Source organism: Amblyomma maculatum, chromosome 6 (genome assembly GCF_055883805.1).
Source record: "Amblyomma maculatum isolate TAMU_Amacu chromosome 6, ASM5588380v1, whole genome shotgun sequence".
NCBI classification, from domain to species: Eukaryota; Metazoa; Arthropoda; class Arachnida; order Ixodida; family Ixodidae; genus Amblyomma; species Amblyomma maculatum.
In genome coordinates, this window is record NC_139349.1 from 37,874,220 (window position 1) to 38,017,272 (window position 143,053).

The 143,053-nt window shown below is 45.3% G+C and overlaps 6 protein-coding genes across 9 annotated transcripts; 2 read left to right on the forward strand and 4 right to left on the reverse strand.

Annotated features, from left to right (window-relative positions):
* Positions 1 to 3,347: 3,347 nt before the first annotated feature.
* LOC146185559 (uncharacterized) lies at positions 3,348 to 19,834 on the reverse strand. 3 transcript variants are annotated; one of them, XR_014708002.1, is made up of 8 exons: positions 16,892 to 17,077; positions 16,482 to 16,659; positions 11,332 to 11,542; positions 10,109 to 11,099; positions 8,561 to 8,724; positions 8,380 to 8,489; positions 4,604 to 4,750; positions 3,348 to 4,545 (listed from the first exon to the last, which is right to left on the reverse strand). XR_014708002.1 is itself a non-coding variant. In XM_084606499.1 (8 exons), the coding sequence occupies exons 4-6, from the start codon at positions 10,254 to 10,256 to the stop codon at positions 8,469 to 8,471; spliced, it is 333 nt and encodes a 110-aa protein (XP_084462625.1). In that variant the 5' UTR covers positions 10,257 to 11,099; positions 11,332 to 11,542; positions 16,482 to 16,659; positions 19,624 to 19,834; the 3' UTR covers positions 3,348 to 4,545; positions 4,604 to 4,750; positions 8,380 to 8,468. The 3 variants fall into 3 exon arrangements, 1 of the variants encoding a protein (XP_084462625.1); XM_084606499.1 differs by lacking the exon at positions 16,892 to 17,077 and adding an exon at positions 19,624 to 19,834; XR_014708003.1 differs by lacking the exons at positions 11,332 to 11,542; positions 16,892 to 17,077 and adding an exon at positions 19,624 to 19,834.
* Positions 19,835 to 32,549: 12,715 nt separating this feature from the next.
* RpS27 (ribosomal protein S27) lies at positions 32,550 to 42,633 on the reverse strand. Its single transcript, XM_084606500.1, has 4 exons — positions 42,519 to 42,633; positions 41,995 to 42,103; positions 38,196 to 38,306; positions 32,550 to 32,679 (listed from the first exon to the last, which is right to left on the reverse strand). The coding sequence occupies exons 1-4, from the start codon at positions 42,522 to 42,524 to the stop codon at positions 32,651 to 32,653; spliced, it is 255 nt and encodes an 84-aa protein (XP_084462626.1). The 5' UTR covers positions 42,525 to 42,633; the 3' UTR covers positions 32,550 to 32,650.
* Positions 42,634 to 42,934: 301 nt separating this feature from the next.
* On the forward strand, positions 42,935 to 51,084 carry Rab8 (RAS oncogene family member Rab8). Of its 2 annotated transcripts, none has more exons than XM_084606503.1 (7): positions 42,935 to 43,109; positions 43,594 to 43,654; positions 43,759 to 43,819; positions 43,916 to 43,993; positions 44,131 to 44,220; positions 44,299 to 44,412; positions 48,236 to 51,084. In XM_084606503.1, the coding sequence occupies exons 1-7, from the start codon at positions 42,986 to 42,988 to the stop codon at positions 48,326 to 48,328; spliced, it is 621 nt and encodes a 206-aa protein (XP_084462629.1). In that variant the 5' UTR covers positions 42,935 to 42,985; the 3' UTR covers positions 48,329 to 51,084. The 2 variants fall into 2 exon arrangements, with proteins under 2 accessions (XP_084462629.1, XP_084462628.1); XM_084606502.1 differs by having other exon boundaries at positions 42,938 to 43,109; positions 44,299 to 44,415.
* Positions 51,085 to 53,502: 2,418 nt separating this feature from the next.
* LOC146185562 (uncharacterized) lies at positions 53,503 to 91,643 on the reverse strand. The gene is made up of 14 exons (XM_084606501.1): positions 91,423 to 91,643; positions 90,675 to 90,848; positions 87,512 to 87,575; positions 86,850 to 86,926; positions 86,650 to 86,751; positions 83,597 to 83,798; positions 81,371 to 81,517; positions 78,806 to 78,907; positions 77,184 to 77,287; positions 74,155 to 74,479; positions 66,065 to 66,163; positions 59,671 to 59,868; positions 55,660 to 55,784; positions 53,503 to 54,574 (listed from the first exon to the last, which is right to left on the reverse strand). Exons 1-14 carry the CDS (start codon positions 91,546 to 91,548, stop codon positions 54,437 to 54,439), a joined length of 1,983 nt encoding a protein of 660 aa, XP_084462627.1. The 5' UTR covers positions 91,549 to 91,643; the 3' UTR covers positions 53,503 to 54,436.
* Positions 91,644 to 92,336: 693 nt separating this feature from the next.
* Positions 92,337 to 105,061, forward strand: LOC146185563 (uncharacterized). The gene is made up of 4 exons (XM_084605554.1): positions 92,337 to 92,663; positions 96,414 to 96,628; positions 100,874 to 100,893; positions 102,454 to 105,061. Exons 2-4 carry the CDS (start codon positions 96,452 to 96,454, stop codon positions 104,321 to 104,323), a joined length of 2,067 nt encoding a protein of 688 aa, XP_084461680.1. The 5' UTR covers positions 92,337 to 92,663; positions 96,414 to 96,451; the 3' UTR covers positions 104,324 to 105,061.
* A 3,823-nt stretch (positions 105,062 to 108,884) lies between these two features.
* Positions 108,885 to 114,525, reverse strand: LOC146185564 (cholinesterase-like). The gene is made up of 3 exons (XM_084606504.1): positions 114,434 to 114,525; positions 112,123 to 113,646; positions 108,885 to 109,715 (listed from the first exon to the last, which is right to left on the reverse strand). Exons 2-3 carry the CDS (start codon positions 113,613 to 113,615, stop codon positions 109,583 to 109,585), a joined length of 1,626 nt encoding a protein of 541 aa, XP_084462630.1. The 5' UTR covers positions 113,616 to 113,646; positions 114,434 to 114,525; the 3' UTR covers positions 108,885 to 109,582.
* Positions 114,526 to 143,053: the final 28,528 nt, after the last annotated feature.

Consider the following 143,053-nt stretch of genomic DNA (forward strand, 5'->3'; position numbering starts at 1 on the left):
TCGCAGTATGCAGAGATGGATTCCGCATCTCGTGGCGAGCAAAGTAAAGGAGCTCGAAAACACGAAGAATCAATGCATAATTAGTAAGGTAGAAAAGCCAAAGATCTGCTGCGTCCACGTAATGCCAGTCCAAAAGTATCTGGCGATATAGCTTCATGTGTCGCCTTCAAATATATGAATACGTTGGTGGCTAAGTAGCGGAATTCCTTTCAGCAACTGGTTCTTTGGCATGAAACAATACATAGAAGAAGGAGACGACTTGTGAAAACGAAACAACGTCGCCGTTGACACACTTCAAAGGATGAAATCCCGAATCGAATGAAAACAACTCTCACGAAATAGAACACGTGGTCGTCGAACGTTTGGTCTTGTCTCATTGAATTTACGGTTGGGATCTTTGCATTCTCCGTTTCATCGATACTGCCGCACTGAAGCCCTCAAAGATGAAATACGAAGAGCTCTTCTTCGGTGTCAACAGCATACCATCTGATTGAAGATGCGCTATCGCATGTTGTCGCAGTGTGCAGAGAAGGATTCCGCATCTCGTGCCGAGCAAAGTAAAGGAGCTCGAAAACACGAAGAATCAATGCATAATTAGTCAGGTAGAAAAGCCAAACATCTGCTGCGGCCACGTAGTGCCAGTAATAAAATATCTGGCGATGTAGCTTCATTTGTCGCCTATAAAATATATGAATACGTTGGTGACTAAGTAGCGGAATTCCTTTCAGCAACTGGTTCTTTGGCATGAAACAATACACGGAAGAAGGAGACGACTTGTGAAAACCAAACAAAGTCGCCGTTGACACACTTCCAATGATGAAATCCCGAATCGAATGAAAATGAATGGAACACGTGGTCGTCGAACGTTTGGTCTCACCTCCTTGAATTTCCAGGTGGGATCTTTGCATTCGCCGTCTCAATGACACTGCCGCACTGAAGGCCTCAAAGATGAAATACGAAGAGCTCTTCTGCGGTATCAACAGCATACCATCTGAATGAAGATACGTTATCGCATGTTGTCGCAGTAAGCAGAGAAGGATTCCGCATCTCTTGCCGAGCAAAGTAAAGGAGCTCGAAAACACGAAGAATCAGTGCATAATTAGTGAGGTAGAAAAGCCAAAGATCTGCTGCGTCCACGTAGTGCCAGTCCAAAAATATCTGGCGATGTAGCTTCATTTGTCGCCTATAAAATATATGAATACGTTGGTGACTAAGTAGCGGAATTCCTTTCAGCACCTGGTTCTTTGGCATGAAACAATACACGGAAGAAGGAGACGACTTGTGAAAACCAAACAAAGTCGCCGTTGACACACTTCCAATGATGAAATCCCGAATCGAATGAAAATGAATGGAACACGTGGTCGTCGAACGTTTGGTCTCATCTCCTTGAATTTCCAGGTGGGATCTTTGCATTCGCCGTCTCAATGACACTGCCGCACTGAAGGCCTCAAAGATGAAATACGAAGAGCTCTTCTGCGGTATCAACAGCATACCATCTGAATGAAGATACGTTATCGCATGTTGCCGCAGTAAGCAGAGAAGGATTCCGCATCTCTTGCCGAGCAAAGTAAAGGAGCTCGAAAACACGAAGAATCAGTGCATAATTAGTGAGGTAGAAAAGCCAAAGATCTGCTGCGTCCACGTAGTGCCAGTCCAAAAATATCTGGCGATGTAGCTTCATTTGTCGCCTATAAAATATATGAATACGTTGGTGACTAAGTAGCGGAATTCCTTTCAGCACCTGGTTCTTTGGCATGAAACAATACACGGAAGAAGGAAACGACTTGTGAAAACCAAACAGTCGCCGTTGACACACTTCAAAGGATTAAATCCTGAATCGAACGAAAATAACTCTCACGAAATGGAACACATGGTCGTCGAACGTTTGGTCTCATCTCCTTAAATTTTCAGTTAGGATCTTTGCATTCGTTGTGTCATCGACACTGCCGCACTGAAGGACTCAAAGATGAAATTCGAAGAGCTTTTCTTCGGTATCAATAGCATACCATCTGATTGAAGATGCTTTTTCGCATGTTGTCGCAGTGTGCAGAGAACGAAGCCACGTCTCGTGCCGAGCAAAGTAAAGAAGCTCGAAAACACGAAGAATCAAGGCATAATTAGGTAGGAAAGCCAAAGATCTGCTGCGTCCACGTAGTGCCAGTAATAAAATATCTGCCGATATAGCTTCAGGTGTCGCCTATAAAATATATGAATACGTTGGTGACTAAAAAGCGGAATTCCTTTCAGCAACTTGTTCCTAAGCATGAAGCAATACATAGAAGAAGGAGACGACTTGTGAAAACGAAACAACGTCGCCGTTGACACACTTCAAAGGATGAAATCCTCAATCGAATTAAAATAACTTTCACGAAATAGAACACGTGGTCGTCGAACGTTTGCTCTCATCTCCTTGAATTTCCAGGTGGGATCTTTGCATTCTCCATTTCATCGACACTGCCGCACTGAAGTACTCAAAGATGAAATACGAAGAGCTCTTCTTCGGTATCAACAGCATACCATCTGATTGAAGATGCGCTATCGCATGTTGTCGCAGTATGCAAGAAGGAGACGACTTGTGAAAACCAAACAAAGTCGCCGTTGACACACTTCGAATGATGAAATCCCGAATCGAATGAAAATGAATGGAACACGTGGTAATCGAACGTTTGCTCTCATCTCCTTGAATTTCTAGGTGGGATCTTCGCATTCTTCATTTCATCGACACTGCCGCACTGAAGTACTCAAAGATGAAATTCGAAGAGCTCTTCTTCGGTATCAACAGCATACCATCTGATTGAAGATGCGCTATCGCATCTTGTCGCAGTATGCAGAGATGGATTCCGCATCTCGTGGCGAGCAAAGTAAAGAAGCTCGAAAACACAAAGAATCAATGCATGATTAGTCAGGTAGAAAAGCCAAAGATCTGCTGCGTCCACGTAATGCCAGTCCAAAAGTATCTGGCGATGTAGCTTCATGTGTCGACTTCAAATATATGAATGCGTTTGTGAATATTTAGCTTCATTCCTTTCAGCAACTTGTTCTTTGGCATAAAACAATACATGGAAGAAGGAGACGACTTGTGAAAGCCAAACAAAGTCGCCGTTGACACACTTCAAATGATGAAATACCGAATCGAATGAAAACAACTCTCACGAAATAGAACACGTGGACGTCGAACGTTTGGTCTCGTCTCCTTAAATTTTCAGTTGGGATTTTGCACTTTCCGTTTCATCGACACTGCCTCAGCAAAGAACTCCAGGATAAAATACGAACAGCTCTTCCCTGGTATCAACAGCATATCATCTGACTGAAGATGCGCTATCGCATGTTTTCGCAGTATGCAGAAAAGGATTCCGCATCTCGTGCCGAGCAAAGTAATGGAGCTCGAAAACACGAAGAATCAATGCATAATCAGTCAGGTAGAAAAGCCAAAGATCTGCTGCGTCCACGTAGTGCCAGTCCAAAGATATCTGGCGATGTAGCTTCATGTGTCGACTTCAAATATATGAATGCGTTTGTGAATATTTAGCTTCATTCCTTTCAGCAACTTGTTCTTTGGCATAAAACAATACATGGAAGAAGGAGACGACTTGTGAAAGCCAAACAAAGTCGCCGTTGACACACTTCAAATGATGAAATACCGAATCGAATGAAAACAACTCTCACGAAATAGAACACGTGGACGTCGAACGTTTGGTCTCGTCTCCTTAAATTTTCAGTTGGGATTTTGCACTTTCCGTTTCATCGACACTGCCTCAGCAAAGAACTCCAGGATAAAATACGAACAGCTCTTCCCTGGTATCAACAGCATATCATCTGACTGAAGATGCGTTATCGCATGCTATCGCAGTATGCAGAAAAGGATTCCGATTTTCGTGCCGAATAAAGGAGCTAGAAAACTCGAAGAATCAGTGCATATTTGGTCAGGTAGAAAAACCAAAGATCTGCTGCGTTCACGCAGTCTTCGGCATTCTCGGAAAGGTCGCTGCGGAAGAATCTTGGATATGTGGTGAGTAGGCGACGCGGGGATAAGATTGAACCTACAGCGTCTGGTAGACCACAAGCTCTGGTGGCCGTTGTGAGTGGCATTTCGTCAAAGACAGGGCTAAGTAGCGGAGCGAACTCAGACAATTAAGACAGAAAGCCTTGCAGGGGGCGGCTAGTCCTATGGACAACAGGTGCTATTATGCCTTCACTCTCTTCTCTCTTTCATCACGGGAAAAAATTCTCTCTGGGAGCTGCACCAATTTGTCATCGTTAAAAATAGCGCAATAACAACTGTTTGGGCATCGTCACTGCACACATGCACATTCGCACAACTCTCTTCTCACGAAGGATCAACAGCGATCCTACTGACACAACACGCTACTGACACAACTAAGTCATGCAATACATGGGGAAATATGCACGATCAATGTAGTTGACAGCGCAGGTGCCTTGAATGCAGGGCAGATCATTTTCCACGCCAAAGGTCGTCATGCCGAAGTCACTCGTGGTGCAAGCCCCAAGAATGTCGGTAGTATGGAGAAGCCACAGTTCGCTGATCTGCAAAATAGAAACGGAGCTGTGACAGTGATAGGTGCAGGAAATTTGATGTGCTTACACTGGCAGCATATGGGAGATCAGCCTTTTAACGACAGCAGCAGAACGTGAATATGTTGCACGAAGAATGGCTATGCCGCCTGGCTCAAGGTGTGGCACCTCGTAGTTGCCCTTGCGGACAGCACTGGCTCTAGTGGAGAAAGGATACCTGGAAAGAAAGCACCCGAGATTGCACGCAGTTTTGAAACATCCAACACATCCAACCAGGTGACTGCAACGAATGGTAAAAGGGGCAGGAATCCAGTTTGTTACCCTCAGCGACCATCGGTTATCCTCTCTTCGCACTACATGTCCTGCCCATGTCCAGTTCTTAATTTCCGCTAGAATGTCGGTAACTTTAGTTATTTCTCTGACCCACTCTGCACGCTTCCTATGTTACCCCTAGCATTTTTCGTTCCATAGCCCTCTGGGTTGTCCTCAACTTAAGTAGAACCCTCTTGGTTATCCTCCACGTTTCAGCCCCATAGGTGAGCTCAGGCAATATGCAACTGTTGTATACTTTCCTCTTTAGCGATACCGGTAAGCTGCTAGTCATAATCTGCGAGTGCTTGCCAAATGCGCTCCATCCCAATCTTATTATCCTTGTTATTTCCCATTCATGGCACGGATCTGCGGTTACTACCTGTCCTAAGTAGACATATTCGTGTACTACTTCCAGTGCTTCGCTTCCTAATCTAAACGGCTGTTCCTTCCCGAGGCTCTTGAACATTACCTTAGCCTTCTGCATGTTGATTTTCAAGCCTACCTTTCTACTTTTCCTGTCTAGGTCATCAATCATTATCTGCAGTTCATCCCCCGAGTTGTTTAGCTCTATTGAAAAGCTATATAATAATACGCTCTGGCTTTTTGATAGACAACTATGCTGAGAACATAGGGTTAAATTATTGCTGCTCTGCCATTAATACTTATTGAAATAAAGCACTGCAACGTAGGTAAAATTTTAAGCGAAAATTTTCTGCATACAAATAAAAACATGCATGTATTTAGTCAGAGACTTTTCAGCTACCTAAAATTAACATATTTGTATAATTCATAACCAAAGTTCGTCAAAACAGCACAGAAAATAAACGCGGCACTCCACCCCTTCGTCGTTGTCAATTCCCAGTGCCCCGAAAACCTTTTGGCACAGCAGAACCAATCGCAGCACTCTTCTTTGCAGTCATCAGACAACAATTTATAAAATTTTGCAAGAAATTTAAAAGGTCGACCAACCATTCTTTTGTTCGATCTTACGTGGAAACACCCTAATAATTTCTCATTGGCACTACAGAAGACGACGCTTGGGGATTGAGCAGCGCTGTAGTAAACGAGCTACTCATAGAACTGCCTAACGTAAATCACTTTGTCTCACAATCAAATGAAGATATCATTAATTACGGCGCCGCCTTAGCAGAGGAGCTAATGTATACAAGACACTCGGATAAGCCGCGACGCACCGGCGACTGCCGCTACGCAGCTGTGAAGAGAAACTTGCTTGTATCGCAGTTACTACTCCTACCCGCATCTCGGTATGGGTCAGCGATCCACAATAAGGGTTAATTTTTTTTACAATCCTTTATCCCCGGGCCTAGATAACAATAAATTTAAGCACGCTTTCTTGACGCTAGCGCAAGGGATCGACGGACAGCTTGCGGGAGGCGTGGCATGAGGAGGCAGTGCTGCCTTCGGACGATGCTTGAGTGTGCTGTTGCCGTGCTGCATTTGCAGAATTTGCAGTATTCATTTGCAGTATGCATTTGCAGTAGTCATTTTAAATGACTACTGCAAATGCAGGCTTCATTCTACCAATCATATATCGTTTGTTGTACCTAACTGGTAACTGTTGACTAACCGAGAACGGCAGCGAGCTGTGCAACAGTAAGCCACGAATCGCGTTTTAAGTTTAGTCTCCTTGGTTATGAGCAACGACGGTGAACCCAGCCGTGCAAAAACGGTATTAACCTAATTAGGTGCGGGAACATTGGCAGGACGGCATGCGGACTTTAGTTGCGCTGGTTTAATTGGAATCCCAAGTGACCACAATCACTACCAAGATTCGATGATCGTCATCGACAAATAATCATCAGTGCAAAGCACAGCTTATTCCAGAGAAAATCCTTTTTTTTTTTCCTTTTCGCGACAGAGACCCACTGCGCTGAAAGCTTATTATGTGAAACTGTAAAGCACCATGTCACCTCGACCACCAATGTTAGCACAAGGGAAAGCCTTGCTGATAGGCACTAGTCGCTTCACGCACTTAAAAGAATGTTTGCTTTCTGACACAAGGAAAATATTTTTTGAACATCGGACGACGTTTATTTTACAACTGAGAAAAATAAGCTCACTATAGAGTCGGAGAGCGTCGAGAAGCCCGCGGCGCCGCACTCCGCAACAGCCGCGTATCTGCTGGTTGACCCCGTCGAATCTGAACATGCGCAAACTTCAGCGTAGAACCGAACTGTAGAAAACAATCGGCACCAGCAGCAGATTGCGCTCTATCTGTCGATCACTAAAGCGTGGGATGGAAAGAAGCAAGTATGCAAAACGCGCGTCCGACCTAGCCGACCGGTAGGCATGCCAAGATTCGCGTCACATCCGCCCTTTCCCCAGTTTCGGCGATGCCATGACCGTGGCGCGTTTTTAACAAGCGTTCGTTTTTGTTTTTGTTTTTATCGACATAATTCACAATAAATTGACGCACATGATTAACAAGACCCCTCCTTTCCAACCACGGATTTTTATGCAATTTGAGAACCGTTTCAGCTTCCCTTTAAGTGCACATCTGCCGTACATATTGATGAATAGGAAATCATGTCAATCAAGGAAGACTGAGGTCTCTCTAACCAGGCTACGCTGTCATATTCCGCCCCTAAATTTCGATATGCACAGATCTGGATTGGCGCTTTCTCCTGTCTGCGCATTCTGCGGGAAACCGGAAACAATAGATCATTTCTTGCTATTTTGCCGCCGTTTTACCATGATGAGAAAACGGTATTTGAAGAAGCCATTACAAGCTGGGTCTTAATTTGAGCAGCCAGATTTTATTATCGGTCGGTGCCATCATGCTTGGGTACAACCACAGGTCTGTTTTTAACGCCATTCAAAACTTATTAATAGAAACAAAACGCCTGCCTTGCTAATTTGCTTTGAATTTTTAATCTGTACATATAAATCTTAGTATTGTCCTACTGCGTGCGTTAGTATTTACCCTTTTTTATTTTGGTTTTTCATATTTACATTTCCTTCTCTATTCCCTAGCAATTATTTCTATTTAATTTTTTGCGATATAGTTATACATCTCAAAATCTAATATCTCTGCACCCCAATTCTTGGCCGATCCCCCTGTGTGAGTATGTGCCATCAAATTAGAGGATAACAACAACAACAACAACCAAACGTCGCTAAGGTCTTCCTTTGAGAAAGCTTTGCAGGAAATAACACAGTTGTACATGGACGCCATGTTCTATCGTCCTAACTTCTTTAGATCCGGTCTGCTTGGGACTAAAATATAAATGTTTTTTTTTTCTCATAAAAATGCCGTTTAGTAATAAAAAGGTAATTCTCGTTTAATTAGAACCACTTATGAGCAGTTTTATAATTTAACAAAAATACCCCTAACTGCATGGTGTATCATATATGATGCACGACAATATTCTGCAAAATTTTTGCAAGCGAATAGTTTTTATAAAAATAAAGGTTGATATAGGCATTTGAATCATGAGTAGAGCACACTAATGTTTTGGGCAGAAAAAGAAAATTCATGCAGTAAGAGGTTGCACTCCTCGCTTGGTATAGAACCTGCGATGGGTTCCAAGCGCCTCTGAAGAATGAAGCTTGCCAGCGCATCAGATGTGAGCACGAACGACAGGCCCAGGTGCCATGTGCAGTCAGAACCGAAGTCCACGCATCTGTAATAGCAAGGGCAGAGCTGTAACCAGAAGGCATAAGCATAAGAAGGCATAAGAACCTGAGGGCTTACTCTAGGAACGTTGAACCGACGGCCTGAAGCACTGTGGAGGTATGTCGAAGCAGGAGAAATATTTTGCACGGTGTGCAACTGGAACGCGTGTGGTATCGAAGTCAGCTGGTCGCACGGTGCACGGGAGCCAAAATCTACGAATGGCGTGATGATAGGAAGAAGACCTGCAGCAAAAAGTAAATGAAACATGAAGTCTTACACATTGTAAAAACATGACAGGTGTACACCTGTCAACGGTAGTGGTGTTGCAGGAGGCGTAATAGCAGCGCGCAGAGATTTGCTGTCGCCGCCATAAAGGGTTGCGAGCGGTCAGCAAGAGCACTTTTCAAAACGTTTTTACAAACCACAGGCTCCACGCAAAGATTTTAAATTTCACTGTTTAAATGTTTTATTTTAAATGTTTTATCCGTTTTATGGTTTTTTACACCATGTTTTATTGACTGTTTATGTCTTCAAGTGTAACTTTTTTCACTTTGTTTTGATCCATGTTCGAATTCAGTTGACTTTTAGCTTTTACCGTTTCTTTTTTTTTTTTTTTTTTTGGGGGGGGGGGGGGGGGGGCTCTTTACACCATGTTCCTTTTACTGTTTTTGTCATCAAGTTTAACTTCTTCATTTTGTTTTCATCTCTTGTTGAAATCAGCACACTTTGATCTTCATCAAACTGTTATGGTTTTATCGCTTTTTGGCTCTTTACCGCCATGTGACGTTGACGGCATTTGATTATCTTTTCCACTGCCTTCCTATATATTGTGCGAGTTTCGATGTCAGTCAGCGCTCTTTCCTCTCCCTTCTTCGCTTCGCCTTCGGGCTTCTTTCGCGCTGTTTTCACTCAAGTCACCAACAAAGACCACCTCTATACATTTCTTGAATTAGAATATCACTACAAGAACCGTTTCGGGGTCCTTCAAGTCCCCTTACGAGCGGATTGCGAAGCAATGGAATATTCCGAACATCGTTCCGTTATAAGCTTATTCTGCGTTTTCCAACTTCCGATGCTATTTAGACGCCTCCGGTGCTATTAAAACATGTATAGTTGCATTATACAGGACGCCATAAACTTGACATCTTGTCCATCCATTTTCCTATTGCGTGATCAGCTGATGGCTCATCGCTATCATTAACTATCACTATTTTATTAACCAATCTGTTGACCTCAAGTGATGAGGATTATAGTTGACCTAAAATCTCCCTGAATTACTTAGCCTTACCTCATTATCATGACTAGTAATGTATGTTGCATTGCTAGAACCTATTGTCATCAATGACCTGTTAATTACTTTGTTATTGATATCGTCATTCTGATCGTCATTATTTCCTGTACTCGTCTTGTCACACACCTTGTCCACGCCAACAATAAGCCAAGAAATAATTTCGCATTAATATTATGCAAGACGTGCAACTGGAGCACCTGAAGACAGCTGGCCGCACGGAACACAGGTCCAAACTACGCGGATGGTGGGGACACAGGAAGACCCGTAGCAAAATATAGAAGCAACCGCGAAAGTCGTACACGGTATAATTTATAAAACATATAACGGATGCAAACCTGTAGGCGGCAGTGATGTCGCAGGAAACCGCACAGGCAATGGCCGATCTCCAGGAACGATACGAATGTGTTTCCTGCTCAGGAGGGTCGTCTGGTAATTCAAGCAAATCTGAAAAAAAGAAAGGCAGCTTGGAACAAAGAAATGCATATCTGGTATACCGTATACTCACCATTGCTGCCATGTAGCACAAGTTGTGGCAACACAAGTCGACAAGGAGCGGCGCACGCCCCAGTCAGAATATAGAAAGATTGCCGCACTGACCTTGGCTGCAGCGGAAACACGATGTGCTGCAGACCGCAGGCAGCGTCCGTTCTTCAGAGTTGCTTGAAGAGGTTGGCGAGATTTTCCGAAAGCTACGTACGGCCACGAACCACATGTCTTACAATTACAGTGCACTTGTGAGCCATTTTTGTTCCTCAAGATGACATGGTGGCTGGGCCGCAACGGCTTTCGGAACGGGTGCTTATTCCGTGACGCAAACGGCAGCGGGCTTGCTTAGGTAAAGCTTCTTGAGCCAGCGAGGAATACGAGGAAATGAAGTCATTAATCCTCGCTGATTCAATACCTACACCTACCCTACCTAATGTCGTCTAAACCAGCGGCCGCCCTGAGTCATATTTCCCGCCGCGCTTTCGTCACGGAAAAAAGACCCGATGGCGACTGTCCGTGAAACCTCTATACAAGTGCCGAGATAATTTCATGTTACAGTTTTGATGCAAACAAAATGAGTAATCCAATGTGAGTAGCTGAGTTAGAGCATGGTTTCACAGACACAAGTCGCCCTCGCCACGAGACTTTGCCCCGCAACTCACCTTCGAAGCCGAAGGCCTGGCTGGAAGATAATTCTGTCCCCGCCGGTCAGGTGTCTCACTGGCTTCTCAAGCGTCCGTGGGGATGCCGAAGATGGCGGCAACGGGCCGAAAATGGGGAGAGTGCATCTGATGGTCCCCTCTCTGGCAATGTGCACCCGTGCTTATGGAACAAAGGAACCTGCAAGGGAAGAATGGGAATCGTGCACACAATCTATGAGTGTCTAGTCGGCTCTAACTTGGTTGCTAGAATGAACAATAGAAGATGCAGGGAGCATAGAAAAAAGTACAAGACGAGAAGCTCAAGATATCGTGTTTCGTAGGTAGGCATGAGGTCCTTGAGTGAAAAACACGCAATTATCAATAAAACGAAGGCTGTTTTAAACAGAGACGTGAAAGCGAACCGCCCGTACAATTGATTTCGAATGCCTAGCTTGACGATGATGCTGTCTGCACTCTTTACTCAGTCAAAAGCGTGATGGCTCCGAGAGGCATCTGGAGGATGGCAAATATGACAGCAACTTTGCGGCACGTGAGGGGTCCGGGTGTCGCAACAGCAGGTCCGGGTGTCGTGTACAGCGCGGCAGTGTCATAGGCTGCGTATCCTTGACAGCAAAGGCGGAGCTGCAACCAGAAGACGCAAGCGAGTAGAATTAGCGAGGAAACCACACTGCAGCTCCGAGAGAACGTATACCAGCAAGGCAGAAAATTAACCTGGTGCACTTAAAGGACCTGTGAAAAGCTCTTTTCGAAACTAGACAACACGCATGAGCAATAGGTATCGCATCAATCCTCTCTGCAACGCAAAAAAATTCAATCTGGCTTTATTAGCAATAGACATATCGGCGATCGAAAATGATGCTTCTCTCTTTCTCCTCCCTTTCCTCTTCCTCTCCCTTCCCCTGCCACAGTGCAAGAAAAGTGACCTAGTTGCGACAGCCCCCACCAAGCTCCGTCAAAGCCTGCTTCACTTGACAGCATCCAGCGAGCGGGCGCACCCACCAAGCCCTTATGGCCATGCTGTGCTGGCAGAGTGGTTAGGATGCTTGACTGCTGTGACCAAGAATGCGGAATCGAATCCCAGCCGAGGCGGCCGCTTTTCGATGGAGGCGAAAAGCAAGGCGCCCGTGTGCAGTGCGATGTCTGTGCACGTTCGCCAGGTGGTCGAAATTTTAAGAGCCATCCACTACGGTCTCTCTCATATCGCTTTGAGACAACCCCGTAAATCAAACAACCAAGCCCCGATGACATCATTTGGTCTTTCTAGACATGATAGGAGAGGAAGTAAAACGGGGAGGCGTTTTTATAATCGCTATACCAAGCGACCACCGGGAACACTTTTCAAAATTATATAAGCTCCACACAAAGCTTTTAAACGATCCACTCCATTACTAACAGACCAGCACTATACCTATATTGAACTACAATTATACTACAAGGACCGTTTTAGGGACATTTTTTTGCAGAATGCAAAAGGGTGTGGTACATAGTTCCGTTATGAGCTTGTTCTACGTTTTCCGAGACCCAATACTATTCCGACGTCATCGCCCCATCGCATGACCGTTTATACTGATTTAAATTCCCAAGAGTTGCGTTATCACTCTTATCTAAGCCTAAAGTATAGCCTGTATCATTTCGCCATGTTAAAAACAATAAACCATCATTTTATCTGTCTCATCATATCACATACCGTTATCACTAACATAAACTGGCACTATTATTAACTATCACTATCTTAGTAACTATCCATACAGGGTGTCCAAGCTAAATTTAGTGAAAGGTTAAAAAATAAAACATTTGAGATAGGCCAGGGAAACCAGTTGCTAGAGCTGGCCTTCTGACGCACCAAAGGCAATTTCTTGTTTCGCAATAAATAATTATTAATGAAGATAATTTTCCTAAATTTCTAACTAGTATTTACTTAAGGCAATAAATGTGATTTGCAAAGTTGCAGGGCACCCTCAGAACATATTCCATTTATTTGTGATAACGAAAGCCTCGCGGTTTATTTTTGTTTTTCTCGACCTGGTAAGGATTGCGCGCGAAACAAAAAAAAAATTATGTGACTGGAGCATTCGCGCGCTACGATTGTGCTGCTCCGAACCATGGTTTAGGCGACCGAACCAACCATCTGCCAAGCGATAAGGCTCAACGACCTCGCAAAGAGCTTTTAGCAGTGGGTCCCGTCCGGGATGTTTCTTGGGCGTATTCAGAAATGAAAAAAAAAAAAATCAGCTGCGACCGCGCCTTCATGGCCCTGTTGCAGCGGCAGGCCGAAATGTCCCCGTAAGATTCTCCGTCCGCATCAGCCAGACGACGCCAGTGACGGTGCATGCTGCAGTGAGCTCACCGCGCTCGCTGCAACCTTCGCCAACATATCCTACCGCCGGAAATCGGCCGTCGAGTCACGGCTGTGGAGTTCGTTTACTCAAACACGACTAGGAAGCACCACAATCACGGCGCGCGAATGCGCTAAACAAGTGATATTTTTGTATTTTGTGGGCTTTCTCTTTTAGAGCTCGAAAAGAACGATACACGTGAGGCTCTCTTTGTCAGAAATAAATGGAACGGGGGCTTCCGAAGGTGATCTCCAACGTTAAAACTCACATTTATTGTCTAAAGTCAATATTGAAAGGTTTAGGAAGTTATCGCCATTATTAATGTTAATAACAAAAAAGAAAGTTGCCTGTAGTGCGCCAGACGGCTGCCAGCTGTATTCGAGTGGATTCCCTTGTCTAGCTCAAATGTTTTATTTTTTAACCCTTGGCCAAAGTTAGTTTGGACAACCTGTATAGTCTAATATTCTCTTATGATTACCATAATGTTGTCCTGAATTGCCGTTGAGGCATGTTATCAGTCATCTGTCTTATTATTATATAATTAAGTATTGCTATCTTACTAGTAACTACTTAATACGATGATTACGATTTTTCTTATTTCCCTGAGAGAAGTGCGCTTCTAAGACAGCTGGCCCAAACTAATCAGTGCCGAGACTGTGCGTCCGCAGTTGTTTTGCTTTCAATGTTACGGTGGTATAAAGTGAGGGGGCTGGAATGCAAAGCGGCGCAGGGAGTCCTGAGGAGTCTGTTTCTGAGCAGTGACTGTACGTTTGATTTCCTCGTTGTAGCAGAAATGTAAGCGTACAAAGTACGCGCGGTGCTGCGAATATGTAGCTCGCTTGCAGAACCTGCGCGTGAGTCGTTCGCACTCGCCCAACACATGCAGTGGCGGAAAAGAAAAAACAACTATCACATCTGATAAAAAGGGCGGTTGTATACATTGACGCTTGGAGTCAAAACCTGGCAAATTAGACAAGATGCTGCTTAGCTGATGCATGAATAACTAACGTCTCTAAAGCCGTATCACATGGCTGGCGCGAAAATTAGCAAGACACGTGTGCTCCCATATGATGTGTTAGCGTTTCATAAAAAAGAACGCTGTTTCTCACTTTTTCATATTTTTATTTCATATTCGTTTTACACGAAAGCTCGTCATCATTAAACATTAGCCTTGCATTCTGAGCAGTTTGGCGCCTTTGAATGCATTTTTGCCTCTGATTATTTGAACTGATCAATTATACAATAAAATTATCTTAACATCACAACCCATCAACTTTTCATTCTGAGCATTTTGACGCCTCTGAACCCCCTTTATTCAGTTTTAATTTCTATTGTGATTTCAATTCTTCAAATAATCAATTTTTAATTAGCGTCATCAAGCAACGGCTTCATTCTGAGCTTCTTGACACCTTTAAACCCCCTTTTATCCAATATTTGATTTTGTTCAATTATTTCAGTTAGGTTCGGTTTTGGCTTTAAAAGAGACGCAGGCTCGGAAAGGAGTCGGAAGTTTCGGCCAAATGGGGTTCATTAAAGTGTGCTGACATCGCAATGCACACGTGCGCCTTGCTTTCGTCTACACCGAAAATCGGCGCCGTGGCCGTGATTCGATCCCGCATCCTTGAGAGCAGCATGTCGGGCGCGGACTAGTACTACACCTAGGCCGAAGGCTTTTAGACCGGGCGAGGTGTACAAGATATCGTGGGAAATTTAAGAGGACACTCATGCTCTGCCGTTGGGGGTATGACGCAATGGCGTTTCGAACACACGAACGTTTTTTTTTATTCACTTATATGTTCTTCAAGTTCCTTTTTAAGTTTTCATACACACACATACACAATGGCTACCAGTATTAATTTCACTATCATTGTGTAATCCTGCATTTATTTATCCCTATTACCACTATACACATCTCTTACCAATATACGCTATATGTCATTATTTACTATTAATTTCATAGCTTATATTCATTTGCAATCCTTAATTGGCACATAGCATACCATCAAGTACAATACACAAACATTAGCTCACACCAATTGAAGGCACTTTCGACACACACTCCGTTCCCTCTTTACATCACTAATGAGCCAAGAAAGACTCGCCTTAAAAGTCTGCGGCAGTACATGAAATAAGGCATGCAAGTCGTGCACAGAGTAAACACATATAAATGCAAGCTCACACTAGTTGGTAAATGCGCAACGTAGGACGTTTTCCGCGTGCCGATTCCAGCAGAAGCTGGCTTTTTTTTACCCGCTGATTGACTTTCTTAACTTCCCTTGAGGGATGAGGTCGCGGTTTATTTCCCCAGTTTCGCAAAACAAAAAAAAAAAAAAAAAAAAGCGAATCGAAGCTGGCCGTTCACCCGCAAGCGGAGGCTGACAGCAAAACAAGATGACGACGCGGGGCTCAAGCTCAATGACCCGCGGGAGGAGGTGGCGGCGGACAGTGCAACAAGATGGCGCCGTGACAGTGCAGACGGACGGCGGCTGCGCGGGTTGTAGGAGAGCAAGATGGCGACGCGGAGCTCAAGCGGCTGCGCATGCTGGAGGAGGGCAAGATGGCGACGCGGGAAAAGCGCGCGCTTTCTCGTTTTCACTTGTGTGATGTCGCTGCTCCCCTTTCCACTCTTCTTGTTAACGCCCTCTTTCAGCGTCTCCACGGTAAACGCAGGGGAAAACGCGAATATCGTGAGCGTTGTCCTCAACGCTACGCCACTGCGAGATTTTTCACGCTAGTGTGACGAGGCGTACCGAGTGCAAGTCTGGCGGCAGCAGGGGTGTCACCAGAGGTAGAAGAATGCGATAAATGGCGGCACACGCTTCTATGCAGTAGCAAGGCGGGAATGCTTCTTGCTCAGGTATGTATAGTAAAACACGGGCAAATTGTAACTCCGCACGACACAGTGACCGTGTCACAAAGGCTTTCGGAACGGGTACTCAGTGCGAGACGGAAACGGCAGTGAGCTCGCCGACGCGATGACTGCAACAGCCCTACCTAGTGTCTCTAAACCAACGGGCGCCCTGATTCCTGTTTACTGCTGCAGCTTCCATCACTGAGAAAAGACCCGATGGCGACTGTCCATGAAACCGCTATACAAGTGCCGAGATAATTTCATGTTACAGTTTTGATGCAAACAAAATGAGTAATCCAATGTGAGTAGCTGAGTTAGAGCATGGTTTCACACACAAGTCGCCCTCGCCACGAGACTTTGCCCCGCAACTCACCTTCGAAGCCGAAGGCCTGGCTGGAGGATAATTCTGTCCCCGCCGGTCAGGTGTCTCACTGGCTTCTCAAGCGTCCGTGGGGATGCCGAAGATGGCGGCAACGAGCCGACAATGGGGAGAGTGCATCTGATGGTCCCCTCCCTGGCAATGTGCACCCGTGCTTATGGAACAAAGGAACCTGTAAGGGAAGAATGGGAATCGTGCACACAATCTATGAGTGTCTAGTCTGCACTAACTTGGTTGCTAGAATGAACAATAGAAGATGCAGGGAGCATAGAAAAAAGGACAAGACGAGGAGCTCAAGATATCGTGTTTCGTAAGTACGCATGAGGTCCTTGAGTGAAAAACACGCAATTATCAATAAAACGAAGGCTGTTTTAAACAGAGACGTGAAAGCGAACCGCCCGTACAATTGATTCCGAATTCCTGGCTTGACGATGATGCTGTCTGCACTCTTTGCTCAGTCAAAAGCGTGATGGCTCCTAGAGGCATCTGGAGGATGGCAAATATGACAGCAGCTTTTCGGCACGTGAGGGGTGCACACAAACAGGAGGTTCCAGTGTCGTGTGCAGTGCGGCAGTGTCATACGCTACGTATCCTTGACAGCAAAGGCGGAGCTCTAACCAGAAGACGAAAACGAGTAGAATTAGCGAGGAGACCACACTGCAGCTCCGAGACAACGTATACCAGCAAGGCAGAAAATTAACCTGGTGCACTTAAAGGACCCGTGAAAAGCTCTTTTCGAAACTAGACAACACGCATGAGCAATAGGTATCGCATCAATCCTCTCTGCAACGCAAAAAATTCAATCTGGCTTCATTAGCACTAAACATATCGGAGATCGAAAATGATGCTTCTCTCCTTCTCCTCCCTTTCCTCTTTCTCTTCCTTCTCCTGCCAGAGTGCGAGAAAAGTGACCGAGTTGCGACGGCCCCCACCAAGCTCCGTCAAAGCCTGCTTCACTTGACAGCATCCAGCGAGCGGGCGCACCCACCAAGCCCTGGTGACCCTGCTGTGCTGGCGGACGCTTGACTGCTGTGACCAAGAGCATTTTGACGCCTCTCAACACCCTTTATTCAGTTTTAATTTCTATAATGAATTCAATTCTTCAATTAATAAAATTTTAATTGGCGTCATCAAGCATTGGCTTCATTCTGAGCGTCTTGACACCTTTAAACCCCCTTTTATCCAATATCTGATTTTGTTTTGGCTTTAAAAGAGACGCAGGCTCTGAGAGGAGTCCAGAAATTTCGACCAACTGGGGTTCATTAAAGTGTGCTGACATCGCAATGCACACGGGCGCCTTGCTTTCGTCTACACCGAAAATCGGCGCCGTGGCCGTGATTCGATCCCGCATCCTTGAGAACAGCATGTCGGGCGCCTTATTAATTGATCTATAACTCACTTAATTAGCATCATCAAGCATTGGTTTTTACGTCTGGGTATATTGGCACCTTTGAACATTTCTTTTAGTCTGTTTTCTTTATTTCATCATTTAATAAATAAATAAATTACAATGATTTCACCAACATGTTATTCCCTATTACACAGCAATCAAGAATCAATCAAAAGAACGACAAATTATCAAGATACAACATTTTTACGCAGTCCCCAATTTCCGACACGCGGAGCCGACTAGTACTACACCTAGGCCGAAGGCTTTTAGACTGGACGAGGAGTACAAGATATCGTTGGAAATTTAAGAGGACACTCATGCTCTGCCGTTCGGGATATGACGCAATGGCGTTTCGAACACACAAACGTTTTTTTTTTTTTTATTCACGTTTATCTTCTTCAAATTCCTTTTAAGTTTTCATACACACGCATACACAATGGCTACCAGTATTAATTTCACTATCATTGTCTAATCCTGTATTTAATTATCCCTGTTATCACTATATACATCTCTTATCAATATACGCTATGTCATTATTTACTATTAATTTCACAGCTTATATCCATTTGCAATCCTTAATTGGCACATAGCATACCATCAAGTACAATGCACAAACATTAGCTCACACCAATTGAAGGCACTTTTGACACACACTCCCTTCCCTCTTTACACCACTAATGAGCCAAGAAAGACTCGCCTTAAAAGTCTTCGGCAGTGCATGAAATAAGGCATGCAAGTCGTGCACAGAGCAAACACATATAAATGCAAGCTCACACTAGTTGGTAAACGCGCAACGTAGGACGTCTTCCGCGTGCCGATTCCAGCAGAAGCTGGCTTTTTTTTACCCGCTGATTGCCTTTCTTAACTTCCGGTGAAGGATGAGGTCGCGGTTTATTTCCCCAGTTTCGCAAAACAAAAAAAAAACAAAAAGCGAATCGAAGCTGGCCGTTCACCCGCAAGCGGAGGCTGACAGCAAAGCAAGATGACGACGCGTGGCTCAAGCTCAATGACCCGCGGGTGGAGGTGGCGGCGGACAGTGCAACAAGATGGCGCCGTGACAGTGCAGTCGACGGCTGCGCGAGCTGTAGGAGAGCAAGATGGCGACGCGGAGCTCAAGCGGCTGCGCAGGCTGGAGGAGGGCAAGATGGCGACTCGGGAAAAGCGCGGGCTTTCTCGTTTTCACTTGTGGGATGTGGCTGCCCCCTTTTCCACTCTGCTTGTCCTCCACGTCCTCTTTCAGCGTCTCCTCTTTGCATTACACGGTAAACGCAGGGGAAAACGCGAATATCGTGAGCGTCGTCGTCAACGCTACGCCACTGCGAGAATTTTCACGCTAGTTTGACGAGGCCTAGCGAGTGCAAATCTGGCGGCGGCAGGGGTCTCACAAGAGGCAGAAGAATGCGATAAATGGCGGCACACGCTTCTATGCAGTAGCGAGGCGGGAATGCTTCTTGCTCAGCAACGTCTAGTAAAACACAGGCGAATTGTTCCTCCGCACGACGCAGTGGCCGCGTCACAAATGCTTTCGGAACGGGTACTCAGTGCGAGACGGAAACTGTCGTACCGCTATCATTTCTGGAGACAGCGACGAAATACAAGGCAAGACGCGGCAAACTACTATACAAGCACTGAGCTAATTTCATGTTACAGTTTTGATGGCAGAAATGCCATTAATCCAATGTAAGCAGTTAATAAAGCTTCACAGACACAAGCATAACTCGCCGCGAGGCCTAACTCCGCACTCACCTTGAAGCCCAGGGCAAAGCTCGACGATATCCCAGTTGCTCGGTCGACCAGGAGTATAACTGCCTCTACAGCCTCCCGTGGCGACGAACGAAGACGACGGCAATCAGCCGCCAGCGTCCAGACATCCTCAAAGAGCACAGTGGTCAATAACGCTCAAATGAATCTGGCACGTCACGCAACGCCAGCGACGAAGACGGTATGGCCGCTCGTGAGCGAGTCCTCCAATAAACCCGGGAGGCGCGCATGCGTAGTCACTGATAAAACATTCTAGAACATTCTTTTTCGCTGTGATTGGTTCATTTCTTGGGGCTGCTAACACTTCCGCATCCGCTCGACTGTGCGCTTGTTTGGACACGTGCACACGCTGAAGCCATGACGAAGCACTTCGGCGCCGCTCTCCGAGCTGTCTGACGTTTTCTTTTTGTTTTGTGTCCGTCTGGGTCTGGCTGAAGCGATGTTAAGATGTCTTGAATTTCTTGAACAGAGGAGATTTCAGCGTGCGTGCCGTTCAGGCCCGCTTGCAGGCATTTGCTTGGTCGACGCGTTTTCGCTACCGTCATCTGTACTTGAGGGGGAGCCGAGTGAAAGCTTTTCGCCCCGCTCTTTCTTGTTAACGAATGATTCCATACCAAACGTACCAGATTTTGCGCTCGACCGCTTCGGACATTGTTGCAAAATATTCCTGGATCTTTATCGGACCGGCTATAGTAATTATCCTCAATAACTTTGGCGCAAAAGTATTCCGGGTCATGCAGTAACCCTTCGAATTTCTCAGCGGAGTGCAAGAATTGGTCTTAGTAGAACATTTACAAAAATCAATTGCGTTGTTCCTTTTGAGAAGTTTGTAGAGTTAAAAAATGTGTATTGCGATTTTCAATTGCACAGCAAACACATTTGTAGCGCAGTTTGTGTCCTTTTTATTTATTATTTTATCAAGAAATACGGTTTCAGCGGCTTTTTAATACTTTCGGGACATTGGCGAGCATGTTCCGCGCTTTCTTGTAATTAAGCTAATATCATGTAATGCCTGGTATATTGTTTGCTATTGTATGTGTGATAAGTTTTTGTATTTGTAGAAGAGCGCCACGCTATCTACCTGGTCTTGTCAAGGAAAAGATTCATACTTAAATACATGCTGCAGCATCTGTCCGACCTGCATAGGGACAGAGGCCTCGTCAGGCACCAATTGCATTTAGCTTCTGTTCCTGCATCAGGCATTGCATTTGTCTGCTGTCAAGAAGCGAAATGAATAAATGAGCGGACATGGGAGCAGCCATCGCGGCACCATGGCTAACGCAACTCTGCTGTATGTTCCGGAGGTTCTGGTGGCCCTCGTAACGTCCTTCATGCTGGCCTCACCGTGCTGCATGCGACAAGCCCTGTTTTTGCTCCGTCTACGGAAAAAGAAGAACCTTCCGCTGCTTACGCATTGTTGGAATGTACGCTTCACCACATCTGTTCATCGGATCTTGGACTGCAGCGTATCCCGACCGCACTTTCAGTGGAAATGGGAGCAGGCACTGCACCATGGCTAACGCAACACTGCTGTACGTTCCGCAGGTTAGTAGAAGTTATTCCCTTCACGTCAAGAAATCAGACAATGGGTTCCTATTACTGCTCCCATGTAAACAAATGCTGTTCATCACTTTCGGTGAATGTGTTGCCGTGGCGCGTGTACTGCTTCTTTGTTCCGGCGATATTTAAAGCAAGCCCGGCCCGCCCAAGCTGCACTCCGACAGTTTAAAGACGAATGACGAGACAGATACCAATCTCGAAGGGTCCATGTTAGCTATACTTAACAGCGACTGGACCGTGGAATGAAGTAAAAGCCAAAGCCTACTGTGCGCCGAAGTTAAAATCGTGAAAGGCAATCAAGCATCACTGGAACGAAAAATATTAGATATATTTAATCGCCTAGAAGTTCTCGAATCGAAAACTAATATTCTTAATACTATAGAACCTGAGCTGGTTTCAGTTCAGGACGCAGCTAACCTTCTGACATCGCACCATGCAGCACTGCAGTCTCATTTGGATAGTCTGGAAGACCATTCGCGAAGAAATAATATGATCATGTGTGGCATTTCTGATGCACGCGAATCATGGAATGAGACAGAAGAGTAAATTCGCTGCGTTGTCAGACCTATTAGGCGGAGATAATGAACGTGCCCATCGTCTTGACACTTTTTCATCGTCGAAGTGTCGCCCTATTATCAAAATTTCTACCTTCAAAGATAAGATGAAGGTATTGGACCTCCGTTCAAGGCGAACCTTTCCGTTTCAGAGGTTTTTCCCCAGCCACCAATTTAGCACGCAAGAAATTAACGGAATTCGCGAAGAGCTCACCGCAGCCACCAAAATACCGCCTGCGACAAACAAGTTGGTCGTTAATAACAGTGCTACGCCTTTCCTCCAGGTTATGATAGCATTGAAGAACTGCAAGCGCAATATTTTGTCAAAAGAGCACGGAATCGCCCTCTCCTGCAGGCTGAAAACAAGTCTTGTGAGCGAAGGGAGCCTATAGATTGATATGAGGGGAAGTGGGCTACCTTTATCACCTTCACACATATTCGTTCTGTTGACAAATGCTATAAGCATTCTTAATAAACGCGAATCATTTTGTACTACTGTCGACACGTGCGAGGCTGTATTATCGCAGTAACCGAAACACCCCCCGCAACAACAAAAAAAAAAAAAAAAAGGAGGGGGGGGGGGACAGCAATTTGACTCCTTTTTGACACTTCGTGACTGATTTGCATAAAAGGAGCCATAAAAGGAATAAGTGGCTGCAACCCCCTTATCTGCGGGACTGTTACACCCCCTCCCCCCATGTGGCCCGAACGCAGTTACGGCCAAATACGGCAGCTAAAGCATAATCGGCAAGAAAAGCCATTCGAAGGCGTTTATAAGAAGTCAAACGAAAAAACTCACTCCATATATGGCATACTTCTAACAAAACAACGTATTTATCTGATTCTTAGCCTCACTTTTGCCATGAAAATTGACTCATCGAATTTTCATTACGCCTGTTACGATTCAGTACAAACCGAAATCACGTAATAACGGCCGCTCGTTAGGGGCGTGTTGAAATTAAGTGATAACGCTAATCGTTGTACGTTCCCGCATATCCGTTGCTGTAGCCTTAGCAGCATAAACAAAGTCTTTAAATAACTGGAGCCGAAGTATTTGCTTCGGTTCCAATTACTTAAAACCTTCGTTCATTCGTTCGGTTCGGTAAAATATACTAATCAATGATTTTCCGCTTTTTCGCGCGATCCGCGTGAATGCTCGTATTCTGTATAATGTCATGCGCGTCATTACAAAAACGGTAAACAAAAATTTGTTGACTACTAATTTAACGTGCGCTAATAACGCACATCACACGAGCTTTATTGCATGCCTACTTTGCTGAATATATGGCTGCTGCGGCCTTCGTCGAACCCGCGGCCTTGAAATCGGTAGCCGAATGCCAAATAAAGCGTATGAGGTGCAGACTAGGAAGAATGTAGAGTGTTCAAAAATCCATTTCTGCGTGCGTTGCATCCGCATGCACTTGGATGTTTTTCTAACGGCATAAAATGTTTTAACACGTACTTCAGGAACCATAGCTTTATTCTTTCATAACTATTAATTTAAGATGGCTACTATTCGTTCTTTATTGCATACAATTACTCATTTACAGTGCACTTAAAGCATCACAGATAGTGTCGTGCTAGGTATGAAGCAGTAGAAGCAGCGTACACAAATGATCTAATAACGTTGGCGTACACAGCTACACAAGAAATAAGGAAGCATCATGCCTAAACAATTTAAATAAGCTTTCGAGAATAGAAATCGAGCATTTTTTTTTCTACCAGTGAATGCAAATTAAGGAATAAACTTTCCATAAGAAAGCAAAGAAGACGCTTAATCAAGCAAATCTATTTCAGAAAGCTTAATATTGCTAAGAAGCCACAGCTAAGAGAAAAAAAGGCAGCTCATGCCTTCCCACAGCACACGCACAGACGGAGCCAACCGGCCCGCGAGAAACAGGGTGGCTGGCGCGCTCACGGGTGGCGTGCGCAAAAGAGTAATAAAGATAAGAGCATGAAACCATACCATGGTGGCGAAGAAGCGGGCGAGGGGGATGAAGAATGGGGCAGCTGAGTCGTATGAGGATGATTCGCATTGCTAGCTTCCCTTTCTTTCTCGCGAAAGGCGGGAAACCGTTCTGTCGGTGGCGTGTTAGGTTGCTCGTTGGCATATCTCGTCGGACTCTCGCACCGGAGCCGTCGTTGGCGTCGTCTACTTTACATGAAATTGGACGTGACGGAGAAAAACAAGATGGATGCTATATACCTAACAATGCGTCCACCGAAAGGCTGCTGGGATTAGGGGTGCACAACACCGAGGCACCTGGTGATGCAACTAGGAAGGCTTTCGAAAACAAAAACGAGAAGGTACATATTGGAGAAGATCGGTATTGGGGTTGAGGCTCCAGCCGGGGACATGAAAGTTCAGGTGAGGCGGGAAATGCACAAAGGGTTGTACATAAAGCATTTGCCCAAGAATATGCATCCGGTAGCAAATTGTATCTCTACCTGAAACTCCTGCTATTATCCTTTACGCCGACGATACAAGTGTTTTTTTTTTTTTTTTTTTTTTCAGCAGCAAACTTTGACTTCTTAGTTCCGCATCTAAATTTATGGCTTGAGAATTTATCTGATTGGCATGTTGCAAATGAGCTAGCATTAAATGTTGGCAAAACAAAGTACACTGTGTTTACTCCAGGTAACAGGGCTCTTCATATTAGTAATGAAGTGATATTTCAGTCGCGACCACTAGAGCGGGTTTCAGAAATCAAATTTTTAGGCGTTCAGTTTCAGGAAAACCTGAGTTGGTCTTCTCATCGCTTCATTAAGCGCAGCGTTGCACAATGCATTGGTATGCTCAATCGGTTCCGTTTACTGTTGCCTCGTTATCTGCGGCATCAGCTCTATTTCAGCACTGTTCATTCGCGGCTACATTACTGCCTGCTTGTATGGGGCAACACTTCGAGGACAAATATGGAAAGCCTCTATTTATTACAGCAAAAATGTGTCCGCTTTATTTAAAATCTATCACGACGTGACTCGGCATCACTACATTTTAGCCCAAATCGAATTCTGGACATTGAATCATTATTTAAGCTGCGATTGTCAGAGGTTGCTTTTTTTTTTTTTTTCAGATTTTAAAAGAAATCCAGTACTTTTCATCTTCAAATATACAAAATATGAGCCACATTACGAATTTAGGAAAGCCTTTTTTATCAAGAACAACTGCCGGACGAATTATGGTAGACAATTATTCAGTTGGCAAATTCCTAACCTTCTGAACCCCTGTCCTGACCTGATTGATCTAATGAAAACCTGTTCCTCTCTGCAGCTGCTTTCCAAAAACCGGCAAAGATTTTCTTCTTTAGTCATTTTCTTGAGTGATTTCCGCGTGAATGAGTTGAAACCAGCTTTTGTATGTAAGCAATGCAATGTTCGCATATTATACGTTATTTGGAAGATCAAGCTCCCCTGGAATGCCTTTCTTTTCGCTCTGTCAAGTTAACGTACCCGTTTTTATCATTTTATCTGAAACAAAGGTGGTTTTCTTTTTTTTTTTTTTGTCAAGTAAACCTATTCGTGGGTATTGTTTGTTTTGTAACAAAGGTGTTTTTTTTTTCTCTCTCTCTCTATGTATACATTGCAATATGAAATCCCTTGCTGTGTTCCAAATTTTCTGTATTCTTGCTGTGTTCCAAATTCTGTCTGTATGAATGCAGGGTGTCTACGGCCCAGTCAGGTGACCAAGCGTGTCACCTTTAGCCCTCTTCACCCAAACAAATCTGTCTAAATCAAAAAATAAACTCAACTCATGAAGGTCGCAGGAAGGCAAGAGCCAGAGCACTGCAAGCTAAGTTTGGGAACGACAAAGGGGCCGTCTATGTAGACGTTGCAGATTGTAAGGACAAGAACGCATTTGCAGTTGTGGTAGTGGAAGGACGAGAACGATCAGTGCCCTCTGGATCAGTTAGAACCCGCTCCTCAGAAACTGCAGAGGAGACAGCTAGAGCATTAGCTATATCTCACACTAACGCTGGCCTGATATTCAGCGACTCAAAAACAACCATTCGAAATTTGGAGAGGGGCAGAATATCTGGTACAACGGCACAACTTCTTAATCGGGCCATATGGGACGAGAGCTTAGAGAGGTGGCTGTACCAGAATGTCTGGTACAGCGGGACAACTTCTTAATCAGGCCAAGGGGCGAGAGATTAGGGAGGTGGAAATAGCATGGGGTGCCGGCGCACTCTGGGAACCCTTGGAATGAGGCGGCTCGCACAAATTCTCCAGGTTTCGTCAGCCGAGCAGGTGAGCCGGCGGTTCCGGGGAGGTCTATGAGAGATGGGCTGGTATCATTTCACGATATCACAAATCACTATAAACTCGAGCGAAGGATTTATCCGCCCCCGGACAAGCAATTGGTCAAGGCACAAGAATGCGTCTGGCGAAAATTGCCGCTCTTTCCTCAATCTCTATATATTGAACAAAATATACCCGGAAGAAATTAAGCCGGAGTGTAGATGATGGCTGGAGCTGGCCACATATATGACCATATCCTATGGGAATGCAGAATAGCGCCGCCGCCACCGGATATTATGCGGAATCCTTCTTTCGAGCAGTGGGAGGCCGTGTTGCCCAGCTCAAACCCGGTCGTCCAGACCAGGACCGTGGAGTGGGCCACCCAGGTCGCCGTCAGCCATAGTTTAATGGCCATCCAGCACGGAACAGTCCAGAGCAGGTGTCTGATGAAATGAAGTCTTAATTTCCATCCATGCCGTCGTCTACGTACTGCGAGCGACGGTGTCGGCCGGATCGGCTCTCTTTCGTCGCACGGTTATGGCGCCAGCTTCTCAGGCTGGGTTATCCTGTGTCTGTATAAGGCTTTCGCCTGGCTATAACGTGGTTCATGGCTGTCCTTTAAAGGGACATCGCGGTGGTTTTCAAATGTGCTGATATTCTAGATTTTCAAAGTATAACGCCTATGAAGTTATTTTTTCAATTACCCATAAAACATCTTCGCAATCACCGACTGAAAGCGCGCAATTCAAATCTCCTGCGCCCCGCGCGACTGCTATGTAGGGGGAAAGCAGAGGGACAAACCTCGCTTCTCCGTCCGTTGTGACGTCACTTTTAGGAGCCGCAGGCATTCGAGCCGCCCGAGGGAGGTTTTCGGCGTACGCTTTTCCTCGTCTTGCGTGCGTTGCGCACGTACAAAACATGTCAACTTCGTGTTGTGCGCCCGATACAACACTGCTCTGCATGTGTTCGTATGCATGAGTACGCCTCCATTGAGCGGCCGTGGCATGAGCAACTATGGGCACGACGATGTGGTCTTCTATCATTTCTCGCAATGTCAAAAGCTCGCGATGCATTGTGACGCTGCTGAGAAGAGAAATAAATTCAAGCCGCGACCAGAGGAAACATATTCCACTCGAAGCATTTTCGTGACTGTGACTATAGATGAAGCTTGTTCATAATGCGATTTCTATAGGGCTTTGTCAAGAAGGCATGGCTAAATCATGACGTTCTTCCTATTTCCTCTCACAAAAGAGTCGTGCCAGTCACCATTACCTAGAACCGCGTTTATTAAATGAAGAAAATGGAGGTAAGGTTTAATTGTACTTATGATTACAGTTCCATTACTTCCTCACTATTCAGGTCTCATTTGCATGTGAACCGTCGCGTTTAGCGCTGATTGCGATCTGTTCACGGAGTGCAATCTCATGACGGAGCGGGCAGACAGCATCGGCGCGTGGTTGTACATCGGGGTCTTGTTTTTCTTTCTTTTTTTTTTTTTTTGCGCAAAGGTACGCGCAACGGCTTCTGTGCTAAACATCGGACAACTCATCAGCATTACGCGCTGATGATCCTTTTCGAACGAGCCGATGATTAAGAAGAGCTCACTGTTGTGTCGCAGCTTTAGTTGCGACGGCTTTGCGAGATTCTTTCCACCATGGAACGTGGCTGATATGTTCGTGGAACACCTACGGGTGTGTTATTAGAAGATAAGGCGTGTACCGGCTCAGCTGAGTATGGGCGCATTCAGGTATGAAGCGCACTGAGCGAGGTTTCCAGCGATGCGTCCAAGCAGGCAGTCATCGATGTTGTTCATATATGGCCTCGTGATTTTGTGCCCGTTGCTGCCTCGTCATTTTACATAGTCCTGTCTTCTTTGGGGATGCAAATTAAATTAGAAATGAAACCGACGAGGCTCTTGTAAGAAGGTACGTTTCAGAACCTCATGAAAATATATGGGTGCGGGGGAGCTGCAGCTTGGCTTTCAACATACGTCGGTCGCCAATTCACTAAACTTATATTGTGAGCGCACGATAAAAGGGAAAGGTTCTCTACGTCTGCTAAATGTCCCATGACTGAAGCAGCATTCTGCGAATGTTTCAGTCGGTCTCTAGCACAATAGCTCCGTCAATTCCTCACATGCATCGCAAAGCTCGCCAACCGCGCTTCGCTTACTATTCATTTGTCTTGTGGCAGATACTGCTTCACCCTTTCAACACATTTTTTTCCCCAAGGTATGAGACCTGGCACTCAAAGCAGGAGATTTGGTTTTGGTGCACCATGACTTGAACACTTTTTTCACAATAACTTTTCAGGTGAGGCGGGAGGCCTGGGGTAGACGGCTAGTGCATTGTTCGCTGCCCTTACTTCCCAGGAATATGTGTGCCGAGGTTTCGCTGAGGGCCATGCAGTTTCTGCTTATAATTACGCGCACATTCTTCAAAATGCCTTAATCTATACCACAGCAAGATTCCATGCGAAAGCTACGCTCCCCACAAGGAAAGTGATGATCGTTTGTGGGCGCATCTGGTACGGATACATGCGGTGAAAAACGCGATGGTCATTCGAGTGGAAATGGCGAGCCATAATTACTTTCACAAAGCCGCAGAGCTGTGATCATGGGCCGGTATTACAGAAAGTGAACGCTAACTGAACGATTTTACGTCACCTGATACGCACTTCTGGTGTGTAGCTTTGCCGAAAGGAAGAGGACAACAGCGCTGACATCGCACAGCACACGGACATAAACACCCATCGTAAGGCACTAGCAGTTACTAACAATCATGCAAAACTTCTCTCTGCTTGCTCAATTCTTACCGATTCTACAACATGAGGCTGGGGAGGCAGCCATTACGCTAGCCATGACATCCACACCCGCTACGAAAATAATTTCGGATTCCAAAACAGCTATCCTGAACTTTGCCAATGGTTTAGTCGCATCCAACGCCTACCGCTTTTTGCGTTTTTGGCAACACCGACAATCTATCACCCTTATTTGGACACCCGCGCGTGCGGGCCTTCCCGGTAATGAGGAGGCTCACTCTCTGGCCCGAGGTCTCACTTTCAGGCTGGGGAGGAACAACTTCCTCAGATGCCGGGGAGTGCCTGCTATCCTTTCGTGACATCCTTACCTACCACCACGAAAATAGGACTTACGCACCCCCTGCCCCGAATCTTACAATAACACAATTAAGCTGCCCATTGGCGCAAGTTACAAACGCGCACAGCCCCATACCCCATCCTTCTCCACGCCCTTTCCTGGTCAGTTTTCTTCCTGCAAGCTCTGTGGCAAACCTGGCGATTTTCTACACATATTACTCACCTGCCCCTTATTCCCTCATCCTCCTTCACCAAAAGTGGCCCTAGGTTACTGGGAGAAGCTACTCACCAGTACCTCCTATAAGGACCAGCGCAAGATCATTACATGCGCTCTCGCTCGGATAGCCCTCCGTACATGGAGGGGCTCTCAAATGCCATGTAGGGGGCAACGCCCCCACCCTCTGTAATATTAGCAGTAAATGTTTCTACCACCACCACCATCGTTTGCCTCCATCGAAACGCAGTCGCCGTGGTCGGGATCGAACCCAGGAACTGCGGCACAGTAGTCGGGCGTCTTACTACTGCACCACCTCGGCGGTGCATAGAGGTGAAGCCCACTCAAGATTTATGAAAGGGGTATATTGAACGTTAAATATACATCTTGAATCATTTTTTTTTTAATATTTAACGTGAAAACGTAGTTTGACGTTTAGAAGTTCGCGCATGGTTTAATAATAATTGGTTCACACGAAGGAAAAGCCGCAGTATCTGTCACACTTGTTTCTGTGGACAGACCGAGCAGTTAGAGAAGGAAGAAAGGAGAGTGGAAGCAGAGAGGTGCCGCAGTGCAGGGCTTTGGAATAATTTAGACCACATGGGGCTCTTTAACGTGCGCTGACATCACACACCACACATTTCGTTTCACCTCCATCAAAACGCAGCCGCCGGCAGTCGGGATGGAACCCGGGTATTCCGACACAGTAGTAGGGCGTCTCACCACTGCACTACCAGGGCGGGGCTCGCACTGGATGCTAAGTTAGGTTTTGGGGAAAGGAAGGGATAGTATACTTTTGGATGGACACCAAATAATCGTGTACACTATAGTGAACTAGTGTACACGTATGCTTAAGCAGGTCAAATTTTCATTTTTTTTGGCGCAATATACGAAGAAAAAGCGAGCGCTGCCGGGTCCGCGTGCGAAGACGACTGCTACTTGAATGTCAAATGGTCTAATTGAAGCCAACAGGGCGCGAGCGGCGTTAGACGCCATTAGGGCTCCGGAATAGGAGCAGCACTCCACCCAGATTTATGAGGACCCGCGCCAGTAGAGACTGGGCCAAACACCTCCTTGCAGAAAACAACTAATGTTTGCCACCACCGACACGCGAAGATCGGCACTACCACCTAGCGTAGTGACGCTTTAGCTTAAAAAGTAACTCTGACCACTGTTATTCCGCTCGAGCAATCCCTCCTTCCCTCTCTGCAATCAACTAGGAATTATTTAATATGGCATTGTAATCATGTTCGGTTTCGTTTTCTAGGCGCACTGTCATTGACTACTAAATTTGTCCCAAATCTTACAGGTGTATCTCCAGCTGCTTTTATGTTGTAATTCACGCGCATATCACGTGAAGGATGTCCGAGACTTCACCGCATGCAGTGCATGTTATTTTTGAATTTGTTGGGCCAGATTCTGTGGTACTTTGCTAGGTTTGGGAATGTCCTAGCCAATATGTTCCTCCAGGTTACTGCCTCCCAAGGTCTTTGTGTGGTACTGCGTATAGTTTTCTTTCTAATTTGAAGTATTGTATTATATTAGAGAAATATAAAGCTCGAGTGCTCAGCCAAGCGGAGTGGGAGACAGCCCAGGCCAATTGTATCCTGGACTAAGGAAACCACCCACGCTATTCCGTTAAACAATTAAAGTTCACTCTCTCTCACGCGCAGCACCGGTTACAGAAGAGGACGAGCTCGTTAGTTGGAAGAAGCTTCTCCAGTCAGTGCCCGAAAATTTGGCATGAATGCAAGTTCATCGCAGCCACTTTTAAACGTACAGTTGGAAAAGCGAAGGACAAGTATGACGTTAAACATTTCCTTTGTAAATCTAGCAACCGAAGTGCTCTGCACGGTTTCTTACAGCAGGGGTGGAAGCAGGCTCAAGCATTTTGGAGCAGCTTTGGGAGCAGTAGTAAAGCCATTTTGGAGCAGCTTTGGAGCAACGAAACAAGAGTTTTGGAGCATTTGAATTATATTTTGGAGCACGTTTCTAAGGTCAAACACCTTTGAAAATTGCAGTTTTGATGACTGCAGCACAACCTCGATCGTCTTGTCCATTTGTAGATATGGTGGGGGTCTACAGGGGTGAAAGCAGGATCGGGCATTTTGGAGCAGCTTTGGGATATAGAGAGATGGCGTTGAGGGGTAGCCTTTCCATCCTACATCTTACTTCCCTGCCTGCTGCCAATAGTTCATCATTCTTTGCTTCAGCAATGCTGGAGCTCATTTTTAATATTTTGGCGATAAACCCCATATGCCTTTCCAGCAATCTTGAGAAGCTTCCTAGTGATTCACAGCTCTGCCGTACCAACCCATAACGCTTCAAGTATGGTTTTGTCTGCCGTAGGCCTGGCAAGCTTGCCACTGACAAAGAGGCTCGATGGTGAAGTACCTGCTTGTTTTCACAGCAGAACCATTAGATAACTCTTGCAGATTTTGCAGCGGGACAAGTTTTCTTCCTAATGGCCCACAGTGGTTGGTGCTACCTGCTTCGTTTGCTGATCTCGCTTCTCTCCACCGGCGATTCAAAAGGCTAAGAGCGGGTGCTACGTCACATTTTTTTTTTTGCAATTATCTCCAATAGCCGGTGGCTCATACTAAATTTACTTGCAAACAAATATTTATTACGCTCTAAGCTTCCTTCCCTTGCAAAAATTTCATTTGTATTAAGCCCAGTGCAAGACGCGTTATATCTTTGCCTCCGGTGCTTTGACATTGTTCCTATGTTCAGCTAAATTTGGTGGCAGAACATCAAAACAGCCAGTTTGAAGCAGTTTTGGAGCAATATTGCATTTTGGAGCAGGATGGAGCAGGTATAGTGGTTTGGAGCAGAATGGAGCAATTGGAGCAGCACTTCCACCCCTGTTACAGTGGCGAAGATTCCGCCATCACGAAATCTACCTTCTCTAATTTTGACTCCTCATGAAGCAATAGACACTACTGAAACAATTGCAAAGGACTGGAGAAGCGTTTCTTGCCTGCACTTTTTATGCTCAAAGAGGGGCTACCACCACAAATTTCTATTTAACCTTTCATTATTTAAAATGATTTCAGCGTAGTAGACAGCAACATTCAGATTATGCCACAATACATAAGGTACAAGGATGGCACTTGTACAGCTGTGTTACAATGCTACACGGTGAAACTGACAGACTTTACCAGTGGCTTTCTGCATTTAAATGCAGCAAAGAAAAATGACATTGGACATCGTAAGCACTATTGAAAACATTAAAAAACAGACATGAATAAACAAAAGAGCCATTTATTAAGAAGACAATGTAAGAAGCACAGCAGCTTGGGTGTGGTACGGGACCATTTATTTCTTTTTTACAGCCATGCACCAGGCCTCAGTGCTGCTTTTTCCTGAATGAGCATCCTGCAAAAACAAAAGAAACGACAGGGATGTAAACAATGCACACTTGCAGGAAGACCACAATGTCCTATTTCTGTATAAGGAAACATCACTAACAACCTCGCTTAGTTCTCACACATACAAAATTGTTCAAAGAATCATTGCCCCTTTCCGATCCTTTCAAGCTGAACTACACCGGATAAAGTGAACAAAATTGGAGCCCTTGGACCACTCACTCATATGTGCTTTGGTTTGCTGATTGATATTAAACTAAATACCATTTTAAGAGCCTTCTAATAATGGTGCCCGAGTATGAAGCATATGGTGCAAGCTATGTGTAAACAAGAGGAAATGTGCGGGATCACTCAATATGAAAACGGCACAAAGTGAGCATGTAATAAGTGATTGCTCCAAAATAATGTCACAAGCACGCTTTTTCCTGTTTCGCAAATATAATTCCTCTTGGAAAAGAATACACAAAAGTCATCAGTAACTTGCACCCTACTCAAACACAAGCGGGGCTAGCCGGTCTGTTTTGGGACAGATTTATGATGCGAACCTTGAGTAATACAACTCCAGCAGTGCAGTGAGGCAGGCAACACATACATGCAGGACAACATGGCTCTAACTTAAAGGGGCTTGGAGCAGTCACTTTTACCCAAATCACTTCAGTCTGCTTCAGAAGCAGAATGCATCCGAAGATAACTGAATGTTCCAGTATTAAAAGCTGCAGCAATAAATGTACAAGCCAGTCTTCATTAGTCGTAATAGCTAACAAAAATTTGCACATGCTTTAGAGCACTGAGTAAACTTGCTCACTGCACGTTGGCGTTTAAACGGCTCGAAGAATAAATTTTTGACTGGTAATTTCGCTACTTTTTCACTCAAAGCAGTGTTTGCTGTACTCTTGTTTGAGCTCAAGAATCATAATATGCCATGCATGGCAGCTGGTGCACATACACGTTTTGATCACTCTCCATAAAAAAATTCACGGCACGTTTTGAAAGCACTTTCCAAATGACAGGTGCGTTTCGTACAAAGGAGTGATTGTTGGAGTTTAAGCTCATTTCCATGGCGGGGTAGCAGGTAACTTTTATAGGCCGCAAAATATGCCATATTACAGGGGTGGAAGCAGGCTTGAGCATTTTGGAGCAGTTGAATCATGTTTTGGAGCAGGTATCTAGGGTTAAGCGCCTGTGATAATTGAAGTTTTCTCTTTCTGAAATACAACATCTCCAATTTGATACCTTTTTATGCAAGTTCAATGCCTTTCCAACTTTGCACCCATCTCTGACAAGTCAAATGCCCAACAACTTGAAACTGACCCGCAGCAAAAGGAACGCTTGCTGGTGCACTTCATAACTGGACACCTAGTGTGACCTAAAGCATTTCCCTATTTTGACTTGACAGATTCAAATGTCGAGTCTGCCACTTCGATGCGCTCAAGCAGCGCCAGTAATTTGGAGCTCAGAATAATGGGCACGACATTTCCACTCTCTATTTTGGGCATATCCTTTTGGATGCTACGCCTCTGCTGATAAATTCCTGAACACATCAGTAGTGCCTTCAGGAAATATAGATGGCACTGAAGGGCAACTTTTTCATCCTGCAGCATTTTTACTTCACTGCCCCCTGGCAATAGTTCTATCATTCTTTTCTTGAGCAATGCTGGGACTCATTTTTAATATCTTGGCGATAAGCCCAGAATGACTTTCCAATGCTCTTGAGAGGCTTCCTAGTGATCGATACCTTTGGCGTAAGAACTCATTAAATGCTTCAAGTACGATTTTGTTTGCCATAGGCCTGACAAGCCTGTTAAGTGGTTAGATGGTGGAGTGCCTGCTTGTTCTCACAGCAGAACCTTAATAATAACTCGTGCAGTTTTTTTCCAGCTGGACAAGTTTCCTAACGGCTCACAGTAGTCGGTGCTATCTGCTTCGCTTGCTGTTCTCGCTTCTCTCTTCACCGGTGATTCAAAAAGCTGAGAGCAAGTGAAATGTCACACACACAGTGCATTTTTTTTTTTTTGCAATTGTTCCCTTGAATCGCTTGTGGCTCACACTAAATTTATTTGCAAACAAATATTCATTACGCTCCATGCTTCCCTCCCTTGAAAAAATTTCATTACTGCCCAGCGCAAGATGCGTAACATCTTAGCGCCCGGTGCTGGTGACATTGTTCCCATGTTTTGCTAACCTTGATGGCAGAACATCAAGGCAGCCAGTTTGGAGCAATATTGCATTTTGGAGGAGGAAAAGCAAATGGAGCAGCACTTCCACCTCTGCATATACAGTAAAACCTCATTAATCCTGTCCCTGTTCGGTTGGAAACTTGAACTAGGAGTGCGGCCCTGGCCAACACCTTATGAGCATGGCATCGAACACCCAATGATTCAGACATGGCCGGACTTACACCAAACAATTTGGACAGGAAATCGTGTCAAGGTATGACCAATACAGTCAACTACAAAAGGAAAAGGCCTTCCCAAGCCTGAACTGCGTGGTCCACTCATGGGCACCCATGCACAGTTTGCATTATAGCAGGCACTACAGAATCGCTTCTCATTCTCACTGACACAAAGTCCAGTGGCATAGTTTTGGTTTTGCTTCACTTAGTTATTTTACCACAAAGATCGGGCAGGTCCATTGACCAGTCGTGCCGTTTCAGCCGCTGCTTCCAATACTGTACGATGAAATTGTGAGCAAGTCATGAGCAGTTTCAATGCACTGTGCACACTTTACTACAATGCTTCACTGTGTGGTGAAGAATCCTCAAATGCAACAGGGCAGTTTTCTGTTACTGTGTTGCACTGCGATGTATTGCAAGATTCTGGAGCGATTCTTCAATGCCCTTAACAGTGTTGTGTGCAAAGCAAAGCTCCTGATAAAACTGAGAAAAACAGTTCTTACCAATACGTGAGCTTTATCGCAAATGGAGACAACCATCATGCAGGCGTACATAAGATAAAATCGTGATGCAAACAACCTACAGCAGTTTTTACAGGTCCATTCAACAATTTATAAATTTTGGCTCAACTCAAAATTTTAGTTTGTAGTGCCTTGAAGGCCGAACTAACCTCCATTAAACAGTGCTTACTGTAAATACATAGCGAGGAAAGCGTAAGGGTGTGTTTGCTTCCCTAATACCGGCACACAGGCAGTGTATGCTTAAAATAAAAGGCAATTTAGAAATGTAGGAGAAGAGGGGCAACCGCATGTCTTTAAAAAGATCCCAACCCACGACCTCCATGCATCACATAAAATACAGGTGACTAAGTGGTTATCCTATGCTGGATGTATGCATGCCACAAAAGCAACGAAGCAAAACCCAAAACTTAAGTCCACTGGGAGCTATGCAGTAGCGTGCAGTTTCCCCAATCCAGCCGAACCAGACGCAGAAGTCATCACTGGTGCCATGCGCACTTCAAGCATGCGCTCCACACATGATGGCCAATGTAAATTCCTGCATGCTGTAGGCCTGTCTCGTGTTTATCAAGTTGGCTGACAACGGCCCAAGCAGGCATTGACGGCCACACCCGTGTAAAGCCAAACCCGTTTATAACAATACTGAAGTGCAAACAAAATGTTGTAAGATCATTTAATGACAGGAAGCTGAAAACAACGATTTCGTTCCAGAAAAAAATTGTGGCACACGAGCCTTGACTGGACCATCCTGGCATATTTCGTTTAACCCTTAGTGTTTTCGCCGTAAATGTATGGAGGCGGTTTTCTATCCCGTACCAGTATGGTTTCAATCCTTTTTTCGCCCTAATGATGGAACGTGCTGCCACCCCCTAGGAAACGCTTGAAATTTATTGCACTGCCTTCTTGTGAAGATAACCAGAAGTGATTCCTAGATGCAGTGTGTCGCCCGGTCTGCGGCAATGCCGCCGCCTTATCGCAACGGAGCTGCCGCTTTGTGGCCCGGTCTACGATAATGCCCTTGCATGGTTTCGGTGCTTTGTGTCGTTCACCAGTCGATTGTTCATCTATTCGCACGTGCAGGAAACTTTTTTCTGTCTAGGATTATCTTGCGAGATTTGACAATGACTGCAGCAAGCAAAGGTGTTAAGAATATAAGCAATTGACGCAGGGAAAATAGATAGCTGTGATAAAAACTGGAGTTACGCAAATGCAATCTGCATGGTTATGCCCAGATTCGTCTTGAAAGTAGAGACTTGGCTTTTGCACATATTAGTTTACTCAATGGTTTCAGCTTTATGTATGCTATAGGGGGCACTTTTGAACACTAAAGTGCGATGAGGCGAAAGAAAGCTTCTATCGAGCGCTGATGAAGCCTCCCGCTACAGCACCTCTCTGTTTTCACTCAGACCTTCGCGATGACAATAGCGTAGCTACCAGTCAGCATATAAAGCTCCGTTTTAACAGACCCGTATGAACGTGCCTGCGTGGCCTAGGCATAATGTGAATGCAAGGGTTTTGGCAGGCTGATTGTGGTATCACCCTGCCATATGAATGGGGAGGCCCAAGTTGGCAGCTCCTGCCAAACGTAATGTCAGGCCATTTGTGGCTACGGCATACACGACGAGCCAAGTTGGCTGGTGTTGCTTTTGCAACAGAAGCTAATCAGTGTCTGCAGACAGCTAGCATAGCCCCATCGAGCACCGTGGTCATTTTGAAAGACAGAGAAAAGATTTTTCAAACTTAGGGAACACTGAAGATCATAAATCAAAACAGATTTTTTTTTTTTTGGTGCATGGAAAGTCTGTACTTTCATCGCTGGGTGCAATTGCGTACCTGATGAGGTGGTGTGCTAAGTGGAAGGTGTATGTGTTGCAGTGGTGTAAAGCAGTGCGTGGTCATGTGTGCTGCGCGCGGCAGAAGAAAATAACCGATTTCTTCAAATACATTACCTCTGAAGTTAGTGCAATGTTTTCATTTGAGATTTTGCTTGTCTGCACACGTGCCAAATGCTAAGGTACGTCATTTTCATAGCTATGTTTCACCACTGGCTTATAGCTCAAGATTTTTCATTACGATATAATCAGATTGGTTTGTGGGGTTTAACGTCCCAAAACAACTCAGGCTATGAGAAACACCGTAGTGGAGGACTCCAGAAATTTAGACCACGTGGGGTTCTTTAACGTGCACTGACATCGCACAGCACACGAGCATCTTGCTTTTCGCCTCCATCGAAAAATCAATGCTCACTGTTTCTTCAACAGTCCAGGGTTTGTCGGCACATAATTTATGCCTTCAGAACAGAGATTTCGAAAAAGAGAGTGGCATGCATGTGTGGCCATGCATTGCATGCACTCTGGATAGATGTAATATGGCGGCATTCCCTCTACGAGGTAGCAGCAGTCACCCCCTGCTTGGGTTTGACACTTGACCACAACACACCCTCACACAGTAATATCCACCAATGAATTTTCAAGCAACAGCAAGCAACCACCGTGCTTGCTGTCTTAGCCACTGTGACTGCTTTGCATTTCCTTGGCTAGGAAGATTAAACAATGCAATGCCTTTGTCACTTTTGTAGCTGTTGAAATTGGACCACCTTTTACAAACAGCACTCACCTTCAGTTAGTCTAGCCCGACCTCCCGTTGGCTGGCAAAGCACTGTGGAGCATCCCACACACAGCACGACTGTCTGGGCGTGACTGAACACTGTAGTGATTTTGTAGCAACCTGCAGGCAATACAAAATCAATAGCTTAGAAAAAGCGTCCAAACGAACACAGTGCTAGGCGACAGTGAATTCGCTGCATTCATCATCATCATCATCAGCCTGATTATACTCACTGCAGGGCGAAGGCCTCTCCCATATCTCTCCACTTAACCCGGTTCTGTGCTAGCTGCATCCACTTGACCCCTGCGAACTTCTTAATCTCATCCGCCCACCTAACTTTCTGCCGCCCCCTGCTACGCTTTCCTTCCCTTGGAATCCAGTTTGTTACCCTCAGCGACCATCGGTTATCCTCTCTTCGCACTACATGTCCTGCCCATGTCCATTTCTTCTTCTTAATTTCCACTAGAATGTCGTTAACTTGAGTTATTTCTCTGACCCACTCTACACGCTTTCTATCTCTTAATGTTACCCCTACCATTTTTCGTTCCATAGCCCTCTGGGTTGTCCTCAACTTAAGTAGAACTGTCTTGGTTAGCCTCCACGTTTCAGCCCCATAGGTGAGTACAGGCAAGATGCAACTGTTGTATACTTTCCTCTTGAGCGATACCGGTAAGCTGCTAGTCATAATCTGCGAGTGCTTGCCAAATGCGCTCCATCCCAATCTTATTCTTCTTGTTATTTCCTTTTCATGGTCCGGATCTGCGGTTACTACCTGTCCTAAGTAGATATATTCGCCTACTACTTCCAGTATTTCGCTACCTAATGTAAACTCCTGTTCCTTCCCGAGGCTGTTGAACATTACCTTAGTCTTCTGCATATTGATTTTCAAGCCTACCTTTCTACTTTTCCTGTCTAGGTCATCAACCATTATTTGCAGTTCATCTCCCGAGTTGCTTAGCAAGGCAATGTCATCAGCAAATCGCAGATTATTGAGGTATTCTCCATCTAGCCTTATCCCTAACTGCTCCCATTCCAAGTCTCTGAATACTTCCTCTAAACAAGCTGTGAATAGTACTGGGGAGATTGTGTCTCCTTGCCTAACACCTTTCTTTATGGGAATTTTGTTACTTTCTTTATGCAGAACTATGGTTGCTGTGCAGCCACTATATATATCTTCCAGCACTTTCACGTACGGCTCGTCTACCCCCTGATTTCGCAATGCCTGCATCACCGCCGAGGTTTCAACTGAGTCAAATGCTTTTTCGTAATCAATGAATGCTATGTATAAGGGCTGGTTATATTCCGCGCATTTTTCTATCACCTGATTGATGGTATGGATATGATCGATAGTAGAGTACCGTTTCCGAAACCCTGCTTGATCCTTTGCTTGATTGCAGTCTAAGGTTGTCCTGATTCTATTAGCGATTACCTTAGTAAATACCTTATACGTAACAGACAGTAAGCTGATTGGTCTGTAATTTTTAAGGTCCTTAGAGTCCCCTTTCTTGTGAATGAGGATAATGTTTGCATTCTTCCATGCTTCCGGTACCGTCGATGACACCAGGCACTGCGTATACAGGGTGGCCAGTTTTTCTAGCACGATATCCCCCCCGTCCTTCAGCAAATCTGTAGTTATCTGATCCTCTCCAGCTGATTTCCCCCTTTTCATAGTTTCTAGTGCTTTCTTGACCTCGTCCTTCGTCACTGGTGGAACGTCTGACTGTTTTTCCCTACCGCCAATCTCATTACGGTCCTGACTACTTTGGCTACTGTAGAGATCTGTATAGAACTCCTCGGCTACTTTGACTATCTTGTCCATATTAGTGATGACGTTGCCCGCCTTGTCCCTTATCGCATACATCTGGTTTTTGCCTATGCCCAATTTCTTCTTTACCGCTTTAAGGCTTCCCCCGTTCTTTACAGCATGCTCAATTTTCTCCATGTTATACTTCCTTATATCGGCCACCTTGCGCTTATTGATTAGCTTTGATATCTCGGCCAATTCGATCTGGTCTGTTGGATTGGAAGCTTTCATACTCTGCCGTTTCTTAATCAAATCTTTCGTCTCCTTAGACAGCTTACCGGTATCCTCTCTAACTATCCTACCGCCTACTTCTACCGCGCACTCAGTAATGATATCTCTGAAATTATTGTTCCTTGCCTCTAGGGTAATGTCGCCATCCTCAGTTAGAGCTGAATACCTATTCTGTAGCGAGATCCTGAACTCTTCTGCCCTCCCCCTCACCGCTAATTCGTTGATGTGTTTCTTTCTTACTAATCTATTGCGTTCCTTCTTCAGATTTAGGCTAATTCGGGACCTCACCATCCTGTGGTCACTACATCGAACTTTCCCGATTACCTCTACATCCTGCACAATGGCGGGGGTTGAACACATTATGAAGTCGATTTCATTTTTAGTCTCCCCGTTAGGGCTTTTCCATGTCCATTTTCGGTTCTTCCGTTTGCTGAAGAAGGTATTCATGATTCGTAAGTTATTGCGCTCTGCAAACTCAACTAGTAACTCCCCCCTGCTATTCCTAGAACCAATGCCATAGTCACCTACTGCCTTGCCTCCTGCCTGTTTTTTCCCTACCTTGGCATTGAAGTCGCCCATTAGTACAGTATACTGCGTTTTTACTTTTCGCATTGCCGATTCTACATCTTCATAGAAGCTTTCAACTGCCTGGTCATCATAACTACATGTAGGTGCATAGGCCTGTACAACCTTCAGTTTATACCGCTTATTAAGCCTAATTACGATGCCTGCAACCCTCTCATTAATACTATAGAATTCATCTATATTACCCGCTATATACTTATTGACAAGGAAACCTACTCCTAGTTGTCGCCTCTCTGGTAAACCTCGATAACACAGTACATGCCCATCCTTCAGTACAGTATATGCCTCATTCGGCCTCCTAACCTCACTAAGCCCTATGACATCCCATTTCATGCCCTCTAGTTCCTCTAACAGCACTGCTAAACTAGCTTCACTAGCTAGGGTTCTAGCATTAAACGTTGCCAGGGTCAGTTTCCAATGGCGGCCTGTCCAGCGGAGCCAGGCTTTCTTAGCACCCCCTGCTGCGTCACAGGTCTGACCGCCGCCGTGGTCAGTTGTTCCGCAGCCGCTGGTGACTGAGGGCCGGGGTTTTATGGAGTTTATCATAGGAGGTTGTGGCCAATTACTGCACCAGGGTGGCCAACTCCTGTTCTGGTGAGGGAGTGCGTTGCCGGAGGTGTTCACCGGCATCAGGTCGCACCCCAAACCTGTATATGCAATTCCATCGACACGCGGTTTTTTTTTTTTTTTTTTTTTTTTTTGTCATCCGGTGGAGAATTGCGCGGCACCGGGATTTGAACCCTGGTCCTCTTGCATGCGAGGCGGATGTTCTACCGCTACGCCACCGCTGCACCCTGCATTAGTGCATTAGTGTCCTACAACTAAAGCAACTAGGAGACCGTAGTCGCGTTCTGGACCTTTCCGCCATAACAAGGCTGCAGAAATGTGAATTTGGACTGAATCCGAATTCGGACAATAAAAGCCAGGAAAAGCGCACCAACAACCCACCAGATCGCATCAGTACAGCGCCCTCGATTGGTTTCAAGAACAATGGCCAATTTCGTTTGTTTTCTTCAGTTCAAGATACTACGCATGAAACCGCGCGATCACAAGTCCCAGCTACTATGCATGAAACCATGCGATCACACGTCCGAGCAACACAAACAGTACAGAGCTTCACTTCAGATGTAACACTAAGTCACCTCATTTGTGCAGTTTGACAAAGCGGCCTCGCGTTACCGCACTTACCGGGGCACTTGACATCCATGAAGAACGACTTTGGTTGCTGGACCAATCGTTTTAGCTTGCACTTCCTGCGCTCTTCCTCTGGCGAGGGATTCAGCAAGTCCTTAGCGAGCTGCAGAGAAGGAACGAAGAAAGAAAACATACGTATGAGCACACTATTGGCACCACACCAGCTGCGCAGCTGCACGTATCTCAAACCTGACAACAAGCACGTGCTTCTAATCTTTTCTAGAAACACGAAAACGCTGACAAAAAGTGTTATTCTCAGCTTGCAGAGCGTTTAGTTCAATCAAACAGCTTGCGGCGAGAAGCGCCATGGCCGGTGCATGCACGGACAAGTCCGTGCCGCACTTAGGCTTAACATGCGCAACGTGACCACAAAGATTGTGAAAAAATAATAGTTTGCCGCACAATACTCGTGCGACAGGCAGCTCGAGCGGCACTCGCTTTACTGGATCAACGTAATGCCGGCTCGGATAATGCCTAACTGACTCGCAAAGAAATTATTAACTTGACACGACACTCACAGGCATGATTGCCGACTCGAGTACGCACGGCGAAAGGATAGGAAACGGGGCGAATTATTTACGCGAAGGGGCCTGATAGCGCAACGATGCCACTAGTACAAATTACTTAAGTCTTCAGTTTTTGTTTCAAACTAGATGCCTTTGTGAGTAAATCGCTGACAAATATTGAGTTGTTACTTACTAATATTACATCCAATAATAAATAAACAGTTGACTCTAAACTTTTACCTACATTTTTAAATTTGTTTGACAACAGCACTTAGCAGCTTAGCAGTTGCTCCTACACAACATAAAAGTTTTTCTTACTTTTATCTTTAAAGCATAAATAAAAATGAAGGTTAAAACATTAACTTGAAACATTTATCAAAGAATCGCGTGTTTTGAACTGTTCACTGCTTGTGTTTATCACTTTGGCAGTTTGGGAAGTGACGAAACACAATTCTCCTTTTCCGGTTTAGTTGCCTGACATGGCGAAATCATACGATTTTTTGTTTAAGTTGCTTTTAATAGGAGATTCTGGAGTCGGTAAAACGTCCATTTTGTTCAGGTTCTCCGACAACAAGTTCGACGGAAGCTTCATATCAACAATAGGTAACCTGTCATTGACCCGTCCATCTTAGGTCAGCTGCCCAGGCGTGTTACCTGAATTGGGACCCCTCCGCTTGCGGCTTTCGTTGCTTTCTATTTAAATATCGATTATAAGACTCTCGATCATGGTTCGTAATAGTGATTGAAGTCATATGCATGTTATGCGCTGCATCGTTGAAGTGTTATGAATGCTACAGTTTTTTTGTAGGACTCACTGGCACGAAGCGGTTTTTAGCTCCTGTCATAGCGTTGGCTTTCGTGTAACGGTCTCCGTCTGACTCGGCTCTGTACTCTCGAATTTAATAAACTACACAATCTATATGCAGGTAAACGCATGGTAAAACAGTATAAAAAATGCAGTGGCACGCGGAAGACTGCGCTGGTATTTGCGATAACCGATGTGGCGTCGTTTGACGTCAGGTTGTCACTGAAAACCTGTTCTTGTCTGTTCCATTTTGCTAACGTGTTCATACTTTTACGTTTCCAGGAATCGATTTCAAGATACGAATAATCGAAATCGACGGAAAGAAAATCAAGCTTCAGATATGGTAAAATCTCATCTCTGCGCTTTCGGTAGATAAGTATTAGTCGAACGTATTGTGGCTAGCATAGGTGGTTGACAATGCTCGTGTTTCTTTTTTCTACATTTCAGGGACACCGCTGGTCAGGAGCGCTTCCGCACGATAACGACCGCCTACTACAGAGGGGCTATGGTGAGCGGAGCGATAGTTGACTTACTTTAATACCAAACATCCAACAACTGTGCTCAATACATTTTTGTTTTGTTTTGTTTTTCGCGCTTCTTGCAGGGAATCATGCTCGTTTACGATGTCACAAAGGAAAACACGTTCGAGAATATAAAAACATGGATCAGGAATACAGATGAGGTGATTCATTTGTAGCTGATACCTTTCCTTTCATTTGCAAGCTGTTTGTCACGCACAGATTCGTCTACTTACCTGTTCTTTGCAGTGCATCTTGCTCTGCTTTTACTGACAAATTTTGCATGCTACAATTCTTGCAGCATGCAGCAGCAGATGTCGAAAAAATGATTCTGGGCAACAAATGTGACATGAACGAGCTCAGACAAGTCTCCAAGGAGCGCGGCGAAAAGGTATCAGGATGTCGACGCCTGCATCTTATTCAGACTTGTTGGTGGTGTGGGACCATGACACTTTCCTCTCATTTCCAGCTGGCGATAGAGCACAACATCAAGTTCATGGAAACCAGTGCTGTGTCATCTATAAATGTGGAGGAGGCCTTTTACACTCTCGCGAGGGACATCAAGGAGAAAATGGAACGAAAGGTGGTAAGGACACTTCTTCCTTGCAGTGGTGGATAATGAAACTGCCCATAGTGTGCTGGCTTATGCCAGTGTTACATAAAACGGATTGAAAGTTGATAGAGTTTCTTGAAAAGTGAATTGCACATTCAAGCCCTGTAGGTTTCCAGTTCAGTTTGAATGTTAAGGACTTGTTCCTGAGTAGCAGTGTAATGTAGTTTACCTTAATGATAGCATGTTATTCCTTCATGCTAATCACCAGTGTCAAGGCATCACTGGTTAGTATGTTTTTTCTTTGCTTTCTGGCTTTTTGTCTCAGTTGTGATGCCATTTTTCTTCTGTAAAACTAATTGTAGCAAAATCTACTTGTCTTTTCACTTCAGTGCCTTTTATTGCCTTCTTAGCTGACATACGCTTGTACGGTATTCTTCTTGAGGTAATCTTACTGGTCTTGAAGTTTTTAGTTTAGTTTAACAAACAATTCTCCATTATCGTCATGCTTGTTTTCCTGACTGAAAATTGCACTTTCTTCTCTCTTCTACATCTTCTCAACACTCTAGTTGGGTTCCATGATGGGAGCACATAAGGTAAATTGTCCTATTGCCTGAAAAAACAGTCTGAGACTAACAGCTTGTTTGACGCTTCTTCATGTTTCCACACATGAATGCTAGTCAGTAGCCACAGTGTGAAGCATGTTTGCTCAATACTGCCTCGTGGTCCTAGTTCACTTTTTTTTTAATAGTGTGCATGGGGAATAACCTTGGAAGAATATTACAAAGCTGAGTGATTCTCAGCCAAGACTGTAGTGCTGGATGGGGTGGGGGGGAGGCTCACTGATACTGATGATGAGTGCTTCTTGTCACATACTTTATACTTCACCCGTTACATTGAAAGTGTGACATTGAAACAGGATCATGCTCAAATTTATGGGCCACTCTTGAACAGATGGTTTATGGCAGGGGAGGGAGGGAATGAGGGAGCACAGTTTTACAGGTGTAATGTTTCTTGCCTGAAAGCAATCATCCCCTTCATCCTCCTCATAATCTACTGCTGAACAGGATACAGAGCATAGGCCAGCATTTCATAACACCTGCTTGGATAACTGTTCAGTTCAGTTCAGTTCACTGAGCAGCAGGCTTTTCCATATTTCTACATGGACATAGGGCCAGCCACAGGAGGTCTGAGCTTCGTGCGAGCAGAGGCCCTCATCAGCAGTCACCACACGCACACTGAAACACTACAACGAGCACTCAGCCTCCGCAGGAAGGAGAACGATTCGCTTATATGAACCAAGCCTCCAAGTGCACAAAGAAGTTTATTAAATGCCGTCCTCCAGCGACACACTCTGTCACCGCATCCCGGAAATATGCAAGGAGCAAGGCTGCACTGTGTGTACGAAGTGACGAGTAATGTGGGCAGCAAGCACTCGATGGCTTTCTGTGTTCACCCTCGTGGTGACCACAGGGCCTCTTCAGATACTTCTGTCGGAGATCACTGAACCCGATCGATATGCTCGAGCTGTGCTCTAAAGTAGGTCCCTGAGCGGGCGAGCTTGAGTATGCACAAACACACTGTTGTGCATGGACAAAGGGGCCGGCAGGCAAGAACAGTAGTGTATGCACATTACGAAAGGGGTCTCTCGGCCCTGCTCTAAACGCCGCGGAAGCACGGCATTCGAAATGGGTTTATTCCAATGTGAAAAGGCTATTCAGATGCCAGGGTGGAGCTCTGGCCGAATGACAGCGACAAGTTGCTTAGTCCTCTCCACCGCCTGAGGCAGCAGAAAGGGAAAAGGGAGAACACCGTCGGATGTAGTGAACGGCTGCACACTGGCAATGGTGGGATGCCCGAATCCCACAGGTTATGATTGAGTGCCTTATTAGCCTGCAGCATCATTAATCCAGTATTATGTGTGATTAGATTGCATTCATTCGGAATTATTGTTCCCTTTTGCAGTTCAGGCTTGAAGAAAAGAAAGTAGCTTAGCTTGTTTGATACCTTACTGCTATGCAATTCATAGCCAAGTTCGGCTGAATCAAAACTTGTGTACTACTACTTCTGCTTGCCGATGAAATTTCAAGCATGCCTCGAAAATACTTTGTCAGCATTATGCACTTGCTTTTTTAGCAACTGAGCATGCATGAGAGTTGATAACAGAATGTAGGTATTGCACTCGAGTGAGCATAATGTCATGAATTATTGTACAAGTCCCTTGCATTGCATTGTTTCTTTTATTTCTTTTTGCATAGTTAAAAGGCATTTAATGGCATGTAGTGATTGTGGCTTAGGAGGGTCACAAGAAAGTATGCCGCATCACTTATAGTAAGGAGAGCTGCATATACATAAGCAGTGTGCCTATTTTGAAGCAGTCCTCGTTATCATCATTGGTTCTAGCATGTTGCTTCAGCCACATTTTGGCACCCTACGCTTGCTTATCATGCTGAAAAAGTTGGTGCACACTACGGTTTTAAATGCAACATTCGGAGCATGAACAAACGATGGAGAATTTGGCAGAGTAGCCTTCAAATGCAGCCTTGGCCTAGTTGAGGTTCGCTGCTTCTTATGTTTTTTTTTTTCTTTTCTGTGTGGGCAGTTTCGCTGGGTCTATTGCCTCTATTTAATTTTTGTGACGTTTTGCTGTGCAGCCTTGTTTATAGAAAAAAAATAATGTGCCAGCACAAACTGAGCTTTGATGTGGTGCTCTGCAAATAGCAGTGTCAAGAACCTGAGAAGGTTTTTAAACCTTTCATTGGTTTTGAGAAGGCCCTACACAAAGAGCGCTGAATAAGTGAACTGCAGACTATTTGCCGCAGTCTTGTACACTAGTGTTCATCTGTATTCTCATAAACATGTTGGAAGCTCCAGCATTTAAGAGCATGCCTCATAACCTCCATTACATAAGATGCCGTGTCTATGACTCACTGCCCTGCTGACTCCTTGGTACGCATTCCGGGTTGCATCATTTTCAGAAGCGTCGTTATCCCCCTGACCTCGAGTCATCCGATTGGTGGAAACGCCATAACCGGAATAGGTAGCTACTTTCAGTTCTGGCATTTCTACCAGTCAGATGACTCAAGGTCAAGGAGGTAACAACACTTTTGAAAACGGCAAAAACTCTGAACATGTACCCCGGTCACTCCACACTGTGCGTGAGGTGGCTACATTTGCATTTAATTTATTTGTTTTTTTTATTAATGCTGGTTGCTGTTTCACGCTTTCTGCAGATGCCATAAAGCAGTAAATATATATGGAAATTCCTTTTGGCTAAGGAGCATTGCCATTGTGCTAGTATTTTCACAGCCAAAAAGTGCCCGCATTGATCAGGTAGCCTATGAGAGCGTTATCCAGGCCTCAGATTCTGTAAGTGCCCACTCATTGGTTATGGCCACTTCAGTTTGCGCCGATTGGTAATGGTTTTGTGACCGTAGATTACCACCCTGCCCCCACTTTTTTCCTTGCATCATCTTGGCAAAAGCAGTTCTTGCCATTAGATCAGTAACTCTAGTAGTGCAATAGCGAATGCGTATTACAAAGCTTGTGGTATACTAAAGCATTCAGAAACAGAAGTGGGTGGCTGCCTTCACTGTTAAGATCGCAGCTGCCAGTGTGGTTCAAAAGGTAGCAGCAGCGGCATCTGCTATTTTCTGGAGCAGGAGACCACACTCGACCTGAGCCACTGCCATTTGCGCGTGGGCACATGGGGGCCATCGCTAGAATTCAGGTCCCGGTGAGATAAGGAATGGTCACTTTTATAACCACGGGGCACCTCGGAGTAAAATGCAGTACTTGCTGCCTGAAGGGGCGGAGAGTGCCTTGCTGATGACGGAGTGTGTCTTGCGTTTTGCAGGCAGCACGGGCGCAGCCCAAGCCGACCGGACCCCACCTACAAGCCATGGAGCCGGTGCGGAAGAGGACCCGCTTCACATGCACCATCCTATGATGTTGGGACTGCACAATTTGGAGTGCAATAACTTTTGTTCAGTGCCTAAGGGGGTTGGTTGGTCACGACAGTCCGGTGCAGCAGCGGTGACCGACATTCTCGCAGACTGGCCTCGCAGTGTAGCCGCTCCTCCTCCTAGCCAACTGCTATGCCCATCTCGCCCAGAGGCACACGCGCACATGTGTTTCCACAGTAATGTGTGCACACATGTGCGTTTGCACTTATATGTGTATATCACTTGTTTTTACTCTGGTAAAAAAAGAAAAAGAAAAAGGAATGCCTAGGCTATGGCTACTCATGTGAATGGCAATCAAAAATGAAGGTGCCCATTGTCTTCCACAATTTCCATTTTTATGTAAATTTTCTCTATTTTTCTTTCAGTGTGCATAGAGTGATTGACATGTTGTCAGTCTCTTTGCGCAGCTTGATTTTACTCACAGCTGAAGCTTGGCCACTTTCATTGCTCGAAGGCGCCCTTTTTTTGTCCTTTGCTTTCTTCCTGCGGTGGGTCGAAATGGATTTTGTGCTGCAGCCTCTGTTGAATTGAATGCTGCTTCCACTTTTCCGTTTGTGATGAAACATTTACAGGGTGGCATGCTGAAATGCGACGATGTCAATATCTGTGAGTGTGTACTGTGTACTTGATGCCAATGTTTGTTTTTCTCGTTATCTAGCCAACCACATTCATTACACAAGGGCTCCAACTGCAGTTGTTACTGGCTTGATTCACTATCCTTTTGTTGTTGCCATTCCATAAGGAAGGAGTCTGCAACATTGTATTTCTATCCAAGTGCTTTAGGCATAGTGCCTTAAGCTTTGTTTCTTCTTCCTTCCCTGTTTAATCATTACAGGCTTAAAGAGGCAAGGTTACTTTCTAGGAGGTTGCCAAAGTGTTCAGATGTCCATGCATATTCCCAATGCTCCTTCCTGCCTTTTTCTCTGCCTGAAAGTTTTGTCTCTTTACCAGACACTCTTTTGATTTAAATGGTGCTTCTTAAGGAGTGCATGGCACTTTGCAGCTGTAAATTATACTCACACCTTGTCCCCTTACTCAGTGGTGTATGAAATAATGCACCAAAATTTTACAATCAAGTTTGCAAGCACAGTCTTTCTCTGCGCCTAATGCTCCCACTGCATTAATCGTGTTGTTACCGTTCTCATTACTGCTGTGATCTGATTATCGCTGAACTTGCGTTCACTTCAGCCTCTTTTTTTTTTTTTTTTTTCGGCTATAAAATAATGCATGTGGATTGTTGATGATGCTTTTGTTTTCCTCTGCTTAGGGCAGTCTTTCCACGTGTCTTAACCATGTCATTCATTACCTGCTTGTCGCAAAAACATTCTTGCCGCATTTCCCATGTTCAACATTACTAGATTCATATGCATGGTCTCTGGCACATTTGTCAGTTAATCTTAATGGTTGGGGTGATGTCGTCAAGTGCTGGAACTTTGCGGACGCGCAATTTGTGGATATAGCAGGACCATATTATTCACCTCAAAACAAAGGACTACTTGCTAGATGCAGTGCCAGCATACCGGTAACTCAATGATTAAGAAAACATTATAGCTTCAGCTCTGCTGTCATCTTTGCTGGTTGACCAAAATGTGACCTCCTATCATGTGTACTAACATAAATAGAAATTTTCTAATGTATTGTTGATTTTCTCCGAAAACAGCATTTATCTGCAGATTTCAGTTTGTTCCTAGAAGCCCAGTGCTCGACATAGCGTCATAACATAATAGAACAAAACGTTTGTGAAAATGGCACATTTTGGAGTTAACAGTTTCTACATGGCAGATATATTGCTCTATGATGTACATTTTTCGTTAATTGAGAGCGGCCTATAAGGATTGGTTATCAGCTTTCTGCTGACGAGAGAAGAAATGTCTATCAGCAGCGGCCATTTTCATGAACGAGCGACAACGATGCCAGTACCTTTTTTTTTTGCACATGGTCTTCTGAGGTTATTATTATACTCCCATTTTTAACTTGCACTTTTTTGGCTACATAAGCGAATAAAGTAAGAGTAAAGTAAAGCTGATAGTAATGAATTTGCTTCAAGCTGTTGCATTTGGTATTGCACTCATCCACATCTGTTGCAAACTAGCATTGTGCAGGTCGAATCCGTACAAGCGGGTAGACATAGAGAATCTGAGGCGTGCAAACATTACTTTCATTGTACGTAGCACTTGAGGAGGCTAATGTAACTTTCAGGTGGCCTTCCTGGAACTGCTGTAAACACCAGTAGTCTGTAATGTTTCGTCACATTGGCACATGGGAACACCGCCGAACCGCAAAGGACAATCTTTGCTTCCAGAATGCTCGTCTACAGCAACTTTTTTTAACCTTTACCTTTAACCTCCTTTTCCCCCAACTACTGCCACACTTGCATGCGACACCGTTTTTAACGTGTTGAGCGCATGAAAACCTTTGACGTATTTGCTCCAAGATATAAACCCTTTAGAATTTAATGCCGCATATACATAAACACATCATTGCACCATTGGATGGAAAAGCAACTTGCAGAGAAATCTGCACAAGAGGAAACGCTCGCACGCTTGTAGCAAGCAACAATGTTGAACTAGCACCACTACGCTGTTCGGTTGTGTAGTGATGACAGTCTCACGTTGACGGCAACGGAGAGATATCCTAGCCTTGCCAGTGAGTAGCCTTTTGTTCGCATTTTTTGTAGACTCTTGAGGTAGCAGCCTTTGGTCCTGAGTTTTAAAGCTCAGTAAACTTCCTAGCACCATAATCTGTCAGTTTGACTAATGTGAAACATTTCTTTGTGCATATGATCCTTTGGTACTGTTTCGAGGTTAAAGTGCTCCATTCTTTCATCACCAACTCTGCTTTGTGTACGCCTACCTGCTTAATGGTGCACACCCCAAAACACTGCATGTCTTTTGGTAACACGGTTGAAAGTGTTGCCAGGGGTGAACTTAGTGCACTTCACTGGACGTCCAAATATTCCTGGCTATAACCAAACCATGTGAAAGCTTGACATAAATAATTGGACCACAGAAGTCAAGTTGGGTTTTATTGAAAGTACTTATTTCCTTCATGCACGCTCCCGATGGAAAGGCAGTTGAGATTTTGAAATGGCGCAATATTACTTGTCATTTCTTGGCAACCAGCATACATGCTACTGCTGATTGTTTCGGGTAGCACTACCCCACGGTGATATTTTGTGCATATTTTGTCACGAAAGGAAGTCAAGTGCGAAATGTGATGGTGGAGAGTCCAGCTAATTATAAGTGTCGCTTGTGCAAGTAGCACAAGGCGTGCTAAGGAAAAGAAATCGCTAACGCGGCTGTATGAAAGGAAGGAAGGTCGAGAGATTAGTGAAACAACTTGCGGGATATCACCTTTGTGGACTGTGTTTGTAGTACAGACAGCGAACTTGTGGTGCAAGATAATACCTCGGGGCAGATTTTGCTATTGTGGGCTTTCCTTCTTTACTCAGAAATGGAAGGGAGGGGGGGGGGGGGGGGGGGGGGGCTATGCATTTTTTTAGTCACTCAAACAGTATTGAAGGATGATCCTGGTCAGTGTTTGTGCATATTAGTTCTGCACACTTGCTCTCATTGTGATTGTATTGAAATACACAGGGAAGAAAAGCACATGATCACTACTGTTCCCTCCCAATAAACATTTTTTTTTTTTACAGTCTTTGTATATGTCTGAAGGGGCAGTACGTAGTTCTGCATTGTGTGTATAGTCCAGGCACTGAATGCAGCACGGAACAAATTCATTTTTCTTTTTTTTCATGCATGGCCTCTGAACACCAAAAATTTCAAGTCGTTTTACGTGGATCAAGGCAGAAGCAATTTATCTGCCCTGCTGCAGTCGTTGGAATGCCTCCGATTCTTCAAGAGAGAGACGATGCGAGGCTCTCTCTCTAGGGAGGGAGGGAAAGAGGAGCAGGGAGAGGCAGAGGGAGAGTCTTTTTTCTTTCTCTCTCTCTAGAGAGACCATATTCTTTTTCTCTCTCTTGCGAGCGAGAGCACCCCCCTCTCTAACTGTCTCTCTTTCTCATCCAGAGAAACTATACGCCAGAGCCCCATCAATATCCTGCAGAATCTCGCGGACACATTTCATGTACAGATGTCGCGTAGTTTCTGCACACGTCACTCATGAGCTGTTAAAAGGCTCTTGCGAAGAAACTGGGAGGACATTTAAGCTCCGCCTTTAAGAGTACGATGTGACAGTGTTGTTGGCGCCCTTTGCAACTTGTTGCGGATCCTTGTTTGCATACATGCATTTTGCTACTTGCTTAATCTCTAATCCCTTAATTTGTTCCTCTATTATCATGTTACAGGGTTAAAGAGATACTATAGTACTTTATACTTATTCATTTGAGAGGTGGCCAGGGTTTTCGACATTTGCTGCACTTCATTTTGTTAATTGCAGTTTTTGAAGGAAAGCACTTCAGGGAACAAACAAAAGTTCATTACATCCTAACCGGACCAAGAACTTGCACGAGTGGAGGGTGCTCAAAGCGAAGGGAACATAATTCTTATAGCGACTGAGTGAATTCCAAGGGAAGGCAGATGTAGCTGGTGTAGGGGGCAGCAAGTGAGCACTCCGAGCACACCCTCACGTGCCGCTCTGTGGGCCACGCCGGTCATCGGAGCTAATACTGCTTGCGTCACGCGCTGCGCGGCAGAAGTGCCATTGAAGTTGGGGCTCGCGACTAACTTTGGGAAAAGCCACCGCAGGAAGTCTAATTCTGTTAATGAAAATAGGGCACTGTTGAATTGCGTTTCCTTTTTTGGCTTCCCTGCATAACAGCAGCGTTGTGCTCAAAAGAAGCAGGCAAATCCGCAGGCCACTTTCAAGCGGACTTGACATTCACCTAGTCATGCGCCTTTGCAGAGTTAATGCTGCCAAAAATGCCCATAAAGACACTCAGTTGACCTTGCTCCATGCACACAATGTTATTGCAGAAGTGCCATTAGGGGAAGCGCCCCTTCAGGGGCACAGCGCAGTTCAATGTATCGAATGTTTCGTTAGTGGGGGTTCGATAAACGTGGATAACACTGCTGTACTCTGTCATCAAATTTCCAAGGGGATGCTCAGGCAGCTCGATATAATACAAGAATTTATGTAATACTTAGAAAACACTTGAAATAAAAGTCTCGCTGAAGAGGCTGAAATGATTAAGAGGATATTTGTTTCAATCCACACAAGAGAGCACAAGTTTAATAACACCTGATGACAACGGTTTACACAGAGCATTCCAAGTGCTGAAGCTAATGAAATGCCATGGAATGAGGCAAGCCGTGCAAGGAAACTAAACTTCACCCTTTGGGCTAAAGAGTGCAAAAATACAAAAAGAAATTGGCCCAGGGACTTGTCAGTGTAAAACAAAAATAAAACGAGGATATCCACATACATACATGAAAACATTTCAAATTATTTTACTTCCTAAAAACGTCATCTGTATATGCCATACTGCATGCGCAGAGCGAGACATAGGGATTCTTGGATAAAAAAAACCTTCACCATACAACTCATGCTTAAAGGGGCTCATAAATTGCCTTTGCGAGATCTCTAATTTTGCTTATATATGCCTGCCGTTCTTTCAGGTCAACATACTGGCCTGATGACAAATGCCGCACAAAATGCCATCACAGACCCTTGCCCAAAATGAAACGACACATTCAAGCGTGTATTGCAAGCGCATTAAGACGCTGCCAAGGAGACAGCATTACGTCATGCGTTTAGACCAGAGCTGTCGAGCTCCACAAGGGTCATAATCAAAATAAATAAAGCACAGAGTTATCTAGGAGCTCCTTTAAGGTAGCACGTTACATTACTTTCCAACTAGATCAGCTGCTAAACACCGTTTTATTCTCCACAGTAACTAAAAACGTTCACACAACGCATCCACAAGAGAAAATGAGCACTATGAAAAAAAAATCCGTAGAACCACACGTCCTGAAGGGCAAGGTGCTAACCTTTCTCCCATGAGCGCGAGCATCAAGGCGTGCACATTCCACCATCCCTCTTGCATCTTGCAGCGTGATGCATATTCAGTGTCCAGATTCAAAGTGATGACTAGCGTTGCAACGATGCGTGAGCACGTGGTGATGAGGAGGATGCTATCTCTCCTTCTCCTCTTCCTCGCCTTCTCCAGTGGCTACATCCTTCGCTGTCTCTTCGTCATTCCATACAAAGTGGTAGTTCTTCTCTAGCCTCTCGTGTTTTTCAATCTCCTGGACAGCCTCTTGATTCCCCATCTATTCATCATGGTGAACAAAATATACGAAACAAGAATTAACACCTCAGTGACTCCCAGAGGGAATAAGTTAAAGACCAACTCCGGGAGTTTCTTCAACTATTCGAGTCGATAACCAAATCGCATTCCTTAGAGCCCCTTGCGCTAGTACAAAAACAGTTTTTCAATACGCCGAGTAGGAGTGTTTTTAAGAAAGAGAACAGGGAAACCAAACTCTAGGTTCCGAAAAAGTGATGACATCGGGACAGTTCAATGACGTTACTGTCCAAAAACTTATAGTGCACACATTTTTGGGCTAAAACGGCAGCTGTTGGTGAAAAAGGAGAGTGAATGAATGTGTCACTGAACACGTGTGTGTGTGTCCATTGCTTCCTCTACAAGATGCCTGTTGTGTCGGTCATGTTTCCGTCGGAGCTGCGCTGCCGCCAGTTGCAAAGATTCGCCGACAAATGCTGCGGAACCCTGTCCCCGTCCCCATCATGCCGTCCGCATTTCATGGCAGTGGGGAGGCGACTTCAGTGAATAAAACTGTGCTTTTTGGTATTCTGTTCTCATGAAAACGCAATATGTCTTTCACATTAATATAAAAGTGAAAGTATTTCATCCGCGAGCTATAACCGCGGGTAATGAACTTTTCGCAATCCTGATCAGTGTCGTCTGCCGCAGCTACTCGCACGCCCTTTTCGTCCGAGGATAGGCCATTTGGTATAGATAGCTTCAAAAGCCACAAAATTGCTTCAGGTTGCAAGCAACCTTCAAGAGATGGTGCTGACTACCATATGCGAGTAGGAAAGGGGTTGGCAGAACGTTTACAGCTTACACGGCAGGCACCTTGTAGAGGAGGCGTTCAGTGATGTCAGACACCTCCCGTAAGGTTGCCTGCAGAAACTTCTCTGACCGACGCCACGAAATGGAAAATATTAAAATTCATTCGTGCTGCAATGAAACATCACCTCACTGAGAAATCTGACACAAGTAACTAGAAAACCTGGCGGGACTTATCGCGAAAGTTTTAGTAGAATTTTATGAGCCGGGAAGAACGTGGAATTGACCTTCAAAAGGGAAGAAAAATATCAATGCACTCACCAAAAGGGTGACAATCATATTCTGAAACTGCCTGGTCTCCTCTGGAGACAGGACACTCAGGCCTTTGGTGGTTTCCTCATCATCGTAATAACCAGCCGTAATGATTTTAACCTCGATTTTTCTTCCTGAAAAGGAAATTTTATTTTATAAAGGACATCAGTAAAGACATCTGGCATTTAAAAACAAACAAACAAAGCATGTGTACAGATAAATGTGCTATCCAAGTGCTTTTACTGTAATATGTACATGTGTAAGGGCCATAGATTTTTATTTTTTTTTCGTGGTTTTCATACGGCATGGCCCTTGACCAGGAGATCGGCATTTTTCTTTCAAAACTTTTTACTACAGCACAGCCCCAATTACACCTGTTTTTTATGCAGCGACACGTATGTTTATGATGAATGAGCATAGTGGTAAATCCTTCGAATATGTATCTATATATATAATGAAAAAGTATGGATGATGCAGCATGTATACTCGCACAATTGGCTTGAGTACACGCCAGATTAAAGCAGGTTCCTGGCGGTTTGTTAATTAATGTAGTTACTTTACTCACGTAATCTCGTTAAACCTTAGCTGTGGTTTCAATGTGACGCAGGTTAGGCCTAGTACCACAGGGCTAACAGTGCGTTGGCATGACATTACATCTCACCAGCACGGAAGCCACCAAGCTTATCAAGGTCAACGTAAAGGGCGAAGTTATGGCCTCTGTGGTTTCAATTTCGCACTTTGGTGGCTGTGGCTAAATGGAAAAAACGATACGCGAGGGTTAAGTGAGCTACGTGTTATCGTGAACACTGTTTTTAAGGGCGTTCAAGAAATGCTGTTCTGTCAACAGGCGCTGCGAGGGAGCGTAGAAAGGACGGTCCAACTAGAGTTGCTGCTCTTGTATCTGTTTTATGGGTTCTCTTGTTGAATTTCGCCAGTGCCTTACCTCGCTGTTTCAGTGCTTCGGGACAGCACTCAGTAAACTCGCTTTTCCATATGAGCAATAACTCAAACTGTGATACAGTTGCCCCTGTATAGTAAAGTTACAGGGACTGGCAAAAATCTTTACTATATCAGGGTCTTTGATACTATATCAGTTGTTGGTGATGACATGGTCCTGAAGATGCTGTCTGGTAATTAAACGGCAACTTACTATACACCTCTTGTTGTTTTATGAAAAACACTTCAAGACACCTTGCATTCTTCTCACATAGTCTCTTTTAGCAATTATTATTATTTTTTTTTAGTAATTTTTTCGTTTAGATCACACCACGTTTGTGCCAAATCTACCTTTCTTAGGGCTGTGTGAATATTCAAAATTTCGAATATGAATTGAATACATTTGTAATTCGGTTTGCATTTGTATTTGAAAAAGTGATATTTGGGACTTTCGAATGCTCGAAAATTACCGAATGCACCAAAAATGTTCGAATTCACGGCAGTTTTGGCACACTGCGCGCTTCACTAGAATGGTTGGTTGGTTTGTGGGGTTTAACGTCCCAAAGCAACTCATGCTCGACCGTGTGGACTTGGAGTGCCAGGTAGGCCCTCTACAAAAGGGAAGGTTCTTCTTTGCAAAACAGCCCTGTCGCACTTTGGAGATGCTGCACTGCGATACTTGAACAGTTCTGAGCAGTTGTAATTTAGTTTTATTTGCAAATACGTGTAATTTCTGCAATAAACAAGAACAATGTGCTATTTTTAAATTTAAAGTTTTTTTTCTGCTGATCACATATTCAATATTCGAAGACATTTTTTTCCCCCCTTATTTACATTCGACTAGTTGAATATTCGCAGACCTCTACTTTTTCCTCCTCGCTGCATGGTTTGCCTAACGGCTCATGTAAAGTTGGCTTCTTTTCAGAGCTGGTGAGCCTAGTGGTAAAGCCATTTTTAAAGAACTACTCAGTTTTATGGTTTTTTTTTTTTTAAATAATGAAAAACTTGCCTCGCAATCTTGGGTTGCGCGCGTGCGGCGATATCATTTCATATGAAGTATGCCACCGAAACCAGATGCAATTTACTATGACCGATTTTTATGAAAGATATCTCAACAAAAAGGGGAAAAACGTACAGTCATTTATACAGGGAAGGCAAATTGTGACTTCAGTTTCACTTTACTATTTTCGAGTTTACTACAGCGGTGTCCTACTTTATTAGATTTCATTTCATTGACAGCAGACGCTACCAAATAATTGTAAACGAGGTATTAATCCCGGATTCCTGTTTTTTATTCAATGCCCGGCAGACCTCACAGACAAATTATTTGACGATGGGTGATAAATTTTTTTTCTGCAATACCTCTATTTCTGTTCATGGCTGTGTTTTGTGGAAAAACGTTTCTTTTTTATTTTCAACTATCTAATTTCTGAAATTACTGAAAATATTCTATATGCGACTAATTATTATTATTCACATCTGCTTTGAACCCTAAGATTTGTTATTCACACACCTTTTTTTTAATTTTTTTTTCCTGCCCATGGTTCACGGAAAATTTCAGCTGTAATTTAACTTGGTAGTCTTTAAAAACTATCCGATTTGGTTTGCACTCAGTTGTTAATATTTGGGTTTGCTTAACAGCCAAAATTTTGCTAATTGTACAGCTCTATTTTTTTAAGGGCAATCAAGCTTTAGGGCCCCCGATCCTTACTGGCTACCACATCAGAGGAAACACGTCTTACAGCAATCAAAAGAAAAGGCTGTTGAGGCTCAATAGTTTACTAGAAAGCACCCTGTTATGGACTCCAAAGTCAATACTATTTCTGTTCACGAGAATAATGCCGCAGTTTGGACATAGATTTCAGCCAGCCCAATACTTTATTCGCGCACAGGAGACAATAGTACTAGCTGATACGAGAAAGAGTTCACAGCGCAAACACATCGGACACAAAAATGTCCTTCTCTTTCTGCGCAATCTGTCCAAGCTGACGGCTAATTGCAAAAGAATGAGAACTATTACCTTTATGCTAACAGCTCCAAATGCTGCTTCAAACGTCCTGTCTATGCAAGATGTCTACACTGTATCCACACTCATAATTTACTGGCTTACTTCTCAAGTATTTTCATTTAACTAATACGGTATCAGAAGGCTGCAAGGATTTCTGAGGAACAGGCAACAGAAGTGGTTTCCACCAAGATATACTTCGCACTTTGTTAACCTGACCATACTCTGAAACAAAAATCGCCGTTGCCCGACAGCATATCTTCACTCTGGGCATGCAGCGGTCACAGACACACACCCGAATAACCAGTAGAGACAGGGCTTCAAATTCACAGTGGCTAAAAATAAATTGTAAGTGTATTTTTGCCATTTGTATTGATTAACTCACTATTAATAATTTTTTTCTGACAAAGAAATAATTTCTTAAGATAGTACTGACAGTGGCCTAACAAAATACAATAAAAAAATTTGTCCACAAAGCCAAGTGTGTTTCTTTGTGGGACGTAATGACATAACAGCTCTCAGGCATGTGCTGAATAGCCAAATTACCTAGTGATTGTGAGCCGTGACATGAAGTCTGAAACAACCAACAAAAAGATTGCCATCTCTGCATTCGAACACTGAACGGCTACCAGCACGTGACACTCAATACACTGTAACTGCACAGTTTCCCAAGGAAATCACCTCAAATTGTAGTCACCATATAGGCAATTATACTATAAACTGATTTTCGCAAACACCACATAGCCCCGCGATAATCAAGGCAAAGGACAGCTGTATAGTAAAAGTTACACCAAAATAGGCCAAGCATAAGGAACCATGGAGCTGACGAGGAAAAAAAAAAAAGAAAACATTGCAGAAATGACTTTGTTCTTCTCAGCTGACAATATGCACCAAAGTGCTCTAAATTAAGCAAATATATGCCTTCAAGCTATGGAGGCCATCACCAGCCTGCTTAAACCTAAGACTCAGATAGTGGCTGCAACATTTAATAGTAAGCTAATAACATTGTTCCCTATCTAACCTGCGCAACAGTGACAACAAAAAAAACCCGCCTAGCGTAGGGAACTCTTAAGCCTCACCTCCTGCCGTCACACCCGCCTTCTGCAGCCTGTCTCGCAATGCAGTCTCTAACTTTGACTTGTCCTCGGATGGCAGGTCCAATTCCTGGTAAGTGTTGGCCTTCTTTCCGGGCTCTTTCGACTTGTGGCGGCCAAAACGTCGGATTCGCACTCGCAGGCTGCTCGATTCCTCTGGCTCCGCTTCTTCTGCTCCCACTTCTGAAAGTTTCCGGTACATTTATTACAACAGCAGAAGACTGAAACATACGCATTTCAAGTAAGTATATAGCCTGAACTCTTTTACTAGGCCACACACTGCAACACTGTAAGGCCACCTATCATCACAGCCAAAAAGAGTGCATGCCACCTTCGTAGTTTTTGTTTATAATTTTGTTAACATGACTATTTATTCTCTACCTGTCTGTGAACAGCATGAAAAACTGTTTGATGCAGTTTCCGCAGCTACCACAGGGTCTAGTGTTTGAACATGTTGATCGAAGACGGTCGTTTACACACCACGAGGCTTGTTTTGAACAAATAGTCACGCACATTTTGTTTTTACTGGCTTGGAATTATGTTGCCATAACAAAGTCATTATCCCAATTAGTCTTTCCATGTAAATAGCGCACTTCGCAGGCTGGCATGTTACACAGCATGAGCTCTTCTACTTGAGGGGCAACTACGGAGTTCGCCTCGCTGGGAGCAAAATAACTTGAAGGGCTGATCAAGGTTAAAGCGGGGCTCAGATGAAAATAAGAAAAAATACCGTGGAGGTTTAACTCTACTTAGATCTGGATATAGCGAGCTGAACCACCGGCTGCGGTGGCTCAGTGGTTAAAACGCTTGGCTGCTGAACCCCAGTACCCGGGTTCGAACTCAACCGGTTTGAATCCACTAGTTATGTTCGAACCTGCTGTGCTCTGATGGGTCTCCGTCTCATTTATGTTTTTTTTTTTTTAGTGTGAAGGCACAACATGCGGACTAGCTAAACCACATTTCCTTTCTTTTAGTGTAAGGATCCCCACTGAGGGAAAGGACAACAGTAGCGCTGGGGAGGAGGAAAACGTTAACGACGACAGCACTGACAGCAGTGACATCACATAATTGTCACACCATTCGAAAAGCAAAAATTAATCAAACTGTGTATAAATTTGCTAAACCATACAAAATCGTGCTTAACAGAGCTTACACTCGTATAACTAGGTTCCCGAAATGCTTAAACCTCCACAGTTTTTATTTTCCACAATAACTTTAGTCCATCCCTGGTATCTGTGGTGCTATCTACGAAGGCTTCCGGTAGCAAAATGCACCTAGAAAATATGCCAATATATTAAGGGAACTACTCTCTCCCCGACTTTTTATAGGATGGTCTCGTGCTAGACACAGAATTTAAATAATGAATACAGACAACATACTATGTTCTAGGAGAACACTAATAATTGCAAAAAGAGACTATGTTCCACCGCATACGAAGGGCACATTCCAACTTCAAGAAATAGTGACTATAGAGCATACCAATATTTAGCTGTCTTTCTAGGTGGAGAATGCCCTGCGTGCTGCAATAGGCTCAGACAGTATAGGAATATTCTGTTGTACATGTGCCCCGGAGCAGTACATTGAATCCCTATGAGTGCGAGGGGAGAACAAGCAGAAAATGATATCGCACTACCATCAAGTGTAAGAGACAAATATGTTAATCATTGTCAGGAGCGCAGTGCTTCTTCTTTTTATTCACGCACATATGAGAGGTCTAAAGGGGCACTGTGACACTCTTCAGGCCGTTAATTCCAGCTGAAGTCAAGGTTCTTTTGCACAATGCCGACGTCAGTTCAAAACGAATGACAAAAATTGGCGCGCGGAAACGAGTTTTATTCGGTTTATAAAATAAAACAAACAGCGCGTCTGAGCCGGTGCGAGATGGAGACTCTCTCCCATTTCGCTCGCCCAGCGCTCAACTTGGGCAGAACCTATGAGAAACGCAGCTTTTTGTTACGTAACGAAGCTATCCACCATGGTTGCCTGCCTAACTCGACCTGTAGCTGCACTTTTTGGCAGCGTCGTTACCATAGTAACGAAGCTGTGCTATAAGGACCGGCTTCTCCGTCTGCCCAAAGCTAGCCTAGCCCACCAGACGTTGCTTCACACCATCTTTGCATGAGTATCAACGAGGTGGACACAACGGCCAGTAAATCTGTGTCGCCGTTTTGGTGTTCCGCCGGCGTCCATCGCTACTGCTGCCACGGATCACTCGAGCGCTACTTGTGCGAAAGTTCAAGAACAAGTGCGAATGGCGGAGATGTAGGAATGGCATACACGAGCTAAAGCGAAGCCTACTGTGTACCTGTACAGGGCCAGCAAGGAGGTCATCGGCCGAGAAAGACTAAATGACAACTCCCTGGTCTGTGGCCTGCTGGCAGAAGCCCGCTGCGAAGTGCTGCGGGGTGTGTCGAGCACGCTTCGCGAAAAAAAGATAGCTGTTCTCATTTATCACAGTTGTGCAGCGGTGGCGTAGTGGTAGAACATCCGCCTCGCATGCAAGAGGACCGGGGTTCAAATCCCGTTGCCGCGCAATTCTCCACCGGATGAAAAAAAAAAAATCCGCGTGCCGATGGAATTGCATAAACAGGTTTGGGGTGCGACCTGATGCCAGTGAACACCTCCGGCAACGCACTCCCTCACCAGAACAGGAGTTGGCCACCCTGGTGCAGTAATTGGCCGCAACCTCCTATGATAAGCTCCATAAAACCCCGGCCCTCAGTCACCAGCGGCTGCGGAACAACTGACCACGGCGGCGGTCAGACCTGTGACGCAGCAGGGGGTGCTAAGAAAGCCTGGCTCCGCTGGACAGGCCGCCATTGGAAACTGACCCTGGCAACGTTTAATGCTAGAACCCTAGCTAGTGAAGCTAGCTTAGCAGTGCTGTTAGAGGAACTAGAGGGCATGAAATGGGATGTCATAGGGCTTAGTGAGGCTAGGAGGCCGAATGAGGCATATACTGTACTGAAGGATGGGCATGTACTGTGTTATCGAGGCTTACCAGAGAGGCGACAACTAGGAGTAGGTTTCCTTGTCAATAAGTATATAGCGGGTAATATAGATGAATTCTATAGTATTAATGAGAGGGTTGCAGGCATCGCAATTAGGCCTAATAAGTGGTATAAACTGAAGGTTGTACAAGCCTATGCACCTACATGTAGTTATAATGACCAGGCAGTTGAAAGCTTCTATGAAGATGTAGAATCGGCAATGCGAAAAGTAAAGACGCAGTATACTGTACTAATGGGCGACTTCAATGCCAAGGTAGGGAAAAAACAGGCAGGAGACCAGGCAGTAGGTGACTATGGCATTGGTTTTAGGAATAGCAGGGGGGAGTTACTAGTTGAGTTTGCAGAGCGCAATAACTTACGAATCATGAATACCTTCTTCAGCAAACGGAAGAACCGGAAATGGACATGGAAAAGTCCTAACGGAGAGACTAAAAATGAAATCGACTTCATAATGTGTTCAACCCCCGCCATTATGCAAGATGTAGAGGTAATCGGGAAAGTGTGATGCAGTGACCACAGGATGGTGAGGTCCCGAATTAGCCTAAATCTGAAGAAGGAACGCAACAGATTAGTAAGAAAGAAACCCATCAACGAATTAGCGGTGAGGGGGAGGGCAGAAGAGTTTAGGATCTCGCTACAGAATAGGTTTTCAGCTCTAACTGAGGATGGCGACATTACCCTAGAGGCAAGGAACAATAATTTCAGAGATATCATTACTGAGTGCGCGGTAGAAGTAGGCGGTAGGATAGTTAGAGAGGATACCGGCAAGCTGTCTAAGGAGACGAAAGATTTGATTAAGAAACGCCAGAGTATGAAAGCTTCCAATCCAACAGACCAGATCGAATTGGCTGAGATATCAAAGCTAATCAATAAGCGCAAGGTGGCCGATATAAGGAAGTATAACATGGAGAAAATTGAGCATGCTGTAAAGAACGGGGGAAGCCTTAAAGCGGTAAAGAAGAAATTGGGCATAGGCAAAAACCAGATGTATGCGATAAGGGACAAGGCGGGCAACGTCATCACTAATATGGAAAAGATAGTCAAAGTAGCCGAGGAGTTCTATACAGATCTCTACAGTAGCCAAAGTAGTCAGGACCGTAATGAGATTGGCGGTAGGGAAAAACAGTCAGACGTTCCACCAGTGACGAAGGACGAGGTCAAGAAAGCACTAGAAACTCTGAAAAGGGGGAAATCAGCTGGAGAGGATCAGATAACTACAGATTTGCTGAAGGACGGGGGGGATATCGTGCTAGAAAAACTGGCCACTCTGTATACGCAGTGCCTGGTGTCATCGACGGTACCGGAACCATGGAAGAATGCAAACATTATCCTCATTCACAAGAAAGGGGACTCTAAGGACCTTAAAAATTACAGACCAATCAGCTTACTGTCTGTTACGTATAAGGTATTTACTAAGGTAATCGCTAATAGAATCAGGACAACCTTGGACTGCAATCAAGCAAAGGATCAAGCAGGGTTTCGGAAACGGTACTCTACTATCGATCATATCCATACCATCAATCAGGTGATAGAAAAATGCTCGGAATATAACCAGCCCTTATACATAGCATTCATTGATTACGAAAAAGCATTTGACTCAGTTGAAACCTCGGCGGTGATGCAGGCATTGCAAAATCAGGGGGCAGACGAGCCGTACATGAAAGTGCTGGAAGATATATATAGTGGCTGCACAGCAACCATAGTTTTGCATAAAGAAAGTAACAAAATTCCCATAAAGAAAGGTGTTAGGCAAGGAGACACAATCTCCCCAGTACTATTCACAGCTTGTTTAGAGGAAGTATTCAGAGACTTGGAATGGGAACAGTTAGGGATAAGGGTAGATGGAGAACACCTCAGTAATCTGTGATTTGCTGATGACATTGCCTTGCTAAGCAACTCGGGGGATGAACTGCAAATAATGATCGATGACCTCGACAGGAAAAGTAGAAAGGTAGGCTTGAAAATCAATATGCAGAAGACTAAGGTAATGTTCAACAGCCTCGGGAAGGAACAGCAGTTTACATTAGGTAGCGAAATACTGGAAGTAGTAGGCGAATATGTCTACTTAGGACAGGTAGTAACCGCAGATCCGGACCACGAAAAGGAAATAACAAGAAGAATACGATTGGGATGGAGCGCATTTGGCAAGCACTCGCAGATTATGACTAGCAGCTTACCGGTATCGCTCAAGAGGAAAGTATACAACAGTTGCATCTTGCCTGTACTCACCTATGGGGCTGAAACGTGGAGGCTAACCAAGAGAGTTCTACTTAAGTTGAGGGCAACCCAGAGGGCTATGGAACGAAAAATGGTTGGGGTAACATTAAGAGATCGAAAGCGTGCAGAGTGGGTCAGAGAAATAACTCAAGTTACCGACATTCTAGTAGAAATTAAGAAGAAGAAATGGACATGGGCAGGGCATGTAGTGCGAAGAGAGGATAACCGATGGTCGCTGAGGGTAACAAACTGAATTCCAAGGGAAGGAAAGCGCAGCAGGGGGCGGCAGAAAGTTAGGTGGGCGGATGAGATTAAGAAGTTCGCAGGGGTCAAGTGGATGCAGCTAGCACAGAACCGGGTTAAGTGGAGAAATATGGGAGAGGCCTTCGCCCTGCAGTGGGTATAATCAGGCTGATGATGATGATGATCACAGTTAAAGGAGTAAAGACATACAGTTGTGTGCTTTTTCATTAAGATGGTGCACAAGGCTTGAGATAATATGGAATGGAGAGCTGTGTGGAGTCCCCTGACACGCAGTAAATAATTTGTAATTACACCTTTTTCACTTGCGCTCTTTCAATGGCTGAACAGTGCCTGTGATGAAAAAGAAAAGTTGAGGTCATGCGAGGTATACAAAAGCTGCAGTATGGCAAAGTTTCTTTGTTTTAATTTACCTGAATTCTTTTACAAGCCTACACAAGAGCTGGAATAATAAAGAAAAATAAAAAAATAAACAAGCATGATCATATCGCAGTTTATTAAGGTACAACTCAACAACGCGGGCTACAACTCATCTAAGCTAAATTTAAATTAATGTGACATAGTATTTAACTTATTTAGCTGGTGCAAGCAAATTCCATGTTGTGATTCATGTCATGGAGTTTTCAGTTACTCAAACAATAAGGTAAAATTTCGGGCAGTACAGGGTTAACCAGCGCACTAATTTTATCGCCGACAGAATGTTATTGGCCTTGTGTAGCAGCGTACCACTTGCTGCTCAAGTTGAATCATTTCATGTGATTTAGCAACACACTTAGGCCAGCAAAGTAGTTAAGCCCCGCAGATGGGATCACTCTGGTGACTGATTCTGAGATAGTTAGTGGTACAGGTGATTCGAGGTTATCTGCAAAACGGGGTGTAAATGAACTGACCTTGTCGATTCTCAGAGTCTTCATCTCCACTGTGCCTGCTTAGTCCAGCATCAGCTAGGCCATCTGCAGAACCAGGAGAAGCTGCACCATCTTCATAGTCTGCAGGCAAAAATAAAAAATTCTAGGGGGGCGTTTTGGACCACTAAAGTGCAATGAGGCGAAAGCGTCTGTTGCGCGGTGGTCTGAAGCCCTCCACCGTGGCACCTCTTTCTCTCTTTTTCACTCCCACCTTCCTTCTTTTCATTAGGCTCGGTTAAGGTGGCCGCAGAGAATTGCGACAGATACTGCACCTTTTCTCTCCTGTAAAACAATATGAAACGCCACTGATGCCTGCTGTACCGCGCCTGCTTCTGTATGCTGCGTGCTGCGGCGTTCAAGGTTTCATGGATGCCTGTATCGGACGCCTGCCGAAGTAGGCTTCGTATATGCGTGATTCGCTTGGTGATGTCATGATCAGATGCGATGTCATCATGGCGTCAGTTTGTTATTAGAAATGGTCTGATGTCATGACGTCATATCAGGCCATGTCTAATAACCACATCAGGCCTCATCAGAATGACATCACCAGGTGATGACATCATAGTCGGTCACCTCGGTCATTATCATATAACTGTCACTATCACTAACTACCACCAACGATCATTATCGGTGGCGGTCTCCATGGCAACCGTGCTAGCGTGACGCTAGACAAGGAGAACTAAGATATGTTTCTCATGTGCCCAGCATGGCTAAGTCAGGATGATTGATAGCTATAGTGGGACAGGACGCCAGACACGAGTATAAGGCATTAAAGGCTTCTGCCTTAAAATGCAACTATGAGACTACCTCGTAGCCAAAAGCTTATGTGACTTTTTTAAATATATACTCAAGCATCAATTTCTTCTAGGTCAGAAAATACATCTCTGTAGACAAAATGTTGGCCTGCCTCATTGTTGAAAATGAGGCGCGAGTACTAAATGATTCCAGCGGGTGCACTACCACTATGCTATCGGCCACCACACAGAAATGCTCTGTGCTGGTGGTACAGCATTTACTACAAGTGCATTCACAGCAATCTACACTTTGTACGAGTTTTATATTGTTATTTAACTCGTTAGATTTACGAGTTTACAAGACAGCTGTACAGTTTTTCTTTATGGTTGTATGGCTGCGCTGATGTGGTAGTCCATGGGTAGCCTCTTAACTGTGGTGGCCAACATCATAAGCCAAAGCAGCCACTGCACAGTCACTGCACCTATGTTTCTTGTTTTATTTCCTATCTAACTGTTATATATTTATATAAAAACTCAAAAAGGCCCTAAATGTAAAACCAGTTAACACCACCCCTTAGATAGGTTCTCTCTCTCTCTCTCTCTCTTTTTTTTTTTTTTTTTTAAGCTAAACTCTGGGGGCCCTCCCTAGGTGCATATTGCCTTGGAGTTTTATGACAGTTTAATTTTGTTGAATCCAGTGCATGAAAGCACGACAGAGAGTGTGAATGTGACTAAGCATTCTACAAACAAAACCTGATGAGGTACTATATATTCGTGCTGCTGCTGCCTTGACTATGCAAACACACCGTACACTGCCCTAACTGCAAGGACATTTTAAATCAACGCTGATGATGACAACAACCAAATTTTCTAAAAACGACTGCAACTATCGAACAACTCTCTTTTGAAAACCAAGGAAAGCATTTCAGTGATTCAAGGCCTGTTACCGTGAGCCTGCTGCCTCCTGAGCATTTTAATTTACTTGCTATATGCTCGCAGCTCTTCCCTTCCTTTATTTTTCTCCAGCTGACCCACCTCCGCTGACATATCGAATTCCAAAGTGACTCAGGCTATGAGAGTCGCTGTAGTGGAGGGTTGTAGAAATTTAGACCACCTGGGGTTCTTTAACGTGCACTGACATCGCAAAGCACACGGGTCGCCTTGCTTTTTCGCCTCCATCAAAAAGCGGCCGCCACAGCCTCGATTCAATCCTGTATCCTTAGGTACAGCAATCGAGCTCCCTAACCACTGCGCCACCATGGCGGGGCCCCCAGGCTAGCATTCAGTTCCAATCCAACACTGGCTACTTCTCGTGAGCAACTTCTTCCCGGTCACTGTTGTCGCAATTTGAGACATAGTTATGCAGTAGCCAAATTTCATTACTACAAACACCACATTAAAAAATTTTTCAAATTCTTAATGTAAAAATATTTCAGAACTGCAAATTTCCACAAAACACGTATTTTAGAACAAAGTGCGCAATTATCTTCTTCTTCTATAATTGAGATATATTTTAATAGCAACAGGAGATGTCTGCCTGGTGGTGAGCCTAGCATGCTACTCCTGATGAGGGTTGAGGGATGAGGGTGACAGTGTGGGAGGGGAGAGGAAAATGAATGAAAAAAATAATAATAATAAATCGGTGTCGCACACTTTCACATGCACATAATCACACACAGATGAGTTTTAAAGGGTCGCGATCAAGCCTGTATCCTTGAGAAAAGTTAATAAGGCCTTTGTAGTTCGCGCAGCCGACGACCTGTCGCACCAAGGACCGAGGACATGTTCAAAACGCAAGGTTGCGTCTATAACTAAGCCTAAATTATTACTCAGCGTCCTGCGATGTGCAGTAAGCCTTTGACAGGAGGTTACCAAATGTTCGAAATCCTCACACACATCACATGTAGAGCATGGAGGGTTGCTGGTTATACCTATTTTATGTAAGAAGTAGTTTGTGTATGACACATTCAAGCGGATTCGGTGTATACAGTTACGATGGCATCTGTTCAAATTGTGAGGAATTCGAAAGATGCAAGTGGGATTTATTCGGTGTAGAGGTCAGTATTGATGGTTCAGGTCACACCACAGAGCGCTGCAATCGTCATGATTCAGTGGCTACAAGTCTTGCTGCATATCTTCGTGAGAATGAGATTGGAGTTGTCTTTGAGGAGTCTTCTGGTAGTACTTTTTCAGCGGCGTCGGCATAGTCATTGCCTGCAATGCCGCACTAAGCAGGTAACCACTGTAACACAATGCAGTGACTCAGGTCACAGGCCTCAGTGTGCAGCTTATTTAAGTCAATGATGAGCTCTTCCTGAATTCTTGATAACTTAAGCAATTGTAGTGCAGCGCGACAATCACTGAAGATAACCCATGCTGCAGGGGGTTGTTGTAGAATATATATAATAGCTTCTCTCAGGGCTGTTAACTCAGACCCCATAGCTGAAGTGCGGTGACTGAGTGTTATCGAGATTGTGGTGTGCACTGATGGTATCCACACGCCGATGGATGAAGAAACAGCTGTAACAGAGCCATCAGTATATATATATATATATATATATATGCGGCAATGTTGACTGTAGCATGCACAGATGTGCTCAAAGGATCCTGGGGTGTAAGCTTTTCTTTTGGTGCCAGGTATAAGTTGTCCAAATTTGCCATGAAGCAGACCTCCATGGTGGGAAAGATTACGGGACTGCGCGTTGATATTGTGCAGGCAGTAGATGGGAGAGTGCTGTCATACTTTGCTCTGAAAATGGATGGGTAGATCCACGTGCAAAGCACAGCTGGACATGAAGCAGCTCCTGTGGTATCATCACGGTTACAGATAGACATCTGCTCTCCGCCAGAGTACCCACTGTGGAGGTGTTCTTTGGAAAACTAAGGAACACTCTCAAAGCTTTGGCCTGCATAGCTTCAAGTAGTTTTATGCTTGCCTGCGAGAGGCCCTGAAGAACAGGGAAGCTATAATGCAGACGGCCTTCACAAAGTGCTCCATAAAGTCGTATTAAGGAATCGGTAGAGCAGTGACCTTAAGTCGTTGAACATGTATAGGAGTGCTAGCAACTTTCAGTACGTAACGGGAGAGGTCACGTGAGAATGAAATAGCTGCGCACTTTTCTGGAGATATAACATCATCATCATCATCAGCCTGATTATACCCACTGCAGGGCGAAGGCCTCTCCCATATCTCTCCACTTAACCCGGTTCTGTGCTAGCTGCATCCACTTGACCCCTGCGAATTTCTTAATCTCATCCGCCCACCTAACTTTCTGCCGCCCCCTGCTACGCTTTCCTTCCCTTGGAATCCAGTTTGTTACCCTCAGCGACCATCGGTTATCCTCTCTTCGCACTACATGTCCTGCCCATGTCCATTTCTTCTTCTTAATTTCCACTAGAATGTCGTTAATTTGAGTTATTTCTCTGACCCACTCTGCACGCTTTCTATCTCTTAATGTCACCCCTACCATTTTTCGTTCCATAGCCCTCTGGGTTGTCCTCAACTTAAGTAGAACTCTCTTGGTTAGCCTCCAAGTTTCAGCCCCATAGGTGAGTACAGGCAAGATGCAACTGTTGTATACTTTCCTCTTGAGCGATACCGGTAAGCTGCTAGTCATAATCTGCGAGTGCTTGCCAAATGCGCTCCATCCCAATCTTATTCTTCTTGTTATTTCCTTTTCATGGTCCGGATCTGCGGTTACTACCTGTCCTAAGTAGATATATTCGCCTACTACTTCCAGTATTTTGCTACCTAATGTAATCTCCTGTTCCTTCCCAAGGCTGTTGAACATTACCTTAGTCTTCTGCATATTGATTTTCAAGCCTACCTTTCTACTTTTCCTGTCTAGGTCATCAATCATTATTTGCAAGACCTCGCTTGTTTAAGAATAATGCAACGCCCTCTATTGCTTTCTGTAGTCGAGCATGCACAATGCGCCTGTTTCTTCCGGAGCATCATATGCAGATGTCATCTGCGTAGAGGTAGATTTCAACAGTAGGTGACAAGGAGCTGTCCAAACCAAGAAGAGAGATACTGAAGAGGGTTGGACTTAAAATCCCTCCCTGAGGAACGCCACGAGGCACATGATGTAGGGATGTGTCACCTTGATTCGTTGGCATGTAAATTGTCCTATCACGAAGATAATCAGAGAGCCAGCTGTACATTCGTCCACCAATACCAATCGAACGCAAGGCTAAATGAATCGCCTCATGCATGACGTGATCAAAAGCTCCTTTAACGTCAAGGAAAATGGCAATGGTTATAGACCGCTCAGCTTTGCTGCGCCTGACGCAATTCGCAAGAGCAATAACGTTATCAATACTGCTTCGGTCTTTTCGGAAGCCAGACATTGGCGGGGGGTAATGGAAAGTGCGAAGTAGAAGAGCTGCCGGCCTCTGACTGTCGATCTGGCGGCTTCCCAAGCAGGATGATGTACGTTGCTAAAAGATTCAAGCTGCTCGTTGGGGGGAAATTGAAGGACACCATCTGGAGCCAGAGATTCAAATGCTTGCCTAATTGCCAGCGGATTAAAGCGAGTAATACGGTATCTGGCATCTATTGATTTTATGACTACTGTAAGGTTGCACTTGGGTGCTTTAGAAGTGCTGGATGCGTCGACATTGAAATGCGACCTCCTCGAGCTGCGACGACACTTCGAAGCCACTTGAATAAATCTGTCTGGCTCTTCAGCAGACTTCGCAGCAGCATATATACAGGTAATGGCAGACGACGAATCTGAGCTATCAGTAAAATCATCCTGATCTGCAAGCATCGGCTGATCCCAGCTTGCAGTGTAAGAACCAGATGCGTGTTGTAGATGAGTGTCAGATGATGAGAGTCCTGAAGTACCTGGTGATGGCAGGTGACCGCATGATACACACGTTAAGATGACGGGTGATGGTTGCAGAGCTGGGACAGTCTGCAGAAGTAGGCCTGACGCGACGCCAGAAGAAAACTCAGGTGATGATACAGGGTGCGGCATTGGCAGAGCCGCACCCGCCGCAGATAACATGTCAGGGTCTTGCAATATAGGTTATCTGGGACAAATATACCGAGTATTGATTGGAAAATCAAACAGATTTCGCAGACACCAGCGGGCACAGCCCGACAGCTCTCTGACTTCTTCATCTCTTCTATAATCAAAGAATATCAGCATTACGAGTTCAGCTAAAATTAATAGCGCAGCAACTCTCGCTTGAAACAACATTCGCTTGTGCGGGCAGGTATTTTTTTTTTGTTGTGGTAAAAGCGAAAAAATTTTCGATGCAGGAGAATATTGGAGAATACTGGAGGATACTGGAAGAAATCGAAGCAGAGAAAATTCAAATTAATGGCATTGCTCCACCGACTGTCGTGACCATTTTGAAAGACCGAGATGAGATTGTCAAACTTCATTGAATGCTGAACATGAGGTCATATCAAACTGCTGTTTTAATGCACATTGCTCGGTGCAGTGATGTACCTACAAGGCGTTCTGCAAAGTAGAAGGTGTAGAGGTGTTCCTATTCGGCCGTGTGTGCTGCATGTGGCAAAAGAAAACGATTTCTTCAAATAAAGCCAAACATTTTCATTTGAGATTTTGCCTGGCTGCACATGTGCCTACTGCTAACATACATCATTTTCATACCTAGGTTTGACCACTGGCTTATAACCGCAAGTTTTCCGTAACAACAGTATTTTAAAATAGCAAATGATTTTTGCCGCCACCTCATCATTTGACTACTACATACTGTGCCACGTGATGGCCACCTTTGTTGCCACAGCAACCGACGCGAGTTCCGCTGATCGGTACGCTCTCTCTGGTAGAGTGCAAGAGTTTTTTCAAAGTTTCACTCTCTGCTTTTCTCCTTTCTCTGTGCGATCCTCTGCAGTTTAACGCTGATGCTGCCATTGTATGCACTAATTATGACTCTTTAATTAAGCGAACAAAGCTTTTGCTTCAAAATGTCACTGATAGTAGACCTAAACCAACCTTGGAAAAAAAAGAAATCAGCATAGGAACTGCAGATAAACAGTAACAATGAAACCAGGAATATCAATACGCTCACCCCAAACGTAATGAAAATTACTTAGTTTTTTCGGAGCGGAATGCTGCAATGTGAACTTACATTCCTTTTCTTAACGCAATAAAATTAATGCGAGCAGCTGCTTTGGTGCAAACACAGCAAGAACACATCTGAATACAATACAGTTTGATAGGAGTCACGTCGAAATACTGTTCCTTGGGCAAGGTAATGAACACCCCATCCAAAAATCAACTGCGAAAAAAGAAAAAGGACCACTGGGGCTCGGTTAAACCTACAAAAATGGTATTGTGATAAAAGACACAATCACTCCTGTCTCCACCCCTTCTGTGCTTCATGCTGAAATTAATCTCTGGTTTAAAATGACACTAATTAACTGATCCGCTCACAAATGAGTGCCTATTTTCCTATTTTTTCATGAGAGCTAGCAAGCAAGCAAGCAAGCAAGCAAGCAAGCAAGCAGAAATGTGCTATAGAGGGAATAAAAACGTTAACGGCAAAGTTTTGCTAAAAAAAAAAAAAAAAAAGCAAAAACATGAGCATGTACACCAAAGAGTAGGAACAGTACAAAACCACGAAGCTTGTTTCATCCTTCCCAATTATGACCACGTGTCGAGTGCCGCATTAGAGCACCCTGTCGTACAATGCTACACCCGTTTCTTTAAAGAAGCACTAAGTAGGACTACATCCAATTTATTGGCCACAGTAAAAACTAATTCTTCTACTCTTTCTCCCTGTTCTGACATTGTCTGGCAGACTAATTTACAGCTGAGAAAATTGCATTAAAATATCTTCCCATCAGCTATTTCAAATCCTTGACTGCTTTGCTGAAAAGTATGGACTGCCACCATGTAATGTGACCTCTAGGATCTATGTCCAAATTTCAATTCACACACACATTTTGGTTTCGAAACTAGTCGATGATGGCAACAACTGATTTTCGTTTCCTTTGGTATTTAAGCGATTAGGCTCAGTTTGTCATTAGTGCACCTATAAGGTATACATATAACCTAAATCTCAATTTGAAAAAAGTAATCCTTCAGCTTCCTGCCGACCTCCTTCATTCATGCCGGCCTCCTGCCCTCCCCACCCAGATTCCTTATTGCTGTAATCGACGCTATTCTCAGCACAACAAACCACAAGTGATACTGAAAATGTGTGATTGCATTCTTGGTTCATTTGTTGCAATGACTCTTCTTACAGTCCAGCTCTTCACAATAAATGCTTGCAGGACCATGAGGGTATTTTGTAATAAATAAATAAATAAATAAATAATAATAATAAAAAAACAAGCAAACAGCCTGATCACCTTACCGCCTTCTTCGCCTGCGTCGTCATGGCCTCCTTTGTTGGCTGCAAAGTGACCGTCGGCGTCTCTCTCGTATCCATCTTCCCCGAAATCGTCCTCGTTTGCCGGGGTGTCACGACCGGCGTCTCCCGCCTGTACGAGGTTTCTATCCCCTGGCTCCTGTTGTGCGGCATGCTGCTGAGAACTGCTCTCCGTGCCACTCTGTGCGCCATCCTCGGTTTCCATCTGCTGCAAGCGCTTCATCAGCCTCTCGAGGACGGCGTTCATGTCCGAATAACTGTTGTCCTTGAACTGGGCTCCAGCAGCTTCCTCCGGGAGGTCGCCTTCTCCCTTTTGAAATAAGCAAGTTTCGACTTCAGGGCAAAGACCTTCAACGGAAAACGTCAGTCAAACTATACCATGACAGACAGGCTTGACGCAAGACAAAAGTAGTCAGAATAAACAGGGCATCTTTAAACTGCACGAGTGACATATCTATGTTATGCGAAACAGGTGCTTGACCACTTAACTGAGGAATTTATTTCTTTCCCTGCACGATGCAGCCTGGAGAGCTATATGTTTTATCGAAATCAACTCGAACACAAAACACATGAATCAAATGGAATCGACAGAATGCAGAGAAATCTCGTTAATACGATCCCACTTAATATGTTTTCCAGCATAGAACAATTTTTATTTTTATTTATTTATTTTTTTTTTTTCATTGCTAGCCGATGCTCTATAGAGGCAACATATTTTTGTATGCCTAATATGATTGTAATTTCGCGTGGGAACATATTTTTTCACGAAATCTCCTGAGGGCTGCCACTCTTGGAAAAGTTTTCAGAGCACTAAGCTCTAAATGCCCTTTGCGGCTTTGTCGCAGGTGCGGAGCAAAGCCATGAAACCGACTCGTTTCTACAAGTTCCAAAAATGCAAGCTTGTGGACAGGACAAGGTGAAACAAAAAGTCCAGTGCAAAACGACAAAAAGCACAGGAATTAAAGTAAGTTCTGTGCCAAGTACATTTTATTGCAGCCTTTTTGGGCCTATTTTGGATAATACAATTTTCGAATAATACATTTCAATTTTCCAGTCTCATGAGAATCATATAAACAATATTCCACAGCACATGTCAATATTGGAGCCAATCATAATCCTCTTTTTTTTTTATAATAAGGGCTTCAATCTCTACATGTCATCAAAAACAAGCGCTGCCATCAAGCATCAAGACAAGAGACACACACACAAACACATCCATACATACTATAATGGTTTATCGTACTACCACTGGGAAACTACACAAATGTTAATGCGACAGCTTTAAGGACATGTATGCTGCAATCTCAACATTTCTTACCCAATAAAGCTGATTTAAAGTTGGAGATCCAAGGTTAAAGGACTAAGCATTCAATGGAAAGAGCAGAGCCAAGTTGCACTGTCAATAAGTCTGGTACTACCTAGGAATTTTGTACCTCGACGTATGGACAGCAACAACAAATAATCACGATAAGTTTTGCTGCCACGCTGATAACAAGCTCACGATGTTGGTGTGACGACCTCAACAGTATTAGAGCTCCTCGAACATTGAACGGAAAAGCTGAGGTAGTGTGGTTTAAATAAAACAGCACTTGGCGTCACCACAGTTTTCACGTGATGAATGGCTTGACGCGGTGGTGGTATCAGTTTCATTTATTAGTCTTTCCTAGTTTACAGAGCCTTCGTTTAAGCAAAAACAGCCTCAGCTGCAGCTTCAGTAAGTTCTCACGCAATGCATTTGTGGCAGCTGTTTAAAGTCCCTAAATGTAGATCCGCGTGGCCTTATATCATTTGGAACTTTTTTTGCCAGGCTTCTGACAAATGCACAAAACAAACAAAACGAATTGTGCAAAAAAAACAGCAGTAACAACAAAAACACTAAATGCTCTTGCTTGTATGTTTAGTGAGCGGGCTGATCTCAAGACAAGTCTAGAAAAAACTTTCTTTCCAAAAAGGTATATAGTAGTCCTTTCTACGAAGACTTCAGAATGGGTTTTACCTTATTCTATACCGAAGTTTTCTAACCACTTTATATTTAACAGTATAGAGATTCTTTATAGAACAGTTCATTGGATTACATTTTTGGCATCCCCAGCACCCAGATCCATTTATACCTGAGCTCCAACCTTTTCTTTAGCTACACCCTTTATTTCGGGACTGAGCACGCCTTAATCACTTACATCGGACTGTTTCTGCATGCTCCCAGTCATTGTTCAGAACAGCAGACACCTGTATGCTTTTCTCTGCACACAAGTCAGGCAGGAAGAGATGGAAGCCAACAACTGTGGGATTCCCCAGCACCTCTCTGAAGCAGCTGGGGTCTCCCAAAAACTAAACAGGCCAAGCCCTGCTCTCATAAATTTTGCATTAAATTACCGAACTATATTCGACACTGAACGGAAACGAAGAAACTAAAATTAGGGATTCCTGCATGATATGTATCACGGTCTATTACACTACCTGTGGAAACCCTTTTAAAAGCCTCTCTTCTGATGGGAGGGTTAAAGTAAAGGTCGATGAAGCCACAAATAACAAAGGTGGAACTAGCCTTGCTAAGTTCTGCCGGCAATTGCAATTACTCCGTCATAGTGACGCTTGAAAAAAACTTAAGGTCGACCAAATAAGGTATGCAGCCAACGGGTCTCCACTGAACGTGCCTTCTCTATGATAGCGTAGCCGGTAACAGTGCATTTTTGGATCCCCGATTTCTACTGCACACTAAGTCAAGCCTAATACTATGAGGAGGAAGAGGTCAAGAGGAGAAGCTAAATGCAGTGAGACAAAATCCCCAGCAGCAGGACTCAGTAGCGAATGTCACACAGCCATCACTGTCAAATTCTCGAAAATCGGAAAGCGAGCGCAAGGGTGTCAAGTGACTGTCATAAACAATATACACTGTGGTGGGATGCACGGAAGGAGAATTAAAAACATAATAACCCAGCCCATGAAGTGAAACGAAAGTTTTGCAAAAATGCACTCACACGCTACACATGACCACGAACACCAAATGAACTGACCTTATTGAAAACTTCATTGAACTGCTTTGCCAAGTCGTTCTGCGTGTTCTCCTGGGCCGGCTCTTGACTGCTTTGTGTCCGCTGAGCAGGCAGCCCTTGCTGTCCTGCACAGGCAAGACACCACAATGACATGTCAATCCTTTTTTGTGAATGAAAGTTTGCTGCTCATTCTCTTTTTCTCTCCTGATGGAATCGAAACTTGTTTCGCTGACTTACCTTCACTAGACTATGATTGTCAAGATGCAAAACAGTGTATGTTTGCCTATGAACGCTAAATAATATACAACAGAGCCTTCTCTCGAATGTTTCGGTTTCAACTGCAGGCAGATGGATATGACGTCAAAGTTAAGTCTAGGTCAAGCGGGGGATGAAGAAAACTGCACCCTCATCGTTTCAATTCACAGCGACTCTATAAACCCAGCCTGCCTCAAGAAAAGGAATCCCAGTGATTGAAGCAGCAGCGGTTATACCACTGCATTTTTATCCCTCGCGTGACCTAGACTTGACTTTGACATTCAACTTCAACTGCGCTGTTGAAACTGAAGAGAAACAGGCGAGAAAAGAAATTTAATCTGAAATTATATTGTGGTTAAGAATTATATAGTGGATGAGGTTAACAAGTTCGCAGGGGTCAAGTGGATGCAGCTAGCACAGAACAGGGCTAATTGGAGAAATATGGGAGAAGCCTTCGCCCTGCAGTGGGCATAGTCAGGCTGATGATGATGATATAGTGGTCTCGGGCAAATAACACATGGTGATTTGTGTATACTAGTTAATTTTATACAACACTGCAAAGACAAAACATGCAACCGAAAAGTAGGCGTCTATACTCCTTTAAGAAATGTTTAAGAACTGCGGCTGTATTCAGGCCGACAATGAGATCAGTTACGGCTCAAATGTTACTGCTGCTGCTAGTGGCACGCTTAAATCTGAACAGTGCCCAACTTGAAAAAAAGTTGATCTCATTAAAGCAGCAAATTACACATTATGATTAATTCGCAAGTGTGCCCTTTGTAAAAACTGACATGCTACGACATACATCATTCAAATGTGACCTACAGACCAACGACACAGATGCCGTCAAGAAAACTAGCTTTTAACACTACCTCAGCTTTGTTCAACATGTGTCAAATGCTCAGCACGTAAGCTATATGCCCAAAAAGGCAAAAAAAAAAAAAAAAAAAAAACTAAGGAGGAGAAAGAAAAAGCATCCAACTTTTCTAATTCATCATGTTGTGTTATACTGCTCCTCGTATTTGTCAAACCCTCTTTGGCGCTTTGAGAACAAGCGACACACATCTGTTGTTTAGATACCCAACTTGAATCTGGCAGTTGCTGCAACTGGCATCTGTATTGTCCCCCCTCTCGCTTCCAATTTTCATTCATATCTCTAGTTTCTTTTTATGGATTGATCTGATATGCCATGAGTCGGAAAGATCTTGAGCTCTACTCACTTGCGCGAGTTTGCTTGGGCTTTGCGAAAATCCCATCTAAAGATTAGTAACAGTTGCCTCTGGGACACCTCTCTCTTACAAATAACTGCCACAGTGGAAGAAAAGGGGAGCAAACTTGAGCGTCACTAGTCTAAAAATCTGGCCGATAGTACTGACACTGCCGCATACCATCTCTGAGGAGAGTCTGGTCAACCCCAGAGTTTGCAGCAGGAGATCCTGCATTTGATGCTTGGTCGTCACTCTGACGTTCCGGTGCGGTAGTGGCTTGGTCTGAAAAAGAAGCACATGTAACCCAAGTTGCATGTAAGAACTGTAGAATGTGCGGAGGTCATATCGAAACAGATAGACGCTGTTCTACGGCATGCCGCAGCGTTTCGCCCAGGTTCGCCTCTAAGCGTGTTTTGTGACAACGGAGACCAGGAAGAGCCCCACAAGCGCTGCTACAATTGCAGCTATAAACACGGCAAAAACGACAACCGAGCTGTGGCAACGTCCCCGGCGTAAAATGAATGCTTCTGAAACGTCTGAAGCTAGGTGCGGTTCGTTAGCCCGTCGTCGTTCTGCCGTTACATGCCAATCTTTGAGGTATTTGAATACCTTTCTCCGATAAACTTTCAATTAAAATAGCACTCAGTCCCATATCTGCCTCATCTTATCATGCTTCACTTGATATTTTTACTCAATGCTGTTTCCCGTGGCACCATCTGTCTGAGCGCGAGCTCACTACGCAATGGTGATAATTTGTCACTTGGCAGCAGAGCATCTCGATGGCCCTCAAAAATTTCGATCGCCATTGACTCAATGGGCACTGAGATTGCCCATGTGACAAGGGACTTATGATACTCAAAAAAAAAAATTTCTTATCAAACATTACATTACTAAAATGTGAGATTTATCCCTCTGGTAGGAAGTCAGATTTACGACCTTCTCTTGTATCTTATAGAACTTGCTCAATGTTTAGTAACAATTTCGCCCCATCAATATAAAGCTTAAAAGACAGGCCTTAGCATGTACCTCTCGAATCCCATACATGCTCATTATTATAGTGATAACATACCACATTATGCAACATACTCCAAAATAAAGATATAAAGCTCTGTTTTAACTAAGCCATATGAATATGCTTGCATAGCCTAGGGGTAGAGTGTAACTTGCGACCCAAGGATCTTGGATTTTACAAAATTCATTCACTTAACATTAGTGAGCAGATGAGATTACAAAGTTTGTGGGGACCAAATGAATGCAGCTAGCACAGAACCGAGGTAAGTGGAGGAATATGGGAGAGGCATTCACGCTGCAGTGGCTATAGCCAGGCTGGTGGTGATGATGACATTAGAGAGGTGTAAATATTTAAATTGCCGAATACAGATGGAATACAAACATGCAGAAAAAGTGCCTTTGAATATCAAATACTGATGAGTGAGAAAGGAACTGAAAAATTTAAAACTTGCAATCACTGTTCATCCTGCTTGTTGATAATTCGAACTAAGAGAGCAGTCCCGGCCGACGTCCCCGTAGGTAAGCCTATGGTGTCAAATGCTCGTTTATTTGGACATGGGAAGGCTCACTGGTTAATTTTAACAGGGGATCACATCGAGATACAACCCGAGCAGCCAGCAACCGTCCGAATAGACCTCTGCGAACCTGATTGCGTGGAACAGCGGTGCTCACATGCTCTGGCAGGCATGAGAACAATGAGATGTTCTCCATTTCCATAATATACTGCAGTTGAATAGGTTTGGTTTTATTTGCTTTAACTTCACGCCATCCCGTGGCTGCGATAAGGCGCGTGCGCTGGCTGATCACCCCATTTTGGATGCTGCTTGGTGCGTTATTATTCTATTTTCATTTTGGGACGGAATCACACTGTTCTAATGCCTACGCATATATATTCCTCGCATACATTTACATGCTGCTTCCAGTATGCTAAAAACTGCGTGCTTCACCGCGCGCAGTACGCGGTGGGGCGTCCTCAAACCGAGGTGGGGCTGTTTAGTTAAGAGGTACCACTGCTACTGTGTCTCACTGTGAAAAAGATAGCGGAGGCCTTGATGGCTTTGGGCACTTCTTCAACATTTCTGACAGTGTGCACAGAGAAAAGCACTCAAGGAAACTAGGAAAATCCATTGCCCTTTCTTGGGTTTCATTTCAGACGCTTTCAACTATCATACAACTTGGTGTTCATTAGATAAAATTACTGTGATGCAAACAATTTTCAAATGACTTTTTTTTTTTTTTCTTTTTCATTCCCATTCGATATTTTGAACCTTCTTCACTGTTCCTTGAAGGCCAAATTAAGAAGGAGATTTTCATATATAAGAAGACTTAAGATATTCGGCAGTGTACGAATATTCGATAATTCTCGGTGTATTCTGTAGTTTCCGAATATTCGGAACTCCAAATATTAATATTTCAAATCAATTACTAAATAACAAACAAACACAATCGAATAATATTCGAAATCTAGAATATTCGCACACCCCTGCTTTATATATTTTACAAATCCTAATAATGTTTAAGCCATGTTGTAACCTTGTAATCATAATTTATATATTTCAATCACTTTATAATTCCACTCCTCCTTAAGTGATATCAAACATTTTGAACTAATCTTTTTCTCTACCCACTGCCAGCACTGCAAGGCTCTCCATGGAACATGTCTTAACGCATTCAAATTATAGCAGCTACAAAGAGAGCTGAACAACAGGCATACAGGAAAACAAACACACTCACCATCTTCGACAACGTCTATTATGGGCTTCCCTAAATTGGTAAGGCTGTTGACGGGCTCCTTCTTCACAAAAGATTTGATGGCTTCGAGGTTTTTCTGCTGTTCCGACAGCCACACTTTTCTCTTTTCTTCTTCCAGTCTCTTCTCTTCTGACAGGAGAAACAAACGAAAATTGTGTGCTACTCTGCTCGAATTGCTGTGCAAAAAGGGGCAGCAAATTTCACTGTTACCAACAAAGGAAAAACATAAACAAATGTACAAAAACAACCTCCTTCTCTAGTTAGATGGATGGATGATGGTTATGTCCCAATAAAGTGACTTGCATGCAATGTCACTCATGAGGCATAGGTCCAGACGCACACCAAATGGCACCCGTCTCTTGCATGGAATCAAAGGAGTTCTGCTACACAAGAGCAAACGCATGTCAAGCACATTTCACGCAATGTACGTCCTACATACAAATATGCATAAGCCTGTCTCAGGGTATCAACAGTGTGATTTATACACATTACGCACATTTGCTTCAGAGCAGGCTTTTAAGGCTGAGTCGGATAAAAAAACTGAACAACAGTGCCAGGAAAGCCACTCGGAAATTATTGTGGCAGTACTGATGGCTACCGAGTTGAGAAATTGAATTTCTCTGCCTATCTGCTCCTGATGAAAGGGTCTCTAATAATTAATGATCGCATATTAAACCATTTTACAAGAAAGAGTTCGGGAATCAGTGGTTATCAAAGTGTTAATTGGCAATATACTTGGTGCAGAAGATCTGAGAACACAATGTTGATTTAATTAAAGAGAAGAGTATCTCGAGCAAAAATAGACAGTGTTTTCTCCAAACTTTTGGAGCTTTTGCCCTAACTGTCTATTTCCACAATTACTATACTCAATGGATCTGCCATCTGCAGCAATAATCAATTCGATTTGGCTTCATAAACGGCTGCATGCTGGTATCGGGTGGTCGAAGACATGTTGATCATCAAGCCAGAAATGGCACACTTTAGCGAGTCTTTTGCATTATGTGGCTTTTTGTTGGTCCCTCTTGCAACAATGCACCAGACACAGACATATTAGCAGAGCGGATTTATATGTGGAGAACTAGGATGCCACAAGTTGGGACTGATGTGGTGCTGACGGCGGCTAACGTCATAACAAATGACTGAAATTTTGCGTGCATCAAAGTAGGCATCTCATCAGCACTTTTGCAGAGCCACCTGTCATTAGGGTGGTTAACTTCTTGGTCTGCAACTGATCATTGGCTTTTACAGTGTAAAAAAACGGTCAGATGGAAACAGAAATATTAGATGAATGTCCTCGCAAATAAGCTGACCTAGATGACCACTTGTGAGAACAGTCACTTGCAATGTAATAAAACATTGCCCTTGCAAGCATTACCACCCTGTCCGAACATATGCGACTGATCACAGATGTACCATGTGTTTTTCCGTCAATTTGTATTCATACAAACAGGTCAAAAAGCAATAGCCAAAACTCGAAGGCACAACTTTAACCTATGTCAAGATGTCTGCAAACAAATCACATCAAGCTTCATGATACAGACTAAAAAATATTATAGAGACAGCAAAATCAACTCCAACCCATCTAGCATACAAAAATTTAGGACAGGCACTTATTATGCAGAAGTCCTGTTTAATTCAAATTTTAGAACTGAATAAAATATGTTTCACTCCAAACAGTACTGTCCAACCTAAAATCCAAAATGCCAGGACTGACTGCATTTCCTGAGTGACATAACGCATTCGCCTCGTACAGTACAAAATAACATCTTTGAGCCAGCAAAGTGAACTTAGCTGAAAATGCACATTAAGCAAAAGCGAGGAAGCATTAAAGGGACACTGGGGAGAAATTGAAGATGGCCTGTATCGACAAACCACTGTGTTCTAACAAGGATATTTTCACTAAAAAAAGAGAGATTTTATAAACTACAAAAGGTCCAAAAACAAAACACAGCTGTCGCTGCCACCAATCGCTTTCAAGAGCAAGCTGTAATGATGACAAACCACTTTTTCATGCATGGATCAGTAAAGCTAGGCTACGTTGGTATTCCCTTCCGAACACTGATCACAAATTCTTTCAGGGCCATGAACCTCACAACTATGAGTTGACCGGAGAAAAAGTACTAAAATTTTTTCAGCCTGGATTTCACTTTTACTGGGGTCAATCAAGAAAGCAGAAAGCAAGACAACATAAGAGACATGATGACCTACTCTCTTTGACCTCCAGGTACCTCTGATACTGTTTTTCAGTCAGCCGAGGACTACACGAGATGGTGTGAGGCTTGGATGGAGAGATGCGCTTGAGTGGAGGGAAGGCACAGACCCTGGATGTGTGCACTGTGAAGACATAGCTGCAAGTCTCAGGCTCCTCCACACTGTCAATGTAGTCAGTCGATTCCTCATCGCAGTAATACTGAAAAGAAAAAAAAAGAAAGAGAAATCTAGAGCACGAAAGAAAGTCCACACATCCAGTTAATGTCTCTCACTGTTTCCCACAAGTTTTCACAAAACTTGTTTTCTCGTAAGTAACACGTGGATGACTCACACCATTTGTTTCCTCGTCTTGAAGAGGAGCGTGGCAATTTCACAAGTGGAAGTAAATGGGACTGCACGTCTCCTTGAATGACAGCACAATTCTTATCAAAAATGTCCACACTACGGTAAAATTTAAGATTCAAGCCTAGTTAACACAAGTCAACATGACCAACTATGAGTGACAGAGATATAATTGAATTCGCACATTTTGGTCCAACTCACAACGTCAGCCTATAGAGAGCACCACAGGGCAACAGCACCTTTATTATAGGTGACCAGCAATATAACCAAACATTTGTACACACATTATAAGTATACGATTTATTTAAGTGCCAGATGTTATGCTTACATTCCTACCCTTCGTGCATAGAGTACATACGTAACCAAATAAATACTTGTGATCAGTCTTTATTATGTTCCACAGTGTTACTGAGCTCAAACCTTAAGCACTATTTCCCGCTTGCTTTTCCACGTTTCAATGTTTGTTCAATGTTTTGTGTCATTTAGCCTTTTATACTTTATCTACATTTTCCCATTTCATGCCTATGGAAGGCATTGACAGCTACTATGATTTCTCCTATCCTAGTATTAGGTTTTCTAACCTGTTTAAATAGCACTTAGGAAGTCATTACGGGTACAGTAAACGCCAAAGGCAAAGAGTATGATGATAACTGCATGCAATGTCTCTAAAAATAGCCCCTTTATATAAGCAACCATGTCCCAGTTTCTATTGTGAAGTTCACCTTGTCTTCCTTAAGCAAAGAGGTCATTTGAAGTAGGATACTAATGAGTCTAATACCATATCCATTTGTGACCTCGACGGCTCTCCTATTCCTGACTCCGAAGTAGCTAATGTATTAAACGTGTTTTGTTCCATATTTACCCATGAACCTCTTCAAAATCCTCCTGATGCACCTTCTTACAATTATCCTCAGATGGTGGAAATAATCTTCAATCCAAGCGGTATCACTAAAATTACTGACTCGTTAAAAAATACATCTTCTGTTGGGGTTGACGGCGTCAACGCTAAGGTATTAAAGAACACTAAATACATTTGCAGTTTAACTTTGTCTCTCCTGTTTCAGCCATCACTAGCCACCGGTTATGTTCCAGAAGACTGGCAGATTGGCAAAATAATTCCCGTATTTAAGAAAGGCAACAGATCATCTCCAAATAATTATCGACCCATTTCCATCAGTTGCATCTGTTCCAAAATCATGGAACATGTTATTTATTCGAGCGTGGCTACCTTTTTGTCATCAGTTAGTTTCCTCCACCCTAATCAACATGGTTTTCGCAAAGGACACTCATGTGACACTCAGCTTGCTCTTTTCTTCCATGACCTGCATTCCTCCATTGACCAGAACATTCCTGCTGACGCCTTGCTATTGGATTTTGAAAAGGCATTTGGTAAGGTTCCCATAAGTGCCTAATACATAAACTTTCTAATCTTAATCTTTATCCGCCCGTGGTGGAATGGATCAGAGAATTCCTGGCTAATAACAACAATTTGTGTATGCAAATTTTCATTCCTCTCCAAAGTCTCCCATCCTCTCCGGACTAACTCAAGGATCTGTCATTGGACCTCTTCTCTTTCTTATATCAACGACCTACCTTATAACATCTCGTCTGTAATCTGCCTATTCGCTGACAACTGTGTCATATACCGACCAATAACTAATCATGCAGACACTTCAGGCCTGCAAGAAGATATTAACAAAGTGCTAGCATCGTGTGACCAATGGCTCATGTTACGCTGAATGCAAGTAAGACTTTCCAGCTATCATTCCACAGCCGCCGTAACTATGTCACCCCTTCTTATTACATTAACAACAACCCTGTTGCCCTTTCTGACTCCTAGAAATACTTAGGTGTCCATATCTCTTATGATTTAACCTAGACATGTCATGTTAACAGCATCACAAACTCGGCTAACCGGCTGCTAAGCTATTTACGTCACAATCTGGCACTTGCACCTTGTTTTCTTAAATTACTTGCCTACAAGACTCTAATTCGTCCAAAACTAGAATATGCTAGCGCTATTTTCAACCCTCATCACAGTAACCTAATAACAATCCTCGAATCCATTCAGAACCGCACCGCTAGATTTATTTTATCGGATTATTCTTACAGCAGCAGTATTACAGCATTAAAAGCACAGCTTAGCCTTACCCCCCTGTCATCTCGTCGCAAAACTGCCCGTCTCATTCTTTTTCATAGATTTTATTACTCGTTGCCTCCTGACAACGATGTAATCAGACCACCCTACCGCTATTTCTGCAATACCCAACCCAACGTTGTGTATCTCCCGCGCACGTGCACTGTCACATACCAAAACTCATTTTTCGTTCGCACTGCCAATGACTGGAATCACCTGCCTTATCAGCGACCTGCCACGCTTCAGGTCTTCAATCGAAGCCCATCTTTCAAGCCTTCCCTCATAAATATCTTTTGCCATGTTTGCCCGCCCCTCATGTAATGTCCCGGCAAGGGACTTTTGAGGTATAAATAAATAAATAAATAAATAAATAAATAAATAAATAAATAAATAAATAAATACCCTTTTTCAAGCAACTGCTTCAAGTGACCAACAATATTATTCCAATAAAAACAATGTTACGACGCATGGCAAAAGATAAAAAGATGCATGGGAAAGGGTGGCAAAGCAGAGTTTCAAGGCTTCATGAACTGAAGCACGAAGTGACAATGTAACGGGGCAGCCAGCTTACCCTAACTTCGGCCTTCCTCGGGACTCCAGTGATGTCACATTTGGAGCCATGGCTGTAGATCTGACTGTGGTACTTCTGTTGGCCTGTCTTGTTAAACTGCTCCTAGGTGCAGAGGACGAAGAAGTGTCTCACTCATCACTCAGATGCACACGAAGCACTGTTCACAGAGAACCGGGTGTACAAAGACACAATGGACATACCAAGTTTGTTTCGTTGCTCCAATCGAAGTCAGACTCGTAGATCCCGAGAAATATAATGGCACCTTCTGGCTTGCCATCTGAAGAGATACACACATTAAATACAGTCTACGCAGAGCGGAGAAGAAATGATGCGACTGAAAATTTATGAACACCGGATATTGTTTGGAAGGCTTGCTAGCAGATATGCACTGCTCTGGAAAACGGTCTCTAGGGCAAAAGAGTTAACGCAAACATTTTCAATTGCACTAATTCTACCACTGTAGCATCCAAAGCTACTAATCCTAACCGAGAACATATTTAGCATAGAAAAAAGGAATGACAAATGAATAAGCTTGTGACATCACTTAAAGAACATGCATTTTTCTAGGTGATGGGAAAACAGCATATGACAACATGGATACAAAGCCTAAGTGCGTATAAGCTACTTCCCCATCCTGCAGCCTTTTGTCTGAAATCCTACATGCAAAGTCATAATGACATCAGAAATGAAACTGAAAAGGTGTAAAATGAAAAAGAAAGAAAAATCTGACATTATTAGCAACTTAGTTGCATAACAGTTTCATAACCTTCATAAATGGTCAACACAAAAATGTCTGTAAGCTGAGCTTATCTTGACGAACGTAGTACTGCATGTAAGAAGGCAACATAGTCTAAGTCCTTACTTTCTACGTGGAACTGCTTGATCGATTTTCCGTAACAGATTTCATAAGTCCACCAGTTCCTTGTCTGAAAGAAATGAAAACCAGATGTAACATATCATGCAAGCACCTAACACTCCTGATATTTAAGCAAGACGCCTCATAAACCCGAGTCAAAAGTTTCTGGAATGTACTAATTAGCAAAAAAAGAAACCGCTTCAGCATTGTCTTTGAGAGCAGCGTCGAAAGCATACATGCAGCAAAAATCCGAGTGTGGCTTTCACATATTGCAGCATTAAATCTCTAGCAGCAATGCGCCCCGAATGCAAAGAAAAGAATTTTTTTGCCAATTATACTACATATACTCAAAACAGAACATATACAAATTGTAATGCACTGCAATACCATCGTGCCTTGTTAATGGGGAGACTTAAGTCGACCAAAACTGTCCATAAAGTGGTCATCCATAATAACGAGCTGTGAAAAAAAAATGAAAGATGTTCATTGAGAAAAAAAATGTTTGTAATGAATATCTGCTTCTGTGCTAGGCACTGTCTGACTGTTGTTGACGCTGCAACGCCAACGTTGAGCCATTTATCGGAGTGTTAAATATCAATACAACCACTGATGTGGTGAGGCTGGAACCTAGTCGAGCCCAGTCCTTTACTGCTTTGTATATTGACTGAGATGGCTTTTGCCGCTTGTATTCATATATATTTACCACTTTGCGTCTGTGTTCAGCTCTTTCTTTGGCATTCAACCCCTGCCATGCCAAAAAACAAACTAACATTGAGTTCTAGACATGTCATTTTCTTTGTACTTTTTTTTTGCTACGTGCTGTTCCTGTATGGTTTTACTGTAGGCGAGGTAGTCAAGATAGCAGGCTGCTGAGCAGAGGGCCATCGAGCAGCCCCTTCCTGGCACCATTTGCATAGGTTACAATGAAACAAGCACTGTAATGGAAATTACACTTCAGGACAATGGATAGCCGACTGTGAGGAGGTTAGGTCAGGGGCAAGAAACTCTCGCTAGATTTGGTTTTAGGAAGGAAACTAGTGTTTATAAAGGAATGACTCCTTGTGCCTGTATGTGGTGCGATAAGATACAGCACGGTTGCTTGGCGGGCTAGTTGGTTCATATCTAACTTGTATTTCAGCGCGAACCATAAGAAGGGACGACGACAGACAGAGTGAAAAGAGCGCTCTTTTCACTCAGTCTGTCGTCGCCCCTTCTTGTGGTTTGCGCTGTAATACAAGTAAGATACAGCAGTGGCCAAGTAAGGTGCCGGCATCGGGAAGTACTCCATTTTCGCCGGTGGTGGTTCGAATCGTGCATAGCGACTAAGTTTTTTTTACAATGCTCTAATAGGATTTCCTCCAGCCTTTATGAAAGAAATTGGCTCTAGCATCTTAAACGAGGCTTCTATGGAAGTTTCTCACCCCTGGTTAGGTCTTGTCAAGGCCACATTACTAATTCAAAGCAAAGCTAACATGCGGACCGCTAGGGTTTTGAGGGGGATGTAAAATGTCGCAGCGCAGCAGTGATGAAAATCAGGAGCCCCAGAGGGAAGTGCATCCAAGACTGCACACGTGGTCCCGACTGTGTGTTCGTTCCCTTTCCGTTATTGCTCTAGTTTGTGAGTGTGTGCTTTAACACTGACCAAAAAAAATTAATGGCTTCACAGAAAGCACATCACTGTGATTTTAGGTTGAGCAAAAACAACATCAGTTCCTGCTGCCGTTTTTGCGGACTCGTCTTTTTCCTGTAAATTCTTCCTTACTCTTCTATCGGTTTCTGTACTCACATTCAGCAGAATTTATTGCAACCACATGTGAAAGCATTCCTGTACTTCAGCCTCTCATTGCAGCGCTCCCTCTCCATCCAGCCTCCTGGTTTCCTTATTTAGGGACCTTTTTCTCTTAATTGATCCTCAGATTGCTATATGCTCCTGTCTTCCCTTGCACACTTTTCCCAGCACGATACTCCTGCTTTGACTCTTTCCAACCACACAGTGCTCGTTCAGGCATCTGGTCGTATTAAGTGTCACGCAGGTTCAAGGGTAGATCACCTTCCAAGTGCGTTACAAATACTGTTTTTAAGACAATAGTCTATAATGGATCATGCTCGCGGATCATGTCTGTCCATACGTAACGCGTTCGTTATGCAGGAGGAGGTAGTTGACAGCTGAAATGGCCAAACACTAACCGGACGTATGGCTTCCTGACATTACATTTGGCAGGAGATGCCCAACTCAGGCCTCTCCTTTCATATGGGAGGGTGTATAAAAATCAGCCTGCCAAGACCCTTGCATTCATATTATCCCTAGGCACGCAGGCCCGTTTATACGGCTTGGTTAAAGCGGGCCTTTATATGTTAGCTGGTAGCTTACGCTATCGCATCATCCCGAAGCTGGGAGTGAAAAAATAGAGAAAGAGGTGCCGTAGTGAAGGAGTTCGGGTCACCGTGCAATAGAGGCTTTCCCCTCATTGCAGTTTAGTGATCCAAAGCGCCCCCTTGAATTTTTTTCAAGCCTGTCCCTATTAAAGTAGCAAAAATATGTAGGCCCCAGTGGCATGAGTGCATTCTTACCCTGTCCATTGTCTAGATAGCGAGTTCCCATATGAACGAGGTGTAAAGACATCGAAAAAGTTTGGTCCCTAGAAAAACTGTCCATAGTTTGCATTGTCCACATTAACATAAGTCATATTAACGAGGCACGACTGCACTTTCGATGCTTCTAAAGTGGACACTAATAAAGTGGACACTTATATGCAATGCCAACAATGCTTTACCAAGTATACTGTAATTAAATGTACTTGGTCACTTGAACGAAAAGAATCCAGAGAATACAGTCAAGGCAATAAGATTTAAGGCACCTTTCAATCATGCTCACTGAAATCGTGCTCAGTACGTCAGCACTGAAAGCAAAGCTCACCAAAGAATTTTATACACTAAAGCCTGAGATAAACGCAATGCCAGCTGTCAATTTAGCTTGAATACAATAAACAATGACTTAAGGCAGCATCTTGATGCTGCAATGAAACAGCGATTATGGCATTACGTAAGGCTACAAGATCTCGGCGCATTATGCGGCTCCACAAAAGTTACTGAAATGCTACCCACAAATTAAAGTGTCAGTCACGCCAACAGTCTTTGTATCCATCAAGAAGCAATCACAATGTCGTACCTTTGTCAAACAAGGCAAGGTTCTCAGCGGCTCCAGTAGCTTTAATACATTAGGAGCCTCTTCCTCAGAATCATTGGATTCTGCATGTTCTGTCGAGTACGAATTCTCAGGCAGGGAACACTGATACTCTTGTCCGAATTTCGTCATCATCAGCATTACCGATTGTCCGACATCCTAGAGAAAACAAACACCAATGAATGAGAACGCTATAAAGTCTTCGTTTACTAACACGCATAAAGAGCTCACAAGAATGTTACAGTTTTCTGCCAATGCCAAAAAGCGAGGATAACCCCAAAGATGACTAAACACGGCATGCAACGTGTCCTAATGTGGATGTCATTTTGCTGACGCAGCTCAAGCTCTAGCTACCACTAGTGCGGCACAGGTGTTCAACCACTGACATTCTCAGGAGCAATACCGCCCAAAATATTTTGTGCTAAGCGCACGCAAACATGTTCTTTCAAGAGTCGATCTCAACTATGTACTAAGTGTACAGACCTTCACCTTACGATTGAAAGGTAACACCGACCACTCCTCCAAGAAATTTTCAACCACCATGCGAAACTACTACAGAGCAAAACGGACACCAATACAAGCTTTGGCGAGCTTGGGCGCGGGTGATCAAAGCTAAAAAACGGAAAACTGACCAATATTTTTGGGCACACACACTTAAATAATACTTTGCTGCGTATCAAAGGCGTCAGCTTGTCGGCACGTCAGGACACAAGCGAAACACACAAGCACTCACATCCCCGATCTTCACTGGTGTGTTCACGATGTCAACTTCATAATTAAAGCTTCTGAGCTCTTCCAAATTAAAATAAGCTAATACGGACTGAATAAGCAACGGTAGCAATGCCGCTGCTGCTATCATGATGGCTAAGGTGAGCTGGCTAAAAGCATTTGCACAGGAAGGAATCACACGTAATCTCAGCTGGGTAAATAACGAAGCAAGCGAATGCGGGTGCGAAAAATGATGTCTCATTGTTGCTAGGCCGCTAGGCCGCTAGGCACTGCCCATAACTTAGTTTCGGTTTTGACACAAAAATAACCGCTTATTGTTGTTTTTACGTATTTTAACAGTATAACCTGGTATAAAGCCATAAAACTGAAAAAAAAAAAAAATATGTGTGGCAGTAAATTTAATAAACATGAGAATGCTGTTCTAAATTTTTAAATGTCACTTGTGCTACATTTATTTTGAAAACTGCGACACTGGCTCGCAATATAGCCCATGGAGAAAGGTTCCTCCATCATGTAGCCCAAATGAATGGAAATCGTGGCAAAGCATGGAATGTGTGCATATTTCATTTTGTACCCTTATTTCAACATGCCCTGAACTCGGCGCGAATATTAGGTAAAAACGCTTAAGCCGCACATCTCAAGCACAATGTTAAATTATGACACCGTGTACAGTACGTCATGCACAAAAGTTTCGAAGCAAAATATTTATATTGTGCGGTTTGGTTTGGTTTGGTGCCGAATCACAAATGAACATGCGTGCTTCATGCAGAGGAAAACGATCAGCGCACTAACTTGCGAGGAAGCTCAGGAATATATATATATATATATATATATATATATATATATATATATATATATATATATATATATATATATATATATATATAGTTTTTTCCAGCGAATCCGTAACCGGTCGCAACCCTTTTCTCCATGACTGCAGGATTTTGGTCTTGAAAAGACCGTTAGCAAACCCACTGATTATTTCAATGCATAAGACACCTTATAAAAGCCCTGTGTGTTTACAAACATACTTGTTTCGAAGAGAGTAGCACTTGTTCCTAGGGAAAGAAGAAGCAAAAGTGCTCTCTCGCGGAAGCCGAGACGGCTGTTCCGGCCACTGACCTTATGCCCCTCCGTCGGGCCAAGCAGGCCGCCAAAATTTCCAAGTGATGGGTGTGCTGCCATCCGGCAGCAGGCGAGGCTGACTAACCTTGGACTCGTGCCAGGCCCTGCTTTGAAGTCAAGGTGAGCGGCACAACCATGGGCGCACATAAATTCCGCAACATGCTAAAAAATGCACTAACGTGGCTTGTAGCGCTTATCGCTCCCGACAGCTAGATTCCCCCACATTCCTCTGATAAAGCCGCGATTACAAAATCCGCGGCCTCTATTTGTAAGAGTCCCCGAGCGTGCTCAGAATGTGCTCCCTTGCACTTCAATCTACCATGCTTTGCGACCCTCTTCTATCTCTCAAAGTGATGAAAGCAAATGCGTGCGGGTCCCATCATAACGGATATTTTTGCACATCATGCTATCTTATACAAGTGTGCACGTGCCACCACCATTACGGCCACATACATGGGAGGAGGGAGGAAATATTCATGTCAGGATGCATATAATTAAGCCATTGCTCACGCCCAGTATGTCGTGCCTCTTTACTTTGGCTGACTAGTATCTTTTGACAAGTCTATGCGAAAAAAAAAAAAAAAAACTTGTCATAAAAATTGGAGTGTTCAATTTTTAGCCTCAAGACAAATATGTGATAAGGAAAACAGTAGACAACAGGCATGCTAGGTATTCTAGACAAAAATGATGATTTAATCAGTTTCGTTTGTGAAAAAAGCAAACAAACAAACAAACAAAACAGAAACAACAGAAAGAAGAGTCTGGTGACAGGACTTTGTCACGGCACCAATTTTTGCGACGTTCTCTTCATATGTGCTCCTCCTCGCACTTCAAATGTTTTCAATATCTATCCAGTGCTGCCGTCTTGTGCCGACGTCTCTAATTTATAGTACCTGTGTGTTTCGCCAAATTTATATCTCAGTGCATGATTAGAGCTTTGATAGTGTTTTTAAAACCCCATCAGTACAGAGTTTTAATTAATTTGTTAGTACAGTCGAGTCCAGTTGTAACGAACGTGATGGCCATGCGGATTGCGTTCGTTTTATCCAAAGTTCAAGTTAAGTAGCCCAATAAATACAGAGCACGTGACAAAAAATGGTTTATGTATTCAACAGACCTATTTCACGTCTGTTTCTTCACTGCGGACCTTATAAAAAGCTGCTTTCTAAGCTCTCCAGCGTCTCCATATGCCCCTGGGCCTGGCCGCGCAACCCTTTTAAGGGCGAGCCGCTGTAGGGATACGATAACACGTATAGTTATTGAGACGTACTCGATAACTGATATAAAGTCAAGAACCTCGTATTCGATCCTCGATAAAGCTCAGAGGATACGACGAATACAGCGCAGCATATGTTCTAACAGAATAGTACTGTATGAGTCACCGTTGTTTAAAGCGCACCAGCAGTGTGTATGGCTCCAAATAGAGCGACATCTCAGAGCAGCTGTTAAGTACATTACGCAATTTTGCGTCAGGCAGACCAACAAACAAGACGGAAACTATATAGCTTCACCCGAAAACCAGCATCTACACTTCAATTTCTGCTTTGTTATTGGTGCCCACTGCGCGAGGTCACCACGGCCATGGGGTGACTGGACCTCCTGTTTTCAGCGCGCTGTCTGCACGCGGCAGTAGCGCAGAAGGCGGAGATCTGACAGGCGAAACCCACTACATGCCAGGTACATTAGAAAGGTATACCTTGTTTCTAGTTTTCAAACTTCTCTAATCGCTGCCATACGTTGATCACCGGTCACATGCAGTATAGTTTCGCTTTCAACGCGCTGCCAGCCACGCGCTTTTTTCCCACTTTACATGCTTTGGCCTGCCGGTACATAAGTACTTGCCGATTGAGCAGAGTTTCAATGCCACTTCTTCATATTTTCAGTGTGTGTGTGTGTGTGTGTGGGGGGGGGGGGGGGTGGCTGCCGCGTTGGCGGTAGTGATCACTTTCCCAGGTTGAGGTCTTCTCGTTCACTGTAACCGAGTAGTACAGCCTCGTGCACTAGTGTTAGTTGTAACGGAGCAACGTTAAGGGTGCCTTTTCGTAGAAAACCAGGCAGGCGCTATGGGTGGGAACTGCATCTGATTGGTCGAAGCGCTGTGTGACGTCATGAGGTTACATTGCATGATCGAGTTGGCAGGAGATGCGAATCAAACTCAGGATCTGTGGATCCCCAGTCGGGCAAGCTACCCTCTAGGCTATACGTAAGCACGCAGTACAACTTTGTTACAAAGGAGCTTTATACAAGAGAGCATATTGGCGGGCTAGTTGGTGCATGATAGAAGGTAATAAAAAACAGCGCGAAAACGAAGACTAAACCACACAACACAGGCGTTGAAGAGCTTTATACATATATATGTCGAGTGGCCTTCCACATAGTGTAGCTTTCGACTCGGTGCTAATACGATAATGGATTAATGATCAAGGCAGTAGCTGAGTGCAGGCACGCTCACGATGATCCGCAACGGCCCGCACCAAGGTCGCACATGAGAACCATATTTACATTAAAACGGAGTTGAGGGGTCTACCAACTTTTGTATATACCCAGTACACATTTTGATGGTAGTTGCGCCATTTTATGTAATAAGGTGTCGTTCTTTACTCGCTCGGTCTGTATAAGTTGGTTCGACTGCAGCTTCTGAAAGTTCGAAAGGTGCAAAAGAATAATGCATTAACATATAGTTCTCAAAAACTCCGTCAAGGCGCGGAAATAAATCTACAAAATGGACATATTGGGATGTCCGCATGTTTGCCGGCTGTGATCGAGTCGAAGAGCCCTCCACGTAGACGATTTGGGGCGAAAACTGAATGTTTTCGGAGAGCTTCACAAAGCTCTGCGTAGCATGGTAGACAGGGCAGGAAAGTACGCTTTTGCCAACCAAGATAGTTTTATTCGGACGCGCTAACCTGCCCGCGTGCTTCCCTGAAGTCACATGCACGGAACAGGCCGCGGGTATCGATTGGAGTGAGAGTTCGAGGGCCATTTGTGATATTATTAGAGCGGCAAAGTTTCACCAAGTGAATTTCTTTTTTCTAGAAATGAAAGGGATCTCCTACTCGAGTGAGCCCATCTATAGTTAGCAGCGAGCATGACCGTAGCTATCCAGCCGTTGCTATTACACGGACCTGGATCCTCGTTTTAGTTATTTTCTTTTCTCCTTTTCTTTTATTTCCAGAGCTGAGCCTGCACTCGTTTCTTTAAGGGTCGGTTTCTCTTAGCGATGTTTCTGCATAACAGTGAGGTCCATCTGTTAGTCCAGTGAACATTTCCAGTCAGCTATTCAGCCCTTTCAATTACACGAACGCGTGACTTCACTTTCTGACCATACCTATATACTCTGCATCAAGAAGCTAATATGGATGTCACTACCACATCAGCATGAGCTTGTCTGCACAAAATTTGACACCAATGAAGCCATATACCCTCGTTTTATTATAAATTGCGCTTTGTTCTGCATGGAATCAGGGAACTGCCACCTGAGTTATTCAGTAGTCTTGTTGAGCTTCGTTCGAATTCTGCTGTCTCTCTTCCTTGCACTCTACTTTTGCTGTTCACATCATCCTACAACGTCGCAGGCGATAACAGCACGCAGTGGGTTCTATGCACTTAGCAGAATGCATGAAATGCCTAAATGCGAATTGAATGTGGTCTCTTTTTGCTGAACCTGATTCCACAGAAACGCCTTCCGCGGTTTAATTGACAAAAAGGACGAATGCAACACTTTTAGCTTAGCTAGTCGCTTGATCGCTCTCTCTGCGCTGTCATCGATTGGAGATTAAGCGACCATTACGCTAAGTGCAGTCTAGTAGTCATATTTTTCCGAAGCGGAACGCGATTTATGGATAATAATCGTGGCTGTCTTCGCAGCAGCAGCGCGCCGACGCTCTTGAGTCAGCGGCGGGACTGGCATGGCGTGGCTGTGCGACTGCGATGACGACACGGCTGAGCTACCGAAGTCGAAGCCTCCTCCTCCCAAGGCTGCGCCCACCAGCAAGGATGCCCAGCACCCGCCGAAACAGCCGAAACAGCCGCAGATGCCGCCTTCCGAGGGCGAGCTGGCGCCGGAGTTCTCGGTTGCGCCGCCGGTAATATCCTCCGCCATCCTCTCTTTCCGCGTCGACTAATATATTCTGCACAAAGCTGCTGTTAAGCTGCAGGAGCAGTAAATATGGCCGTTCAGTTTGGTTCCTGTCGAAGTAGAAGCGAAGTTCGGGATTATTGCCGTGAAGGACAAAGGGGGCGCTAGTGGACGCCGCAGCATACTGGTGTGTAAAACTATGCAGGCGAATAATTTCAAATTAGGTTTACGCAGTCACATATGTACTAGCGCATACGAACATGGGCAGAGAAAGACGCTGACGACATGAGCGCTAGCTTCCATCAGATCGTTTACTGACACAATTGAGCGTTAAATACACTTTGTCTCATGACGTCATTTTTTTTTTTTCATTTTTAATGTGAAAACGTAGTTTCACGTTTAGAAGTTGGCGCACGAGTTGTCCACCACTTTTTCTGTCCATGTTCGTGCGCGCTATTACGTGAATGCACCTATACCCGATCGGCGGCGGCTGCGTTTCGATGGAGGCGAAACAGAGAGGCGACCGTGTGCTGTACGATGCGACCGTGTCCGTATGCGACCTCGTGCTCTCCGTGTGCTGTGCGACTGTAGGAAGAAAGAAAGGAAAATGCACGGGCCTACTACTGGCTCTACAGCTGAGCCACCTCAGCTGCCTTGTGCGGACAGAGGAGGAAATAGAGAAGAAAGAAAGAAAAATAAAAAGGAGAGAGAAAGACGCGTGTCAAAACAGCCATCGTCCGCCACCGAAACGGTGGCGGGTGCAATGACGGCCTGCAAAGGTACAACTGGCGGTGGCAGGCTAGCCCCCGCCGGAACGGCGGGGCCTACCATTATTCGCCTTAAATGTTTGTATCGTTTGAGCGACAGTATTTAAGAGGGAATGTAGCCTGTACGCAGCATGCCGCGGACTAAATGAAACTTGCACGAATGCGAGAAGCACCCAACAGAGAAGGGTGTTTTTAAAGGTATGTCGCGCTTCACAATACACATTTATGGGGGCATTTTAAAATAGATTGCCGTCAGAATGACTGAGTATACTCAGTCACACTTTTCTTCTAAGCAACCTCTAACAATTGGCCGTCTTTGTTCGTGCTCTCCAAAACCGGGAAATTATTTTGATAAGTTATAATTATGTGCGTTTTCATAGCTTGCGCTCCCGACTCGTGCTCCTATATGCTTTCTTGTATTTAAAAAAAAAAAAAACACTCCACATTTGTAACCAGTTATGTTTTCCCAGTCTGTTCCAGGACGTTCATGGTTAGTCTGCATCGAGTGACGACATAGGCGCAATGTGAAACGAGAAAAGGCTGCTTTGAAAACTTTCGGTTGCATGTATTCCTATAGGCATTAAGTCTCCTTTTCACTCCTAATTGGTCAATTGGTCAAACTTGCTGACAGTAGCGTCACTGCATATTGCTCAAGTTAGATTGGTTATGGTCCATAAACTTTCTGCGGGGCTTTCATAACTTCGCAAAGTACGCCGACGTACACAAATACTGGTTTCCGCAGATGAATTAGCAGCTTCTAGCAGCATCGCAGCCTGTATCGGTGGAACTGTTTTCCTTACATTTTCTTTCTGAGCAGTGCAGATCGAACTTAACTCCTGAGCTTTAAGCCCAACATATATCGGCCAATAATACCATTTTTTCAGTCGACACTTTCAAAGCTCAGGAACATTGAGCGGGAAAACAATATTTTTTTTTATGCACAACTAACAAGTGAGCAGCCGAAGAGTCACTTATTTTAAAAATCATGGTAATTATCTAGCTAATCAATTAGACCACACTTATAAACATCTTAAATGAAAACAGTATGACGGTTATAGTCAGTGCCGCGTTTGTTGCCACAGGCAATATGATGTCATGTCAGGAGTTTGAAACGAGGAAAAGGTATTTCTTTCGATCCTGCAACGCAAGAAATTTCCATGCTTTTTACGGAGGGATGGTGCTGCTTGTCTTTTTTTCCGTTGTGGAAACGCTGTAACTGTGACTCGGCTGTACTGCGCGCATCACACGGCGAACATCACATTGGGTAACCTCCGGAGCCGCGCGTTTGTGTGGCAGTTAGTGGTGCAAAACTATCGGCAAATCGATTATCGATAGAGTATCGATAATTTTTTGCAAACTGCCGAAAGCGTGAAAAACTATCGATAGTGCAGTCGATCGTGTTACTATTGATAGTATAATCGGTAATATTATTACCGATATTTCTGTGAATAATTATGCAGTTTTTGCCCAGCGATATTGCCAAAACATTTGCATAGACCTACTATGAGCAATACTGATTTCGTGTAACTTATGGAGAATTGTTTTGGCGATTGAAATAAGTTGATTGCGCAATTAATCAAGTTCCAGGAAGGCGACCGCGATGCGACTTTTAACGTGCATATGCTTTTCATGAAGTTTGGTACATGCAGACAAAGTAGAAGGAGAAAGAGAGGTCTGTACCGCACCACCTATGTAGCGATGGGCATGATGCCTTTACAGTGCACTGAAACTCCTAAAAGAAAAAGTTGTTTTCTTCAGCCAAGTCGAAGTAACATATGTTAGCTTGCCGCATGTTTTTCCCGGCACGCTTAACACTTTGGAGTGGCTGAACAACATCGGAAAAGGCGAGGTCATTGTGTCCTTACCACACGAGTCACCCTGACGGCCACAAAGTGAAGACATTCTTTCTAGTGAAACAGTGAAACAGCGCAACGGGACGCGGTCTTTCGCCGTACCTGGCGAAAGAACGAGCGTGCTTGCATTTTTTTTTTACCGCGGTAAGTAACCATTAATGTACAGTCATTTAGCATGAATTGAAGCGAGCTGCTAGTGCTAATTTTAGCTTCTGAGAGACACGATGCCCATCCGCAGGAGTAATTATTTCCAAGTTTCAGCCCAGGCTTGAGCAGCAACTACTGCAACAAAGTCGCTCGGACCGCACCTGTTTCGTCAAATTTGTGGAGAGGAGGACATCAGCAGGCATTATGTCTAGATGGCATTCAGACATGGCGCTAGCGCACAAGAAAGACACACATAGAAGGTAGGGGGACAGAACACACGCTAGACTTGCAAGTGAATTTCACTCCGGAAAGGACGCGTTTATACACATTTTTTTCCCCTTTTTTCTTTCTTCTTCCTTCTTAATTTGCTCCGATGGTGCCGCCATCAGCTGCTGTCGCGTCAAATGTGATAAAAGGCTACCTAAAACTTCCGGCAAGTTAAGAAGCAGGAGCAAAGAAAAAAATGGAAAGAAATTGGGTATAAATGCGTCCTTTCCGGGGTAAAATTCAGTTGCAAGTCTAGCACGTGTCCTGTACCCCCTACATTTTATGTTCGTCTTCCTTGTGCGCTAGTCACGGTGTCTGAATTCATTCACTAACTAGTCCAATGAAGAGCATTGGTTAGATGGCACTGGCTGAAGCGGAATTTTGTGAATTGAGGGGGGTGGTCCTAACTGATTTTATGCGCAGGCGACGCACCACATGTGGTCGCTAGTGTAGGAGAGAGGAGGTTGTCGGCAGGGTCGCACAATTCCTCTGTTATTCAGTCGTCTGTATACTGTTGTGTGTGCGCAGTGAACGTTGAAAAGTATCCCAAATGTTTCGACTCCGAAGAAGCACAAGACCGCGAGGCCGTGCAACTAGGCAACTCCCGCCGCTCCGCAGCTAGAGTGCCTAACTTCTGCCGGTCTTGTGCATAACAAATGCACAGGCACATTTCATTCCTACGAAAAAAATTAAAGCATTTAAAAATTTGCAGACACATTGCTTCCACATAGAGTGCGTCAACCGATTTTTTTTTTTTTTTTTTTTTTGGCTTCTGTTTCATGGTTTCATTTCCTATGGCCTCACTGTTCGTCCCAGGAGAGCTTCACACTGCAAAAAAGTAAACCGAACCGTCCGAAGTTTCCATGAGAGAGGCATGCCCTCGCCTGTAATACTTATTACCGCATCAGCAAGTATAGCATCCATCTGGGCGGGGGAGGGTGGTGACGAGGTACGGCGTGCTATACGACGATTGCAGGAATGTATTGTGGTGAAATAGAATAATTGAATCACGCCACGCGCTCGCACAGTGCAGAATGATGTGCTCCGTTAAAGTATGTATGTGCGCTCTGTTCGCTATGTTCAAGCTATAGATTGGAAGTACATCGCTCAATGAATGCTTGGCTTTGGTGCTTTAATTTTGATCAAATTCTAGCGGGTGCTTAACAGTACGTTTGGTGTGCAAACGTGACTGATGCCTTGTATTTTCGTGATTTCTAGGGCTTGGAAGGACAGAGCGGGTAAGCATTTCTTCAACTTAAACACTCAATGCGGTCATTAGAGAAAAAGCCATGCTAGCTCACAAAAAAGTGTCTTAAAGCCAGGTGACCTAAAAATAAGAAACCTGCAGACTAACAAGCGTTGACTCAATGAGCAACATGCCATATAATACGAAGCTCATTTCAGAGCTCGTAAACGGTAATTCAACTCTAGAGTCGCAAAAAAAGTTGACTTTACGAGAGGTGCTCGCCTTCTCTTGCGGGGCAACTTCGGCCATGAAAGCCTTTTGCAGTAGGTTAACCAAAAAGCAAGCACCTTCAACCCCGCCGGTGTTCTTACCCACACTCGGTCGGCTGCAGCTCTATATAGAACGCAGTGCAAAACACCTTCAAATTCACCTTCCGTCCAATGGCATTTTCCTATCCTGCAACGACGTCATGGTCAGCCGCCTTACACGCACCTTCGTCGGCGTAGCATGCCAGCAGGTGCAAAGTGGCTGACTTGTTCTACGTCATGACAGTACATCGGCGCCATTGGTTGGAGGGTTTACTTTAGGGCAGTCAGCATCTTAGTTCTTGAATTCACTTGCCAATCTAGACATCACTGTACTGATGATGAACTACCATTGGATGGGATGTATTTGGATTAGAATAGAAGATTTGCTCTGCGATCCTTCCCATTTTTCCGAACAGGCGAGAGAAAATTCGAGATATGACAAATATATTTTTTTTATTTATTTACGATACCTAACAGGCATCCAGGGGGTACAGAAGAAATATACACACATATAATAGTGCCTAAAAAAGCAGCAAAATCAGCAGCAATGAGCAGTGTTAAATACAGAAATATATTAAGCAATCATTGAAAATATATATTAACCACGCAAAAGAAAAGAAATAAACATGAACAAAATAATTAAATAAGAAAACGTACATAAAATGTAGACGAGAAAAAGGTAGCCTGGCAGAAAAACGCGCATATCATTTGACATTATTTTCCTTCAGCAGGTTCCTCTTGCAAAAGAATAGAATGTTCGAAGTAAAACAGTTAGTTGCTGTGCACTCCTTGAAGGGACCATGAAAAGAAATTTAGGAAGGCTGTAAAATGCTCACGAATGATCAGTATTTTATCAATAAATTCCGCAGCGCAAGGTATTAAACTAGTTTCACTAACACTGAAGATATCAGCGACAAAAATAATCCTCCTCGCCTCTCTCCTCAATTCAAACACGTCCACGCCCCTGTGCGCACCCCGTCTCGACCGCGTCACCCCTGATGAGAGGTTGCACTTGGACATACCAGTCTACTTCAGCGGGAAGGGGGCCGCTAAGAATGCGCGGTGAGGTGTTTCTCTAGTCGCTTAAGAAGCAGTTGTAAATATTTGTAAATTATGTTGAGCTTTTAAATTTGAATCAAATTGTCAGAACGACCTCCTCTGCAGACGTGTCGCATTATGATATGACCATAATTATCTTTAGGGGGTCTTTAAGCAAACGCATTTTATGTAATTAAAGACTCGAAACAATAGCCTGTATTTCTGAGGAAAACTGCTTTTTATGCGGTGTACATATCATTGTCCAGGGTAGCTACGAGCAATACGTCAATGAGGACTCGGAATTACAGCGCCACTATTGAAGCCGGAGGTGCCAGTTCCTGCTCCCGAAAGAAGGCCTCCACTGGTGATATCATTCGCCGAACAGATGATCTGATTGCGGGAGCCCCGGCTAGGAAAGCGTCCCGAGGTTCCAGGAAGAGCGACAAAGAAAGCATCAAGGACGAAGGGCCAGAAGCGGCAGCGTCGCCCGCAGAGTCGCACCGAGATAAATCCGAGAGCAGCGACCATCACAAACGCCACAAGGCTCACAAGCGCGAAAAAGTGCCCTGTGACTGCCCCATGTACGAAGTTGAGGTTATCAGGAAGCCCGTAGTGGCGACAGGAACAGGGCGTCAGCTGCCGAGCGACAAGATGGGCATGCAGGTCGTCACCACTGAGACGGTCACAAAGCGCCAGTACACTTACAACATGGACGTTGATCTACCCGAAGGCATCCGCATCAGTCCCAGAGGCAAGCTGGTCGAAGACCAAGGGGTGTCGGCCGAACAGGGTTTAGATGGCATGTCGCCATACGCCGTTGAACCCTACCAGGCTCCTTATGGACAAAACTACGCCATACCCCAGGGTGCGGTATCCCAGCAGCTTCAGCCTGTCAGCCGCTTCGGGCAGTATCAGCAGCAACAAATTCCTGGTCACGGACGGACGCTTGGCCTGATGCAGGCAGCTAATTACGAGGCACTGGGGCCTGTGGTCCACTATGATGGTCAGCCCAGCGCTCAGCCGTTTGGTGCAGGTACGTACAACATGCCTCCACCAATCCAATCTGCGCAGTTACAACCTCAACAAATTCAGATTCCACAAAACCAACCTCCACAGATCCAGCAGCTAGATGTCGTCCAGCGCTACGGCATCGAGCCTAAAAATGTCGACTCGATCGTCTTCCAGTGCAAGTGCGGACACGGTCGAAATGGTCAGAAGTCCACGACTACGTCTTCTACTGCGACCTCCAAGACTAAGAGCACCAGCACGAAGGCTACAAAGACAAGTAGCAGCTCAAAGAGCAGCAAGGGCAAGAAGAGTAGCACCAGTAGCAAAAGCAGCAGCAGTAGGAAACGTGGCAAAGATACCAGCAGTAACACCAGCAGTAGCAGCAGCACCAGCACCACCACTAGCAGTAGCTGTGCTAAGAGAAAGGCTGATGCTAAGCCTGGTTTCATGCAAGTGGACATTCACTGTGACAAGTGCCGCTTGCGGAAGACGTACCTGGTATGCAAGTCTTGTTATAGTCGACACCAGATTACCACCTGCAAGGACTGCAAGGCTCCGACGGTGCGGGAATACGTCAAGTATCCTTCGAACAACGCTTTTTTGAACGCCGGTGCCCGCATGACTTACCAACCAGAACTTCCGCCACAAGTGTACGGACAGCAGCAGCAGCAGTATGGGCAGCGTTTTGGACAAGCTGGGTACCAGGAACAAGCATACGAAGGCGCCGTGGTGCAAGCTCTTGCCGACAAGCAGGCCGCCTTGGTCGTATGTTGTAGCAGTCGTACCATGCTTCCGATAAGTAACGCGAACATGGTAGGACGGCCAGTTTACCAGGATCCCGGCGCTGCTCAGGGGGCCGTTACAACCAACATAATCTTAGTTGATGTTATGCCGCACGAGCAAGAGGAAAAGGAGAATGGGACGTCCTCATCCACCACAAAGACGTCAACGTCGAGTGTGCAGTCACCGACCAAGTCTGGCACGGCTAGCCCGACCAAGTCGACCGGCAAGAGCCCACAAACGTCCAGAGCCAGAAATGAAGATGAGCAGCGCGGTTCGTCGCTTTGCAAATGTGGCCACGACAGCCGAACGTGCAGGGTGTGCAATGGGAAAAAGCACGATCACTGACGATACGAATCGCTGTTGCTAACGTCGTCTTGTTGGCTCGTTAAACGCACTCTCGCCACAGTGTGTTCACCAACTGGCTAGGGCGAGAACAAATTCTACTTACTTCCTTGCGCTAATAAATTAAACGTCAGTGGTTATCGACTTCAAAGTATGACGTTTCGTGTGTATAGCGTATTATATTATGGAGTCTAGCCAAAGCAGTTCAAAAGGGTTTATTGTGCAGCCAACATGCGTGGAAAAAGGGTCGCCAATGCATGCTTTAGTTCGTGGCATACTGATTGCTTAATTGTGCTGGGACTTTTTCCGAAATGACCTATTTATTAATTTCACGCCAAAAGCCACACAACAGTTCCAACTGCCGTGTGCTAATGAATATAGCGTATATCGTGTATACCGTCGAAACATCCTGGTAGTAATGCGGTTTTGATGAGGCTTAATTGCGACGCGTATTCCAAATGGGCTATAATAGTAGTCGCACAAATATGCTCCTAACGAAGTGCTCTTCTATGTCCTCTTGCGCCTTGGCTACCATGTCGCTTTCAATATCGAGTGACCAACGCACAGGTGGCGACCAATATAATGAGCAGGGGAGCACTTATGCTCACTATGACTTGCACCACTCAGTATGCTGTTGGAACTTCCTCCACGAAAATGTAGGAGCCCTATGGTTGGCGCACTAGAAGTTATCGACTAGAGCCACCAGTGGAAAAGTTACACGGCTTTTTGCAGTGCCTACCGCGGTGCTTCAACTGCTGTGAAATGCAGACCATCGGCACTGCCCTGAGAGTCATATTGAAAACAAATGGCCGAACGGTGTTAGGTTGCTGTGTGCCATGGTGTAAGAATAATATACTGAGGTGTTGACACACTACCGCCGCCGCGTGCGAGAGCGCCGCCCAATCGCGACCACTTTGTTCGGGCAACGCCTCCGTTCGGGGCTGCTGCCGTCCGGCGAGGGCGCTGCGACCGCGGGGCCCAGACTTGGTGGCTCGGTCCGGCGTGCTGCGCTACTGTGCAATTGTTTTTCCCCGCTTTTAAACGATATCTTATGCAGCTCGTTCAGTGGAAAAGCCGTCGGTGTCGTAGGAGTAGTACTATAGTAGTAGCAGGCACCCCCTGTCGGAAATAATCAGGGGTGTGTAAAAAAAAAATCGCATCATGGTACAGTAAAAAATCGCATGAACGAACGCCATTTAAAAGAAATAGTTTCTTATCCCCCCCCCCCCCCCCCCTTCCGAAGCTCCATTGAGCGCAATGCAAACGTTCCTCACTTTAAAGAATTCAGTGTACTGCTCATTTCAATTCTACGAACATTTTCTGCGGCGTCATCTTGTATACTCCCAGATCCCAGGGCCCACGCTGCGGCGCAGGCCACTGGGCTGCCGGAATAGGCGGACTACCCACAACTCCGAGAACTCCCATGCACTCAATAAAGTTTTCAATCAATCAATCAATCAATCAATCAATCAATCAATCAATCAATCAATCAATCAATCAATCAATCAATCAATCAATCAATCAATCAATCAATCAATCAATCAGTCAATCAATCAATCAATCAATCAGTCAATCAATCAATCAATCAATCAATCAATCAATCAATCAATCAATCAATCAATCAATCAATCAATCAATCAATCAATCAATCAATCAATCCCAGGTCGCACTAAACACCTCAGCAAGCACAACCGCCACTTTTTGTTGCATATTTTTTATATTGAGAAGGCCACTTTATTACGGCGTGACGAAAAGTGGCCGTCATTTAGTTTAAAACAGAAGGGGCCATCTAAATAAGCCCGCAGCCAGCCTAAACCATAGCTGGCATTGCACGCTTAATTGGCTCCGCGACCAAAGCCAGAACTTCAGACCTTCTGGGCCTCCTAGCTTCAATAAAAACTAATTTCTTCCTGCTAGTTAACTATGATCTGCTGAAGCAATGATCTGCTTGGAGCAACTAAAGGCATTTGCTGCCCAACAGACCGTTGTGCCGGACACGGTTCACAAGAGTATGGACACATGTGGCCGAGTTCAGGACCACTGCCGCCCTAGGTTCAAATATGCTGCAAAAGGTTACTGCATTCTTCGCTTGGAAATGAACGCAATGACAAATAAATGGGTTGAGCTACGATTTCAACACCAGATGTTTCTTGTAGCTAATGGAAACAAGCTTCCACCACCTATTTCGGCTTTTTTCCTAGCAATCTTTTTCCTAAGGTCCATTGAAGTTTATCCAAGTGAAGTTTCACTAATTTGGGGTTCTAGTGAGTGATGTTTTATTGGTGTGTGACAGATGAGTTATAAAATCTTTGTAATTCATTGAATAATTTAAGGAATGAAAAACGGGAAAAAATAAAGAAGGGTGTCGAAATGCTCATAACGAAAAGTTTATGCTTGATGAAATTATGGACCTCTAGAATGTGTAACTGATCAGTTAATTGAAATAATTGAACAATTGGAAAGAGGGTTGTTAGAAGGTGTCAAATGCACAGAATGATAAGCCATTGATGGTGGTAATAAGGAAAATTTAGAGTGAATAATATGATAGGAAGCCTACTTTGCTATTTAGATAACAGCTGCATTTTAATTTTAAAAACTTGTCTTTCGCCCTTGAAACTCAGTCTTTAGTAAGGGAACGCATTTCCGTTCACTTTTTAGAGTCTAGTAAATAGGCTAGTGATTTAAAAAATTGAAAAATGAGGAATTAGAAAAAGAGGTTTAAGATATGTCGAAAGGCTCAAAATGAAAAGGCAATCATTGAAATTTTAGAATTTGCCATTTGAAATATTTAAAAAAATATGAAAATTTGAAAAAGGGGGTTCAGAGGTGTCAGATTGCTCAAAATGAATAGCCAATGCTTGACGATGCCAAAAAAAAAATTTAGTCTGTAATTGATCAGTAAATATCTGGAATAATTGAAGAAACGAAAATTGTGTTCAGTAGGCGTCAAACTGTTCATAATGGAAAGCCAGTGTTTGGTGATGCAAAATATCGGTGCATGAAAAAAATGGGAACAAAGAATAAAAATCAAGTAAAAAAAAACATCATCCGTTGTGTGAAACGCTATCGCATCTTACTCTTAACGACGGAGCAAGTGCGACTGAATCTGTGTTCTGTTTGCAATGCATTCTTTCTATTGTGTTTAAGTGTCTTGTTTGGCAATAGTTTTTTTATGAGACGTACTTGCTATGTGAAGAAAGCGCTTCGACCCGAACTGCAATTCCGGCTAGATGACTTGTGTGGAGCATATGAATATATTCAATGCTCCGTCCTAAAATGCTCGTTTAGAGGAGTGGCGCCGGGCGAGTCCGAGAGCAGACTGGAAGTTAATGCCTAGCGACCACATCTGTGCCATGTATCTTTTAGTGGACGCAATATTTAGCGAAAATTACGCGCAGCCTGACTGGATAATAATAATTAACTCGGAAAAGAGGCCTGTACTGCCTACACGTGCAGCATTTTATTTACGAACTCTTCAAAGTACCTCACGCGGCGAGATAGTCATCGGAAGTGAGAACCTATACAGAGCAATCATCCAAGCCATTTATCTTGCTGTTTGTGCAAGATATAAAACTACCGCTGCCGTTGCAGGGAATATGTATACCATTCACATTTATTCAACCAAGTTACTGCTTTTTTTTTGTTCTACTGCGTTCATGGTGTGTAGTTTACGTGTGACGTTTTCATTCCATTTTTAATAGCGTGAACGCTTGGCAATGCTATAGCTTCTGAGATCGTTATCTCTTAACAAAGTTCTGGGCCTGTGTAATGTGTTTTGTAAGTGCATGCGACTGTATGCTGAACTAAGCATACTAAAGTCTTTCAAGTGCCTTCAAGAGCCTTTTTACTTCCAGTGGAAGGGAGCGTAATGAACAGTATACCCTTCCTATGATAACGCGCAGAGCAAAAAAAAAAAAATGCCTTCTGCTCAGGCTATGTTAAGCAGTATTGGTCATGTTATATTGCAAGATCTGATGCGTACTTTCTTACCGTTTGTCACGCTTCCCGTGGGATCTTTATCTAATGATTTTCAGCTCCATCACAATTTTCAGTCATGCATGACCGCGTTGTACTACTGCTCTGCGTCTTGAAAAAATTCCGACTTAAGTTTTAATATATGCATTTAGGCTGAAGAACCAACGATAAATATGAATTGCAAAATTTTCAGGTGCAGTAATCATTTGCTGTTTTAGTGGGCGGAAGGATGAACAAAAATAGCGCAGAGACGGAACAAGGACAAGAAAGGACACACACGAGAAGGACACGTACGGGCGCTCATGTGTGTCCTTTCTTGTCCTTGTTCTGTCCTTGCGCTACTTTTTTTGTTGACATTTGTTACCAACAAGCCTAAACTGCCACCTTAATGAAGTGATGAAGACACGAGGGCCACTACTTACATTTAATATGCTTATATCTGCGACTAGTTCGGATGAAACGGATTCTGCGTGTGAGCGGAACGTGAATGGACTTTGAGTGCTGCTTGATTCGTCTTCACGTACGTCATTAACTTCTCTGACAATGGTACTTTAATATCAACAAATCATTCACTCTGCCACACATCTGATTTTAATTTCGAGCAACAAATTTTATTTGAGCTTTGACTTGAACAAATTTTATTTGAGCTTTGACGTGTGCTCACGCCACTGAACGCAAAAGCTGAGCGTAGGCACTGCAATCTCAAGCCGCCAGCACCGCTTTACTGGGGCAGCTAAAAATCGAAGCCATATATGGACTCGCAGCATAACATTGTCAACACTTTAGTAAATTTACCATGCAACATTACTGCGATTGCGGCGCAGATTCGCTTTCTGCTTCCGTTGAAAAAAATGAAGAAAACATGCAGACTGTCTTCTTTCAGCACTAAGGGTCGTCCACTCTTAGCGTGAACACACAAATACGTGGGAGCTGTCTTCGAAGCGCTGTTGCGCGTTACACAACCGCACATCACAGCAGAGTAGCAAGAGACTGACGAACCCGAAGGTGATGCTTCACATGGGCTGCCATTTTGCTTCGGTTCGGACGCACTGACGCTCGGACGCTCTGAAGAGAACGAACACGTGTTCGCATGCTCACCCTAAAGTGGACGACGTTTTACCTTGTGTATGTTGACTTTCAAGGTTCAGTAAATGGCCGATCACAGAGGTCCGCAAAACAATGTTGCACAATGTACAAAAAAAAAAAAAAATTCACTGGTTCCAAAACGATAAAAACAAAACAAAAACAAAAACATTACGCCCGTTCGCTCGGCCACTCTGTGCAGAGTCATTTCTTTAGAAGGCTGCATAGTGCAGTGTCAGCTTCTCTCAAATGCGCCGAGGCCTCGTTGATGTCCAGGTACAATGGTCGAGTTTCGGTGAATCGAGGCCACAAGGTGCCCTCAAAGACGAGTGGAGTTCTGAAACAAGCGGGGTAAAAGAATACCGAACGAATGAACTTGCTGGCACGTAGATAAATTTCTCTTTGACAATGAATTTACGCGTTCGCATTCATATGACTGCTCATTCTTCGACGCTCAGTAACTGCATTCTTTAGCTCTTGTAGGGACATTCTGCCCTTGTTAAACTGCATATCCATGTGCATTTACATGAAGGCGAGAAGTGTACGTCTCTCTGAAGCCTCTAGCTACTTGTAACGATGGGCAGGCAGCAAAGTGAAAAGAGTGAAATTCACTTTTCGCCTTTAGGGGAAAGGAATTATGATGCGTATGTATGTGTATATAGCAAAAGACTTGAATATAACTAAATACTAAGATGCAGTAATGGTCTCGAATATGACGAAAGCCTCGAATATAAGGAATGACTTGGGGGCGTATTTATCTATAGAAGGAAGAAACCAAGCACGACCAAGAATGACGCAGCAGAATTAAAGGTGATCATGGGCACTTACAGACCCTGCCCCACAACACCCCAGCTAGTCAACACGTGTAACTCAGATTCCTTTTTTAGGTCTGTGCAAGTTTCGCGGTAAAAAAAAATATGTCCTTTATCACACGGTATGGGCGACGTGGGAGCAGTCTTATTCAACTCCGACCTCACGGCCCGAATGTATTTGTTGAGAGCAGGCTGAGACTTCAGGCTTCAGCCAACGTAGTCCCGGACTGAGGATGCTACCAGACCTGCCATTATTACCAACCCATTCTGCTGGATTGTTTACCACTACTACTACCAATAGTAATCATTATCAAAAATTAAATTTTACTAAAAATCATCCCAGACATTAGATGAAAATATCTCCTGTAGATGGCGCCATGTGCATACGATAGTGTGGATAACGGAGTCGAAAGGTGTACGCTGTCGCAATTCCGCCGCGTCATTCAAACTGGTCGCCTTACGTTTGTCCGATTGTTTACAAATAGCGTGTCTTTTTTTATGGCATTACAACCCGGGAGCCTTATACAAAATGCTACAACACCTTTTTAGAAATTAGACGACCAGTCACTCATGCACATGAATGTTAAGTGAAATCGAGATGTAGATCTGAGAGGGGATTTAAGTGCAACGAATGTTCGTTCGACTGAGCATTTCGTTTCATAAAAATATCAAGCTCCATTATTTAACAGAAACTTGTTTGAAAATTTTTCTCTACTCGCGAAGTGGACCGGCACGTTATTAGCGTACACGACGGATGTCTATAAAAATATTTAAAAATGAACTCAAGTCCAGGTATGTGGGATATAACTTTCAATTGGGAGCAACTGTGGAATATAGTGTGATATGGTTACGAACATATGGATTGGGATGGCCTAACTTTGCGATGCGTAGGCGTCTAATTGTTGCGTTCAATTCTAGTCTGTAAAACTTTACAGTTGTTGCTCCCTTTCTCTATTCTCCGAACTGGGGCCTGTAAGGTATTTTGAACAAACAAACAAACAAATAAATAAATGAAAATTAAAACATAAATATTTGCACATTTCATTTAATATTTGTCCTGCGCTCACATCGAGTACTTAAGACACCGTACAAATTCAATGCTGCGCGTTTATCAAAATAAGTAGGATACGGTTATGGAAAATTTGTAAGATACTGTGTACTCATCTTTTTGTGCTCCCCCCCAATATCCTATAATTGCAACCTGGACATTTAGGCTATTTGAATAAATATATTATGAATATTTCATGAAAATGGTCTAGTCTTCTGATGAGTAGCGAAACCTGTTTTTTTTTTTTTTTTTTTTTCATGCGTTCGCATCAAGTAGTTAAATTGGGCGCTTTTTTGATAGCAAGTCTAAACAGCATGATCTAAACAGATTCATGTGCCATGGTTTAATAGTGCCGACATGTGACTCGAGGAATGTCGTACACATTTTACAAATTAAATTAACGAATAAAATACTGAGAGATTCTGATTTGTGGGCAGAAAAGGAGAATCAGTTTCAGCCTGTTTATTTATATATATATATATATATATATATATATATATATATATATATATATATATATATATATATATATATATATATAAAGAAACCCGGGCTTAATATAAAGGTACAGGTACGTTATACAGAAATGTTCCAAAACATCCGATATTTACAAAACTCGACAGCGTATTTTTCGTGAGTTCTACTCGTATTATATGATTTGGCAAGTGATACGCATAGTCAAGCTTGAAGGTAATTTTGAATACGGCACTAACTGTTACCTGTTACGCTATTGCAGAAAAATGCTGGCAATTAGGGTTAAACTTACTAAGGTAGCGTTGTAACGGCCTCTATACAAAAATGTGCTGTATAGTATGAATGTATACCTAATTCATAATCCCAGCCTTGACTCCCTCCCTCCGTTTGCGCTTACACCGTGCACTTACCCCCGTTTAGCGAACGTCGCCCATGCGTTCATGATCATCTGGCTGAAGGACCGATCTGTCTCCTCAAACTTGCCCGGATACCTCATGGGGAGTCCAAACACCAAGGGCGTCTCTGCAGCATGGTCGACGCTGGTGTGGAAATAACCCTCCGCTTCGTCCGCCGCATAGTCGACTACGTAGTAGTGGACAGAAAGTCCAGCCTTCGCCAGTTTGCGGGCGAATGCCACCGTAGTACATCCAACGGCGAGATCGGCAGCGCAGTTTTCCACAAGCTCTGCCAGAGTCCTCGGGTCAAACGATACGGCATGCCTGAGACAGTGCTTGACCACTTCGGAGGCGACGGGACGCTGATATCCTTTAGTGCTCAGCATAACGTGAAGCGTCACCTCGGCGTCTTCTCTGGTCATGTTGTTTGCTTGCTTGAGCTCTTCGAAGCGGCCCTCGAAGACACTCGATACCAGCTTCCTTCCTTCTTCAATGTTGTGGCCCATGAGAATCTCCACGTTTGTGAAGCCCCTCAAGTCGTGAATCAGGTCGGGATTGTGCGGAAGAAACTCGGTGCCATGCGTGGGCAAGGCAGCCTCGATGCCATGATGCCGCAGTTCCACTTGCGCGAGAAGTATTTCGAGCATTGATCGGCTCTTGAGGCACTCGACAACGTCGTTTGGATGTGAGACGATGGAATGGCTCCCCTTGGAGCAGCCAAGTTCTACGGCCAGGGCGTCTGCCTTCAGAAGGGACCTACCTGTGCTTTCCACCGCTTTCACTTTATGTGCAGCCCCGCCTTGCATGATAACCCGGTGAAAGAGACCTCTGCTAAGTGGCGATATCATGTGAAGCCGGATAGCAGCAGCGCCAGCGCCTTCACCGAAGAGAGTCACTAAGGACGCATTTCCGTTGAAGGAAGCGATGTTCGACTTCACCCAGGACAGTGCGAGAACCTGGTCGAAGAGTCCCGCGTTGCCAGACGCGTTCTTGTGGACGCCATTCAAGAATCCCATGAAGCCGAGTCGGTAGTTGAATGAAACGACGACCACGTTCTGCGAGGCGGCAAGGACGGAACCGTCAAATGCCGAGTTGTCCGAAGAGCCTGTGTTGAAGTTGCCGCCGTGGATCCATACCAGGACTTCCTTGGTGCTGTTGTCGCTCATGGGTGACCAGACGTTGATGCGAAGACAGTCTTCACTCGTCCCCGGCCTCTCGACGTGAAGGTCATTCGTTGTTTCCAAAGCGAGCTCTTGAACGCAGCGAGGGCCGAAGGTCGTCACCAAGCGTGCGCGAGACCAAGAAACCTTTGGCAGCGGCTTCCGAAACCGAAGTTCTCCCGTTGGCGGTGCTGCGTATGGGATTCCTAAAAAGGCATTAACCTTTTCCCCGTAAACATTGAGCTGAATGCCCACGACATCGCCACTTTGTGTCCTTACCACGGGAGCCGTCGAAGCGTGGGCGACGGCAGCCAGAAGTATCGCTCCTGCTACAGCTGTGATGCCCATTGCGTAAAGGCTAGCACTTCCTTCGGCGAAGCTGGAATAGGACACAAGGTGAGACGTAGTTATAATGGGCGATTTAATTAGTTATGACAAAGCATTAAACATTGTATTTTCTTTCATGGATTGACACGCATATGCCTGGCATAAACGAGACAGCTTGGTGATCTGCAACACTATATTTAGCTACGAATTATATGCAGGTCTTCGTGCTTAGTAAAATTCATTAATTGCGTAGCTTTCGCCCTAAATATACTGCTCGCATTTTATTGATAAGAAAATTCCTCTCGAGAAGGCAAAAGTCTCTTCAGTCATTTTAAATATTTCCGGACCATGCACTCTATAGGGGTGCAGCTTAATGTGCACGAAGCGCAGACAAACACGCGTAATACGCAGAGACGTACACAGCACAAGCGCTGTAGGAAAGGGAAACTCAGCGAGTTTACGGTGATTCACGTCTTTGACGCTTGTCCGTGTTGTTTTGTGCTCTGTTAGGATAAGTAACCTCACATTTAACCCTCAAATTTCTTGGTTCTTAAAGAGGTGCACATCAACTATTTGCTCTAACATGGACCCTGCCCTATTCAAGCGGAGGAAAAGAAGAGAGCACATCGCATTAGGTCGCATTTGCATTATTTAGTTTCATTCAGCCTGATCTGACTACACATGGTTCTTTTCCATTTGCAGACTATTTCATATTTCTCAGTGTTACACCATTACCCGAGCAAGAGCGATTGACATTGACCGCATCTGGCTCTGTATTTAGTGTATATGCAGAGAGCGTGACGCTGAACTTCATGCGGAACGTTGAAATGGAAGCTTACCCGATGCAGGAGGCTCGTCGAAGTGAGCTCTTGAAACAGCCACCTCCCCGGGAACAATGTCTTTATCTCGCGAAGCACGGGCACAAAGCCATCAGGTCGGCTACTTGTGGCACAAACACTGATATCCCTGCTGATAGTAACCTGAAGCGACCGATTTCCAGACAGACATAGAAGACACGTTTGTCCCGCTGACGCGTACACGCACGTCAATACTCATTGGTATGCCCGATACGTGTTGATTAAGCCAGCAGAGAGCATCGGGCAGGCATGGAGCAGTTGTCAAACACGTGTGCCCAGAATACTCTGCGTATAAATATGCGTCGGGGTTAACGGGTGGCAAATACGGAACCTGTTATTGTGACAAGCGTGAATGATGGTGCAGGGGTTATGTTCGATATTTGTTTAGGGACACGCCTGACACTGTTTAGTGAACCTGTTCTTCCCGAAGGCCTGCGGACCCTTGCGCAGTTTATTTATGCCGATATTCATCTACTGCGTGGGTTTTGTGTACATATTCGTTTAGAATGTTTGCTGACGACTGTGTCTTATAAGTGTTATTAACGACAATAGTGGCTATGAAGCTTTGCAGAATAATTTGTACATGGAGGCAACATGTGTGTAAGTTGTAAGGTATCGTTGAATGTAAGCAAAATATGCGCGTCACTTTTTCAAGGAAGTACTCCTACCAATAGCACACGTATCGAATCCGTGAGGATAATTTGATTATTGCGAATTAATTCAAATACTTAGGTGTTTTTTCATCCCGAATTTGCGATGGAATTCCTACATAAGTAATTTAACGAATAAAGCAGCGTTTGGTTCTCAGATTTTAGGGGCGAAATTTGCGAAACTTCAGTTCCCTACCGAATGGTCTGAAAGAACAATCATTTTCACACACATGCGATCTACACACATGCTTATGTTAGGATTCTTATAATGTATAGTTAATTAACAAATCTGAAAAAAAAAAATAAGGACGCAAGAAAGGGCAGCTAGGTTTGTCTTTGGAAACTATGACATAAAACAGCATGACAAAGGCTTAACATACTCCCCAGTGATCGGACGTAAGGACTCATTTCTTTGTAAAATACATCATTCCCAAACTAGCGTTAGTCGAGGAAAATATACGAAATCATATTCATACACATATCCTAAAGGGCGGATGAACGTTCACTCTTTCAAGGGTGAAGTTTTGTCCTTTGGTCTGTTTCATCCTGACAGCGCGTGCCTGCAATGTTCTTCCGCCTGGTGTCGCGCAAATTACATCTGGTGATGCTTTTTTCCACGCTATAAGTGCATAAACGTCTTCTGTAACCTTTTATTATTTGAATGAAAACCCCCCGCCTAATGCTTTATTGTGGATTCAGGTACTGAACAGACAGACAGACAGACGGACAGACAGACGGTCGGTCGATCGGAGTAGGAGGAGGAGGAGGAGGAGGAGATAGGAGCGCTACCTTCACCTTGTGCTCCTTTTGAAAAAACAATTCGATCAGTCGCCTGAAGTTAACACGTTTTACATAGTGCGGCCCATTAACACAATTTTTGATACATTGCTATACATGCACCGGTCTTGCAATATTACCTTGTTTTGAAAAACTATGTAGTTACCCGGTGCTTACCTCGATATCGACCGCGATAATTGCAGTTCGGATCACGCACACTGCCAAGGGCGCGCAAATGGGTGCCGCAAGACCCTTGCTTATTTTCAAAAGGCACAAGCCAGGCGCACACCCAAGCCTCAGATAAGCAGCGTTCATACTTTGCGTATTATAATACATCTCTCGCCTGGCATTTGCGTAATGTTTTTGAACGTTTCATTTTTAGGCCATGCACTGTGTACGACATGGCCACGTAATAATGCAGACTGAGTCCAACCTTCAGCGAGGAGTAGCCACTGACATAGAATAAGATTCGTGGGCGCACATGGAAGCTGATGCTTGAAGCAGCTTCCATGAGATATCCAGTGCTCCGATGGAAATTTACGTATCCAGCGGCAAAATACCAATGCCTATTCTTCATTATCTACCTGCTGCTGTAGAACTGCAAGAACGGATGTCTAAACAGTTCACCGCATGACACCAAATCAGCGTATACAAGGCTTGGACGAAGTTGTGACTGCATAGAACTCACCAAGACTGCTTGCAGTTAGCGTCGTTGTTCAGGAACAGCGTGGTTTACGGCGCGAAAACCACTGGGACAATCGGAATTTGTCGGAAGCAAGCAAACCTTCGTGACCTCACAGTTATCACTTAGGTTGCTTGGAAAACTAAGACTCCGGGCTGCCGGCGCAGAATCCCGATCACCCCAGTAAAATGATTTTCTTTCTCTCTAAAATATTTTATTTAATGGGACAGTGGATACAAAAGTTCATTAGTTTTTTCACTGTAATGCTCAAATTGGGCCAGTAACCCAAAGCGCCAAACCTAAATCTCATTGCATAAGTTCTCAAGTTGTGTTTAACCGCTGTTACCAAACGAGCTAAAGCACATCTACATTGGAACTAAGCGCAACGCGTCACTGTTTATATTCATAATAAAAACAAATCTACGTCAACCTCATGAACCAAGCAATGTCCTCTTTCTCATGTGTGTTTGTGTTGCGCTGAATACCCTGTAATAATGTCCACTGCATGGCAAATAATCAATGTTAAATTACCGCTTTCTTGCGCCTGCTGCTTCCACTCTGTCTCTGGGTTTCCTTCTGTCGAAACTCCACCTCATTCTATGCTTCTTTTTAAACTGTTTCTCTTTCTTGGCCACCTCTACACTTTTATTAATGTCGTCAGATATTCTCTATGCGTATTTCGTGTCTTGCCTTAGTAAGCTTCATTTTCTCAGCTAGCACGTCATGAACTCAAGTTTATTATGTGTTCCATACTTCTTCACTTTATTTTACGTTGCAATTGTCGTCTCCGTTTTCGTCGCTCACTGAACTTCTTAAAATCTATTTTCAAGATTTTCTTGCCCTATAGGTTTCTTTTTCATAGATGAGCACTTGCTGCATATAACTGTTGTGTGCTTTTTTTTTTCTTTTTTTTAGCAATGTATTGGTAAGCAGCTGCTGCTTCTTGAGAGTGTCTGCCAAATGCACTTCAATCTGATCTGTTGCTTTTTCGTCGGACAGATAGACGTTCTGTAACGCTATTTATCCTAATTTTTAGAAACGTAAGAGAACTGTTCTTGAGGTCATGTGAATTCAGTTGCAGTTCATCATACGTAGTGTGTCGAATCGACAAGCAAGCGTAGTTTTAAATCTTAGAAAGAGAAATGTCGCATTTGAACAAGTTCACCGAATGCTATCGGCTAATAACGGAGAGAATGCGAAGTGGCTCCTGCTTTCATGTGTATAAGATAAAGGTTCGAATTCTTTTGATTTGTTTTTTTTTCTTCATGATGAACAGCAATGCTGGTTACTTTTGTTCGCCATCTGTAGGTGAAGTATTTATTAGTCGCATACTTTTAAAGTAAACGGGGTCGGTAGAAATGTTTCTTCAAAGTTGCCTTAAATCCCGACAGCCGCTTTACCCATACACCCTGTATGTCAGTTTAGCGCTGTAACACCACCGCGTTCTATAGCGTTCAGCTGGCTTCGAGCAGGAGAAATGAGGGACGGGTTTGAGCGTGTACTCCTACTTCGTATCTGCGTCGTGGAAACTGGGCGAACGTCGGAACAACGATACGCGGTGAAGTTTTCCAATAAAGTGGGGAAGTCGCCTACCGAGGCACTTGTCATGATCATGGCAATGGTGCGATGCGCGAACGGTAGACAACAGGAATTTTGATGATGGTTTCACGATCTGAGGTGTGGCCATCTATAACTCCCTCATGGTAGACAAGACAAATGAAGTCACCAGGTCATGACGTCCAAATCTCGCGATATCCTGCGGAATCTCGCTCATGACCGACGACATCCCCAAGTGATGACGTCACAACCTCAATATTACTCCCTTTTGGGTATATGCAACAATTTCAAAAGATGAAAAGGATCTACATTGCATAACATGTGGGAAATGGGGCACTCTAGATCATATTATTTGGGAATGTAACAACAGCCCAGGAGCTAAAGAAAATATAGATAGAGACGCCTGGGAGACCCTGCTGCGAAGCGAGGACCCCGCTCAGCAGCAGCAAGCCATCCGCCTGGCGGCTGAGGCCGTGAAGCAACGATGCATATTCACCAGACCTTAGTTCGCGAGGCTCCTGAGTAAGGCTCCATCAGGCCTGCGTGCCGGGGAGTCCGAAACGGAGCTTCTTCTAGGTGGAAATAAAGGTTTTCAACAACAATACCGCTGAATCTCGCAAAGAAGTGAGGTACTTCTCACGGACAGACACTGATGAGCTTATAAAAGCTTTCGCCTTAATATTGCTGCCGCTTCATAGCATTATACGCGTTAAGGATCACCCTAAATTTTCCGTTTTATCCTGTCTTTCCTTTTTCTTGCACTATACGACCTCCCCGTTTGTATACACGGTATTGCGTTTCGCTTGCACGCTCCGACTCTTCCTTTTTCTATTTTGTTTTCTGTCCGTACGCACACTCTCGCCATTCGCGGTGCTCACCCGTGCACGAAAAGGGCGTCCCAGTGACCCACACCTGTGCAAGTAGAGTGTGCCGGTTGCGGATCGACTAGAGGCGCGTGGTGAGCGTGACGGCATGAAAGTTTCAAAGAGGTTGCGACACTGGACGCTGCGCATCTCGACCTCGGGCTTGACCTATCGCCAACCATGACTTCAGCAGCAGCAGCAGCAGCAGCAGCAGCAGCAGCAGCAGCAGCAGCAGCAGCAGCAGCAGCAGCAGCAGCAGCAGCAGCAGCAGCAGCAGCAGCAGCAGCAGCAGCAGCAGCAGCAGCAGCAGCAGCAGCAGCAGCAGCAGCAGCAGCAGCAGCAGCAGCAGCAGCAGCAGCAGCAGCAGCAGCAGCAGCAGCAGCAGCAGCAGCAGCAGCAGCAGCAGCAGCAGCAGCAGCAGCAGCAGCAGCAGCAGCAGCAGCAGCAGCAGCAGCAGCAGCAGCAGCAGCAGCAGCAGCAGCAGCAGCAGCAGCAGCAGCAGCAGCAGCAGCAGCAGCAGCAGCAGCAGCAGCAGCAGCAGCAGCAGCAGCAGCAGCAGCAGCAGCAGCAGCAGCAGCAGCAGCAGCAGCAGCAGCAGCAGCAGCAGCAGCAGCAGCAGCAGCAGCAGCAGCAGCAGCAGCAGCAGCAGCAGCAGCAGCAGCAGCAGCAGCAGCAGCAGCAGCAGCAGCAGCAGCAGCAGCAGCAGCAGCAGCAGCAGCAGCAGCAGCAGCAGCAGCAGCAGCAGCAGCAGCAGCAGCAGCAGCAGCAGCAGCAGCAGCAGCAGCAGCAGCAGCAGCAGCAGCAGCAGCAGCAGCAGCAGCAGCAGCAGCAGCAGCAGCAGCAGCAGCAGCAGCAGCAGCAGCAGCAGCAGCAGCAGCAGCAGCAGCAGCAGCAGCAGCAGCAGCAGCAGCAGCAGCAGCAGCAGCAGCAGCAGCAGCAGCAGCAGCAGCAGCAGCAGCAGCAGCAGCAGCAGCAGCAGCAGCAGCAGCAGCAGCAGCAGCAGCAGCAGCAGCAGCAGCAGCAGCAGCAGCAGCAGCAGCAGCAGCAGCAGCAGCAGCAGCAGCAGCAGCAGCAGCAGCAGCAGCAGCAGCAGCAGCAGCAGCAGCAGCAGCAGCAGCAGCAGCAGCAGCAGCAGCAGCAGCAGCAGCAGCAGCAGCAGCAGCAGCAGCAGCAGCAGCAGCAGCAGCAGCAGCAGCAGCAGCAGCAGCAGCAGCAGCAGCAGCAGCAGCAGCAGCAGCAGCAGCAGCAGCAGCAGCAGCAGCAGCAGCAGCAGCAGCAGCAGCAGCAGCAGCAGCAGCAGCAGCAGCAGCAGCAGCAGCAGCAGCAGCAGCAGCAGCAGCAGCAGCAGCAGCAGCAGCAGCAGCAGCAGCAGCAGCAGCAGCAGCAGCAGCAGCAGCAGCAGCAGCAGCAGCAGCAGCAGCAGCAGCAGCAGCAGCAGCAGCAGCAGCAGCAGCAGCAGCAGCAGCAGCAGCAGCAGCAGCAGCAGCAGCAGCAGCAGCAGCAGCAGCAGCAGCAGCAGCAGCAGCAGCAGCAGCAGCAGCAGCAGCAGCAGCAGCAGCAGCAGCAGCAGCAGCAGCAGCAGCAGCAGCAGCAGCAGCAGCAGCAGCAGCAGCAGCAGCAGCAGCAGCAGCAGCAGCAGCAGCAGCAGCAGCAGCAGCAGCAGCAGCAGCAGCAGCAGCAGCAGCAGCAGCAGCAGCAGCAGCAGCAGCAGCAGCAGCAGCAGCAGCAGCAGCAGCAGCAGCAGCAGCAGCAGCAGCAGCAGCAGCAGCAGCAGCAGCAGCAGCAGCAGCAGCAGCAGCAGCAGCAGCAGCAGCAGCAGCAGCAGCAGCAGCAGCAGCAGCAGCAGCAGCAGCAGCAGCAGCAGCAGCAGCAGCAGCAGCAGCAGCAGCAGCAGCAGCAGCAGCAGCAGCAGCAGCAGCAGCAGCAGCAGCAGCAGCAGCAGCAGCAGCAGCAGCAGCAGCAGCAGCAGCAGCAGCAGCAGCAGCAGCAGCAGCAGCAGCAGCAGCAGCAGCAGCAGCAGCAGCAGCAGCAGCAGCAGCAGCAGCAGCAGCAGCAGCAGCAGCAGCAGCAGCAGCAGCAGCAGCAGCAGCAGCAGCAGCAGCAGCAGCAGCAGCAGCAGCAGCAGCAGCAGCAGCAGCAGCAGCAGCAGCAGCAGCAGCAGCAGCAGCAGCAGCAGCAGCAGCAGCAGCAGCAGCAGCAGCAGCAGCAGCAGCAGCAGCAGCAGCAGCAGCAGCAGCAGCAGCAGCAGCAGCAGCAGCAGCAGCAGCAGCAGCAGCAGCAGCAGCAGCAGCAGCAGCAGCAGCAGCAGCAGCAGCAGCAGCAGCAGCAGCAGCAGCAGCAGCAGCAGCAGCAGCAGCAGCAGCAGCAGCAGCAGCAGCAGCAGCAGCAGCAGCAGCAGCAGCAGCAGCAGCAGCAGCAGCAGCAGCAGCAGCAGCAGCAGCAGCAGCAGCAGCAGCAGCAGCAGCAGCAGCAGCAGCAGCAGCAGCAGCAGCAGCAGCAGCAGCAGCAGCAGCAGCAGCAGCAGCAGCAGCAGCAGCAGCAGCAGCAGCAGCAGCAGCAGCAGCAGCAGCAGCAGCAGCAGCAGCAGCAGCAGCAGCAGCAGCAGCAGCAGCAGCAGCAGCAGCAGCAGCAGCAGCAGCAGCAGCAGCAGCAGCAGCAGCAGCAGCAGCAGCAGCAGCAGCAGCAGCAGCAGCAGCAGCAGCAGCAGCAGCAGCAGCAGCAGCAGCAGCAGCAGCAGCAGCAGCAGCAGCAGCAGCAGCAGCAGCAGCAGCAGCAGCAGCAGCAGCAGCAGCAGCAGCAGCAGCAGCAGCAGCAGCAGCAGCAGCAGCAGCAGCAGCAGCAGCAGCAGCAGCAGCAGCAGCAGCAGCAGCAGCAGCAGCAGCAGCAGCAGCAGCAGCAGCAGCAGCAGCAGCAGCAGCAGCAGCAGCAGCAGCAGCAGCAGCAGCAGCAGCAGCAGCAGCAGCAGCAGCAGCAGCAGCAGCAGCAGCAGCAGCAGCAGCAGCAGCAGCAGCAGCAGCAGCAGCAGCAGCAGCAGCAGCAGCAGCAGCAGCAGCAGCAGCAGCAGCAGCAGCAGCAGCAGCAGCAGCAGCAGCAGCAGCAGCAGCAGCAGCAGCAGCAGCAGCAGCAGCAGCAGCAGCAGCAGCAGCAGCAGCAGCAGCAGCAGCAGCAGCAGCAGCAGCAGCAGCAGCAGCAGCAGCAGCAGCAGCAGCAGCAGCAGCAGCAGCAGCAGCAGCAGCAGCAGCAGCAGCAGCAGCAGCAGCAGCAGCAGCAGCAGCAGCAGCAGCAGCAGCAGCAGCAGCAGCAGCAGCAGCAGCAGCAGCAGCAGCAGCAGCAGCAGCAGCAGCAGCAGCAGCAGCAGCAGCAGCAGCAGCAGCAGCAGCAGCAGCAGCAGCAGCAGCAGCAGCAGCAGCAGCAGCAGCAGCAGCAGCAGCAGCAGCAGCAGCAGCAGCAGCAGCAGCAGCAGCAGCAGCAGCAGCAGCAGCAGCAGCAGCAGCAGCAGCAGCAGCAGCAGCAGCAGCAGCAGCAGCAGCAGCAGCAGCAGCAGCAGCAGCAGCAGCAGCAGCAGCAGCAGCAGCAGCAGCAGCAGCAGCAGCAGCAGCAGCAGCAGCAGCAGCAGCAGCAGCAGCAGCAGCAGCAGCAGCAGCAGCAGCAGCAGCAGCAGCAGCAGCAGCAGCAGCAGCAGCAGCAGCAGCAGCAGCAGCAGCAGCAGCAGCAGCAGCAGCAGCAGCAGGAAGTAAGTAAGTAAGTAAGTGCTTTATTTTCTGTTTGCAAAGTACAGTTGTAAACGGACAGGTTCGAGGAAAAAAGCTGCGGAAACAGCTTGACAGGTCCTAAAACCCGTTCGTTCTGTGCTAGCTGCATCCTGGTTCTGTGCTAGCTGCATCCACTTGACCCCTGCGAACGTCTTAACCTCATCCGCCACCTAACTTTCTGCCGCCCCCTGCTACGCTTCCCTTCCCTTGGAATCCAGTTTGTTACCCTAAGAGACCATCGGTTATCCTCTCTTCACACTACATGTCCTGCCCGTGCCCATTTCTTCTCAATTTCCACTAGAATGTCAGTGGCAAGCACTCGCGAATTATGATTAGCAGCTTACCGGTATCGCTCAAAAGGAAAGTATACAACAGTTGCACCTTACCTGTACTCACCTATGGAGCTGAAACGTGGAGGCTAACCAAGAGGGTTCTACTTAAGTTGAGGACAGCTCAGAGGGCTATGGAACGAAAAATGGTAGGGGTAACATTAAGAGATAGGAAGCGTGCAGAGTGGGCCAGAGAAATAACTCAAGTTGCTGAGATTCTAGTGGTATAAACTTTATTGGTCATTAAAAATGTAAGTGGGTGCAGACAACACCGCCTGACCTACGGAAGGGGCCCACACAGCGAGTCATCCTTTACAATTGTGCTATGCGAGCCCCTGGATGGCTAGCGTGTTAGTGGTACTGGTGATCGCGAGTCGCTGATACTGTAAGGACGAGCTCGACATATACTGTTTCCAGTAAGTGAGTGACACGGGTGGGGAAGGAAAATGTGGGTAAGTGGAACAGGTGAAACCGGCTGGTTTGCCTCATAGTGAACAGGAGGCGGAGAAAAGGTCGGGGAAACGTCCGTGCATGACTATCGGATATAGGAGCGTACGAGTTTGTAGCCGCAGGCAGAAAGTTGATTTCATGTTGGATAGCGATGGGCGAGGATGTGTTTAAGGTACCCGCACCTCCACGACGTGCAAGGTAACGCGGAGGTCGGACTTGGGCGATCAGGTTTTATTGGAGACTTGAAGCCTTGGTCACACACTGCAGCCAACCACCCTCCGCAATGACGATGGGTATTTACAAGAGAGAGCAGGATGAAGACGAAGCAGCGCGTTCAGCCATGTGGAAGATGAAGCGCCACACAGTGCTCACACTATGCCTATTAGAGGGATAGTATTCCAGAATGTCTATGAAGTTTATCAGACACTCCCCATCGACGGAGGCGACGTGGTGCTCTCCCGCTCTCAGGCTCGGGCAAGGGCGTGTGCCTCTTCGTTTCCGGGTATACTCGCGCATCGGCTGGCGCCCAGATGAGCGTTATGTTTCTGGTTAGGGTCCAGCATCTAAGTATGGTGCTGGCTTACCGAGAGATGCGTCCAGAGCTAAAATTCAGTATGGCTGTTCGAGAGTCGGATAATTTTGGTGGCGACCGAGGCCAGAGCGATAGCCGCCGCCTCATCCGTGGTGTCGTGACGCTGGGACTAAGTCGACCCGGCCTTCACTTGGTAGCGTGCAGAGACTCGGGGTTGATGAAGGATTGAATCTTCGAAGTTGGTAAAATATATACAAGCAGGTTTAATGGCACTTTGAGAAAGCTTATTTACAAGATTATTTACAAGAAAAAGAAGGGTACATCAGGAAAATGGCAAGCGTTAGGAGTTCATAGCGAGAAGCGACTGGATTAGCCATTTACCCAGGGCTCAGAGCGTCTTTTCGTGCTCTGCAATGTCCTTAAAACCCCCTATGTCCAGTCCCCCTCTGAAGATGCTGACCAACCAGTTCCAGGGCACGCCCCTCAGATATCGGCATCCAATCGAACACATCACTGCACTGATGGTCTGAGGCACTGACTGGTCCGGCATTGATTCGTTGGGCGTGATCACTAGTTGGCGGGAAAAGCTTGGGAACGGCGAGGAGAGGAGGTACATTTCTATTCTTCAGCAAAGAAACGATAGGCTGGTTCCGGCAAGTGGATTTCCTTCTCAGAAACCCAAGCACGTGCGCGCCACATACTGCTCCCAGCATCGTCCCTTTTCGACAATTGCAAATATTTCCTGCATTCCCAGGAAATCATTTAATGGCCGTATGCGTCATGCTCCTTTCTTGTCCTGCACGTCAGCGGACTTGTCACTCTGCCGTCTCCTTTGGACAGTAGGCATTCCTCACTGGACGATAGGGCTTCTCGACGGGAAGGGTGAACAATTGAACCAAAGCACTTCCGGCTATTTCCCGCAGGGGGACAGTTCTTTGTGTTTTTCTAGACGTTCTCTTGACAGGGTCAATTTGGCATTTGCAGGTTGTCCACAAAGCAAAACAGGCTTACACAAAAGGATTCCTGGAAACAGGCTCACTTAGCGCCCTTGTACCAACAGCACATATGCACAGCACTTATCCATGCCCACAGGCGAACAATAGAGCGCGCAAGTGCGGATGATGCACGGTCGTAACAGTGGTTATAGATGAGGCGTAAATGGTCCCTGCCGTGACAAGGCAGCCGTCACTGCGAACAGCCACTATCACTGCTTGTGCGCCTGATGCATAGAGTGAGGCATCAGTGTATAACATTGCGATCCACTTCATAGACACTGTGCAGTGCTAGGGCCCGGACCTTCCTGCGTTTTTGATCGCTTTCTGGATGCTAGTGTTTGGGAAAGGGGGTATCTGGAGTGCAGCTCGTGTGGCAGTGGGGATTGGGTGAGTGCCAGGTATTCTGCCGACGAGTGAAAGGTGAAGCAACTGCAGAAGAGCTCGTCCCGCAAGGATTCGTGTGAGTCTAGCTAGTTGTGCCGTTTTGGTTGCCTCACAGTGTTCCTCTAAAGTGTTGTGCATTCCTAGTCGAAGGAGGCGTCTGTGGAAGCATGCGGGGGAAGGCGCAAAGCGGTATGCGTGCTGCTCCTATCAGGCCGTCGTTCCCAATCATTAGTTAGGAGGGGCAGGTATGATAGTGCGTGCGTATGTGATTATGTTGGTAATGTAAGCTTATGTAGGTCGAAACGTTTTTATTCCTGTCAGTCCGTTTTCTTATGTGCCACACGTTTTATAAGCCTGATTGTCTTTTGGGTGTGATTTTGGATTGTTTGAATTGTGTCAGTGTGAGATCCGTGGTTCGTGAGAAACATACCTGGTATGCGAATCTTTGGGGCTGTGGGAACTGATTCTGCGCCGGAACAGAGCTTAAGATGGTGTGCCATACGTTCGGGCAGGCTTGTTCATGAAAAAGGCAGATTTCGTGAGGGAGCACGACAGCCCTCTCTCATAGACATAGGTGGATATTATATTTACCGCATTTGTAAGCGATGTACTTACTATCTACGCATCGCTACCTCAGCCTGTCCAGAGAGTAATGTCATCGGTATAAAAGCTGAGGTGCAGGTTGGGTATCGAATTAAGTAATTTTGGTAACCTCATCATGGCTATAATAAAGAGGGTCGAAGAGGGGACCGCTCCCTGTGGAATGCCTTTTGCACCGAGGAAAATGTCGCTGAGGGAGTACGGGCCGAACGCGAGACGAAGTGAGTGGTACGGTTACTGAGGGAATCACGAATGTAGTTGTACATTCGTCTGCGAACACCAAGTGATTGAAGGCTCGTCATCCGGTCATGGCCGATGACGTCACCAGGTGATGACGTCATTGTCTCGCGGTATTCCGCGGAATCTCGCGAAGAAGTGTGACCCTTCTCGGGGACGGACGTTCATGAGCCTATAAAGATTTCCCCTTAATACGTTTCTCGCGTGCCCGGCGCGGCTAAGTTGGGATGACTGACACCTATAGTGCGGAAGTGTGTGATAGAATCATGGCCGACAGCATGAGCCGGTAAAGACTTTCACTTTAATACTGCGCCTCTGAAATGGCCTTTCACGCTTTCACAGTATATTCTATAGGATGTTCATGGTTGCTCTGTACCAAAACGCAACGTCATACGTGCCCCGTGAAATTAGACAACTGCTTTGAAAACTTGCGTCCATGTATTACTATGGGCGCTAAGTCTACCTTTCTCCCCCAGTCTGCTGCGGCATCGCGTGAACTTCAGTTTGTGAATAACGTGTTGGTCTATACAGGTAGTGTACACACTCGGGGAGAGAAGCGGGGGGTGGGATGGGGGGGGGGGGGGGGAGCATGCCTGTGCACAAATCTACAGAAGCCGCGCAGAAAGTTTTTCCCCCGCATTATATGGGGTAACAGAAGAGTCACTAGTCATCGCCCTTTACATTGATGAAGTAAGGTTATAAAAAGCTGACGGGCTACTTTCTTTTATTTTTGCTCCTACCTTTAACCTTAATACTCTTGAGCCTTGCCTCACAACCCTTTCAAATAATGCAATGAGCGGGCAAGTTCGCTCCTTTTCTTTTGTGTATGCACCGCGCAATAAAACAAAAATTGCATGTTCCTTCCGTCTTCATCGTTCTCCTGCGTTCGTCTTTCACGTGTGCGCAGCTCGTTCTTAACAATGCACAATATGTACCTAGTGCGGCTGAAGTGGGTCACCCTCAGCACAATGGAAACGTTTGACTTCATCCTGAAGGTTTGCACGAGCTTTTCAGCCGGTCGCCATATGCGTGAGGAAGAGGGGCGGGTGTACTTGCTTGAATTCAGGGCACGCATTTCTTTTGGCATAAGAGATAGATATAAAACGTATGAATTGGTAACTTTGTTGGGTTTACAGCACAGACGCTTGGCTACTGTAATTTAGCGCAATGTTTGTTACTGTCAGTTGTAAAAGAGCAAGGTCGCGCTGCGAAGAGAGTTAAGCGTCGCAAGAACCTATTAAAATAATTTCGGCATTTTGAAGGTTGAAGGTTGAAGGCAAAAAAAAAAAAGAGATAAAATTTGGCCATTGTTTTGTTAGTGACGTCAGGAAACATTCTCGGAATCATCTACTCATTCAATCTGGGCATTATTTTGCGCATAACTATCATATTTCTGATAGGTCGAGTTTATAATTTGTGTTTGCTTCTTTTTTTTATCGTCATGTATGGTGCTAGGTTTTCACTGAAGAATATTATGTTTTCTTGCCAGATTAAGACAAAAATGCGCTCCAGTGCAGAGGCGAAGAGAGTTTTCTCATTATTTTAGACACCGCACATGCTTTTTAACGTGAGCGGAAACCTTGGCTTGTGTACTTTCGAGCTTTCTTTATCCAAGAATGCAGTTATTGCCATGTGCTGACGAAGGAGCCCGTCTAATCTCGGCACCGGAACTTCTCGGTCACTGACCCCTTGGAGTTGGCGGCCGAGTGGGCTGAACCTCGCGAGTCTAGCTACCGCGTTCAGAGCTGGGCCTTTGAGTTGTTTCATGCGCCCTTCACAGTTGTACAAGCAAAGTTACAGGGTCGCCCACATAGGGGGAGCACTTGAGCACGTGACCGTTCCCTTCAGAACGTCAGTGCGTTCGACCCGACTGCGCTTCGAAGATGGATGAAATGATGCCATGTAGATAGAGCACGCATTCATCATCAGTTACATAACATATATCGTTCCTCATATCACAAATTCGTCCAAGCCGAAACGTACAAACTAGATGCGGCAATACGAACGGCGGTAAAGAAGGCATCCACTGCACACGGCACGACATGGACAGGGTTCTGAAGCTAGGGGTCCACAATAAATTGGTTTAACTTGTCGAAGAAGTCAGAGTAGCGCAGAATATGTCCGTCTTCAGAAAGCAAGAATGGGAAGAGCGCTTCTCCTCAGAAAAAGATACAATGCCCCAACCGAGTCTTTAGCTACATGAGGTCACTGGTCAACATATAGCCCGCACGCCTCGGGTGAATATCAGGGTGGTTCCCATACTGAGAAATATGAACAGCGAAAAAACTGTGAGGAACAAGATCCTAAAACGTCTTACATGGACGCAGCTTAATACGCTGTACACTGCCCCATCTCCATTTTGTTGCTAGACAAGCCAGGGCACTGGGCTTCACTGACATCCCTATACTGATTGTATACATCGTGGAAGATATCTTGCACCCATCTTCCAATTAAACGACAATAGTTACAGATATACTACACTACATGTCATCGCCAACTGACAGGGAACGTCGGATGAAGACCGAAACCTTCGCGTGTGGCACGTGGCACGACTGTTCCTCCCAAGGCGGAAAGAGCGCTACGCTCCTGTTTTGCAGACGTCGCGCAGGCCACACACATTGTCTGGACGCCAGGGCACATGTATACTCCTCGGTAACGAGTGTGACATCACACTCGCCGGAGAAGCTACCTTCCATTGATTGGAAGGAGAGGATACAGTCCTGCAAACCTTAGTACAACGAACGAAGCACCCCATAACCACCGTAAAATAGCCAGAAAACACCCAGAGAGAGCCACTGTTACACTGAGATCACGCAGTATTCCACAGAAAGCAGACAGACATAGCCACCCCCATAGAAATCTCTCACATACAAGCTGATGCCACAAGTTTGCGACAGCCCAAAGCGCATACTTTCCTCAATATACGCACATCACAAATACCTCTCTTTCATAACTCGCCCTATACCCTGACGCGCCCAAAAAACCCAAACCAACAGTATATCACTCCTATTGGCAGTGCCCATATCCGCCGGGAAGCACAGCCATGCCCATTATTGAACTGCAAGCAATAATAACAGCAACCACAACACAACTTCAAATACAGCCATCCCCATCAGACCGATCCAACGGGCGAGGGCTATCGGGGTAGCCAGCGATGACCACACGAGGCGTCAATCATGATTAAGGCAAATAGTGTTATCATCAGTATAACTTGAATGCGTGCTCTGGAACGCATTTACATTATTAAGGAGGAATAGATTACGATGGATCATCCCCCAGCCTGCTAAATCAATCTCGCTCGGTTTCTATAGCTGCAAACACATCTGGAAAGCTCTCAGTCAATTTTAAACACAGCATTGCCTAGAACCACATCCACACGTGTTTGTACGATACCTTAGTGCGTCAAGTTCAACGCCGCGGTCACAGTTCAGTGGGTAATTGGCCATATTGGGATTGGAGGCTATGAGTTGATCTACAAGCTCATCCACGAAATTCTCACTCGGGGATCCTACCTTCGACCCATGGTCGGGCACTGTGCCACAAACGCATCCTCAAGATACATTACGCACAGCTCAGTAACTGCCTTCAAACGCTCCCAATCCCCACCCTCGACTAAGTGTTGGTCCGACACACATTCTCCACAACTTTGACTTCAAAAACAGCGCAGGTAGAAAGAAGGGACGAGAACAGTTGGAAGTCAGCGCTTTATTCTCTTGTGCCTTCTCGTCTCTTCTTTATACCTGCGCTGTTTTTGAAGTCATGATTAACCAACTAGCCCAACGAGCTTCAATCATTCTCCACCAGCTACACAACAACACCCTTTTCATCCCAGCTTGCCTGCGCCTATTCCGCTTGCGGTCTGACCTTTCTTGCCCCTCCAGTCCCAGCTGCCTCTCAGCTTATGCCAATCTGCAACACTGTTTCAGGGTACGGTAGCCATCAGACCAACTTTTATTGCGTAAGCAATACTACGCAGTTTCAGCCCGTCGCGTAAACCCGGCCGGTAGCCACGCTTGACCTTTAGAGCAACCGCAGATGGGGCCCCTCTTCAAACCGTCGGGTAAAGAAGAATAAAAAGAAGAAAGGGAAAAAAAAGAAGAAGAAGAAGGAGGCGGAGGAGGAGGAGAAGAAGAAGAAAGAAAGAACAGAAAGAGAAGCTGCGTCGGCTTTGCTTATGCAACCTACCGGGTTAACTAAAGCTAAACCCCAGCAAATATTTGTAACTTGTGCTACATTAACCACAGTCTCGCCATTTTGCCGTGCCTGTCCGATGCCTGGCCGCGCCTTTCTGAAGAACAACGAAAGAAGAAGAAGAAGGAGAAGAAAAAGAAGAAGAAGAAGAAGAAGAAGAAGAAGAAGAAGAAGAAGAGGTCGTGGGAGGCGGTAGCTGGCAGCTGACATGGCCGAGCACTAACTGGACGTAGGGCTCCCTGACAGTACGTTTGGCAGGAGCTGCCAACTCGGGTCTCTCCTTTTATATGGGAGGGTGATATCAGAATCAGCTTGCCATAACCTTTGCATTCACGTTATCTCTATAGGCCACGCGCGCACATTCATACGGCTCGGTTAAAGCGGGGCTTTATATGTTGGCTGGTAGCTTTTGCTGTCGAGGTATCGCGAAGTTGGGAGTGAAAACAAAGAAAAAAAGGTGCCGTAATGGAGGGCTTCGGACCACATCACAATAGAGGCTTTCGTCTCATCGCACTTTGGCGATCAAAAGTGTCCCCTATGCCATAAATAAAGCTGAAACCATAGAGTAAACTACTATATGCGCAAAACCCATGTCTTTATTTTCAAGTCGAACCTAAGCGTAGCCATGCAGGTGGCTCTCGCGTAACTCTATGTTTAACCACAGGGTAAACCACAGCTAAGGTTTTCCATATCCACCCCCTCCTACCTCAAGTAAATGGTTCCGTCAGACCAACATATATGACCAGCCCTTTTGTTGCTGCATGCCCAAGAGCGTTCATCGCTTATTCTTTCGCTGTATAATAATTTCTCTCTTTCCCTCTCAGTTTCTATGGATTTGTTCATAGGCTTCACCCCTGCCAGCGCCAGCGCGCGTTTATGAGTGCGTGCGGGTGCGTATGTGTATTTTGACTGCCTACCTGCCTGCGTCAACATTTCCACATACACTGTGCGAACTGCGTCGGTTGCATCCGTGTGGCTCCCATGAAGTTAGAGGCCTAAGTGCGCCTGTGGGACGGACTGCTGCCGAATCCTCCGCTGGCGGTCTAGTATTTCGCCGTGACATATTGATGCAGACGCAGGGCAGGTCTATGTCCTTTGGACCAAACGAAAGCGAACAGGAAGCCACTACCGCGCCTTACGTAGCCGTTCTCGTACAGTAGTATCAGCCAGAATGTGCCCTACATGGTCCGTGTGCGCGAAGCAGAAAGTCAACCCTTGTGAGTACCGTATCTATAATCGCAGGCCAAAACATGAGCGACTGATGTTTTCTGAGTACATAGCCCGCAACGTTTTGTACATAGATATGTTTAATTGATAGTTGGAAACCGTTCGGGCATCGAAGTCCCGTAACGGGCTCAACGCTGTGAAAAAAGGCTACATGAGTATAGGTGGTTAGTAATTATAGGCCTACCTGCCCTGCAACAGGCATAAATGTTCTTTTTTTTTTCTTTTTTTTTTTTTGCAAAGGGATCAACTGCTGGTCCTCTCGGACAATGTTCTAACTGGGCTCCTAATAGTGACTTGGAATAAAAGTCACGTTTCAAAGCTTAATTACGACTCGGTAGAGAAATTCAATATTGTACCACTGCATGCCTCATTCACGAAAAAAATAATTAGGGGTAGGGGGGGGGGGGCTTTTACGTTAACGAACATGCCCGTCTATTTTAGTTTTGCGCGGTTACAGGCGATCCCGGATATCTCTAATTCGAAAGGGATCGCGAAATAAATGGATATATAGAACATACCAACATATAACTCTATGTAACGCAGAAATGTAAATAGCGTGCTCTGACGCTAGCGAAACGCTTCTTGCAGCGACGTGTTGCCCGTCGGCATGTCGTCAGCGTTCCGATCGCCGCGGTTGCGGCAATCCGCAACGCGCGACCCGCGAGGCGCGCGCCGAGCATCCTCTTCCTCCAGACGTCGAAAAGGAGAGCACACTGGCACACTGGGCGGACCTTCATGTGCTGCTTCATGGGCGTGACCTCGCTCGCCAAATATGTAACAGGGGCAGACCGGAGCGTCGGAGTTCGCGATGCCTGCATCTCGTACCTCTGGGACTCACAACAAAGCTGCAGTGGACGGTGCTTCAGCAAAAACCATCGCATATCATAAAAGGTCTAATGCTGATACTAATACTTGTAGGCGCAGTAATAATTTAATCAAAACTACGCTACAGTAGACTTCCGCGTCGCGTTTGGCAGCGAAACCGGCCACGGGAGAGCCAGCCGCCTCAGGCCATCGGTCGGCTAGTCTGACTTCACCGCACAACAACCAGTGCACCGAAAGCGGTCTGCCCCGCGTGACAGCAGTGTTGTGATAAAAAAAGTACGCCAGATCGAAGGCCACGTTTAACTGAACGCGACGTTCACCTGGTCACGCGATTTTGCTGCGTTAGCGCCGCCAGCAGGTGACAAGGGTCGCGCAGCCGACTAGGTTCCATACGCGGAAAGTGACCGCCGGAAAGCTGTTAGGCGAAGCACCCCTTGAAATGAGACGGCGCGCAGTTCGATGCATCGAATGTCCGCTGAACGGGAGTTCGATTAACGCAACAGCGGCGCCACAGTTTTTGCATGTGATATTTCAAGGGGATATTCTGGGTGTTCGATATAAGGAATAATCCTATATATCCGGGTTGATTATGTCTGGAATCGACTGTATTTCACTACTGAATACTCTGAGAACACACTTTTTGTAATACGGGAATACCATACCTTACTCTGTATTTCCACCTAAAACTGGACCCACTGATGCTTTACGATCTATAGGAAACGCGCCAGTGAAAAACAAGACACTTGTTCGGCTGCAAAAAAAAAAAAAAATTGAAACGGCCTTCATGTCAGCTCGTACTTATAAGGCTCCCGAGAACTTCGCAGGAGAATAACATGCGATCACAAGATTCACTCCATACGCCTACATATGCAGCAAATACAATAAAAAGGTTCAGTAACGAGAATAAACTTTCTGAAGGTTTCGTGCAATTGTTCCACGTGATCTAAGTGATCTAATTGCGCAGGTTGGTTTTCTCGAAGTGATTATACTGCCAAACATTACAGTACAACAGCCCAACACTCATATCCACAAGTGTGGGCCTTGAATCAATGACCAAAAACAGAGATGTCAGTTTGTTTCAGTTCACAAGTCTTGAAAACTTCCCTCCGCAATCGTTGTCCTCGCTGCTGCAGGAACGCTTAACTCAAGCTATAGCGTACTAACCATTCCCTCCTCGAGAAGGTGAAAGCTGAGTGCTCGGTTACGACGCACTACGCTGGCAACAATTACTCTGACAGGGGCCCACGCCATAATCGCCCAAGGAAGTTCCTCATTTAGATACAAGAGGTAAAAAAAGAGCTAGCTGTTTAGATGTGAGCGGCAGCGAGCATCAAGCCCTCTCAAATAAGACTCGCACCTCATAACGAGGCACGTACGCTTTTTGTGACGTCCAAAATCGCGCACGGTAAAGTTGAGTACACCCCCCTCTCCTTTCCTCGAGTCGTTTAAGCGCTTCTTCCGCTTGTTGCAGCCAAGGACAACTCTGGGAAGCCGGTTTCCAAAGTGCCAGCCAACGATCGCAGCTCTGCGCACTTATCACAGCGGCGCTTTTACAGCTGCCGCGTCGTAGTCGCGTAATGGGACACACTGCGCACGACAGGCTGGTTGCGTCTTATCCACTCGTAGGTTTACACCTTTCCGTAAACCAAGCGTAGTCTTCCTCGAAAGTTTGCCCATCGCGGCATCGCAGGAGCGGGAGAGCAGCTGGCTGGCGGTGCTAGTATCGGCAGTGGCGCGAGCCGCTGCCCACCTAGTACGCGTTAAGGGTTCAGCGTTGTCCATCCGCCCATCCTTGTTGATAGCGAGAGTGTGCCTAGCGAGGAGACATTTTACTTTTTTTGTTGTTTCTATGGCGTGACTTGCAGCATAAAATAGTTTTTACAAGCAAGTAAGAGTATAGGAGGTATTCAGGTGACATCACGGGCTCCTTTTTGTAGAGCAGAACACAACTTCGGCTGTACAAGTGGTGATACGGCTATTAGATACGCCCGCAGCTTTTCGCCGGGCTACGTGCGGCACAAAATGGCGGCCACTGAGGCATAAATGCATGCTCCCTACAGGCCAAATCCTGAAGGAAATATAGCAAAGGCCGGTGATGAGGACATGGTATTCAGTCGTGCACGTCAGGCACGGTCGATCTCGGGCCATGTTAATGACTCTCGATTGCGTACTCTGCTGGTTTAGTTTGGTTTGATTTATATCCTAAAGTGACTCAGGCTGTGATGACCGCTGCATTAGAGGGATCCTAGTAATTTATTCCACCTGGGCCAGTAGGTTCCATGGAAGAAAGGTGCATGCCTTTCCGCCCGGTATAAACCTCGGCACCGACGAGCATCGTCGATAACAGCGCCACTGCTCGGTTGTGCTCCCGCTGTGGGCATGGTCGCGATGAGCTCCAAACCTTTGAAGGTGGTACTGTTTTGACTGATGTCTGTTGTAAGAACGATCCCTACCCCATGCTCCCCTCCCGCGTGTTTACAAAATAGATGCACGCACCAACGTCCTCGATGTCAAGATGGAAAGCCGCCATGAAAAACAGCGACGCAGTGTCGTTGGCACTTCCGTAATCGGAAACATTTGGTCTCGGTATTATCTTTGGTAGCGCACACACCTGATCTGTGGTCGCATACCATTTTACTTTAGTTGTGAAATAAACCATAAGGTTATTAGATAATTAATAGAGAGATAGCCTGTCCCCGCGGAAAGTTGAGTTCCCATTTCCGGAACCATTAGCTCGCGCTCCGACTCCATCGGACGACTAGTCTCATGTTCTGTGTGCTTGGAATAAGAGCTGAACGGCTTTAAGCTGGATGCTGTTTCCCTGTCACACTGAGCGAGCCTTGAGCAGACACAATGTGATATTTAGTAGCAATTTGAAAATAGTGAAAACCTCCCGCACAGGAACCAGACACTGTCGCGTGAATGTAGGAAGGCCGAGCCACAAAAAGCTCGTGTAGCGAAGGCGGGTCACGCGTGGCTGGTTTCGAGGGCATGCACGGTCTGTTGCGCAGGGTACAATGGGGGAGAGTGGGAAAGGTGGGTGCGTCACTGGCTTCTACCGGGTATGCATGTTCCACCAGCTCGCGCGGCCTGTCAACCGGGCTGGAGCACCGGAGACGCTGCCTGAGCCGATATTCAGAGTGCGAAATATGACGCCAGCGACTTGTGCCGGAGTGAGAGCTGTCAGAACGATTGTGCGACGCACCGCGGTATGACGGTTGGTCGCAGATTCTTGAGCGCATTCGAAGCGGCTAAAAAGGGACGACAGAGGAAACAGCGGCTAAGCTTGCGCCGCCTTCAGCTCAGTTGAATATAAGCACGTCGGAATGATGAATTATTTGCTGCAGCATATTGCGTTCTTTTGAATGCACATAACATTTCAAGCGCAGACAAAAAAGAGTTTGACGTCATCGTAAAAGCAATCCCCTCGCCTCCGTCATCCTATGGCCTCCACATTATTTACTTGATCACGCGCTGTTCGGCTAGAGGAGCACCCAGGGAAACAATAAAATATAACAAACGTGCTGCTGTTAAGATAAAATGGTTAGGATGATAAATATTGCCTACCTTTCAAAGTTGTCGCAGCAGAATGACCAAGAAGGTGTCTATTGTGAAAGTTACAATCCACTTGGCCTTTATTGACAAGTCGTAGCAAAACACTTGTTTCTTCAGCGACATCGAAACCGAGATTTGCAGTTCTCACGTTTAATTTTGAGAACATATATAGGGTAACAAACGTGCCCATAGCAAGGCTTTGAGTGAATCTATTTCTAATAAATAGCCTTGGAATTACTGCCCCTGTGCCCCAGTGGTGCACGAAAAATGTTTTAAAGGCACTTTGGACCACTAAAGTGTTATGAAGCAAGAGCCTTTGTTTCAAACGCCGACGATTCCTGCTTTACTGCGTCGGATTGTGTTTGCTGCGCGGTGTGGCGCTCGAGAAAGTGGCCAAATGAAAGGCGCCGCACGGACGCGGATCGGACGCCCGGCGGAGCCAGCTTCGTATATGCGTGCATCGCCTGGAGATGTCGTCGGTCATGGCCGGATGTGACGTGACAGTGACGTCATATCCAGTCATGTCGGCGCGTTCGGTTATGGCCAATGACGCCACCAAGTGACGACGTCACAATTTCGCGGTATCGCGCGGAGTCTTGCGAAGAAGTGTGACACATCTCACGACCAGACAGTCTGGCGAGTCAGTTATCACGAGCCTATTAAGGCTTTCGCCTGAAAAGCTGCTTTGCTGATGGGGATCCCAACTACAGATGACGAATTAGTTATGGGCAATGGACCGCGCAGAATGAAGAAAATTACAGTCGCTGCTATAAGGCCGAGATGAGCTGATAGCTGAAAACGTTGACATGGGAGCCTCATACCGAACTTTACTCATCCTGACTAAAATAAGATGCTAATATTTAAATCTGGTCTCCACTCTGAACATTTTAACGTTGCTTCTCATTTTTGCGCATTGCAATAAGAAGCATCTTGCGGCGGCTAGTCCTGCACTTTAGGAGTCAAGGTAGAATAGGATGTCCAAAGTGCATTTTTTAGGCCTGCCACAGGTATAGGCTAGCTTAAAGAGAGCTACGTGAGCCTTCCGATTATCACGCGCTGTTTCCTCTCAAATAACACAATAACGCTCTGTCATTGCAAAACACTAATGCGACACCATTTTCCTGCTCGTCCGCGTACCTCAGCTGGGCGGTGGCTATTATCAGGAACGACTCCTTGTTTGATTCGCCTTCTGCTTCCAAGAGGCTTCGCATCGATGAAGCTTCCGGGATGCGCAGAGCAGCCGTAAGGGCTCGAAGTGTCGCAAGAATGATCCTTTCCTTGACGCTGGGTTCCACTCGGCCGCCGTCTTCCCTTGCCTTTAAGCAGCGCCCTGCTTCGGGCTGCACCGAGTAGCAGTTAGGACGGGTGTCGCAAATCTGGGCGTGCCCTGGTCACTGGAGCTCGGCGAGCTGACGTCATCGTGGTCCTAAGTTTTTCTCGGCCACCGTTTTCACCTGCGCAAAGTAGCGTTAAGGACTATACGTGTCGTAAGTGTAGGCGTGCCCTCACCGCTAGAACCCAGTGAGATGGCTTCATCAGCATTCTCCATGGGTCCCGCATGGCCGCCGTCTTTTTTTGCCCCTGGCACCGCTCTGATTTGAGTCGCTGCTGTTCTGGTGGCTTTTGGTCAGGTCGTGGAAGCTGGCTTTCACAAGGGCTGCCGTAGCGTCCACGTACGGCGTGGACGGCACTGTACCCAGGCGCAGCCGCTTCCCGTTAATGCCAGTGCCGGCGCAGCGGCTATGGGCTAAGTCATCAGGTAGCCTTCCAGTTCGCCGGTGGGAAGCTCGCCGGTCTAGGAGAGCAGGCGGTGTTCGCGCTTTTCGTCGCGCCAGACATCGAGGGGCCTTTTTCGTAGATCGAAAATTGTTGTGCCCTCCCGAAACACCTTGTGCAGGGGAGGAACGCCGTCTTCTTCAGACATGATACAGTGCCTGTGCTATGAACTGATAACAGATGGAACTGCCGTTTTCTCCAGACAATACCAGCTGTATTTACGGTAGGAATCGGCCACACAGCAAATTTCATTGCCTCGAACAGAAAAAGAATGGTCTACCTATATCGAATGCGTGAGTATATTAAAGCTAATCGCACGTGTTAGAGTGTTTAAGCTGCGACTTTTCCGGCATTCCATTGTCTTTAAATCCTCTAGTTTGTAAAACACTAATGGATAGCAAGTTAGGGTACGCAACATCAATATAAGAACCTACGCATGAAAACAACTTTTCTTGAACTCGTTCAAAATAATTCTGTTCGCTTAATATTTTCAAATTACAATGTCACCGAGAGTATCACAGTAATAAAAGCTAATGTTTCACATACGTCCATGAAGTCGTTTGACTCTATTTCATACTGTATGCCACGGCGTAACGCTACACATAGCCAAAGGTACACTTAAGTACGTTAATGGGATCGTGCAAATGACGAGCGTACCAGGTATTACAACTCTGCATTAAGAACACCAGAGTAACACTGCGTGCTGCTGGACTTTGTGCTTTAAAACGTGTGTGGGCGCTCTGAGTCTCTTAAAGAAAACAAAATGCGATTATCTTTTTTCTTTGCATCCTGAACGCTGCCAGGCGCAGGCGTTCAAGGTCACATTGACATTCCACCGCGAGTCATGCCAACGCAGCCCGCTTTTTCCAGATGGAAGGCACGACGCTATAAATAATGCTATAATAAAATTTGTTGCTGCTGCTGATCTTACAACTACTATTGCTACAACAATTGAAGCAGTTATGTTTTTACGTTCCTCTGCGTAAACGAAGAACCTCCTGGAGAGGTTTTAACATAATCATTCCTTCATATCCCAGTCATTTGAGGCAGCAGAAAAAAAAAAAAGAACAGCAGTGTTCGTATGAATTCTCTCACGTGAAGAAAACGCAGTTAGCGCAGAAGACACCAATGTATTAGCAAATAGCGTTGAGTAGTGTTTCTCTCAGCTCACACAACATTCTTGCTTCATCCGTCGCACTAACGTTTCAAGTGTGCTTAACCCAGCAATAATGAATCATAAGCAGGACACAGACAATTCTCGTAAATGGGAAGAATCTTCAAGCACGGTTCGGCCCAGGCCCCGCGGAACAATATCCTTTTCTGAGCGGTCCTGTAGGGGTTTTAGCTCCCAAGCTGGTCATGGTCTCTGTAGTGCTGATACGCACATACGTACTTACGTGAGCAATATTTATTTTGCCGGACTATAACATTTCGCTTTACTGAGAAAGTGAAATGTCTTCGATTTGTTGTGGTGTTGCAGTTACACTGGGCGCGTATTGTGCTCTTGTGTATATCACTTTCTTTCCTATGTAGCCATTAAGACCTCAGATGGATGCTGTTGCCCTTGACATCAGAGCTGTAAGTCCAACGCATGCAATGCATCCCGCCGGCTCCATTATCAAAGCCATGCCTGATGAATGACCAACATGTAAAAAGAAAAAAAAAGAAGAGGAAGAAAAGTTGCAAAAATAAAAATACGGCGCCAGGTTCGAATGACTTAAACCCTACCTCTGTTTTGCGTCACGCCTCGGCAAATCATGCCAAGACCGGAGATCGTGCAACAGCAGAGGCTCCCATCAGCTCTGGGAGAATCGGCAGTCGCAAGTTCTAACCCTAAACATCTGACAGCGGGCTGCACTACTGCGGCGTTCTTAGTGCAGTGTTGTGACTGACACGAGGCTCATTTGCGCGAGTGTATTTGCCAGTGAAGTTAACGCCACCGCTGGTCTCTGCTATCAACGGGCACACGCCGTCGGATTCACCAGAAGGCGCGCCACATGTGGTTAACATTAGTAATCTCATGACTCGAAAAATGAAGACTCACTATAAAACAGCCGATTTGTCGACGGCCAACCGTCTTTTCAAGACAAATTTTTGAATGCATTATTTTCATCGTCTAGCGTTTACCAAAACGTTTTTTTTTCTAACCGTTCTCGACATCTCAGCGCTTCCGCCGGCCACATCTTTGCTTCTGAGGTAGAGAAAGAAAGTGAGAAAATGGGAGTGTAGGGATGTTATAGCTAGAAAACGACCAGACGAATACCCCACACGTGGGAAGGGGAAGGAAGGCAGAGAAAGAAAAGAAAAGGCAGGAACGAAATTATTTTCGCGAGAGTCCTCCAGCAATTACTGTTAGTGTACAGAACTCAGATAAAGCTCACAGGCTCGAACTTAGCACTGAGTCTTATAAGAATGTCAATAGCGCCTTGGCTGCTTTTCTCTGAAACGAATGTACAACCGGGGCTCCCGCTAAAACCGCGAGTACATTAAAAAAGCTATCGTTCATCGCACCCGATGTTTTCACACGCGGAAAAGTCTAATTATGTGGCTGGGAGTGGCACGTGAAAACGCCACTTTCAACCACAAGCGACACAACTGCGTAACATAGCAGCAAGATGGGCAGGATGCTAATTTTCTAAAGAAATAAGGGGTCAAGACGGTGCAGACGGTATGCCGAGTTTTAGAGCAGAGACCATGTCGCTAATTCATGTTTCGGGCAACCTCTCGCAGACGTGCTTCTGCGTCGGCTCTAGTGAGTATTGTTCAGACAATGTTGGCACTAATATGAGCCGATCTAGCTTCACTATGGGCTAAGTAATATTCGAAAATACCACTGTGTCCTGGTGGCTACTGCAGCATAATGTCGTGACCTTCTTCTAGTGCGCGGCGTAGTTTATCTTTTAGGCTAATTGCTCGCGGTTCCCACGACGTGAGGAAGATTTGACACATTGTATGAATGCAATTAAAGTCTACTTACAATCAATGTACCAATGCTCACCTCTCAAACTGCTTCGGGAACTGTCGCGGCGCGCAGGTTTCCATCTGAGCTTGGAGGGCCAGCCGGATCTCAGCAGAGTTATATCCTGGCGGGCCAGGCCTGCACAAGACTCATTCCGAAGCTCAAACTCGAATTAAGGCTTCACAATGACTCCCGTGCAGTGTTGCAGTCAACATGGCATGGTGTCCGGAAGCTCCGACACATTCGACGCATCGCAGAACAAAATTGTACGCAAGCGAGCCAATATTTGTTTTTATCTTAATCATTGCCTCGCGCGTTCAAGTCACATGTAACCGCATTTGCGCGCGGTTCCCGTTCGTTGCAGCATTGAAAGTTCTGAGAAGTATAGAAGATAAAGATATAATAATATGTACAACACTTCGCAATAAGTCAAAGAACTACAGGCAGTTTTCAAGGAGGCTGAATTTTTGTTTGAACACGTTTATTACTTTAAAAAGTTTTCAGGTGCAAATGCTTACGAATGGAACAGAACTCATCAAATGTAATAAAAGAGCGTGTCAACATTTCATGCTTGCTCTAAAAAACCACTGCCATGAACACGTTTTTGGCACTGGGCGGTGAAAAAAGGGCACTCAGCGGTATGAGTCGGCACAATATGATTTGTAAGTAACTGTGCTTATTCCGCATAATATTAAATGATTTGCAAGCGGTGCCCAAATTAGGAGTAACAAACAAACCTGAGACTGGTACGACCATAGCATCTTCCGCAACCACACTAATTGGAGATTCAATCCAACCAACCTCTTTTTATGAGCCCTATCAGGATATACTATAGACATGGCCACACAACTCACTAGCGCTAAAACGGACTCTCGGAAACTGACATGTCAACTTTCTAGAACAACTAGCTGCGCAGCCTTCCTACTACAAGTCTGTCATTGTCACAAGCCTCACATGCATAAGGGCGGCACTAAAGTTTACTATCAAACATACGAAAACTACCCGCATTAATATTATCTCGGTACTCGGTACTATGATCGAACACACGGTTAGTTTATTTTATATGAAGACAAAATGGTTCTCCTGTCACTTCGTGGATCGGAGAAGTAGGAACAGTAAAAAAGAATCACAACACAAGGCTGCGTTCACAACCAAGTGATTCTTTGGACATGCCAATCACAACCGCATAAAGTTTCGGCATAAACGATTGCCATCCTTGCCAAAAATTTAAACAACCCTAACCGGTGGCCATGTGAAGTAAGCAATACAATTGCCAGAATAGAACACACACGAAAGGACGATAAACATCTGCCTGCAAAAGATCTAGCGAGCGCCTTCACTGATGCTAAATCGTGCCAGGCGTCAGAAGAAGAGAGACCCGCACCGAGAATTTGTTTCTTCTGTTACCTGGCGTAACGAACGAGCTTGTATTAATGCTGCCTCTCGAGAAAACTCTTTAAAATAAAGTGCCAATCAACAGTTCGAGCTGGCACGCGCTTGAGAGAAGGCAAGGCTTCTCCATATTCAAAGACAACTCTTTCTCGTTCTTTTACGGGGTGCATTCAAGTTCTGAACGACGGAGAATTGGGCCTAGTTGGTTATACATGATGATTTCGACGGAACGCGTTTTTGTTTTCACTTTTGCTCCTTCTGTGAGCAGAGTGGATTCGAATTTGGGGATTTCTCATGGAAAGCAGTATGGAGCCACGTCTGGTGCCGCAACCAATCACCCCGCGTGTTCTACTGCTACTCCCTCGCACTAAAAGCCATATCACACATTGTATGCGAATATCTCAAATACGGTGCCGAAAGACGGCCAGCGAATCTTGACCCCCACCCGTTGACGGAAATAGGTTCCAGGACAGTAGCCGTGGCAATCATCTGTGTGAAGGGCTGCCATGCCGGCACGACAGGCTGGAACTTCTTTTGCCCTTTTCGGACTTTTCGCTTCTTTTGCCTTCTAACTCCCTTTTCTCCTTCATTTTATATTCCTTCACCCTTTTCTCCAGTGCAAGATAGCAAACCCGTCCCTTTTCCTGGGTAAACAGCCAGTTTTTTTTTTCCTTCTCCGCCTTCAGTCGTGCTGTGCACTGCCTGCCGTCTTGATCAACTTCCGTCCACGCACTTTTTATTCAAACATATCACTGTTGCTCACCCTCTTCAGACGCGTCAAGAGGCGAAATACGGTCCCACTAATTGACTTGGGCCACCTCCAAAACTTAATTTGCGCCATACGAAAACCGAAATTCGAGAAATTCTGC

Excerpts from the sequence above, each read along its gene's own strand:
- LOC146185564 (XM_084606504.1), bottom strand. The coding sequence starts at position 113,615 with ATGGGCATCACAGCTGTAGCAGGAGCGATACTTCTGGCTGCCGTCGCC. Across the intron at positions 109,716-112,122 it reads GCGACGTTCGCTAAACGGGG|AACTCCACTCGTCTTTGAGG; the intron begins GTAAGTGCACGG and ends CGCTTGTTTCAG.
- Rab8 (XM_084606502.1), top strand. The coding sequence starts at position 42,986 with ATGGCGAAATCATACGATTTTTTGTTTAAGTTGCTTTTAATAGGAGAT. Across the intron at positions 43,110-43,593 it reads AAGCTTCATATCAACAATAG|GAATCGATTTCAAGATACGA; the intron begins GTAACCTGTCAT and ends TTACGTTTCCAG. Across the intron at positions 43,820-43,915 it reads CCTACTACAGAGGGGCTATG|GGAATCATGCTCGTTTACGA; the intron begins GTGAGCGGAGCG and ends CGCTTCTTGCAG.
- LOC146185563 (XM_084605554.1), top strand. The coding sequence starts at position 96,452 with ATGGCGTGGCTGTGCGACTGCGATGACGACACGGCTGAGCTACCGAAG. Across the intron at positions 96,629-100,873 it reads AGTTCTCGGTTGCGCCGCCG|GGCTTGGAAGGACAGAGCGG; the intron begins GTAATATCCTCC and ends CGTGATTTCTAG. Across the intron at positions 100,894-102,453 it reads GGCTTGGAAGGACAGAGCGG|GGTAGCTACGAGCAATACGT; the intron begins GTAAGCATTTCT and ends ATCATTGTCCAG.
- RpS27 (XM_084606500.1), bottom strand. Across the intron at positions 38,307-41,994 it reads CATGGATGTCAAGTGCCCCG|GTTGCTACAAAATCACTACA; the intron begins GTAAGTGCGGTA and ends TATTGCCTGCAG. Across the intron at positions 32,680-38,195 it reads TCGGGCTAGACTAACTGAAG|GATGCTCATTCAGGAAAAAG; the intron begins GTGAGTGCTGTT and ends TTGTTTTTGCAG.
- LOC146185562 (XM_084606501.1), bottom strand. The coding sequence starts at position 91,548 with ATGATAGCAGCAGCGGCATTGCTACCGTTGCTTATTCAGTCCGTATTA. Across the intron at positions 81,518-83,596 it reads GTACCTGGAGGTCAAAGAGA|AAGAGAAGAGACTGGAAGAA; the intron begins GTAGGTCATCAT and ends TTCTCCTGTCAG. Across the intron at positions 78,908-81,370 it reads AATAGACGTTGTCGAAGATG|ACCAAGCCACTACCGCACCG; the intron begins GTGAGTGTGTTT and ends CTTCTTTTTCAG.
- LOC146185559 (XM_084606499.1), bottom strand. The coding sequence starts at position 10,256 with ATGCATTTCTTTGTTCCAAGCTGCCTTTCTTTTTTTCAGATTTGCTTG. Across the intron at positions 8,725-10,108 it reads GACATCACTGCCGCCTACAG|GTCTTCTTCCTATCATCACG; the intron begins GTTTGCATCCGT and ends TTTTTGCTGCAG. Across the intron at positions 8,490-8,560 it reads GTCGGTTCAACGTTCCTAGA|ATGCGTGGACTTCGGTTCTG; the intron begins GTAAGCCCTCAG and ends TTGCTATTACAG.